Consider the following 121,896-nt stretch of genomic DNA (forward strand, 5'->3'; position numbering starts at 1 on the left):
GCACCCTCTCTATAGGGCCCAGATCTTCCTTACCAGGAAGGCCCAGAAGCGGGCTTGCCTTGGGCACGGTATCTACAGGTTTACCCTACACCGGACGGGAGCGGGTCTTGGAGTCTAAATTTAGTCTTCGTCACCCTTGGCCACCTTAATTTTCCTCTTACAAGATAAAAGTGTTTCATGTTCCCAGTGCCCCCAAGAACTCGTGAGCCCCGGCTCTTCCGTGCTTCCTCGCACTCCTTCCTGCTCTACTTCCCAGCAGCTCCAGTGTGGGGGGCCCCAGCCCTGCGCCCCAGCCCTGAGCCCCTCCTCGCCCTCCCACTCGCCCAGGTCTGTACGCTAGACTCCGGGCTTTGTTGCCCGGGCTTGTTTCTGAGTCCAGAGCGTTGTCGGCTCGGCGCCAGGTCACGTGCGTTGGTGACAACCTCTCGCAGGGCGGCCCCGGGGCTCCCGCGCCGCCGATTGGTGGGGCCGAGCCTGGCGCGGCCCCGGGGCGGGGCGGCCGGGCCCGACGGCGGGCGGAGCGGCCGATCAGCTGTTCCGAGGGCTGCACAACAACAAAAGGACCTGGACGGGCCGGCGGCGGCCAGGGCAGCAACGGGAGGGCTGGAGCCGGCCCCACGCCCGCCGTCCCGGACCCAAAAGAGGCGCAGCCCGGCTCCGCCGCAGCTACCTCAGCAGCCTCCGCCGCGCGCCCGCCCCGAGCTCGCGGTGCTTCGGTGCCGCGTCCCCGCTGCAGCTCCGGCCCACGTAAGTGCGGGCGGGGCCGGAGTCCCGGGCCGCGGCGTCGCCGGCGGGGTCCGGGGTCCGGAGCCCCGCGGGTCTGGCCGCGCGCCCTGCTCTCGGGGAGCGCCGGCTCCCGCTCCCCCGCTCGCCGCCGCCGCCCATTCCTGGCTGGCGCTCAGCGGCCCCCGCGGCCCGGCGTGCGGACACGGGCCGGACCGAGCTCCGGCGCTGGGCGGCGGTTGGGTGTTCGGTTTCTGCCTCCTCCCCCGAGTGTGGCCTGTTTTTCTGGCCGCGGCAGGACCTCCCCCTCTTTCCCTCCTCCTCACCCTCTTCCAGTGCTTTTCCTCCATCCCACTGCTGCCTTTGCCCTCCGGAGCTCCGCCGTTGGATGGAGTTGCCCGCTCGGGACTCGGGACTCGGGACTCTGCGTCGGGGCTCCAGAGGAGCGGCCGCTGCCCGGGACGCGTCGCTCCGACTTAGTGGCCCAGCGCTTCGCCGCCTCCCCGCCCTAGGCTCCTAGTCCCCTCTGCTTGCCCTCCCAGCAAAGGGTCGCGCACCGTAGCTCAGCACCGGGAAACTTGCTCCGTTACCCGGGACCGGCCCCCGCCTGAGTGTCCGCCTGTCGGTGGCTTCTTCCAGGACCCCACCTGATCTTACACTTCACGGTTTGAGGTTGCACCCGTGGAAGGAGGACTTGTCTTACCCGTCATTTAAATCCTAATCATTTTGATCACTGGTGCTTAGAATGTGCCATATACTAAGCCGAGGGCTTAAATACATTATCCCAGATGGTCTTCACAATAAGCCTATGTAGCAGGCCTGGCTTATTTATAGAAAGGAGACCCAAGGCACAGAGAAATTAAGTAATTTGAGGGCCAGGCAGCCCATTAAAAGAAAATGATATTTACTCTTTCAAAGTTGCAGATGAATTGACGTGGGCATTCTAGGTTTTGATTTGTATTTTCTGAGCACATCTGCTTAGTATGTTAATTCCAGTTTTCAGTAGATTAAGGAGGAGCCCCTTTCCATCTGTAGCTCCTAAGGACTTGGGCATCCCTAGCTAAAAGAGTCTTTTCTAAATGCAAAGTAGTTTTGAGAAAAAAAGGGGGGAGGGTGTGACCCTCGGGTCATTTAACAGAGGTCATAAAGACTGCCCCCAAGATCCTGAAATCACTTGCTTCGTAATTGAATTATGTTTTTCATTTGTAGGTGGAAAAAGTACTGGGAAGCTTTTGATTTTAGGTTGCAACCATTGTAATTCTGAACTGGCAGCATAATTTTCAAAGGCCCTTGCCTGAAATCAGGACATAATTTCTGTGACCAAGGTCTCTTTTGTTTTCTCAGGCTACCTTTTGTTCTTTTCTGTCCCTTTGTGTATTTCTTTTAGGCATGGCTCTGCTTTCAAAATTCAAGGTTAACAGGCTATGAATTACATCCCACTGATGCCTTTGCCCACTGCTCAGCTTTGAGGAAAGACAGCAGGATCCATGGGGAAATAGCCTCCAATGTAAACTGGGTGAACAGACTGAGTAGACTTGGAACAAGCAAAGGCCACTTTCTTGTTTTTTTTTTTTTTTTTTTGTTTGTTTGTTTGTTTTGTTATGTTTTTTTAGTTCAAGACTTTTTTTTTTTAATTGAATCAGCATCTTTATTTTTCGAAACTAGTGGTAGAATACTTTTGAGGCTGCTTTTCAATGAAGGTGTGTTTAGCCACCTGATATTTTGAAACTGTAAAGGAGCCACAGCTGCACTCATCAAAGTTATGGTTATTTTTTGTTTTGTTTTTTAAGTTTTAAAATGTTGCTTTTTTGGTGCCGCCTACTGGCAGCTAAAATCAACTGAAAAGTGCTCTTCTGTGAAATTCATAGAACAGAGTTGTGGTTAGGAGGAGACTGAGAGATCATTTGCAGAGAAAAAGAAAGGGGTTGAAATCAAAGGGATTTCTGCTGTAACGCTGGCTCCACCTGTGACTAGCTCTGTCGCTTCAGAGCAATTAATTTCTGAGCCTCAATTGCCTCATCAGTAAAATGGGACAAGTATCTCAAGTTCCTGTCACATATGATTAGTATTCTACAAATTGTAGCTCTAATTATTATATAGATACTTTACAGGTAAAGCAGACCCAGAGATGCTCACATGCTCACAGGTAGCTTGGAATGAACTTGTAGTTAATAGTTACAAATGCTTGTTATGTGCCAGGCACTATTCTAAGTGTTACACACCTAATCCTCACATTGGCACTAAGAAGTAGGTAATATAACTATCATTCTTATGTTAAGGATGAGAAAACTGGAGCACCAAGAGGTTACTAAATATCCTGAATTCACATGGGTTGCAGCACAGAGCCAAAATTTCAAAGGGAGCAGGCCACCTTTAGGTACCACGTGTTACCTCTTGTGTATTACCTATCCCAAAAATGAGAAGATAAACCAGGAGCAGTGGCACACCCCTATATATAGTCCCAGTAGCTCTGGAGGCTGAGGCATAAGGATTACAGGTTCCAAGCCAGCCTCAGCAAAAAGTGAGGCACTAAGCAACTCGGTGAGACCCTGTCTCTAAATAAAATATAAAATAGGGGTCTGGGGTTGTGGCTCAGCGGTAGAGCACTCGCCTAGTACATGTGAGGCCCTGGGTTTGATCCTCAGCACCACATATAAATTAATAAATAAAATAAAGGTATTGTGTCCAACTAAACTAAAAAATAAATATTTTTTAAAAATATATAAAATAGGGCTGGGGATGTGACTAGTACTGCTGAGTTCAATCCCCGGTACCCCTCCCCAAAAATGAGAAGATAAGTTATACTCACAAGACCTTCCAAACAAGCAACTGCATTCTAAGTTCTCAAATAGAATGCTCTTATCCATAAGTATTAAACTCAGCTACCCATAGAGCTTTCCTATTCATGTGATAATATGAAGAACATCGATGATAAAATGTTCAGTAACAAAGCAAGATACAAAATTGTGCATTCACTAGGCTACAACTATGATAAAAAGAAACCTTGTAGAAGAAAAAAATTAGAATATACCAACATGCTAACAATAATTGCAACAAGATAATGGAATAATAACTTATTTGCTTTCTCAGCTTTCTAATATGGCTTTGCTTATTTTATAATAAAAAATATGAGTTGTTTTTTAAAGGGAGGGGTGGAGGTATTTTGAGCCAGACAGGACCCTGACAGAGCAACCTTCGCCAAATGCTTGTGCCAGGATACTTTTTCTCCACTGAGGTCCTGCTGGGCTGAGGCTGCTTCTAGCTTAGAGGTTGCAGGTGTCTCAAAGAAAAGCAGTGTTGCCCCACCCAGCCTTCTCTACACCTACCTCTTTGGTAAATTCCAGAGTTGTAAATGTGTCTTCTAGGACTCATGGTATTCTGGAACTTTCATTTTAGTTTTATCATTATCCCAGAGTTGTAAATATCAAAGAGTCAGTGGCTGTATGGGGGTAGAGAAAAGTCTAAAGCCCTGCTTTGCTTTTTAGCTCCAAGTAGGACCAGCCGCCACTGAGAGTCTCCACCCCTGTGTGGGAGCCAAGGTCAAGAGGAGCAGGGACAGTCTCTGGGTCATCTGTGGGAGGAGAGTCCCTTAAGATTTTAAGGAGATTTTCCTGAAACAGCACTGTTAAACAGAAATTACAATGTGAGCCACGTGTGTTTTAAACTTTCTAGTAGCCATGTTGAAAGAGGCAAAAGAAATGAATTTTATCAATATTTAATCTAATGTGTCCAACATTTATTATTTTGACAGGTAATCAAGGTAAAAATCATCAAGGAGCTGTTTTACTTTATTTGGTTCTAAGTCTTTCAAATGCACTGCAATGTATACTTTATACACAACATATCAATTCAGACGCAAAATTCTCATAGGAAATACTTGGTCTGTATTAAGGTATCTGAAGATTACAGTTGAAAAAGCAGATTCACACACCCTAATTGTTCCAGACACACTTGAAAGTCTTCCAAAATTTGACTCCATTATCAAGTTTTTAATTTTAAGTGGATTTAAATGAAAAATTAAGCGCCTCAACTGCACTAGTCACATTTCACGTATTTGTTCACCTTCTGTGCCTGGTGGCTACTGCACTGGACAGTTTTAGTGTATGACGGTCTCTCCAGAAGCTCCTTGTCCCTTGTGACACCCACAGAAAGCAAGACTGAAGGAACTTTCCTTTGTATAGTTACACCAGTCTCACTTCTTCACTGAACCAGAAGTCTGTGGGGATCCCCTTTAGGCAATTTGGTGCTGACTGCCTATTTTTCCAACAGTGATGCTAAGCCTCAGGAGGGCTGAATTGTATAATTCCAGCTACCTGTGTTAGAGCCAGAGCTTCTGCTGGTACCCAGGCCAGTGCTCCTCCTCTTCCCCCAGGACTCCATTTTGTGTCCTTCCAAACACCCAGTAGTGACCCAGGGGAGATGAAGGATGAGCTCTTCCCTCCCTCACTTGACTAGGCTTCGGCACTCTGCCCACCTAAGGTTGGTTGTCCTTGAAGAGACGTGGGACACCTGGAGGCATTAAAAAAAAAAAAAAAAAAAAAAAAGCACTGACCTGTGCTGCTCCTCAGTTCTTTTGGCAGAGCCTTTCCTCTGGCAGAGCTGCACGTGTTCCAGGCACAAGCCAGTTTCCACTCCATGGGTTTGGAGGTGTAGCTAGAGGGACATTTTGTACTTAGGAATTCAGCAGCTGCCCCAGCAACGTTTTCCATTTTCTGCCCTGTAGTTGCCACTAGTCTGGCCTGGGCCCCAGTACCTTGCCTTCAGGAATCATCACAAGTGGGGGACAAGGCACTCATTCAGTTCTAGCAAGGGTCTCTGTGGGGTGCACTCCTCCTCACCCAGCAGCTCCAGCTACTTAGCTGATATGGACTCATAATCCAATACTATGCTCTCCAGAATTATTAGAAAACTTTTTTCCTCCTAGCTTACATGCTCAAAAATATTCATTTATATCAGAACTTGGAATGGTTCATCTTTGGGGACATAACTATCATACTGCAGTAGGTCATGCAAACTACACAGCCCATTTAAAAAGAATTTTTTTGTAGATGGATACAATACCTTTATTTTATTTTTATGTTGTGCTGAGGAGCAAACCCAGTGCCTCACATGTGCTAGGCAAGTGCTCTACCACTGAACTACAACCCCAGTCTGCTGAGCCCACTTTTAATGTCTTACATGGGCCATACAGCCAAATCTAAGTTCTCATGCTAGAGCTCCAGCTTTCATGATTTGGCCATGTTGCTTTCCAGAAGGTTTCAGGAAGACTGGTTATGCAAGTAATACTTCCTGTTTACCCACTTTTAATTAGTGGCTGAGGATGATGAATTGTGACCACAAAGTATCCTAATGTCATTTACTTGAAATGTTTTACCCTTGTGCCAAACAATTGGAACAGTCTTGTTTGTACACAACAAGTTAAACCCAGCAAAATTCTCATCAGCTACATCTCTCAACTACTTTCATAGCTGAAGATGATTATTCTGAATGTAAAAGGTCAAGAGTCTGAAGTTATCCAAAGCTGATTCTTGCCATAAGAACTGAGTAGTGAGGTTCTTTTCGCCATCCTTGGGTAATCTCATCCATTCTTATGGTTTCTTTCCCCTTTTGTGTTGAAAAGTCCCAGATCTGCTTCTCCACCTAACATCATACTCCTGAACTCCAATGTCTCATATTCAGCTGCCTACTAGACATCTCCAGATGCATTGTCATGCAGACTCCCCAAATACAGCATGTCCACAATGCCCAACCTGTTCTTTCTGCAATACTATTTCCCCTAAATTTGCCACCATCTCTTAATTGGCCAAGTCAGAAACCCAATCTAACTGTCTCCCCACTCCCCCCATACCTTCTGCCTTCCAAAGCCTTGCGGATTCTGGTTCCTGCTTAGCCTGCAGTCTGCTCTTATCACCTTCCATTTAGATCTTGAGCCACATTCTCACTCATCTACAGGCTTCCATAGAGTTCCTTATTGTTTTCCCCTCCCTGCCTAGTCTTGTCTACTCCTCAAGGTTAAAGCCATTTACTGCAGGGGTACACCCAGGAAGGTGGAGGACTGTCCAGTATTCTTCCTGCATGGCTTCATCCCACCAGGTTGTGTCACCTGCTGTGGGAGGGCCTTGTTCACTGCCATCTCCCCTGTGCTCAGTATATGCCTTATACCTAATAGGTGCCCAGTAAATATCTGTCAGAAGAATAGTTGACCTAGACAGAGAAGTTTGTGCCAAGTACATATGTGCTAAGCATATTGCCTGCATTAACCCAGTTAACAAAAGTAAGATCAGGGAGACTTTTTAGAAGATGGTTTTGGCAAAGTCCTGGGGAAGTTGTCTTCAACTAGGGTGAGAGTGATGAAAGACAGTAGGTAGATTTGAGCTACCTGTGCAGCCCAGAGTCCACAGAGCTTGCTGGTAGTTTGGATGAGAGCTGAGTGGGCAGGAGGCAGCAAAAGGAGTGAAGGAACTGTTTGGCTGTCTGCCTCAACGACTGCTGGGGCAACTGCTGCTTACTGAGAAGGTGACAAAGGGCAGTGTTGATGAATAAGTGTGTGTGGGGGAATTGAAATTCTTTTTGATATGTGAGCAGTTTGATATACTATCTAGTAACCAGGTAAAAATGGGTAAATAAATCTGCATCTCTGACAAGATCAAGCAAACTGGAATTCCTCCTTTAGAACTCCCTGAGGTAGGAACTCTTAACAACTGAAGTCACATAGCTTCTATATCTCATAGTGAGTAAGCAGAGAGCCAGGGTTTGAACCCCCTGCTGAGCTGCTCCTCGGGGAATGGTGTCTCCAGCTCCACTTGCTGCCCAGCTCAGTTTTCTCCAGTGTAGATCTCTCCATGCCAGATATAGGAATTGTCTTAGAGGCCAGTGTGCAGTGCTTGTAGATTTTAAATGTAGTCATAGACAAGAAGTACAGGATGGAAGGGAAACAGAGCCAGGGGAAGACGGCGCCAGGTATAATTGTGGTCACGTGGCACAGTTGCTATGTTCACTGGAAAACTTCTGGGCATTGGAGCCTTATATAACAAGACCCTTCATGTGTAGTTTTGCTTATACCAGAGAGGTACTACTGTTTGAGATAAAAGTGGTGTGTGTGTGTGTGTGTGTATATGTATGTGTGTGTGTTGGCAGTGCTGGTGATTTAGTCCAGGGCTTCATGCATGCTTGGCAAGAGCTCTACTACTGTGCTATACCCTAAGCCCTGTAGTTTGAAATGTATTTTTCAAATTCATCCCTTATAAAAGCACAGGTGTGACAAAAACAACTCCTTCCTTTTTATTTTGCATTTTAAGATAATGTGAAGGTTGCATTTGGATACTCGATTCATGATTTTTTATAAATAATGAATGTTGCGTGTCTCCGGTTTGGCTCCTGCAGGAAGAGAATAGCTGTAGAATGTAGGCTAAAGTGTGTGCTTTCTTCTGAGGGTATGTGTGCACTTTAAAATGTCCACATATAAATATATGCTGATTTGAAATAACCTCCTCCTTCTGTTTTGTTTTAGGGATGATGATTCTTATTGCTTCTCACCTAAGTTGAATAAGCACCCTGTGCACTTTAATCACCTGTCTGCGCTGTTGGGCTAACTGAAGATAGGATTTTGAAATCTCAGCTATAAAGACACCCAGCCAAAGTCTCAATCTTGCCTTAATAATGTTCCAGAGGCTGAATAAAATGTTTGTGGGTGAAGTTAATACTTCTTCTAACCATGAACCAGAATTTAGCGAGAAAGAAGATGATGAATGGATTCTTGTTGATTTCATTGGTAAGGTATACTCAAGGATAAATCTTCACAATAAAAGTAGAAACTCTCACATATCATTTTTTGCCTAAGTAAACCAGTAACTGATGATTTTTAAGCTTTAAAAGTAAGTAAACAGGGCTGGGGATATAGCTCAGTTGGTAGAGTGCTTGCCTCACATGCACAAGGCCCTGGGTTCAATTCCTAGCACCAAAAAAAAAAAAAAAAAAAAATGAGTAAACAAACATTGTCTAAAGAAACAAAATTTGGCAAACATTTTGGCCCAGATGATCAGTCAGTAAAATTGATTAATGTCACACTTTCCAGTTTTGTCACTTGTACAGCCTGATCCAATCAGAGGCCCTTTAATAGAAAAACCTCATATTAGACAAGCAGGAACCTTAATGGCTCATTATATGTTTATTTAGCAGAATAGAAACAGCCCTAAAACCATTCCTGCAAAGCCGATATAATATTCCCCCATTCCCCAACATATACACAGTACTGGAAAATTATTTTATAATAAGTATGAAAAAATATAAATGGTTTTGTTTCTGAACTAAATAAAGGGAGGAATGTGAGCATCAGCTAACAGTATTGTCTTTCCTTTTTCTGTGCTGTGAATTTGATGGGTGGCTCCACTGTGACTGATCAATGTGATAATCATCCTCCCGTGGATGTGAACTGCAATGTGGACTGCTATCTAGACACTTGCACTAGTTTCTCAGCAGAGGAAGAGGAAGAAGAAGACATCAGTGAAGAGTCACCTACAGAACACCCTTCAGTCTTTTCCTGTTTACCTGCATCTCTGGAGTGCTTGGCTGATACAACTGATTCCTGTTTCCTCCAGTTTGAGTCCTGTCCAATGGAGGAGAGCTGGTTTATCACCCCTCCCCCATGTTTTACTGCAGGTGGATTAACCACTATCAAGGTGGAAACGAGTCCTATGGAAAACCTTCTCATCGAACATCCCAGCATGTCTGTCTATGCTGTGCATAACTCCTGCCCTGGGCTCAGTGAGGCCAGCTGTGGGACTGATGAATTTCATAACCCAAGTAGTCCCAGGTATGTTGCAAATAATTTGTTCTTTGCAGATAGTCTGCTGAGCATGTGTTCTCTTTATTTCTGCTACAATTCAAAGATAAGTTTTTAGGAGATGCAAAAGTGATTCGTTTAGAGATTTAGGAAGGCATGTGCATATAGTGCACAGGTGGTCAGTGGTATAAAAATTTGTTCATTTAAGATTTTTTGAAAAGTAGTAGCATGGTTATATAATAGAGAGCTCTCATTTATAAAATTGTATGATAAAATTCTGCTATGAAGGAAAATAAAAGACTGGCATTTCTGCCAAGTATTTTAGAATATAATTCTGGCACATTATAGACTAGATCATCTAGAGTATCAAACTCAGCCAAACAGTCTGTATTAACACACTTAACAGTATAGTATGTCTTATGTCTTTTACTTTTTTCTACATATTCCTAGCTAGGCCACATTAAATGGTGCTTAACAATGAAAACCTAAGAAATCTTAAACATAAAGTACAAAAGCTGCTTTACCAAAATATTTGTTCAGAGAATTATCTTCTGCCTTACAGAGGAAAGATTTCATACCAAAATGATGTTTTGTTGTTTTCTGGGGGTCCAAGTGGCCTGAGTGTTCTGTCTGAATGGCAGATGGGGAGAGAGGGCCTGGTAAATTCTGGCAGATACCCAGTGAGTAAAGATTATGATGTTCCAAAACAGACTTCCAGATATTATGTGGCTTTTATCAGAGAACATATCCAAGGAATATGTTTGAGATTGCCCCCACCCACTAAATAAAGCCCCATTACCATGTTAATTAGCCCAGTCCAGCTAATCCATTATGCATTTCAATAAAATGTTCCCTGTGACTTTGAAGCATTTGGGGGATATTGGCACCAACTTATAAGTCAAAGGTCCAGGTGAATTTGGATACTTTAGAGCAATTCACTGTTATCTAAAGGGCCTCTTCTAGATTGTCCAGGTCCTGGCTCCACTAACAAGACCATTGTGTATATATTCTGTTTCCTGTTTGCCAAATATAAACAAGGCCCAGGAAGCTCTTTAACCGTACCAGAGTTTGCTGCCCTCTCAAGTCTCAATATTGTAATGATCTTTTTTGAGGTTAAACATATTTCATTTTGCTTATACCAAAATGAAAAACAATGTGCTTATATAGTTAAGTGATACAGGTTGTAGACTGGATAAGATCTTTGGTGGGAGATGTTTATCTAACTGGCACTTATTCAGCCCCATAATTTTATCAAGAGGTGCTTCAGGCATTCCAACAAAAATTTAAACTATAACTTTTTGGAGGTGATATTTGATTTAGTTGCTTTGTAGTTTTTTAAAATTTCTTCACTTCTTAAATATTCTTCCCTTTTGATTCTGGTCTCACCTCTGAGGAATTTCACTCAAGAATTTAGCATGATTAATAATTAACTTTAAACTTACTGGCATTTGTATATTTACTTTTCATTTTTAAAAGTACATGTATATGTCTGTAGTATGCAGCTTTGTAAAATAACTCAGTATTACAGAAGCCAAGGAAATGCAAGTATGCAAACATTTAAAAAATTGAAATGACATTCTCATGACCCAAAGGTATATAGATAGCCTAGGGCAGATTGTTTTTCCTGTGTGTACCCATACCTACATAACCACACAAATGCTTTTACCCCAAATGGACCATGCTGTATATACTATTTAAAACCTGTTTATTTAGACAGTGGTACCCATTTTGCTTCAACAAATTTTTATACTGCTAGCCAAATTATACTGACATTTTCTTATTTCAAGTTTGTCCAAAACCAGCATCTAATCCAGGACCATGTACTGCATTTGGTTGTTATGCATTTGTAGTTTTGATGCAGTGAGAATGTTGTTTTTCTATCTTGTTTGTTTTTGTATTCACATGTTATATAGAATAGTTAAATAGGTACTTTTCTATAAATTATCAAAAGAATGCACTAAACTTTATGTGAATTTTTTTGCACATAGGAAAATCCTGAAGATTATTATAGTTTAATGATAGCAGCTAATTTTTTTTAACATTCATATTTTTGGATTTGAAATTCTAAGGCCCATTATATCCAGATAGAACCAGGTGTTTGAAAAATTAGGAGGCTAGCTATGTAGTAAACATCAGTGTTTTCTAAGGACTGAAGATAGAACTCAGTGGTAGGGCATTTGCCTCCCATGCATGAAGCCCTGGGTTCTATCCTCAGCACCATAAAATAACAATAACGGCAACAACAAAATCTATGTTTTTTAAGAAGGCAATAAACCATATATCTTTCAAAAGTTAAATTGCTACCATGCTGCTGTCCTCAGGGATATTACCATAAAGCACATAAAAATAAGGTGCTTTATAATTATAATGAGCTTTGGCATGTGCATTTTAGCTTTTATGAATATTGTTTGTGAAAGTTTATGAGCTCTCATAATCTTAATATATGTGCCTTTAATGACCTATAGTAAATTAGTTTTAATAAAGAAAAGTTGACCACGTCCTAACAATAAAATTAAAATAGCATTTTAAATCTTACTAGTGATTTAATAGTTCACCATTTAACATTTGTAGGGCCAGGAAAAGCTGCTTATAAGACTCACGGGCACAGAGTAAGTATACTCAACTTTGAGACTGTGTGATCTCTGTTACCAGTTTGCATAGGGAGGCTAGATACCCAAATGCCCACCTTTTATGAACCACTTTCTTTATGTCAACTCCTATTAGTTCTGTTTTGTGAGTGGTGCTAGAGATGAATCCAGTGCCTTGGACAAGCTGGGCCAGTGTTCCACCACTGAGCTATACTCCCAACCCTCTATCAGTTTCTTAATGAAACCTGATTTAATTCAAATTTAAATACATGTGTTTGTGTGTTAAAAGTATTTTTCCTCAAGTGATTTTAGGCAAAACATTCAACTGCCCTTCCTGTGTAAAATAACCCTTAACAATTTTGAAACTTGGGCTAGATGTTTAACTCAGTGGAGGGCACTTGGGCAGCATGTGCAAGGCCATGGGTTTGATTCCCCAGTACTACAAAAAAATAGAAACTTAAACTCTTTATGATATATATTAATATAGTCTAGACCAATCCTACTTGGTTAACTTTTAATATAGAAGACACGATAACCGTAGTGGTGTGTGGCCATGTTTTAAGATGATGTGTTCCTCAAGGGTCTTGAAACCTCAACAGTAAATGCCATTCCAGAATATGCCTTATCATATATAAATAAAATTTGGAGTTGTCTTCTATAATAAGCAGTGGCTTCTGGCTAGAAAAATGTTGTCAGTAGAATTTCCTTATGCATATACTTCCATGAAATATGGGCTTAAAATATACTTCCTAGAACATTTTATTTGTAGGCAGAAAGTATCTGTGAATGTGCTCTTGGCATAGTTCATTCTGATAAGTAAAATTTGAGAATTAAAATATTTTCCTTCTAGGCATAGTGGCACACACCTATTTCCCAGCAACTCAGGAAGCTGAGGCAGGAGGATTACAGCCAGCCTCGGCAACGTAGTGAGACTCTGTCTCAAAATCAAAAATAAAAAGATTTGGGAGTGTAGCTCAGTGGTAAAGAGTCCCTGGGTTCAAATCCCAGTACCAAAAAAAAATCTTTTTTTCTTTTTAAGATAAAGTGACTGCCCTGCACAATAGCACACATCTGTAACTCTAGCTACTCAGGAGACTGAAGAAGGAGAATCACAAGTTCAAAGCCAGCATAGGCAACCAAAGTTTAAAAAAAAAATAAAAAGGACTGGGGATATTGCTCATGGCAGAGTACCCTTATGTAAATCCCCAGTACTGTGCAAAAAAGAAAAAGGAAAATAGATAATGGTAAGAACAAAAATAGATAATACTTCCCCCCAAAAAGATGGCAAATACAGAAATTCAATCAATGTTAGTTCCCTGACTAGAAAAACTTGCTTTAATTCTTTCAAAGTATAAAGCATATTTTTAGAGTACAGTCTGCTTCATCTGTGAACCAACTATTAAAAAGTTGGTTTCTGCCAGGCAGGGTAGTGCACGCCTATAATCCCAGTGGCTCCGGAGGCTGAGACAGGAGGATTGCAAGTTCAAAACCAGCCTCAGCAAAAGCAAGGTGCTCAGCAACTCAGTGAGACCTTGTTGCTAAATTAAAAGTACAAAATAGGGCTGAGGATGTGGTCAGTGGTCTAGTGTCCCTGAGTTCAATCCCTGGTAGCCCACCGCCAAAAAAAATTATTTTTTTGGCTTCTCCTTTCCACCACTATCAGTCAGTATGGTAACAAAATATAAACTCATCCAACCACAAATCAGTGTGTCCAACTGAATTGTGAAATGTCTTTTTGAGTTTCCTTAATCACATACTTTGCTCTTCAATGCATCCTACTTTTCTGTTTCAGAGTGGAAGCCCAAAATGAAGTGGGGCAACACATCCACTGCTATGTTGCAGCTCTTGCTGCTCATACAACTTTTCTGGAACAACCCAAGAGCTTTCGCCCTTCCCAGTGGATAAAAGAACATGGTGAAAGGCAGTCTCTGAACAGAAATAGTCTTCGTCGCCAAAATCTTACCAGGGATTGCCACTCCCGGCAAGTCAGGCACAGTGGCTGGGTGGTTCATCAGCCCTGCCCGCGTCAGTACAATTACTAAGAATTTCAAGTTTTGCTGGTTGGTTTCTCTTGGTTTGTGCACCTGTGTGGGATGTACGTATATGTACAATGAAAATGCTGTCTCTTTATAGCCAATTGATGACCAATCACATAGTTTATCAGTGTATTTAGACACTATCTTAAAAACCAGATTTCTATGCTGTGTTTCACATAATGCCTTGCTCCTAACATGTACTTTTTTGTAAAATTTTTCAGGATATTTTTGGAAACATATCAATACAATTACAGTGTTTGGTGTTTGGGGATGTCTTTAAATTTATTAAGGTGTACACAGGTTAGTCAGCAATTTAAAGACATTTCTTCCCCCAAGTACGAGAATAGGCATCTTACAATTTTCATTTTATTTTGTATTACTTAATCTTTTGAGTAAGCAAAAATTTATTCTCAGGGTCAGCCATACACTTTATTGACCAGTACTTGATAATCTTTTCTGTATAATATGAATACATTTTTACACACTAACATGAGCATTAACAGGTGATAGTTGCCATTGGATATAATGGAATTATGGCTGGACTTTCTTTTGAAAGAAAACTTGATATTTTCTGTATGTGATTATTTTTTTCCAGATTAGTCATGCAGTTCATTGTGGAATTCAGGTACATTAAGCTTTAGTGAACAGTCATTCAGCAATTCCGATGGGACTATGTGATGTGGTACAGATCAGGTATCATGGACAAAAGCACTTGTCTCATGTGCAGAGGGAAGAAATTAGACCTGTGAAATTATAGTTGAAAAAACCCATGTCTATAAGTAACCCATTAGTCCATATTTAAGTTGTTTGGATTCTTTCCTGCCACTCTGCCCACTCCTCCTCATAGCAGCTATAAATTCAGATGTACTTGTCCAGACACTTGAGTGACTTTTCATATTTCTATCTGCCCACAAGAAAAGCGATGGACTTCTTATTTCTAGACACAGTGAAAACCCTCTGACATGGAGCTTGTCCTGCCAAGGGGCAAGCAAGGGTGAAGAGGGACTTCTGGTGATGTCTTCATCGTGCCTGTGAGAAGAGTGACAGGTGGCTTCCTTGAGCTTTCATTTTTTGTTTTAACTTCAGGCAAAATCTTGAACCACTTTGGCCTCTGTTTCCTCCACAACAGGAGAGTAGTAACATTTACCTCCCTCACAGGGTCGTTGTGAGGATCGCATACTGATGGGAAATGGGGCTGTCCACAACTGAACCTCGTGTGAACTTCCAAGGGCCTTTCTACTGAATCTAGTGATGGCGGGCTGTCGCAGTTCTTCTGCCACCATTGTTCTTCACAGTGTTGGTGCTAATGAGGCCAGGGTGCAGGGTTCAACTCACACGAAGGCCAGTTAACTCGACACAGAAAAATCTATTTCCATACCTCTAGCCAGTTGCTTCATTTTTTCACTCTGGTGATGGCTTCTGCGGAACTGTCCACACCCTTGCTGGCTTCCTCTGAAATTAACTTAAATGCATTCACGGTTGAAAGCTCATGCTACCCACAGAACAGTAGCACTGCCTGCACATTCAGCCTATTTTTCCATCTCCTCTGCAACCCTAGTAGATGAGCACATGTCTATGAAATGTTTTCAAGGAAAAAGCAGCATAAAGTCCTGTGAAGTATTATATTTTCATTAACCCTGCAGCAGCTTGATGCAGGGAACCCTGGGAGACTTCCAGGGAAGAGCTGTGCTCTTTTCTGACACGACTGGGGCATTTGAGTTGGAAAAGGTCAAACATGCAGTTAGTTGGTGGTTTAGATTGTTCTTCCACTGGCTGTGATGAAGTGCCAGACGTCTCTTTAGAACAAGAGTCTAGAGCCCCCTTCTTTTTTTATTCCCCTTTTCTAAGGACTTCCCCTTTTATTTATTTATTTTCTAATTAGGGGCCAAGTCTGTAAAGTTTTGTCAAACTGAGAAGTTATTTGTTAATATTTGTGTTTACCATAGTTGGGAGAGTTTTCATGAAAGTGTGTGTGTTACACTGTGTCTGTTTTAGGGCCTCACACTGGTGACTCGAAAACAAACCAGAGAGGTGTCTTTTGGACCTAAACTTCTGCCTTCATGGGGCCACTTTCATACAGTGCATGAGAGTTGTTAGTACCCCACAAGCCACAGAAGTTCAGTCATGAGAATTTGTTAGGCGGCATGAACAGATTTGTATATAAAACTGCAATAATCTTTTTTTTAAACTACTTTTTATTTCAGACTTCTTGATACCTTAAATACATTTATGTCTCTAACAGTTATTGACTTTTTGTTTGCCTTACCTGGGCCTTGTTTTTTTATGCTTTGTACCTGGAAAACAAAAAAATTCAGTCACTGGGACTTTTTTTTTTTTTTTTTTCAGAATTAGGATTACCATACCACCTGTGATGGAAGACTGTGGTTTTGTGTCAGTATCTAAGATTTCTGTCTAAAATTGGTACATGTAAGAATTGAATAAAATGGTTATATAATTCAGCTGAAATTCTTGGTCATGAGATGTTTAAGAGGTATTGACCATGTGTAAGACATAAGGCCAACAAAAGAATGATGTTGACTTATTACATATTCTTTAAAACATGGCCAAAAAGCATTTTGTGAATTGATTGCTATTTTTGCTATTGTGATTATTAGTGGTTTACAATGCATATTTGTGCATATTACTTAAAAGTTCAGGCAGTGAGAAATAAGATTCCTCTGAATTTGGGAGCTCTGACTGTTTCTAAACTGATACCATAGAATGTTACTTGGAAAAAGTCTGGAATGTGTGGTGCACACAGGCAGTGCTTCATGAATAGATTTCTGACTTTTAATAATGCACCACATTCCTCAAAGTTTATGTTTTCATTAGTAAAATATTTTTTAATGTGTATCCTATGTTTATTTTTCTTCCTCAGCTAATCAAATTATGTTCTGCACTATAAGTTGAAGATTTGCTATCTGTTATTTATCTTCTGTAGCAATGCATTTATATGGCTGGGTGGGTGGGAAGTTTTTTGCAGAAAATGCAAAATGATTGGATTTTAGACTTCCTGTTGCAGGGAGATGTCACTCACACACACACACACACACACACACACACACACAAGCACAAACACATTAATTTCCTGTATATTTTTCCAGTTCCCATACAGACTGTTCCTGTTTACATACCTTCTCTGTTCTATCAGTTCTTTGATTCTAGCAAGAAGATAGTTTACTTAAAACTTGAGAGGGCCATTCAGCATTACCTGTTGTTTTTGCTTCTCAGATCTGTATAGTAGACTGGTTTTGTAATGCTAGTTTGTTGAAATTTGAATTACCTTGCTGTCTCTTCCTCCTTAAGGAAATATATCATCTTTTTTATATTCTTAAGAAAAAAGAGCAAGGACATCTTCATTATTCTTATTTTCTTTGAGTTGGAAGCAAAAAATGAAGGAACCCAACTAGAAGACAGATATCTGCATTTAAATAGATTAGTGAGAAAAGTTTCCAAGTATTTGTTTCTGTTTTCAAATCAGTTAAGAGACTGCTCCTTGTACTAGGAGATACTAGTATGTTTGTTATGTTACCTTGAAATTATCTTTTATTTTATAAGGCCCATAAATACTAGTTAGACTCTTTTAAAGATGGGTTCCTATCATGGATAGTTTCACAGCTATCAGCCGTGCTGATGTATTATTAATGACATCCCTATGTACTTATTTTAAAGCTTAAAATTTTATATAAAATGCTTTATTTAGAAAACTTACATAATAAAATGGTGTCAGTCTTGCCATGTAGCAATTTCACTTGAAATCTGACACCAATTAAAGAGGTTTAAGTGGAGGAAAGGGGTACCTACAAGGTACAGATCAGGAGAACTTTTCTTTGCAACAGTATCCTTTATGTGGAAAGAGAAGTTCCTGTTCAGAGGAAGGCAGCTTATGTGGATAATGTTTGTATATTGTTGAAAAATTTCCATATGACTTTTTTTTAAATGTATAATTGTTAAATGCCCAATTTTGCTCTGTATTTGCCTGAAGTTTTAGTTTTCTAGGTGGACTTGTGTAAAAAACCAAACCAGTACTTGGGGAGGTTGGTGTGTGTTCAGGCTTGGAGTGTGTGAGTGGTTTTGTTTGCCTTTTGATTGTTTCCTCCAGAGGTTTGAACTTTAATTAATAATTGTGTGTGTTATTTTTTTTAAAAGTAGATTTATGTTTTCCTCAAGTAAAATGGTGAACACATTTGCTTTTCAAGGGCAGGGCATAAGTTATGAAGACTGAAGAGTGTTGTAGATTGTACTATGTGCCTTCTTAATGTATTCCTGGACACCTTTTTTTTCATCAACTTGAAAACTCAAAAGGGACATTTGGTTAGGTTATATACTGTATATCAATCTATGCATAAATGGCAGCTTGTTTTCTTGAGCCACTGTCTAAATTTTTTTGTTTTTATGGAACTTTTTTATACGGATTGGTTCATAGAAGGTCAGTTTTATACAGAGTGAACAATACAGCACTTTGCCAAAAATAAGTGTAGCATTGCTTAAACATTGTGTATTAATACCAGTTCTTTGTAATTGGGTTCAGCAGTGCATTTTGCACTGTCTGGAGTTATGGTTTTTATTCTGTCAGTAAATAAAATGTCCTTTAATGTCACACTTGTCAGATTGTTTTATTTAATCTTTATGATCATTAGTCTTGAAAGTAGGTATAACTAATTTAAAATACTTGCTCTTTAATTTTAATTGTACAAAAGATCTATTTAACATGCACTTTAAATACTTCTTAAAAAGCTTGTGTAAAATTAGTATATGAATGAGTAATCATTTAAGTGAACAAGATTTGAGTGTGAATCCCCTAACCTCTATATTTCCATCCACCAACCTATATTTAAAAATAAAAATATATGAGGTTGAAGCTGTAATAAAAGCCTTCCAATAAAGAAAATCCCAGGGCCAAACAGATTCTCAGACATTTAAAGAAGAACTAAGGTCATTCCTTCTCAAATTATTTTATAAAATAGAAAGGAAGGGAATACTCCCAAATTCATTCTATGAAGCAAGTACCACCCCGATACCAAAACCAGATAAAGACACATCAAGTGAAATAAAACTACAGACCAATATCTCTGATGAACATAGGTGCAAAAATCCTTCATAAAACATTAGCAAACCACATTCAGAAACACAATGAAGAAGATTGTACACCATGATCAAGTTGGATTTATCCTGGGAGTACAAGGTTGGTTCAGCATACACAAATCAATAAATGTAATTTGTCACATAAATAGACTTAAGGGGAGAAATCACATAATCGTCTCAATAGATGCAAAGAAAAAAAAAAGCCTTCATCAAAATCTAGCACCCATTCATGTTAAAAACACTGAAAGAACTAGGGATAGAGGAGCTTACCTCAATATTGTAATAGCTATAGACAACAAACCCAAAGCCAATATCACACTGAATGGGGAAAAGGTATTTCCTCTAAAATCAGGAGCAAGGCAAGGATGTCCACTCTCACCACTTCTATTTAGTTGTAGTACTTGAAACTAGCAGAGCAAGTGGGCAAGAGAAGAAAATTAAAGAGATACAAATAGGAAAGGGGTAAGTCAACCTGTTTGCTGATGACACGATTCTGTACTTAGAAGATCCCAAAACGACAGAAGACTTCTAGAGCTGACAAATTCAGCAAAGTAGCAGGATATAAGATAAACACAAAAATCAATACCTTTCCTATACTCCAATAATGACTCTGTTGAGAAAGAAATCAAGAAAACAATTCCATTCCCAAACACATAAAAAATAATAATAAACCTGAAAATAAATTCTTCGGTGTTCAGTGATTTAAGAAAGATCTCCAAATCACTGAACACCGAAAAAAGCAACTGAAGACTTTAAAAAATGGAAAGAGCTTTCCATGTTCTTGGATAGGCAGAATTAGTATTGTTAAAATGGCCACATTACCAAAAGCAATGCACAGATTCAGTGCAATTTTCATCACAATACTGATGACATTCTTCACAGAACTAGAAAAAAAGTCCTAAAATTTATGTGAAAGAATAAAAGACCCAGGATAGCCAAAGCAATACTGAGCAATAAGAGTAATGCTGGAGGCATCACAATACCTGACCTTAATCTATACTACAGAGCTTTAATAACAAAAGTGATATGGTACTGGCATAAAACCAGACAAATCCAGATAGACACAGGTGTAAATCCTTTACAAAGATGCCTGTTTTAGTCAGCTTTTTTCACCACTGTGATCTAAAGACCTGACAAGAACAATTTTAGAGGAGAAAAAGTTGATTTGGGTCTCACAGTTTCAGAGGTCTCTCCACCGTCAGCTAGTTCTATTGCTCTGGGATGGAGGTGAGGCAGCATATCACGGTAGAAGACCCCAGTGGAGGAAAGCAGCTCAGGACAGAACAACCAGAAAGCAGAGGAGACTTCTCCTCTCAGCAAGGACAAAATATATACCCCAAGGAATGCCCCCAATGACGCACCTCCTCCAGCCGCATCCTACCTGTCTACAGTTACCACCAAGGTAATCCCCATCAGGGGATTAATGTGCTGATTAAGTTAAGACTGTCATAACCCAGTCATTTTACCTCTAACCTTCTTGCATCGTCTCACACGTGAGCTTTTGGGGGACACCTCATATCTAAACCGTAATAGTGCAACAAACATACATTGTAGAAAAGTTAACCTTTTTAACAAATGGTGCAGGGAAAACAACATCCATATGTAGAAGAATGAAATTAAGTCCCTATCTCCCACCCTGCACAAAAAATCAACTCAAAGTGGATCAAAGATACAGGAATTAGACCAGAAACACTGCAACTTCTAGCAGAAAACACACAGACAACATTCCAACATACTGGTGCAGGCACCAAGTTCCTTAACAAGATTAATCCTTAAAGTTCAAGAAATAAAACCAAGAATCAACAAATGGGATGGCTTCTTAGCAAGCTTCTTCACAGCAAAGGAAACAAGTGTGAAGACAGTCTTTGTAATGGGAGAAAATCTTTGCCAGCTCCTCTTCAAATATAGGATTAATATAGTTTCTCAAAAAGATTAATTTCTCAAAAGAAGAAATATAAATGGTCAACAAATACATGAAAATATGTTCAACATCCTTAGCCATCAGGGAAATGCAAATCAAAAGAAAACTGAGCTGGAGACAGTGGTGTGCACCTGTAATCCCAGTGTCTTGGGAGGCTGAGGCAGGAGGTTCACAAGTTCAAGGCCAGCCTCAGCAACTCAGTAAGGCCCTAAACAGCTTAGCAAAACCCTGTGTCAAAAATAAAAAGGGTTGGGGATATAGCCCGATGGTGCGGCAGCCTGGGTTCAGTCCTCAGTGTCAAAACAAATTGCACTGAGATTTTACCTTACTGCAAGTTAGAATGGCAATCATAAAAAATACAAATAACAATGTTGTCAAGGATGTGGAGGAAAAGGTACAGTTATACATTGTTGGTGCACTGCAAATTAGTACAATCACTTTGGAAAGAAGTATGGAGAGTTCTTAGGAATGGAACCACCATGTGACCCAGCTACCCAACTCCTTGGTATTTATCCAAAAGAACTAAAATCAGGGCTGGGGTTGTGGCTTAGAGGTAGAGCACTTGCCTAGCACGTGTGAGGCACTGGGTTTGATTCTTAGCACGACGTATCAATAAATGAATGAAATAAAGGTCCATCAATAACTACAAATTTAAAAAGAATGAAAAAAAAAGAACTTAAATCAGCATACTACAATGATACAGGCATGTGCCTATTTATAGCAGTGCAGTTCATAATAGTTGTGGAACTAGTCTAGGTGCCTGTCAACAGAGGAATAGATAAAGAAAATGTGGTCTATATACACAAATGGAGTTTTACTCTCAACTATACAGAAGAATGAAATTTGTAATTGGCTGATAAATGGATAGAACTGAAGAACATCATGCTAGATGAATGAAGCCAGACTCAGAAAGTCAAGGGTAGTATGCTTTCACTCACATGCAGGTGTGTGTGTGTGTGTGTGTGTGTGTGTGTGTGAGAGAGAGAGAGAGAGAGAGAGAGAGAGAGAGAGAGAAACTAAAAAGGGAGAAAGTGAAGGGAGGCACAGAATTTCATGAAAATAGAAGGGAGACCAATGGAGTAAGGAAGGGAATCAGAAAGGAGGAGGAGAGGGTATAGGGAAGTACTGGGGAATGAAATCTACCAAATTACATCCATGTACAAATACCACAATGGATCCTATACACACACACACACTGTAATGCACCAATTAAAATAACGATAACAACAGGGGATCAGTAGAACATGCAGATCAGGGAGAGGGAAAGGAAGATACTGGGGAATGAGACTGAGCAAATTATGTGCATGTACAAATATGGCACAATGAATCCCATCATTAGGTACAATTATAATGCACCAATAAAAATAAATGATAAATATACAATCAAATAAAAATATAGAATTCAAAACTATTTCTTAGCCTTGTTAAAATTAGCTTGGTGAATTCTTAATGTATTTTCTCCCAGCTAAACGGAGACATAATCTTGCAGAAACATTTAGGACAGTATGGGCCTTCCCTATGCAATTAATGCAGCCCGTTTGAATTGTCCAGTAAAATTCAGAATACTTGAACAGGAAACCTAAAAAGAAAAACTCCATGTGACTGAATCCATGGGGAAGATCCATACTCCACAGCTGTAGCCTATCACAAAACAGATCATTATCTCTGAAGCCCTCAGCTGAGCTGAAAAGATTGTGGGGAAAGGTAAGGAGGAGTCTTTCTGATCTGCCTGCTCTACGAACTTCCAACTTCCAGGCAATCTGAAGGCAGGATGCATTTCTCCTCTTGAACTGCCTCAGTGCTGCAAGAGGAAGATCAGACCTTTGTGGGAATGGGGGCCATGACACACTGAGGGTGCGCACACCCAGGAGGACACTGTTTGGCAGATTATTTGTGTGCAACTAGTCAACTGTATCTTATTCCCCTTTTCTGCTCTCTTCAACACTCCTAAACCCAGTATTTATCAAACATTAATATGCATACAGTCCATCTGAGGTATCTTATAAAAAATGCAGATTCATATAGAGCAGATCTGGGGTAAGGCCAGAGAGACTCTGCAATCCTAACAAGTTAGCTCCCAGGTGATGCTCATGCTGCTAGCTCACGGGCCACCCTTTAAACAGCAAAGCCCTCACCAATGGTTCTCAGACAGTGGGCATCACAGTAACCCAGAGGGCTTGGTCCACCTCAGAAGATTTTAGTTCAGTAAGTCTAGGATGGGGCCTGAGAATCTGTATTTCTAACAAATTCCCAGGTGATTCTGTTACAACTAATCCAGGGAACACATTTTGAAACCATCACCTTAATCCACACTAGCCTCCTCTCTACCTTGTTCCATGGAGGCAATTGAGGTTTATAGGTAGGAGGTCCTGTGTAGGCTCCTGTGGAACCTGCTTTTCCCTCATTTCAGGATTATCACACTGACAGATGTTATTAAATGAGTACAGCTGTGCTGGGTATGATGTCACATACCGGTAATCCCAGCAACATGGGAGACTGAGGCAGGAGGATCACAAGTTGGAGGCCAGCCTCAGCAACTTAGCCAGACCCTGTCTCAAAATAAAAAATACAAAGGGCTGGAGGAGCTGGTGTTGTGGCTCAGTGGTAGAGTGCTCCCCTAAAATGCATGAAGCACTGGGTTCAATCCTCAGCAACACATAAAAATAAAATAAAGATACTGTGTCCACCTAAAACTAAAAAAAATGATTTTTTTTAAATACAAAAGGCTGATAATGTGGTTCAGTGGTTAAGCATCCTTGGGTTCAACCCCCTGTACCAAAAAGAAAAAAAAAAGTACATGTGTAATGAACTAAAACATCAAGTGAAGCAAATATGTTTTGTGGACAATCCTCAACATTTCCCTTCTTCTGACAATAGCATCCTAATTTTCTTGTAGGGAAATTGCTCCCTCCACATTAATTTCACTTGGTAGTAACTATTCCCTGTTCTACTGTAGCATATGACTTGGGCCTGACCAGTCAGATTGGTTCCCCAGTCACAGGCTAGCTCAAGGATAGGGCTGTGCCCCAATCAAAGCTAATGAGATGCACTAAGGTTCTTTCTGGGACTCGGGGATAAAAACTGAGACTCATTTCTACTTGACATCAGTAAGGAACACCTGAACCAAATCTACAGTGACTTATCTTGCTCCACAGGATGGAGGTTGTCAGAGCCAAGTACCAAAGGTAAAGGAGGAAAAGATAAGACTTGACCTTGGTAACATCATTGAATACCTTGATCAAGCTCTACCCTAGGAGAATCATGAGCTAAATCTTCTTTTTGCCTAAGCTTGATTGGGTTGGGTTTTCCAACATTTGTGACTTAGGCTGTTCATATGTCCTCTTAGATTTCAGTAAAACAATTACTGAAAAAAAAAAAAAGAGCTTTTTCTCTAGCCTCACTGAAAAGGATTGAGTTGGGTGGCTGCTTCTTCCAGTTTTTAGTCCATGTGGAATCTCTGGGCTGATATGGGTGTACTTGGTTTCCAAGTGAGAGGGGGGCCCTCTTCTGGACACTTCTAGAAATCTGGTAAAGGGTTTTTCCTAGAGCCTGGAGCTGCTGGAATAGGCTCAGCTCACCTAGCTGATGGGAATCCCTCCCCTTAGTTATTTATTACAGGTGGGGGTCATCCAAGCAGGATCTCAAATGGGGAATACGTGTGCTTCCAGGTGTACAGACCCAGAGGAAAGCCACAGGGAGGAGATCTACCTATGAAATCCCTGTTTCCTGACATAGTTTAGCTAGAGTGGTCTTTGGGGTGCAGTTCATCTGTTCAACTTTCCCTGAACTCTGTGCAGCTTGATTGATTCCCAGTATTTGGGTGAGCTCTGGATGACTTCAGTGATGAAGGCAGATCCATTGTCCAACCTGATGGACAGAGGCAGACCATTCCTGGGGATGATTTCCTCTAACAGAGCTTTAGTCACTTCTTGGGTCTGTTCTGTCCAGAAGTCCATGTGGGTATGGCCTTGTTACGGTTTGAATGTGAGATGTCCCCCAAAAGTTCATTGTAAGAGACAATACAAGAAGGATCAGAGATGAAGGTTATGAAAGCCTTAACCCAATCAGTGAATTAATCCAAATGGGATTCACTGAAGGTGGCCAGGGTATGGCTGGAGGAGGTGGGTCATTGGGGGCATGCCTTTGGGGTATATGTTTTGTATCTCATGAGTGGAGTCTCTCTCTGCTTTCTTTTTTTTAAAAATTTCCTTTATTTATTTATTTATTTTTAGTTATTGATTGTCCTTTATTTATTTTACGTGGTGCTGAAAATCGAACCCAGTGCCTCATACATGCCAGGCAAATGCGCTACCGCTGAGCCCCAGCCCCAGCCCCCTCTCTGCTTTCTGATCACCATGTGAGTTGCTTCCCTCTGCCACTCTTCCACCATGATGTTCTGCCTCACCTCAAGCCCCAAGGAATAGAGCCTGCCTTATGTGGACTGAGACATATGAAACCATGAGCCCCTAAGTAAACTTTTCTTCCTCTACAATTGTTCTAATCAGGTCTTTTAATCACAGCAGAGAAAAAAGCTGATTACAAGAGGCTTCTCCCCATCCTGAGTGGGTGCACAGCATATCAACAGGTATTAGTGCCCTCTACTTGGTCTGACTTAGTGAAGTCAACCTCTATGTCTTCACAAGGTGAAGTCCCAATGACCTGGACCCCTGGAGGATGAGCTGGATGCTGGTTAGCATTATTTTTGGCACAAATCACATACCTCTGGCTGATTTGGTTGCTTAGAGTAAGAAGTTTGGCTATGTAGTAATACCTGATAGGCAAAGCATCCAATTTATTTTCCTAGGTGACCCATTTCCTGGTGTTGAAGAACCACCTGACCTCCCAGACTATGTGGGATGAAAACTCAGTGGCCTGGCAGTATCCACCATCCCTCAGAAGTTTTTGTCCTCCTTCTATGGTGACCTATTAATGTTCTTCATTAGCGTACTTTGGGTAGTCTGGGAAGCTTACACTAAGGCAGCCAGGACACCTTAGGGGTGATGTCCTGATGCCGAGTAGCTTCTTTGGCCACCTGATTGGCCATTCTGTTTCCTCTGTTCACCTGGTTGGCCCCTTTCTGGTGCTCAGGGAAGTGCAGCCACCTATGCTGGTTTCCAGACTGCCCCTAGGAGTCTGAGTATTCCTTCTTTATTTTTTATTTCTTTACCTCCTGCTGTCAGAGGTCCTCTTTCCTTATAGATGCCCCACGCACATGCAAAAGGGCAAAGGCATATTTAGTCAGTGTAAACGGTGACTTGCTGGTTAGCATCATACTCTAAAGCTCTGATCAGGGCCCATACCTCTGCCCATTGGCTGACCACCCCTGAGGCAGCACTCCTGCTTCCACCACACATCTCTCCGGGGTTACTGTGCTCTGGCCATCCTTTGTCCATCCTGCAGGAAACTACTCCCACCTGTGAACAGGGTGAGATCCAGATTCTGGAGGGGCTGGTCAGTCATTCAGGCCGGCTGGAGTAAACTCCAGCTATCGGGCCTTCACAGTGGTGAATGGGGGTCCCAGTGCCCAATTTACAACCTTCTCCAAAGCCACAAACCAGCTAGCAGGAAGGATGCAGGGTTTAGAGTGTGCACAGTTTCCAATTTTACGCAGGGGGTTCTCACATAACAGCCCTTGATGGTGGGCCATCTTGACACTGGTCAGCCATTGGTGTCCCTTGCGGTCCATCAGGGCAATTATAGCATGGGGAACTTTTACATGGATATTCTGCCCAAGCATTAGCTTGTTAGCTGCCTGAACTAAGATCACAGTGGTTGCCAGAGCTCTTAAGCATAGGAGCCATCTCACTGATACCAGGTCCAATGTTTTGATAAGTAAGCCACTGGCCACCACCAGGGGCCAAGTTCTTGGGTGAGGACCCCAAGGGCAGTCCTGTTTTACTCTGCCACAAAGAGGTTGAATGCCCTTGTTATGTTGGGTAGTCTAGTAGCTGGTGCCAAGGTTAACTGCATCTTAATCTCCTGGAAAGCATATTCCTGTTTGCCATTGTAGGGGGTCATTTTCCAACCCCTTGGTGACCTCATACAGTGGCTTAGCCAGCCCTGAATGCCCAGGGATCCAGATCTAACAAAAGCCAGCTGCTCCCAAGAACTCTGGTATTTCTCTCTTTCAGTTCAACAACTATCAGGGGTGAATTCTTGGCCAATCCCAGCAGGTTGTTTTCTACCCAGACCACAAGGAATCCTTGAAGTAGGAAGGAAGGATTTTTAGGATTTTTAGTGGTAGCCTGTTTTTAGCATAGAGCCTCCATTCATCTCAGCATAGTGTGACCTGGTTTCTTTTCCTAGGGCCAAGCAGGTGGGACCATCCGGAGTGAAGGTGATCTGGGCTCCCAGTTTTGAGAGATGATCCCTTCCAAAGATGGGAACCAGGCGGTCTGGCAAGTACCGGAACTTAAGCAACACCAAATATACCCTGAGTCTGCAGGTGCAGGATTTATAAAAAGGTCTAGTTGTCTGTGTGCCAGTTGCCCCAATTATGGTAATCTTTCGTCCAGGGAATGGGATGATGGGCTGGGTGACCACAGAATGTTCAGCACCCATGTCAACCATGAATGTCATTGGGTGGCTCCCACTGTCATTTTGACCATGGTCTCCCAGGGGCCAAGAATCAGAGAGGCCAGTCCTCCCTATTCAGAGTCCATCCTGGCCAGGACGATAAGACTGCTGGTGCCAGGTTCCCCTTGATATCAGCCTTCCGGATTTAGCAGTAGATTTTTCTGAAGGGATTTAGCCTTTTTACGGTTTAGGCATTCATTTTTCTAATGGTCTAGTTCCTTGCAGTAAATACATTGGTCCTTCTGCATTGAGGGGCAAGGGCGGGGGGTAACTTCCAGGCATCCCGTTCTTGCGAGGTGGTTCAGACCACCTGACTGGGTCCAGACATCCAAGTGCTATCTCCAGGAAGGGCAGTTTCTGTTTCACGCATCTGTCTGCCCCTCTCTGTGCATCTTGTTCCCAGTTGATGAAGAGCTTGTTAGCCACCTCAAGCAGCTGAGAAGTGTTCATAACTGCAAATCCATCTAACTTCTGGAGTTTCTTCCTGATATCTGGACTGGATTGGGCCACAAAGCCTGCATTGACCATGCGCTGATTCTCTGGGACTTCTGAATCAAGTTATGTAAAAATTTGAAAGGGCTTCAGAGCTTTTTGCAAAACTCCAAAGGCGGCTTTTCTGGCTTCTGGAACACTATGGCTATTTGAGACATGCTGACGGGCTTCTTTGCACCTGACTGGACCCCTCAAAGGAGGGCGGTTCAGTATTGTTCAAGCTAATTGCACCCCTCTTTGGAGTTGTGGTCCCAGGAAGGGTCCTCCTCTGGGGCTGCTGTTCATGCCCAGTTTTCATCATCTACTTCTTGTGCTGGGGCCTGTTCCCAGAGCCATTTTCCAGCTCCTCTCAAAACGTGTTTCCTCTCCTTGGTATTGAAGAGGGTGAGGAGGAGCTGATGGCAGTCTCCTCAAGTCAATGGGTTTGGAAGATTGACTCCAAGAGATCTATTAGTGCTTGGGGCTTTTCTGAGCAAGGAGGGGTATGGAGCTCCAGTTTGGGAGGTCAGTAATGCTAAAGGCTGATAGCAGAAAATGGAGCACTCCTCTTGAATGGTGCTGTCTGCACTGACCTGTAGGAGCCATGAGTCATACGCAAGGGCAGCTGTAGAGTTTGTGTCTACTGGATGGATCTGAGTCATCTCCTCACAGGTTCTAGACTAGGATCTTCTAGTCTAGGGTGGAGGTGGGGATGCAGCCAGCAAGGCACATGGTTGGGGGGGCGGGTATCAGGCAGCGAGGCTGGTTGACTGGGGGCCCATAGTAGAGCAGTGGGTATGTAGGATGGAGGGAGCAGTAGTTCCAATTTGGGGCTCCTTGATGAATGGGTTTGGCAGGCTTTGGAGTGGTTGTGTTTCTGGTCAACACTGGCCCTTGGAGTTAACACAGAATCACACCCACGGGGGCAGAATCTGGGCAATCTGGAGCCAGGAATATTTGTAAGGAAACTGATCCAGGTGGCTTGGGACTCCAGTGACAATGTGGTAGACTGCCTCGATGGTGGGGACTTCCTTCTGGAAGTCAATCAACACCAAAAGCAGGCCATATACAATCAGAGTGCAGAATTGGCCCTTTGTCAGCTTAATTCCATAATCCCCCAGCAGCCCCTTTTAAAATCCCCCTTCCCTTAGCAACTCAGGAAGCTAAGGCAGGAGGATCACAAGTTCAAAGTCAGCCTCAGCACCTTAGCAAGGGCCTAAGCAACTTAGCAAGATTGTGTCTCAAAATAAAAGATAAAAAAGGACTGGGGATGTAGCTCTGTGTTTAAGTGAACCTGGGTTCCATCCCTGATACCTCCCCACTCCAAAAAAGGCTTTTATTCAAATAATTACACTAATACATCTAGTAGGGTGACATTTTTCAGGTTAAGCTGGAAATAATACAAGTTTAAAAATAGTCCTAAAAGAGAGGAATTTGCTTTCTTTATAACATGAATAAAATTAGTTTTCAGTTCATTTGTTTGTTTGTTGTTTTGCTTTTTGCAGTTGAATTATCTGGCCAAAGAGAATGTGTCCCAAAATTGCTTCAATATTCCCTGGCCTAAAAATTTTAAATAAAATTTAACATTTAACTAAATTAAAATTAGTGCTATATCCAAAGGAGAAGACTAGGAAGGGAAATGAGACAAGGTGAAAAAATGTAATGGGGTACCCTGGATTGGACCCTAGAACAGAAAAAGGTTATTAGTGGGTGTTATGGTTTGGATCTGAGGTGTTCCCCAAAAGCTCATCTGTGAGACAATGCAAGAAGGTTTAGAGGGAAAATGATTGGGTCATGAGAACCTTAACCCAATCAGTGACTTGATCTCCTGACAGGATTAACTGATTGGTAGCTGAGGACAGGTAGGGTGTAGTTGAAGTTGGTTCCCTAGAGGCATGGCCTTTGATATATATTTTGTATCTGCAGAGTGGAGTCTCTCTCTGCCTTCTGATCCTCATGTGAACCACTTCCCTCCACCACACTCTTCCACCATGATGTTCTGTCTCACCTCAAGCCCTGAGGAATAGAGCCAGCTGTCCATGGATTGAGACCTCTGAAATTGTGAGCCCCCAAATAAACTTTTCCTCCTCTATAATTGTTCTTCTTGAGTCTTTTAGTCATAGCAGCAAAAAGTCTGATTAAAACAATGGGAAAACTGGTAAACTCTGCAAAGTATAGACTTTATTCAGTAGTGTTATATAATTGTCAATTTTTAGTTTTTAACAAACGTGTCATGGCTATTTAACATTAGTAGAAGACATGTATGGGGTATGTGGAAACTACTACCTTTGCAACTTTCCTGTAAAGCTAACTATTTCAAAACATGTTGACTGTGCTCCTGGTGAGTGTTCTCTTGGCCTGGGGCTAACGAAGGTGGATTAGTGTCTCCCCAGGGGAAAAATATCAGGAGATAGAATCCCTACTCCCCTCCCCAATACCTTTAGAGACAAAGTTAAGAATAGTGTACTATGGTACCTGACCCTTCGGAGGTTATTTACCTGGTACATCAGTTATCACTAACCCAGCTGAGAAGTTTAAAAAATGTGTGGCATGATCTGTCTTACACTGATGTTTGAAAGCAAATTTACAGACAAATACTTTGAAGGATTTCACATCACTAATGAGAAGACTACCTTATGCTGAAAGTTGATCAGCTAAGATATAAGTAAAACTGACATTAAAAAAAAAAATAAGAAAAAAAATGAAGTTTCCAGGCTAGGGTTGTAGCTCAGCTGTAGAGTACTTGCCTAGCACATGTGAGGCTCTGGGTTTGATCCTCAGCACCACATAAAAATAAGTAAAATAAAGGTATTATGTCCATCTACAACTAAAATAAGGTTCAAAAAGAAAAAAAAAAAGAAGTTTCCACATTGACAATAAGACTCCTATTATACACATGTCTGCAGTGGGGAGACTACATGATGGTTTTAAATGTAGTTAATCATGAGGATGATAGTGATGATTAGGGGAAATTGTAAACAGGTGGAAGGAACACACTAGATGATAGTGAAAATGTGTGGTCAGTGTGGCCTTCACTACGCACACTTCATCAGTGAACGTGAGGTTATGGCAGTTTCCATAATTAGAGACTGCTTAGACAGAAAGCCAAAAAATGATCCATATGGCCGAGGAAAAGTCCTTAAAGCCCTTAACCCTGTTCCTGCTGGCATGGGACATCTACCCTGGCTTCTGCTGAGGACAGGCAGATTCTCCTCTCCTCTAGGAGGCACAAGAATCACAGGTAATCCTGTTCTGAGATTTGTGTATGCTGAACTTAACCCTGAATACAATGAAAGGTTTACAGAATATTTTACAATCTGTACATATTCCACTACTTCATTGACTAGTTTATTATTTAAGTAGACTACACTATTTGTCCTAACTAGTGTTCCAGACATTTCGCTGTAGGAATATTCATGTTTGATTGTGATGTGTTGCTGTACCCTTGCCAGGGCTGTTATATAACAAACAGCATCTCCACGTGCATGCCACCTTTCAAAACATCTGAAAAGCGCTGAATTTCAAAACTCATCAGGCTCCAGAGACTTGGGACTATAGACTGTGAACCCTATTTTACTCAAAGAACAAACAATGCACTTGTGGGAAATCACTCCATTGTGATCCTTTCTCAGCAATTTCTAACGCCTGTCACAGTTGGTTATGCAGATTTCTAACTATATATTTTTCCCCTCATAGTATAAAAAGCACTATACTTTTTAATAAGCAAAACTGAAAGACTATCCTATCTGGGGGGGGGGTAATACTTTTAGATGGTGTCACTTTAAACAAGGGCCTTTACAAAAGCAGATGAAGAATCCATTAGTGTCTCCGCAATGAGTGGCATGGTCATGATGAACACAGCTATTCCCTGTGAACCACCCAGGCTCCTGAGTTTGTTTGAGTCTTCTGTGCAGCCCTGGGCTGAGCCAGGCTGTCACTTCTGGCTGCTCTCTGGGTGCCTATCCTCACATCCTCACCACTGTGCAGAGGCTGGAGAATGTTCTTTAGGTGGTCTAAAACGCCAGTAGATCATCGGGCAACAGCCCAAACTGCAGACAGCTGGGTCAGCTATTCAGAGCCCTCTTCCTTCCTTCCCACCTCTCAGCTGGCTTAGTAATAGGGGAGGTAGCAGGTAAACAACCCCTACAGGCCAAGGCACCACAGTAAATTATTCTTATTTTATCTCTAAAAGGATTTGGGGGTGGGGGAGGGATTACCTCCTGGTATTTTTTTTTCCCCAGAGAGACACTAATCCAGCTTTTTGGTAGGCCCAGGCCAAGATAAGAACATCAGGAGAACACTCACCAGTGGCACAGCCCTGTGCTTTTGTGTTAATATTCAACAGCAAATTACTTGGGTAGCAGAAAAAAGAAGCCAACATTTATAGAAGGATTACAATGGGCTTCATGTTTTCTATCCTTTAATCAGACACTGTGAGGGGGATATTCTACAGAAGAGGACTAAGGTGAAGCAATCTGCCAAACCTCTCACCAGTCTTAAGGGTCAGAAACTAGATTATAACCATCCATCTTAGTCAAAGCCATTCTCTCAAAAATTTTCACTTTGTTAAAAAAAATCATAATACAACTCATGCTTGTATAACAGTATAGATGTCTCAGTGCTTCTTCTCCAGCCCAACTCTAACCCCAAGCTAACAAATTTTAATAGCTGAGATGGTGTCCTGACATTTCTTTCTCCAGACTCAATCATGTAAAACACAGATTTTTTACTTCTTTTTCCCCTGAAGATCATTAATCCTCTGCAAAAAAAAAGAAACGATCACTCTGCACTTTATCAATTGTGACTATATCATAGATAAGCCTTCAAGCCCTCGAGGTAATCTTACTAATTTTTCCCAAGAAAATAACTGCATGATATATTCTAGATATTCATGATATCTACAGATGAATCATAATTTGTTTTACACATCCTAAAATAAAATACAAATTGCTATTACAAATAAACTCTCTTGAATACATATCTTCACAAATGGGCACCTTGATAAATGAACTGGGCTGGAGTTGTGGCTCAGTGGTAGAGTGCTCGCCTAGCACATGTGAGGCACTAGGTTCGATCCTTGCACCACATAAAAATAAAATAAAAGTTTATTGTGTCCACCTACAACTGAAACAAATATTTGTTTTTTTTTAAAAAAAACAACACTACTAAGTGTAATATCTGTATTTTTATTTCAATAGAGAGACAGCATTCACAATAGCAATGTATGAGTGAATGCTCATTTTCTTGCACAAAATACCTCTAATTTCTTTTGTCTATTTGGTGGTTCAAGAACAATGTTTTGCTAGGTGTGGTGACCCATTCCTATAATCCCAGCAACTCAGGTGGATGAGGCAGGAGGATCACTAGTTTGAGGGAAGCCTCAGCAAAATGGTGAGGCCCTAAGTAACTTAGTAAGACCCTGTCTCAAAATTTAAAAATGAGCCTGGCATTGTGGCACATGTCTGTAACCCCAGAGACTTGGGACACTGAGACAGAAGGATAGCAAGTTCAAGGCCAGCCTCAGCAACTTAGACCCTGTTTCAAAATAAAAGAAATAAAAAGGGCCAAGGATGTAGCTCAGTGGTTAAGCACCCCTGGGTTCAATCCCCAGGACCAAAAATATCAAACATGTTTCAACACATTTCTACAAGTTTAAGTTTGTCATCTTCCTGTCCGGTTTTGATTCAAAGAGTGATGTGCAGGGCCACACAATGGAATCACTCTTCCCTAGAGGCCTGGTAAAGTCATTCCTGCTGGACAGACTTCCTGTGGTTAGATTCTGTGCAGTGTGAACTCTGAGCCATGGCAGTGGAGGGAAGGTTCAGGGAAGGATGCCAGCGCCACTTGGACACTTACCTAGACTTGAAACAATCACTGTTGCCAAGGGAAGGGAATCATGATTTAAAAACGGGGCTCATGCACCTGGCCCCATGAGGGTGGTGGTGTTAGATTCTGATCCCAGAGAAGGGGAGGAAAGAAATGTGAGCTGGGTCACTAACACAAAAGCTGTCATAAAAAGGCCCCAAAGTGGGCCCTGCAGCACGGAAAGCAGCAGGAACACTGAGGAAGGAAAGTGCCAGATGAGCGCCTGGGATGGCTGGACAGTGGATGGAGCCAAGAGCACAGAGAAAAAACAAAGGGAGCACAGGGCAACATGAATGAAGGATCTGAGATGCCTACAAACTGCATCTCCAATGAACCAAGGAAGTGAGAAAGTTCACTTATTTCATACTGTATGCAGCATCATTCCCAGCAAGTAAACCAAAGGGACTACCACGAGCGGCATGGAAATCCAGGAGGTGGCAGTTCCCAGCATCCCAAGGGGGACAGGACTCGCCCTGGATGGGAACTGACTGCTGTGAGGAGGACCAAGAAGAAGTCAGATACCAGGAGAAGAAGCAAGCAATCAGGTGAGTGTCGGGAAGACTCACAGGGCAGCTGAGGGAAGTACCACTGCCAACTGGAGAGGAGCCCTTGTCACCTGTGGGAAGGGGCAGATGTCTCAGTATCCGCCCCAGGCCAGCTACAGGAGCCTATCAGTGTCAGGTTCCTGAAGTGAGAGGAGGCCTGGTTATACTGGGGTGCCACATAAAGGGAGTACACACCATTAGGACAATGGAGGAAGGAGCTGTTGGGCTGAGGATCCAGGAAGGCTACCTCTCCTTCCCCATCAGAAGACTCTCCTGCTAACTGTGGATTTAGAAAAATCCAACTCATCCAAAATCAAATGATAAAAGTTGTAACTCAACATCCAACCAAAGGCATCATAATAAAAATGTCCTTAAAAGGTACTGTGGGGGGCGGGGGGGGGGGGGGCAACTGAAAAGGAGTAGTGAAAATTCCCTGAAAAAAGAAAAAAAAAATCACCAGGAAAATGTTGTCACCAAGCACAAGACAATTTTAATCCAAAATTCTATTGTGAGTTTTTTTTTAAAAAAATGTAAGGAGGCAATGGCAACCATGCAGGAAACGACCAAGCAGAAACAACCTCAGGAAGGGAGGTCAAGGCCACACAAGGTGACAGACATGAAACTGGGAGTCTTAGAAAAGAAATGGGGAAATATACAAAAATGTTCAGAAATGAACATCACATCACAAGAAACCCAAGGGAGAAAGCATACCACTGTCAGGGCCACTGTGAAAGACATAAAGAACAGGAATAAGAAAAGTGAAGAAAATAATGGAGAAAAAAAAATTTTAAATGAGGGAGGAAGTGCTAGAGAAGATGGATAAATGACATCACACAAATGTAGAGTCCCTGAAGAAAAAAAGCAAAACAATGGAACAGAACAAATATTTTAAAATATGGTTCAGTTTCCGGTAAGGTTTGGAACTGGGACTGGAGGGAGTGCTTGGTCCACAAGACTCAGGAACTGAAAGGGAAGGAAGGCCAGGAGGTGGCCTCAAGGCTGCAGAACGGGAGCAGGTCAGAGGTGCTCTTTGTCCCAGGACACCCCCCCCACACACACTGAGCCTCCAAGGAGCTGTTCCCAGCAGGGGTGGCCATGACAGCTAGGAAGGAGGGAGAGACCACAATGAGATGCCCCACCTCCTGGCTCAGCCCAGCCTCAATTACCTTCAGCAGCAGAAGTGAATAGACAGTTCAGGAGGAGGGGAGGTCCCTAGGACCAGCAACCAGAAACAGAAAATGCAGAAGTCCACTTCCGTGATGAAACATGTATCATCTCTTAGCTTTATCAAATCTTAACATTTTACCATACCAGCTTTTGATGTTTTCTAAAAAATATAATTTGGGGGGATATAGTTGAAGCCTATTGCAAACCTCTCTGGAGATTCCACTACCCTAAATTAATGGCTACTTTTGCAAACATGCTCTTCTGTAATTACTTCATAAGCATGTATCCATGACTATTTGTAATATTTGTTTCCCATGCTTTCAAACTTTATAAAAATTGTATCATATAGAATGTTTTGATCCACAATTTGATTTTTTTTTTTTTGCCAAACATCGTTTTAGAAATTGATTGCTGTTGATACGTGTGGTTCTACTTCATTCTAATTATCACACTGTATCTCAAAATATGGCCATACCACAAAATTTTTACTTTCTTTCATTGCTGGACCTTAGAGAAAGGTCCAACAATTTTTTGTTTTGTTCTAAATAAAACAAAGACATATAACTACCCTATGAACCTGAAATTCTACTCTCAGGTATTAGAGAAATGAATATGTATGTCCGCAAAATGATTTCTTTTTAGACATACAAGAATGTTCACGGCGCCTTTAATCATAACTAAAAACTAAAAAAATAAACATAGCACATGTATACACTACACCACCCAGCAATGAAAAGGAACAAGGTATAAAAAACGAGCAACACATGAAACTCAAACACTGTGCCAAGTTTTGCATAAAGAAGTATATGTGTTCCGTATCTAGAAAGTTCAGTATAGGTTGCACCATCTATAGTAGAAAAAAATCAAACAGTGATTGCCTTTAGGGAGGTAAAAATGAAAAAGGAGACTTTCTGGGGGTGATGGTAATGTTCTATCATCAAGAGGAGTTTGGGTTACACAAGTCTATTAAGAGTATATCCAGTTGGGCGCGGTGACACATGCCTGTAAACCCAGCAGCTCAGGAGGCTGAGGCAGGAGGATCATGAGTTCAAAGCCAGCCTCAGCAAAAGCGAGGCACTAAGCAACTCAGTGAGACCCTGTCTCTAAATAAAATACAAAATAAGGCTAGGGATGTGGCTCAGTGGTCGAGTGCCCCTGAGTTCAATCCCTGTACAAAAAAAAAAAAAGAGTATATCCAGTGGGCACAGTCGCAGAGTTGCTGTAATACCAGCAGTTCAGGAGGCTGAGGCAGGAAGATTATAAGTTCCAGGCCAGCCTCAGTAATTTAACAAGACCCTGTCTCAAAATTAAAAATAAAAAGGGCTGGGGATGTGGCTTAGTGATTAAAAAAAAAAAAAACACCCTGGGTTCAATCCCTAATACACACACACACACACACACACAAAAGTATATACTACAGCTGTGTGAAGCGGCTCACACCTACTTGAAAGGCTGAGGCAGGAGGATTATGTGTTTGAGGCCCGCCTGGGCAACTTAGACCCTGTCTCAGAAAAAAGGCATATATACTATGATTTATACTTTTCAAGTTGGAGGATAAAGCTCAGTAATAGAATGCTTACCTAGATACTTGGAACAACCCATAGCACTTAAAAAAAAAAAGAGGATTATATTTTCACTGAAAATAAGTTTGGCCCCCCCCCAAAGAAAAACTACACAAATATTGAACTGTTAATAGTATGCATGCTAGAATATTTAGGGGGAAGTGTACTGATTTCTCCATTTTTTTAAGGGACCAAAAAATAAGATGAAACGATAGCTGGGGAGAGAAGAGATAAAGGAAGTATCTTTAGATAAATGGTGGAATTTAGGTGGTAGGTATGTGGGTGCTTATTACAAAATCCTTTCAATGTGGCTTAACATTTAAAATTTTTCATAATATAACAGAGGAAGAGTTTTAACATTTAACCTGCTCCAAACCTACTCTTGATTTCATCCTGCTCTATGGCTCCTCCTCCCTGTGACAGCCATTCATCCTGCTGCTGGCCCTTGACTGGCTCCTTTGTTGCCAGCATCTGTTCCATCAGCACCGTCTTCCTTTCACCTGTACCCCTGACCCATATCCAGAATGGCACTGTCCTCGCCCCCACTGCCGTCAGGTCTCCTGGCTCACCCCAGTTGGGCTCTTTCCACACTGCGGCTGGCTGGAACCTTGTGTAACATCCCCACCCCCTGCAGCTCTCCTCCCTCCGACATTCCCGCCTACAGACCTCCTGGTCACTAAACATGCCAGGGTGCCTGGGCTTGCCTAGCCCCTGCCTGCAGCATTCTTCCTTATCTGCATGGTGCATTCCCACTTCACAATTCTCTGCTCACACGTCACTCCAGAAGCCTTCCCTGAACATCCTGCTCCTCCCGTCACATCCCTCACCCTGCTGTTCTTTTCCTTCTTGGTTCTTATTACCATCTGCAGGGTCTGTCATTCTATGACCCTCCCCCACAACTGGAATGAAGCTCCAGGGGGTCAGATATTTTTGTTCACTTTACGACTGTGTCCCAACATTTGTTGAAGTAATGAATGTCACCCCGCTCTCCTCAACCATAGCACCTTATTTTGTCTTTTCTGTAGTGCTTAAGAATAAACTGTTGCACGTTTATTCTGTCCCCACCCTATGGGATGTAAACTGGATGGATAGCAGTGATTCCTTGCTAACTGCCCGTGTCCCCTATGGTAAATGGGAGGACTGCCCAGAGCACTCTCACCCTTCTGCCTGCATCAACTTCCACCCAGAGCTCCTGGATTTCTAATGCTGCCCTGGTTTCCTCTACTCCTCTTTACTATGGAAGGAGTTGGACCCGCCCTAAGGTGTGCTCTAGCTCCACCAGGCTTCCTTCTTTAGGGCCTTCCTTCTGGTGCGGTGGCCACAGGCAGCTCTGCAAAGCCAGACCATTTCCAGACACTATGCTTTTGGAGTCCCAAGAGGCCAAGAGCCTCTCTGCTCCTACAGAGAAAGACCTGATGAGCCCACTAAGGTGCTAGCCGGAATCTGGTTAGGACGGCCAACCCCAGTGGGCACACCTCTGCTGCCCCTCTCCTACCCCACAAGCGGGGTGGGGTCAGCTAGCCCCCAAGGCCTGCAATAAAAAAAGAGTCCCCCAGCAGCTTCTCACAACCAGGCCAGGGCAGTCCAGGAGGGAGGACTGTAAAGGATAAGTCCCCATTTTAGGGCAAGCTGCACAGCTTTCTAGAGGAGAGGGTATGTGTTTGGGTATAAATGGATAAATGGGGATTAGCTGAGGGAAGCAGTAGAGGTGGGAAGGATAAGGGGTGCGGTGCTGAAGTCCAAAGGTGAGAAAGGTAGAGGGTGTGGAGAACAGCATGTGGCTAGATTGCTTTCCCCAGTGCCAGAGGCCTTGTGTGCTGGAGGCTTTGGCCTTTAGCCAGAGGTGACCCACAGTTGGGTTTTAACCAGGGTGGCAGGATGGGCAGATCTGTGTTTGGAAAGCCGAATGGAAGGGGCAACACCTATCTGGAAAGCCAATGAGAAAGGCAGAGAAAGTAGAAGTTTAATCTGGAAATAACTTGGAAACAGAAAATGACTTGGTGACAACTGGAGAGGCACTAGAGTCAGACTCCGCTATGGATCCTGGACAAATTACCTCTGTGCCTTAGCTCCCTCATCCATAAAACAGGATGACAGTAACAGCTCCTGTCTCACAGCACTGGGGGAGGACCTAAAGAAGTTAATGCTCAGAGCTCAGTACAGCACATTGCCTTACTCAAGAAATGTTAACCGTGATTATGGAGCCCAGAAAATAGAATAAAGGAGTGACTGCATTGGTTCCTAAAATTCTGGTTTGAACAACTACATCTGCAGTTCTCATGTTCTATGAACTGCTGGGAAACCCAAAGATTCTTTCAGATGAACTGTAAAGTCAAACTGATCTTATAAAATTTATTTTCTTTAATAATTAAATTAACACATCTGCCTTTCTACTATGCTAACATTTATTGTGATGATGCAGAAACAATGGTGCCTTGGCAAAAGTTAAAGCAAACTTTCCCAGTAGTCATATTCTTCACGGCCATTCACTGTCAATTAAAAAACAAAACAAGCAGTTTCACTTAAGAATGAACTTGATGAGGCAATAAAAGGGACAGTTTAATTGGTACAGCTCCAAAGGCTGAGACAGGAAGATTCAGAGTTCAAAGCCAGCCTCAGCAATGGCAAGGCGCTAAGTAACTCAGTGAGACCCTATCTCTAAATTTTAAAAATAGGGCTGGGGATGTGGCCCAGTGACTGAGTGCCCCTGAGTTCAATCCTGGGTACCTCTCCCCCTCCAAAAAAACTGGTAATCCACTGCTAAAATCTGGATAGATTTTTATTTCATATATAAAATAAAGTGCCTTTATACATAAAATAAAATACATAGCCGAGTGTGGTGGCACATGCCTGTAATCTCAGTATCTGGGGAAGCTGAGGTAGAAGAATCGTGAGTTCAAAGCCAGTCTCAGCAACTTAGTGAGACCACCAAAAAAAAAAAAAAGAGGATACACACACACACACATATGTGTATATATATTTATATAAAAGGGCTGGGGATGTGCCTCAGTGGTTAAGAGCCCCTGAGTTCAATCCCCGGTATAAAAAAATAATAAAATATATATATATATACACACACACAATATGTATTTATATCATACTTATTCATTCATTTTTGGTACTGGGGATTGAGCCCCAGGGGTACTTTACCACTGAGCTACATCCCCAGCCCCCAGTCCTTTTTATTTTTTGAAACAGGATCTTGCTAAGTTGCTTAGGGCCTTACTAAGTTACTGAGGCTGGTCTCAAACTTGGGATCCTTCTGCCTCAGTCTCCTGAGCCATGGGATAGCAGACATACACTACCACAGCTGGCTAGATTTTTATCTCTTCAGATGTGTTTTGGATAAGCACAAGCGATAAACAAGTTTTATTAAATGGGAAAAAGTGTTTTATTCGTTTCTTATGTGAGAAACACTGATTCTCATCAGGCATGATTCATTTTTGCTTAGCCTCAAATCAGTTTCACAAGTAACTATTAAAAATCAAATATAAAAGATTAAAAATACCATGGCCAAAGCTTTGAAAAAATTGAACAAGAAGATAAATATTGAATTATAATTCAAAGTATAAGGTAAATATCCATCAGTGCATACTGATATAAATAAACATTGAACAAGTTAAACAGAAGAGATGAATCTCCAATGCAGAAGAAATTCAAATAATGCAGACACTTCACTTTGAGGGAGAAGCATTATCCCCCACTCCTTAAGTATGTACTTAGGCACTGTCTTCTTTCCAAAGAGCACAGTATAGAATGGGAGGAAAAGAGTAACTTTACAATGGCACAAGTGGACAAACACTACCTCAGCCAGGTAAGCAAGGTCAACAGCAACAGCGATAAATCATGATGAAGGTATGCATTACCTTAACTCAAGGTGATGCAAATAGTACTATAGCAGGACATAGTGGCACATGCCTACAGTCCACTGACTGGGGAGGCTGAGGCAGGAGGATTCACAAGTTTGACACCAGCCTTGGTAAGTTAGAGAGATCCTGTCTCAAAAAATAAATTGAAAAAAAAAATGGCTTGGAATGTAGCTCAGTGGTAAGGCACACTGGACTCAATACCCAATACTGTGGTGGTGGTGGGGCGGGGGTAGACAATGGTCCTTTACCTCTGATTTTCCTCCTCTAAACCCATAACCCCAGTCCAACATGAGAAAAATATCAAATTCCAAAAGAGGGGCAGCCTACAAATTGCTTTGGCAGCACTCCTCAAAACTTCCAAGGTCATCAAAAACAAGGAAAGTCTGAGAAACTGTCACAAAGAGGAACCTAAGGAGACATGACATCTGAATATAATGTATTCTGGATGACAACATGGAGCGACAAAAACATATTATGTAAAAACTAAAGAAACCTGAAGAAAGTATGGATTTTAGTTAGTAATAATGCATCAACACTGATTCATTAATAACAAATGTATCATAGAGTAATGAAAGGGCCATACAAGGTGTCAATAACAGGGGAAACTGTATGAAGCAAGGCAGCAAGAACATATGAAACTCTGTTCCATCTGCTCATCTTTCTGTAAAACTTTTCTAAAAAATAGTCTGTTAATAGAAAAAAAAAAAATCCTGATCTTTTCATTGGGACTAATTCCGTCATCTATCTATCATTTGTCCCTCTACTCTGGAGACAAAGTTCTACTATAGGGTAGCCCATGCATGATTCAAATCGGCATTTATCTATTCTGCAGGCCTCTGAACTGTGAGGTACTGGCTATAAAAAGATGACAAAAAGTCCAAGACCTAGCTGGAGTATTGTGAGAGGGGAAACACACAGCACAAAGACTACACACAGGAGGTATAGTAAAGGCACAGAAGCAAGAAATGGGTAGGCTGAGCCTGATTTTTTTTTTTTTGTCTTGTTTTGAGACAGGGTCTTGCTATGTTGTACAGGCTGGTTTCAAACCTCTTGGCTTTAGTGATCCTCCCACCCTGGCCTCACTAACAGCTGGGAAAGTTGCATACCACCATACCCAGCTTGATTTTTTTTTTTTAAAAAAATCTGTTCTTTCAAGAATATTTCTGGGCTGACTAAATCTCCATCATGTCAGTTAGGCCCCTACTTCCTTAATAAGACTCCTATAATGCAAAAATTAAAATAAAAAATCAGTAAATGGGATGGACTCAAACTAAAAAGTTTCTTCTCAGCAAAAGAAACAATCAGTGAGGTGAATAGAGAGCCTACATTTTGGGAGCAAATTTTTATCACTCCACACATCAGATAGAGCACTGATTTCTAGGGTATATAAAGAACTCAAAAACTAAGCACCAAAAAAATAGCCCAATCAATAAATGGGCCAAGGAACCGAACAGAGACTTCTCAGAAGAGGATATACAATCAATCAACAAACATATTAAAAAAGGTTCAACATCTGTAGCAATTAGAAAAATGCAAATCAAAACTACTCTTAAGATTTCATCTCACTCCAGTCAAAATGCATACAAACAACAATTAGTTGTTGGCAAGGATGTGGGGGGAAAAGGCACACTCATACACTGCTGGTAGGACTACAAATTAGTGCAGCCAATATGGAAAGCAGTATGGAGATTGGAAATCTGGGAATGGAACCACCATTTGACTCAGCTATCCCACTCCTCAGTCTATACCCAAAGGACTTAAAAACAGCATATGGCAAGGGACACAGCCACATCAATGTTTACAGCAGCACAATTCACAATAGCTAAACTGTGGAGCCAACCTAGATGCCCTTCAGTAGATGAATGGATAAAGAAAATGTGGTATATATATACACAATGGAATATTACTCAGCAATAAAAGAGAATAAAATCATGGCATTTGCAGGTAAATGGATGGATTTGGAGAATATAATGCTAAGTGAAGTTAGTCAATCCCAAAAACCAAAAGTTGAATGTTTTCTCTGATATAAAGAGGGTTTGGGAGGGGGAGTAGGGCAAAGGTGTGGGAGGGAAAGGAAGGGGACATGGGGGTAAAAAGAAATGGTGGAATGAGATGGACATCATTACCCTGAGAAAATGTATGAAGACACGAATGGTGTGACTACTTTGTATAAAACCAAAGATATTGAAAGGCGAGTGACTCACTCAAGACAGAGATTCAACCAAGAGATTTTATTGGGTGGCTGCTCAAAGGAGAAGTAGAGAGCAGAGAGAAGAGGAGGGGGGCAGAAAGAGAGAGAGGAACATGTGCTTACAAGCTTTGGCTAAAGAAGGGTTGCACAGGGCACATGGTGGGTGCTGATTGGTAGGGTGACTCAGCAAGCGGACATTGTGTCCTGCAGGGATTGGTGGAGGAAACCTTTGAATTTGGTGTTCTTGGCTTGGCGCCCTTTGGAGAGGTACGGGAGGAGTAAGGGATTCCAAGATGTTCTCCAGGAAGGGGGAGTCTCCCACACACCCAACAGATATGAAAAATTGTGCTCTATATATGTCATATGAATTGTAATGCATTCTGCTGTCATATATAACAAATTAGAATAATAAATAAATAAAAGAGAGAAGAAAAAGAATATTTCTGGGCCAGACAGAGTGGTACATGCCCATAATCCCAGCCATTCTTAGGCAGGGAATCACAAATTTCAGGCCAGCCGCAGCAACTTAGCAAGATCCTATCTCTAAACAAAAACTAGTAAAAAGGCTGAAGATGTAGCTCAGAGTTCCTGGGTTTGATCCCAGAACCAACACTATTACCACCCCCCCCCCCAAAAAAAAATCTTACCGTCACCCTCACAAAAATAAACAGGAATAAAAAGCATTGTGCAAATGAAGCACTACAGAGGTCAAGAGTTTATTTGCCATGGCATTTTAGGACATACACAACAGGGAAAATATACTTTAGAAAATGTCAAGACTTCTGGCTAGATAAAGGGGTACATTCCTATAATCTCAGCTACTTGGGAGGCTGAGGCAAGAGGATATCAAGTTTGAGGTCAACCTTGACAACTCAGTGAGACCCTGTCTCAAAATAAAAAGGGCTGGGAATGTAGGTTAGTGGTAGGTCACTTGCCTAGCGTGCACAAGGTGTTGGATTCAATCGCCAGTACAAGAAAGAAAAAGCCAAAATTTCTAAAATTATTAAAAAGTATAAAGGAATTTCATATGTTTCAAAGTAGGTGAATTTTAAAACTGGGATGACTGGAAAAAGAGGAAGTCAAAAAATGAGCACATAAAATTATAAAAAAGATGACATATTGAACGATGACCCTCCCAATAGGTGTCCAACAAAGGATAACTACATGAACAAAATTCTGGGAAACATAAATTTTATAACTCAGCTTTCTATTTTATTCAGAATGCTGAATTATAATTTCTACTGGTAAGGGGAGGTGAATAAGAGAAGTTAAGAGTAAGAAGAACTAGTACTTATTGAGCATCCATACCTTGTGACAGGTACACATAGGGAGGTCTCTATGTACATTATTAAATTTAATCATTAAAATAACCATTGAGGGCTGGGATGTAGCTCAGTGGCAAAGCATCTGCCTTGCATTTGCAAAAAGCTCTGGGTTCAACCCCTAGTTCCAAAAAAAAAAAAAAGCAACAAACAAATAAAATAACCTTTGAGATGAATGCCTACTTACAACTTTTCTAGAGAAAACCCATGTTAGAGGGATTGGTAACTTGCAGCAGCACAAGACTGGAATTTAGTTGGTCTGAAAGCCCATGGTTTTTACAGACCCATTTGTCCACTAACCAGGTATTTATAAAATGGTAGCATTCACCCCATTCCTTCATTTACAAAGCTGTTTGGGGACCACTCTAATTTCTTCCTTACTACAATTGCACTTGGTTCATATAATAGTCAAGGATAAGACCAAGTACATGTCTAATAACAATGCCTTGCTTACAATTAATTTAGTGTATGCCAATGCTGGGCACACAGTACTCAAAGATTAATCCCACAAATGTTAATGACATCCCTGGTTTTCAGCATATTTTAATGATCAACTTCACTCATACAGGTCACCAGTTTTGCTCATACTGGACTAAAACATACTTGTTGGAAGACACCCTCCCTTTCTGACATCATGAGTTAGACTGCTAAGCTTTACATAGGAAAGGGTTTGAGCGACCGCAAAAGGGAGCCATCATAAGCATTATGAATGATATAAAGTTTCTTGAAACAGACAAGGCATGGACTTCTTGTTTCTATGTCAAACTGGGCAGGGCTATTCCGTGTAAAATTGGAAGGGAAATCATTCTTTGGCTAGCATGAGACTGTCCTAAGAATCGAAAGGGAAACTGTGAGAAAGGATTTTGCCTGTCCCAAAAGCGCTGGTTTCTAAGATCTGGGGCCCTAACGAGCGGAGCAGCAAAAAAAGCCTGGACTGGGAGCCAGGGTCCCTCTGGCGGGCCGCCTCTGGGTCAGTCTCTGGAGAGGCCTTTGCGGGGATCGTGTGTGGGGTCTTCTCTCTGCTCTCTCCCACGACTCATCCAGGCCAGGACAGAAAAGCGCCCAGTTGACTTGCAACTTGAGCTGCCACGGTTCCAGGAAGCCTTCAAACGGCTCCTCTGACCCAGAGGTCTTTGTTCCGGGAACTGTCTCCCGCCGCAAAACTTGCGTGTCCGAATCGGAGAAGTGCAAGGGGGCGCAGGGATGGGAGCGCTAAGAGAAGTAGCCAGGAGACCCATAAACTTAAATATAGGAATAAAGGAAAGGAAAAGAGCGGGATTCGCCGCCTCCCATTAGCGCGCAGGGCGGCTCCCTCCCGCCTAGGCGGCTCGCGCGGGCTCCGCAGGGCGCGCTGGCAGCAGGGCGGGGCGGGACGCGGCGGGCGGGCCAGGGGCCTGCACGTGGTTTTAGCTGTTCACCCCCCGGCTGGGTTCTTGGAGGGCCACAACACTCGTGGGGATGAGGAAAGCTTCTTAATCTCTCCAGAGAGGGGTTCTGCCCTCGGTGCCCTGGAATTGAAGGCTAGGAAGAGAAAAGAAAGAATCAGCGTGGCGCCAGCGTTTCCCGCGCGGGGACTGCGGGATTCGAGCTGCAGGGTAGGAGCTGGGCGGCTGCTGGGAGAGAATCCCACCCTCGGAGAGGGTAACCGGGTCGGCGTAGCAGGAACCGGGAAGTTAGGGTTGATACGTACCTTAGCCGGGAGGGCAGCGCCAGCCAGGAGCTGCGGCGCGCTAGAGCGCACGTGGCCCGCAGCGCGGGGGCTGTGTTTACATTCTGCAGCCGCTCCACGTTGTGCAGTAGTTCTCGCCTCCCATTGGCCAGCTTGTCAGCCGAAGCTTTGCTCCTCCCGGAGGGGCGGGCCCTCCTGGTCCCCGCGTCTCCCACCAAAGACTTGGCTTTCTAAGGCCCTGCCGGGACAACCAGGGCGCAACAGAGGTTGGCCACCTCATGGCCATTCTGTGCTCACCCAAGGCACCTATCCCTGGGTGAACGCCGGGACTGAACCGCTCGAAGTCTCCAAGATTCGGGAGTTACAGTGGGAGGGGAAATAAGCAAACTGGCGGGAGATGCGGGAGCCAAGCGGTTAGAAGCCAACCTGGAGGAGGAGCCTCTGCGAGACTCCTTGCAGCTTTCCGGCCGCGCGGGCAGGTGAAGTGGAGCGCTGGGAACGTTGGACGCGGGCCTGAACGAGCAGACCCTGCAGTCACTCGCGGTGCGTCCGCGCGCACTGATGGCAGGGCGCGGTGCGCAGGCGGGAGGGGCGCGCGCGCGGACCGGGGAGGATAGCGCGCAGTCGGAGGTGTCAGTCTGAGGCGCATGCGTGCGGGGCGGGCCCGGCTCGGCCTATATATTGGGTTGGCGCCGGCGCCAGCTGAGCGGAGCGGTAGCGGGGCTGGCGGTGAGGAGTTGCTGGGTTTAGGGGGGATGCTGGAGGAAAGAAAGCCTGGGACACCCTACGGGCGGGAGCCTTGAGGGAAGGGAGGTGGGAAGGCAGAAAACGAGGTGAATGGGGAGAATGGGCCCCCGAGTTCCGATCTTGGCAGGACCCTTGGCAGGGGATGGGGAAGCGGTGGTGGAGTGGAGGGCAGCCCCTAACAGAGGCCACAGCAAAACCCCTCATTCCACGGGTTCCTCTATCCAGCCCCCATTTGGGGAGCTCTTCGTGGGAGAGAGGATGGGGATCTGGGTTCCCTTCACGGGGAGAAAGTTACTGACCTGCCCCATTTCCCGCTTTCTTTAAACTCCTTTTCCTTCCCTCCATCCACCAGCTAGAGCTAAAATCTTGGTGCCCCTCCAAGTGGCGGGCAGAGCCTGATGGGTTTGGGAAGGAGGGAAAGGAGACTGGAGGACGTGACACCAGTCTCAGTTCCCTCCGCCCCCTGCTTCCCCGCCACTGCCGCTCTCCAAATTGGCGCGGAACCGGCTTCTCCACTGCGTTTCGCCTCCACAACCCCCTCTCGGCGCAGTCCGTCCAGGACGGGAGGGGGATGTGGGAGCGCTGCCCCAGTTCCACTCTGGATATATGGAGAGAGGGTGGAGGACCCAGAAAAACTCGTTTGGGGGAGATCTGCCACCCTGTGCTTTTAGGGTGCTGGAGGTGCTTTGTAAATTTTTTGAAGACGTTCGCGTTCTGGCTGTACATTCAGTTCAGGAAATGTGTGCAAAATTAATTACTATGAGATAACTAATATAGTGCAGAAGACAGCATGGTAAAATGACCCAGGCTGCCTTCTGAAGGACTTAACTTTAACCTCTGCATCAGTTCTAATGGGCACTTGGAAAATATGGATGACTGTGTACTTAACTCTGGTTTTTCTACCCCCACTCCTTCAGGAGGTTTCATACACCTGAAAAAGAATGTCAAGACGCAGGTAATATTTGTATTAGAGACATGCTTCAAAATTAGCTGCTACTTTTGAAACACATGACTTACTAATTAAACTTCCTTTTTAAAAATTCACTACAGTAGCCGTTTACAAGCTAAGCAGCATGCTCAGCCCAGCCAGCCAGACTCTCCCCAAGAAATCCAGATAATCCAGGCCAAGAAGAGAAAAACAGCACAGGTGAGTTAAGAGGAAAGAAAGAGGGAGGGAGGAAATTCCTTGCTATGACCTTTGCTTACCAATCAATGGTCTTTTCTATTTTTCAGGATGTAAAAAAAAGAAGAGAGGAGGTCACCAAGAAACATCAATATGAGATTAGGGTAATGCAGAACTGGACTGGGTGGGTTTGGGAGAAACAAATGCAGGAGAGGACAAATGAGTAGAATGGTATTATTGCTTTGCAATAGAAAGACTCCTCTAATATTTTTACCTTTAATGCCCCCGGAGGCCAGCAAGGAAGGACATTTATATGTTCCCGAATTCAACCACAGCTGCACAGTAAATTTGCCTTAAAGCAGCTGGTTTCTTTTTGTAAATCCCTCCTCTTGGAGCTGACTGGTGCACCAGGGCCCGCCTAATCTGCCTGATATACTGTTCTTTGTTCCCTCTCATACTGTAGCAAAGGGTCCTAATAGCTGCTGCTTTGGCATAAATAGAATGTTAGATCACTGACAGCCTGGCACCCAGCCCTTTGCTACCTCTTCTTCCTATGTGTTATATGGACAGCCTTAGAGACAGTGATTCCCTTTGAAACCAGCATTATTGAAGAAAGGGTCCCCTAAGTGATCCATTTCACTCGGTTCCATTTTTAAGGTTTCTGCCTTTAAGTATTCTAAATTATGGGAAAGGCTTAACTTCAAAAGAGCTGTTTTGTTGTTTTAATTTAAAAAGGTATTCTTGCTTCTTACCTTCAAAGTGACTGGTGTCTTATATTACAGAAGCATTTTGTTATTACTCTTTCAATACCTTATGTCTTGTATTACCAGAACTATATTTTATCTAAAACTTTGTTATGTTATGAATATCAAAATGAGTTTTATAGCTTTTTATAAAATATGAATGTCAGATTAGCTAACTGTCAGCTATGTCAGCTGAAACTACAGATGGTTTAGAAATATTAACTTTCATTTATGAAAGATCCAGGACAAAAGCTAAGGTTTCCTGTTACACAAATAGATCTTTTTTTTCTTTTAATGACAGAATTGTTGGCCACCTGTATTATCCGGGGGAATCAGTCCTTGCATTATCATTGAAACACCCCACAAAGAAATAGAAACAAGTGACTTTTCCAGATTTACAAATTACAGATTTAAAAATCTTTTTATTAATCCTTCACCTTTGCCAGATTTAAGGTAAGAAAATTTATAGCAAAGATTAAACTGTACAGAATAGTGTCATATATTATCTTTTGTCTTTATTATAAAACAAACTTGTTCAAAAATTGCTTTCTTGATTAATAATTCACATATTTTAATCTGAGTACTGCTATTTGCAAATGACATGGGTATTTAAAACACTCATTCTATAAAACTATTTTCATTTGCTTCCTAAATACTATCAGACTTGGCAGAACTGAATTTTAATGGAACTTATCTAAATTAAGATGAAAGTATTTTAACATGGACAGCATTTTCAATTGATGTATGCTTACCAAGCTTAGTAAGGCCTATACTTAATTCTTTTTTCTAGTCCATGAGTATGACTAAGAGGTACAGCCTACATAAGACATATAGAGTAGTAACTTGTGTTTGACTTTGATAAGTAAATTCATGAAATCAGATATTTAAACACATCAATCCTCCTCCCCTAAACTCTGTCCTACCTTTCCCCAACTGTAGGTGACTCTACTGTTGATGATCTGTTTGCAGCTATTAAGACTTGCCTTCACTGTGTTCATATGCTGTCAATATTTAGCTTTTTAGAATTGCTCTTCAGAAAACATGGTTATCTGAAACAGTACCCTTTTATAAGTGGAATGAAGAAGCATTCTTTGAAAATTATCAACTTACATGATCATGATCTAAGTTCCTGATTATTTTAGGCTTTTATTTCTCATTCAAAAGAAATAGTTTCTAAAAATTAAGGTAGAAATCTTTTTCTAATTTAAGAGCTTCTTTCAGATTCTAACTGAAAGTTAGATTTATCTATGTAAACAGAGTTTATATATTGCTTAGATCACATAATTTAAATTCTGTTTTCCCCCTTCCCATAGCTGGGGATGTTCAAAGGAGGTCTGGCTAAACATGCTAAAAAAAGAGAGCAGATATGTTCATGACAAGCATTTTGAAGTTCTACATTCTGACTTGGAACCACAGATGAGGTCAATACTTCTAGACTGGCTTTTAGAGGTATGTTCCAGCAAAATAAATTGCTTTTATCTCTGTATAGTGGAAAAATGTTTAAAGGTAAATGTGCCCTCAGGATATATTATCCATTGCCAGTAAGCCATCTTTTGGGGGGTACTTCCTACAGTTGATAGTAACCAAAGTGAAATAAAACTACTTCCTATCAGTAAATTCAGGGACTGGGGGGTGTAGCTTCATGGTAGAATATGTACTTAGCAGGCTCAAGGCCCTGGGTTCAGTCCTCAGCACCAAAACAAAGGATAAAGTTGGAAGGACACAGCCACTACATACAACCCAAACCCAATTCAGAATTCCTGGTTTGGGTGTATATTGTTGTGTATTGGGCACTGTTCTAGGTGCTCAGGGCTTTTATTTTCAAGATGAATGGAATGCATAGATGACTAGGTTTTGGATACTGCTAAGCAATGAACCAAGACTAGGCTTCATGGCCCTGAGAAGTCCTTTTCTGCATTACCAAAAGCAAATTATGATTAGGAATATTGACTTCTATGCCCTAAACCATAATGAGTCTTTGGATACCCTGAAGCCTACGCACTCTGGTTTTGTGTAGCTCCCTTTTATAATGCGTTTGTATTCCTTCCAGAGATACATTGTATGAGCAATTTTTTTTCCTTTGGCAATACTGGGGATTGAACCCAGTGACACTCTACCACTGAGCTACATCCCCAGACAGTTTTTTTTTTTTTTTTTTGAGACAGGCTCTAAGTTGCCTAGGCTGACCTCAAACTTGTGTTCCTCAAGTTTCCTGAGTAACTAGGATTCTAGCACCACACCCAGTGTGTACCATCAATCTAAAGGAATATAGTAATCCTGAAATCCCTATAAATCTGTGACAACATTTTCTCTCTTGTTTAGGCCCAGTCCCTTTCTCTGGGTAATCTAAACTTATTATAAATGAGTACTTGTGTTCGTGACACTGATTTCCTCCAATCCTTAGATATTTGCCATGTAATCTTAGAAATGATGCATCTAAAGGAGAGAGACTAGGATGTTTGGAGTAGCACAAGGCAAAGTAGATTTGAGAAGCTATCAGCAAAGTTTTCGAACTACAAAATGTTCTTTTACGTCAGGTTATCTTCCTTATTCTGACTCAAGGAGAGATTGTATTTTAATAGTGTGAATATATATAAGGTAGTTTGGTGTTTTGTTTGTTTTTGAAAACTAAGGATTGAACACAGGGTGCTGTACCACTGAGCTATATCCCAGACCTTTTTGGGGGAGCGGGGGAGTAACCAGGGATTGAACCTAGGGGCCCTTAACCACTGAGCCACATCTCCAGCCTTTTGTATTTTATTTAGAGACAGGGTCTCACTGAGTTGCTTAGGGCCTCACTAAATTGCTGAAGCTGGCTTTAAACTCACAATCCTCCTGAGTCTCCCAAGCCACTGGGATTACAGGCCTACGCCACTGTGCCCGGCCCTTTTTATTTTTGAGACAGGGTCTCACTATGTTGCTGCTGAGGCTAGCCTCCAACTTGCCATTCTCCTGCCTCAGCCTCCTGAGTTGCTGAGATTATAGGTTTGCACCATCATGCCTAGCAAGGTAGTTAGGGTTTAATTTTTTTTCATTTTTGGTGCTAGACAATGAACACTTGGAGCATATGCTCTACCTGAGCTACACTCCCAGCCAGGGTTTGGCTTTTTTTGAGCATCTAGTTAATGTTTTTACTTTTTACCTTATACTGATTTTTATCAGTGGTGGACTGTTCTATCCAGTGTTTCCTATTTTTCCTTAAATACAATTACATATATACAAAACCCTACAAACATAAAACCAAATCCAACAGTGTTTAAAAATCTGTCTTAATAACATTCTTTCATTCTAGGAATGTAAAGATGATTAACATTTGAAAAAAAAAATCTATTAATTTGTTACCTTAATAAAAGCCTAAGATCTCAGATGCAAGAAATTTTTTTCAAAATTCAACATCCATTCCTGACTTTAAAATAGGTAGTGAGCAAGGGGTGCAGTGGTGTATGCCTTTAATCCTAGCAACTGGAGGCTGAGAAAGGAGAGGCTATCTGGGCAATTTAGTGAAAACCTGTCTTGAAAATAAAAGGTGCTAGGGAATGTAGCCCAGGATAGAGCACCCCTAGGCTCATTCCCCAGAAGGGGCAGGGGGGATGAAGTGAGCTAAGAATAAGAGATTTCCTTAATAGTCATTGTTTATTAGGAATTCATATTTCTGTTCATTTTCTCATCTCTAAAATGGAGATCACAACACCTACTTTATGGAGTTATTTCCCTTTAAGTATGGCAATGTTTCTAGTTGTTATTAGTAATAACAACAGTGAAACATTTGGCAATTTCCATTGAAGTCAGCAACAAAAGATTTTTGCTTAGCACCAGTGTTACTCAGTGTTCTAGACTCTTAGCCATTAGCCAGTGCAGTAAAATATGAAAAATAACTGAAGTAAAAATGTGAAGGAAAAAAAAAAGCTGGGTATGGTGGCACATGCTTGCAATCCCAGCAGTTCAGGAAGCTGAGGCAGGAGGATCCCAAGTTCAAAGACAGCTTCAGCAACTTAGCAAGACTCTGTCTCAAAAGTTAGAAAAATAAAAAAGGGTTGAGGATGTGGCTCAGTGGTGAAGGACCCCTGGGTTCAATCTATGGTACTAAAAATAAAAAATAAAAAACTATAAAAGTACTGAAGAGTAAACAAGAACCATAGTAGGCTTTTTTATCCTATTAGTACATGTTAAATTTTTTTCTCTCCTATCTTATCTTTGGTACTAAAAAGCAAAGTGTGGCTTAAAAACATTCTAGTCTAGTATGCTGAGATGACTTTCTAAATTGGAGAAAATATGAGAGTAACTGTGAAATGTTTGGACTCTTTCTTTCTCTAGGTATGTGAAGTATACACACTTCATAGGGAAACATTTTATCTTGCACAAGATTTTTTTGATAGATTTATGTTGACACAAAAGGATATAAACAAAAATATGCTTCAACTTATTGGAATTACCTCATTATTCATTGCTTCCAAACTTGAGGTGAGTTCTCAAAGTTCATCCACAATATATTGATCCCAAACTTGTTTTCCAGTTAACACATGAATCCCAGAGAATACATAATTTTTTATATTTACTCTTTAGAGTGAATGATTTTGTTCTTTAATACATTTTCTGAACATTATGATAGAATTGGAAAAAAAATATATCATAGTTCTTCTGTGGTGTCTGAGCCTATATAAGTCTCTCATTTAGACTCTTTGAGATTAGTATCTAGGTGAAATGTTCTGTGGTTTATTCTGCCAAATGAGATATAAATACTGTCTTTATACACATAATTATGGCATTTGGTTGCAATAGAATGGTCTTTGAAAACTAAAGAGCCAATCAAATGAAAGAAATGATCATATAATTTCCTGAACTATATTTTCCTTCTGTGTCTTTTGAGCATAAGGGCTATTCCAAAGTTCTGCCAAATTTGGCACATCGGTTTGTAGTCAACTCATCACTCAAATTATGTGAAATCACACTATTTGAGGTGTCTTTCTAGACTGAAACCCGATATTTAACCTGTCCTATATGGCAGACTTCAACTTTTTTTCAATACTATTGACCGAACCTAAGGAGTGCTCTCCCACCGAATTACATCTCCAGCCCATTTTCATTTTTTATTTTTGAGACATGGTTTCACTAAATTGCCAAGGCTGGCTTCAAACCTGCAAGTCTCAATAGATATCTCTTCTAATCCTTTGATCATTCTAGATCTTCTCTAAGACCTGTCAGCCAAACTTCAATTTTTTTTTTTTTTTTTTTTTTTTTTTTGTGGTGCTAGGGATTTAACCCAGGGCTTGGGCATGCTCTAACAAAGTCACAAGTGTGTGACAAGACCAACATACTAGGCAATCTTAAAACAAGTTTAGCTTTGTGTATGTGTGGTACTGGTGATTTAACCCAGGGGTACTCCACCACTGAGCTACATCCCAGGTCTTTTTGTTTTAAAACAGGATCTTACTTAAGTTGCTGAGGCTGGCCTCTAACTTGTCATCATCCTGCCTCAGCCTCCCAAGTAGCTCAGATTTCAGGCATACACCATTGTGTGCGGCAAGATTTTGTTTTTTAACTGAAACAACTGGTTAAGATACTCTAGTTGTTTATCAACTAAAATTCAAAGTCAATTCTAAGAAAATAAATCTTGATAACAGTTACCAATTTAGATATCTAGATATGAAAAATAACTAAGGTAGGTTGAGTTATAGAATAATTTTACTAAGATTTATAATCACTTTGTGAATTTCTTAAAACTGAAGCCTGTATGTGGTTTGTATAGAATTCTTTTAATGTCAATCTCAATTGGGCCTAATAAAAAATTCTAATTTAAAGGAAATCTATGCTCCAAAACTCCAAGAGTTTGCTTATGTCACTGATGGTGCTTGCAGTGAAGAGGATATCTTAAGGATGGAACTCGTTATATTAAAGGTAATAATAATTATGTCCTTATTTCTAGGTGTGACTTTGTAACTATTTCAGAATACTATAAGTAGTCAAAACTAAGGTTTTAGATGTATTATTAGATTAGAACAAGGCATCTTGTTCTAATACATCAAAACAAAACAGTTGTGGCTGGGAGGGAAATTTATTTAACCTCTGCATTCTATGTAATGTGGCATAGGTATATGTACATTCATTAATGGGCATTTTAAAATTTCATTAACAGGCTTTAAAATGGGAACTTTGTCCTGTAACAGTCATCTCCTGGTTAAATCTCTTTCTCCAAGTTGATGCTCTTAAGGATGCTCCTAAAGTACTTCTACCTCAGTATTCTCAGGAAACATTCATTCAAATAGCTCAGGTATTTACACTGTTATTGAATATATTTAATGTTACTTTTATTACAGGTTTAAAATATATATAGTCTTAAATAGACTACACAACAAAATACTGGCATATTGAAATACTCTTGACTACAAAATTTTGGACATGTAAAATTATGTCCCAATATTTGTTGTTTAATAATTCTGGACAACAAAGTTCTTAAACTTTCACAAGTACTTTCATTCTTTAGGAGTCCAAAATAGAGTTAAATATTTCTTTTTGATATCAAATGATGAAAAGCACTTTTCAGCTAGTTGTCATTAACTTTATAATATTTTGGATTTATTCTGTATGATTCTCTTGTTTGCTGTATACTTGAATGCACATGTTATCTATTTAAGTTACATTTCATCAGACTTATTCATAGGATCTAAAACTTGCATTCAAACTAAATTTTCCTAGGTCAGCATATAACAAATAGTCTAACAAAGGTACTAGAGGAGGAGTAGATTTAATTATCCACCTTTGGACCTCTAGCTCCCCCCTTTTTTGGATAAGAAATAAAGGAAAAGTACTTCCTATTTCTTTCCACCTTTGGTTTTCCAAACTACTTCAGTTCCAAGTCACATTGTTCTACCTCAAATCTTCCCAGCTATCCTCTTTAAGACAGTCATGTAAGGCATCAGAAGTCTTTACTACTTTTTCCAATCTGGATTAAATGCCCTTTCTCCCATCATACTGCAGCACAACAGTCCTTTCCTACTCTAGTAGTTACTCCCTGACCTACTACCCACAAACCTGACTTCCTTCAGGATGGTAACTTATTATTATTTTTTAATCCTTAAGCAATTTAACAATTCTTGGCATAGGGTCCAATATACCCTAAAAAATGTTAGCCGATTTTAGTAGTAACATGTAGTACTCATCCTTATCCTAAATTACTTATACTTTTTTCATTTGTTAGCTTTTAGATCTGTGTATTTTAGCCATTGACTCCTTAGAGTTCCAGTACAGAATACTGGCAGCTGCTGCCTTGTGCCATTTTACCTCCATTGAAGTGGTTAAGAAAGCCTCAGGTAAGACACAATTTTTTCTTCTTACCTGTTCACAACTTCTGCCAAAGTTAGCAGTTTAGTGATTATCTTTCTTTCTCTCTTAGAAATACTTTATAATACTGAGTCTTCACAACTCACAAAGGCCAAATAAAATTTAAGTCCATTTGAAATGAATCTACACAATTATAGTTTGGCTGTTCTTTGGAATTTAAGAGTTTCAGATTCAGGACTGGGGTTGTGGCTCAGTGGCAGAGCACTTGCCTCTCATATGTGAGGCACTGGGTTCAATCCTTAGCACCACATTAAAAAATATTTTTTAAAAATTTACAAATTCATATGTAGAAGACACTGATTAAAATTGATCTAAAGTCCCTTTAAGATTAGTTATATTATTAAAAAAATAGTCTGAGCATGATAATCTGTTTTGACCTACTGATTTTGTTTTAAAATGACTTTTTAAATAACTACTTTAGGTATATGTAAGAAATTTTGTGATGTACAGCCTTGAATTTTCCAACTTTTTCAATCTAGGTTTGGAATGGGACATCATCTCAGAATGTGTAGACTGGATGGTACCTTTTGTCAGTGTAGTAAAAAGTACTAGTCCAGTGAAGCTAAAGACTTTTAAGAAGATACCTATGGAAGACAGACATAATATCCAGACACATACAAATTATTTGGCTATGCTGGTATGTCTTGTGGGTTTTTTGTTTTGATTTTGCTATCTAGTAAGCCTTGAAACTGACAGCATACTATGGAATGCAACTTCAGCGGTTATAAAGAGAAAGTAATGGGCCCCATGTTTTCAGAGTGTAGAGAAGTTAATAAAATTATTTTAGCCAGGCACAGTGGTGCATGCCTGCAATCCCAGCAGCTCGGAAGCAGCAGCAGAAATTCAAGGCCAGCCTTAGCAACTTAGCATACCCTATCTCAAAATAAAAAATGAAAAAGGGCTTGGGATATACCTCAATGATAAACTGCCCCTAAGTTAAATCCCTAGTACCCAAGAACATTTTTTTTTAATCAAAAGAGTTTAAGATTCACATATACACATAGTACAGTTCAAACTATTGAACCTTCAGAATGAATTCACAGTTGCAAAGACATAAAAGGACGACTGCATTTGGTCAGAATAATCTCAAAAAGATACTAGAAATCTGGTTTGACTGTTTTACTGTATCAGTGCTTTATCTTAGCTGTTAATCACTATATAATTTCTTCACATGTATAGGATGAAGTAAATTATGTAAACACCTTTAGAAAAGGGGGACAGCTGTCACCAGTGTGCAATGGGGGCATTATGACACCACCGAAGAGCACTGAAAAACCACCAGGAAAACACTAAAGGAGTTACTTGACAAGCAAATTGAAACTGAGCAAGTATTGCTAGAATTTCATACAACTGAACTAAAGTTTTTACAGGAAAATAGTGCTGTGATTATCCTTGGCAATTCAGAAGTGACACTGCCATTCTTTGAAAAACCACTTGAAATTGGCACTAAAGAAGATATTCACTTCCTATATTAGCCATTAAAGAAGGCTGAACATGTTTACAAAGATGACTTCATTCACAAATCTACTGGAGAGAAGCCAGCCACAATTATTTTTGGATCCAGTGTTACTATGTTTATTTTGATAAACAAGGAATTTTATCATTGCAGTTTTGGACTAGATAAGTGCTACCTTAAAGGGTACATTGATATAATATTCTGAATCTAGCTTTAGATTCTCAAATTCCTATACTCTTAACTAGTGCAATTTGGTTCTTGAAAATAAAATTTAAACTTGTTTACCAAGACTTAGTTTTGTAATAAGGTGACTAATTTATCTAAACCTGTAGTAGCAAACTATTATAAAACTTGAATTTTTACAAATGGTAAGATTTAATGTATTTTTTTAACTTTCTTATTTGCCTTGCCATCATATTCTTTAACCAATAAGGCTTCAATGAACAGGATGTTTTAAACTGCTCTAAACAGTGGGAGTACCAAAGAAATTAAAAATAAAGATAAATGCTGTGGCTCCTACTTGGAGCTTTATTGATATATAGGTTGCTTTATAATGACCTTTCTGTATATCACAATTTGGGTGAAGTCTTAAGTACCTTTTCAAACTATTTATATGAGAAAGTCACTTTATTACTCTAAGATATCCCTAAGGCTTTTTTTTTTTTTTTTTTAATTTAGTGTGACTAAGGCTTTATTTATGTTTATAAAACTGTTAAGGTCCAATTTAAATTCCTACATTATGAGATAAGGACAGCGTCAAAATGATAAAGATTAACACTTATTTTATTAAGGCAGAAAAATATTAAATGTATACCACAAGTCTATTTATTAAAAAGACATAAGAACTTGCTGTATATAGACTAGCTACTACTTACCTTAAATTAGCTTTTGCCTCAAAAAGTCGATTTAATTACTAAAGCATTATCCTAATGTGAATCTCTTCTCCCTTTGAAGAAACTGTAAATTAAAGTTACTATTATAGTATGAAGTCTTTTGTATAGTTTTAAACTATTTGTTTCTGTATTGTCTGAAAAGAAAACACCACTAAATGTGTACATATGTATTATATAAACTTAATCTTTTAATACTGTTTATTTTAAGCCCATTGTTTAAAAAATAAAAGTTTAAAAAGCTTTGACTGCTTAAAAGTAAAGTTTTGCCATTGCTTGGAGAAACTTTTTCTTCCTTCTCTGTGCTGCCAGCTGTAACACTTCTTCTGGGTTGCTTGCATTCAATTCTGTCTGGCCAATAGCTTTGATCTTCTCAAAACAGAAAAATGGTATTATTAAAGGTCTGGTCAATATTAAGTCTTGCTAATATTTACATATTAGCTAATATATATATATAATTACTTAGATATAAACAATAATGAAATTAGCTTAATGATTAATTGAATCTCTAAATGAATCTTATTGTAAAACTCAGGAGCTGTGGGGAAAAGTTAACATGATTGTTTTGAGCCACTCTTTAAGAAAAAGATTGCCAGGTCCAGTGGTGATGCCTGCAATCCCAGCAGCTCAGGAGGCTGAGGCAGGAGGATTCTGAGTTCAAAGCCAGCCTCAGCAACTGCAAGACACTGAGCAACTCAACTCAGTGAGATCCTGTCTCTAAATAAAATACAAAAAAGGGTTGGGGATGTGACTCAGTGGTTGAATGCCCCTGAGTTCAATCCCTGGTACCAAAAAGAAAAATTTTGTTGCACCATAGTTTATAGAATTATCTTGAGTTGCATTTTATTACATTAAGTAAATCCAGGTTTGGTTATGGAAACTCTCTTCAATATTTTGATATCAGATTACCTTAATTTATAGTTAAGACTCCTAAAAAAGGTACACTTGTCCCATTGTTGGTGGGACTGCAGACTAATACAACTACTCTGGAAAGCAATATGGAGATTCCTCAAAAACCTAGAGAAGGAACTACCATATGACCCAGCTATCGCACTCCTTGGTATTTTCCCAAAAGATCTAAAATCGGCATTCTACAGCAACACAACCACATCAATGTTATTAGCAGCACAACAGCTAAACTATGAAATCAACCTAGATGCTGGTCAATAGATGAATGGATTAAGACATTGTGGTGTGTATATAGACAGTGGAGTTCTACTCATACATAAAGAATGAAATCGTGGCATTTTCTGGAAAATGGATGGAAATGAGGACTATCATGCTAAATGAAATAAGCAAAACTCAAAGGTAGAATGCTTTCCTCTCATACGGAAGCTAGAGTAAAATAAAGGAAAGGGGGAAGGAAGAATAAAATCACATAAAGAACCAAATACAAACTAGTAGACAAACATAAGGAAGTCTAACAGGAGAATGGGAGAGGGGATGGAAGACAGAAAAGCGGAGGATCATGGAACTGAAATCCATTTCCATGCATGTATGAGTTTGTCGGGATGAATCCAACTATTGTGTATAATTATAAAGCTCTAATAAAAATAAATACCTCAGAAAAAAGGGCTAAAAATAGTTGGGAAAATCACAAGTCATGTTTTAGGGCTTTACATTTTTAATATACAAAAATAGGAAGTTACTTAGCACTATAAAAGTCTACTGTGACTTAACTTTCCTGTTAAAAAGAACTATTTCAACCTATTAAATATCCATAGAGTGCTATGCTACTGCTATGGAGTATTTAGTGAGAACATTTTTGGACCTTAAAGCCTACCTTTTGGATTTTAAAATAACAAAACAAAAACTAATCGTAATAATTCTCATAGGTGGCTTGAAAGGAGCTATAAATACTTAGAAATGATCATCAGGTAGGTAAGAGAGGTTAGGGAATAGAAATTGCTGGATAAAGCTGGGTGCAGCTGGGTGGAATTACAGTGCCTGTAATTCCAACAGTCCAGGAGGCTGAGACTTGAGGATCCTGAGTTCAAAGCCAGCCTCAGCAATGGTGAGGCACTAAGCAACTCAGACCCTGTCTCTCTAAATAAGATACAAAATAAGGCTGGGGATATGGCTCGGTGGTTGAGTGCCCTTGTGTTCAATTCCCAGTAGCAAGAAAAAAAGAAGAAAGAAATTGCTGGATAATGTCACTTCAATATGAAAGAAGACGTGCTGCAAAAGCTGCTAGTGGACTGGGGAAAGTGATGATTGCTGGTAATCCCAGTAACTCAGAAGACTGAGGCAGAAGGATCACAAGTTCAAAGCCAGTCTCAGCAACTTAGCAAGACCCTGTCTGAAAATTTAAAAAGGCTGGGGACATGGTTAAGCCCCCAATGGGTTCAATCCCTGGTATCCCCCCCCCCAAAAAAAAAAAAAAAAAAAGGCACTGTAGTGGGATAAAACTAAAAAGTTATTTCAAATAAACAAGATATCCAAAAGATAATTGGTTATGAAGTCCAAAGTGTAAGAAGCTGAAATAGAAGTCTGATATCTGAGAGAAATAATACAATTCATGTGAGTGGTAGTCATACCATGAGTGGATAGGGTTAACTAGGAAGAACAAAGGATGATTAGAAAATAACCCAAAGACTAACATCTTGGGAAAACTAAGATTTACGAGTGGAGAGGAGATGTCCACAAGAAAGAAGAGGAAAAAGAACTGAATAAAAATGTTGTCAGAGATGCCAAAGGAATAAAGAATTTCAAGAAGGAAGAAAACAAACAGTAGGAAAGGGATTGGAAAGTATAGACTGGCATTTGCATTTGGTAACCCTTAAGAACACTTTTAAGAGTTGTGATGATGGCAAAAGTCAAATTGTACTGAGCTAAAGAGCATCAAAAAACTAGAGAAGGATGAGAAGTGGCTCCAGGTAGAGGCAGGGTCAAGAACGGTTTTTATTAAGGATGAAATAGTTTATAGACCATGGAAAAGGTTAACAATCCAGGAAAAAAAGATGATTAAAAGGGGACAGAATCAAAAGCATAAGTATTTGCCTTCAACAAAGAATAATATGGCCTCCTGCTAACTGAAGAGTGGACTTAAAGATGAGTGTAGAGTGTAGTTGTAGATTACTTTAAAGGTGAAGAAACTATAACCTCCATGAGAAGAAGTCTAGTTGGTCTTTTTTCCAGCCTATTCCCAAGCAAATAAGAGCCAAGGAAATTACTGAGCATGGAAATGTAGAGAGGATAGGGGCTTAATGGGAAAAGTCTAAAACAGTTCCTGAAAAGAATGTAAACTACTTTAAAGAGCTAAGGAGACCGTGCTGGAGACTATGGTTTGGTAGTGGCATGGTTGTAGGACTCAAACTTCCACCAAGATTCAGATCAGGACTTCTCCAAAAGAGGTACTAAAGCTACTAAAAACCATGATCAACTGGGTGTAGGTTGCATGCCTGTAATCCCAGCGGCTTGGGAGGCTAAGTTGGAGGATAGTGAGTTCAAAGCCAGCCTCAGCAATGGTGAGGTGCTTAGCAACTTAGTGAGACCCTGTCTCTAAATAAGATACAAAATAGGGGTGGGGAATGTGGTTCAGTGGTTGAGTTCCCCCAAGTTCAATCTCTGGTTTAAAAAAAAAAAAAATGATCAAAGAATAGTTCTGACTATCAATAATGGTTAGCTGGGTTCCCAAACCTGGTTTATCATCAGATTACCTGGAAACTTAAAATTATATTCCCGAGCCCCACCTCAAACTGCCTGCATCAGGATCTCCGAGAGAACACTGACTGGTATTTGCTGTATTGAGGATAAGTAGGGAAGGAAGGTAAGACAAAGAGCTAACAAAATGGAGGAAAAACTAGTCACACACCTGAATGTCTCAATGATGTTCAGGAAGGAGCAAAAGAGACATAAAGGCAGAGTGGATTTCAGTATAAAACCTCACATACAATAACTGTGGCTAACAGTAAGACAAGCTATGGGTGTGAGTGGCTGGCAAACAGTTAAGGTGATAATAAATATAACTGAGGCTGGCAAAAACCTGTAAACCTAGGGAGAGTTAAAAGGACTGGGGCTGTAGCTCAGTGGTAAAGCACTGCTGGGTTCAATCATCAGTACATAAAAAAAGTAGAAATGGCTTGGAAATAAGGGAGAGCTAAGGACATTTCAATATTGCCTTCTAGCCCCAGGTAAACCGGAAATGGCAGCATGAGTGGCCCCCAAACAAGGGGGCATTTTTAATGCTATTATCAGTTTATTTCTGCTAAATAAAAGGTATACAATTTGTCCAAGTACAAAGCTTTAAAAGACACTAATAGCATAGTTAGTTTTATTAATATGAGTCAGAGCAAAGAAAATTATCTGTGGTGATACTGATTCAGCAGTCAAGTTATAATATAAAGCATTAAATTTAAAATATTTTGGCACATAGCCAAATTTAAATAAATAATTCATCTAGTCAAAAACCACTGGATGCTGGGTATACTGTGTACCTCCATAGTCCCACTTATTCAGGAGGCAGGAAGAACCCAAGTTTGAGGCCAACCTTGGAAACTTAGTGGGACTCTGTCTCAAAATAAATAATAAATAAGAACTAAGGATACGTAGCTCAGTGGCTGAGTACCTCTTGATTCAATTCCTATCACAGACAAAAAAATCTAAACCAATCAACCACTGGGTAGCTACTGTGTGCCGTATCATTCTAGTTTTCTACTATGTGCAAACCAAGTCCTTATCCTCATGGGGAAAGAGACAATAATATATAGTATGTCGGTAAGTGTTACAGAGAAACACTTAAGGGGAATGAAAATAAAAGTAATTAGAGGGAAAAAGAGGGACATGGTATAAGATGATTAGTAAAGAATGACTACTAAGAAGGTGACAAATTAAGGATAGGCATAAGGGAAGTTAACAGTTCCTAGAAGAGAAAACTCCAAAGATCTTTAGGGAATCAGTGTTCAAAGAACAGTAGAGTTATCTGTGGCAGAAATTAGGAGCGGGGGAAGTCAGCTAGGTAAGCAGAAGGTCACGTTATATGTGGCCTTGTAGGCCATCTTAAGGACTTTGTGTGATAGGAGAAGCCATTTGAAGATTTCCAACAGAAATAATATGATCTAACATTTTAAAAGAAACAGGTCAGGTGCAGTGGCATACGCCTGTAAACCCAGTGGCTCAGGAGGCTGAGGCAGGAGGATCATGAGTTCAAAGCCAGCCTCAGCAAAAGTGAGACCCTAAGCAACTCAGTGACAGCCTGTCTCTAAATAAAGTACAAAATAAGGCTGGATACGTAACTCAAATGGTTGAGTGCCCCTGAGTTCAATCCTCCATACCACACTCCCCCAAATAAAAAAAAAAAAAAAAAGAAACTGAGATGGAATAGCTCAAAATATCAAAGACAGATCTTTTAAAAAGTAAACACTGATAACCAAATTCTGGCAGTGATTGGGCACACTAAAGTTTTTGTTGTTGGTGGTATAAATGTTAATTATTTAACATTCTGAAAATTAAGTACATCATTGAAGAAAAGCATAAGGTAACTTACCGCAATTTGTCTTTTATCTGTTTCTCCTCTCTTATGATGAAGATCTACGTGAATCAGTTAAGAATAATAAATCTGATAGTATAGTATTAAATATCATAGAATCTCATCTGGTTTTCAGTTTATTTAGAAAATACACAAAATGAAAATCCAATCCATAGAAGTTGGCTTCTAATATCAAATATGTAGAAGGAAGGATACAGGTCAAGTATTCCAAGATGGTAACGTCCCAAATATAGTCATAGTAGGAGTCCATAGCATCATGACTAAAAAATAGAATTCAGTTACTATTATTTTTTCCTTAAGCAGAAAAACTTCAACTTCTATTATTTAAAAAAATCATTCATACCTGTTTTGTTCCTGTAGTGACTTAAAGGCTGTCTTGTAGTCAATTTCTCTGAGGAACTGACATAAAATTGCTACCTACAAAGATTTGAAAATGGTTTCATTTAAAAATGACACTCCTGGATTTGGAGGATAACCTTTAATTATTTATGAAGAACATATTCTTTAAGAAGCCTTGCAGATCACACCAAATGGGTCAGTTCATATTTATTAATTCTATCTCATTTTAATTTCAAAAACCTTTACCCAAGTGTCTGTCTTATCAAACATTTTTTTCATCAGTGACCTAGCTCACAAAATTCTAATAAGTTGGCAAAAAGCCAGATCAGAAAACTAAACTGTATGGGAAAGAAAAATTCCAAGTCAAAGTATCATGACATTCAAGGACATGAAGAACATGAAATTAAGCCTTCACAGCTGGCAAGTATATACACTCACTCTGACAAGATATAGGCTGCCAGTCTGCTTAACATAAAAAACATCCATTTCAATCAGGTATATATGTCATAATGTTCATCTCAAAAAAAAAAAAAAAAAACAGAAATATTTTTTTCTGATGTCACTCACATATCACAAAAATAACCCTCTTAAAAGGACAATTCAATAGTTCTTAGTATATTTACAAAACTGTACAACCATTATCTATTTAATTCTAAAATATTTTCATTACCACCACCCCCCAAAAAAACTCCTCACCCATGAGCAGTAACTCCATTTCCTCATCCCTGAAGACTCTGATAATCTTTTATCTATGTTCTGTCTCTAAAGATCTTCCCATTCTGCCAGGTAAGGAGCATAAGAAGGATTGCCAAGTTTGAGGCCAGCCTGGGCAACTTAGCCAGACACTGTCTCAAAAATGAAAAATTAAAAGGGCTAAGGATGTAGCTTGGGTTCAATCTCTAGTACAAAAAAAAAAAAAAAAATTGACTGTTCTGGATATTTTATATGAATGCAATCATACACTTTGTGGCATTTTTTATCTTTCACTTAGCATAGTCTTTCAAGAATCCTCCATGTTGTAGGATGTAGCCATAACTAATTCCTTTTTATGGCTGAATAGTACTTCATTGTATGCCACATTTTATTAAACCATGCATTGTTTGATGGACACTGTGGGTTTTTTCTACTTTTTGGCTACTATAAATACTGCTATTATGAACATTCATATAAAAAACTTTTTCTGTGGATTTATGTTTTCAATTCTCTTAGATATTCACATAGAAATGCAAGTGTTAAAGTCATGTGATCATTTCTATGTCTTTTTTTTTTTTTTCGTACTGAAGGCTGAACACAGGGGTGGCTCTACCACCAAGCTACAGACACAGCCCCAGCCCTTTTTTCTTTTTGGAGACAGGTTTTTTTCCTCCACTTTTATTGGTGCAATATAGTTGTACATATAATGGGATTTGTTGTTACATATGTCTACATGCACACAATATAACAATTAAGCCAATGCCATTCCTAAGCAATTCTCCCCCTTGACCCCTTTCCTCTACTGATCTCCCTTTGATTTCCATGAGATCCAACCCCCCCCCCCCTTTTTCTTTTTCCTCTCTAGATTCCACATGAAAGAAAAACATAGTCCCTTGACGTTCTGAGTTTCACTTATTTTGTTTAATGTAATGTTCTCTAGTTCCACCCATTTTCCTGCAAATGACAATTTCATTTTTCTTTATGGATGAATAAAACTCCATTGTATATATATATATATATACCACATTTTCTTTATCCATTCGTCTGTTGATGGACACCTAGGCTGGTACCACAATTTGGCTATCATGAAGTGAGCTACTATAAACATGGGTATGCTAGTATCACTGTACTATGACAGCTTTAATTTAGGATAAATACCTAGTAGTAGTATAGCTTGGTTAAATGGTAGTGCCAGGCATAGTCTTTTGAGGAATCTCCATACTGATTTCCATAGTGGTTGTACTAATTTACAATCCCACCAACAGTGTAAAAGTGATCCTTTTTCTCCATATCCTCTCCAGTATTTATTATTATGTTCTTGATGACTGCCATTCTGACTGGTGTTGAGTATTAGTTTTGATTTGCATTTCCTTAATTGCTAATGATTTTGAACATTTATACACATTTGTTGGCCATTTGTATTTCTTCTTTTGAGAAGTGTGGGTTTAATTCATTTGCTCATTTATTAATTGGATTACTTGATTTTTTTTGGTGCAAAGTTTTTGAGTTCTTTACATATTCTCTTTTTTTTTTGGGGGGGGGGGGGGTTACCAGGAATTGAACCCCGGGGCACTTAACCACTGAGCCACATTCCCAGCCTGAGTTCTTTATATATTCTAATATTAATCCTCAAGACAGGTTCTTGCTGAGTTACTGAAGCTGGCTTTGAACTTACAATCTTCCTGGTTCACCCCCCCCCAAGTCACTGGGATTATAGACATACACCACCTCACCCAACTTCTATATTTAACATTCTGAGGAACTGCCAAACTCTTTTGCAGAGGCTGTGCCACTTTATATTTCTACCAGCATGAGGAATCTAATTTCTCTACAACCTTACCAACAGCTATTGTCAAATATCTTGATTACAGTCATCCTAGTGGGTGGGAAGTGGTATCTTATTATTGTGGTTTTAATTGCATTTCCCTAATGGCTAATGAATCTAATCTTAAATATAAGAATACATACTTGAGAATGCTCTTTCTATTCACAAGATTTCAAAGGTCAACGCTTTCTTATTTCATACTTTTAGTTAAAATTCTATAAACTAAAAAAATGTAATTATGCAAAACTTCTAACACCATAAAATTAAGTAACTCTGATATAATAAAAGCTGCTTCCCTAAAAAGAAATTTAAAAAAAAAGCTGCTTCCCAATACAATGCTTTATACTTATCATAAACACTAACATATATGAAAATAAGCCAATGCCATATTATAAACTAACCTGTGTGTGGCAATTCAGCAAAGAACAACACTTGATCATTCGTTTTATCACCTATAAAAATCAAAACTGATTACTTTAAGAAACTATTAATAACAGACTATAATAAATGCACCATGTTGGTATGAGGTCAACAGAGGACAAGTTGTACAAGTGGAGAAGACAGAAGGTATATTGGAACTCTACACTTTCTACTCAATTTTGCTGTTAATATAAAAAAACCCAAAAATTAATAAAAATGCTAAATCATTTCAAAAACTATATGAATACTGAAAAACACATTTGTCAAGTATACTAATGGCCAAATCAGAAAAAGCAGCAATACATATTAAAAGAAAAGGAACAAAATTTGATAACAGAATCAAGGAACAGAAAGAAATACAGAGAAATACGTCAAACAGCACAAATTTGCAATCTGAATAAGTCTAGAGATCTAATATTATGTATAAGGCATATAATAGCATTTGGTGGGGGAGGGACGTATTTCAGTGGTAGAGCACATACCTAGCTCATGCAAGCCTGGGTTTGCTCCCTAGCACCACACACAAAAATAATAATATATAGTTAAAAATCTGCTAATACAATAGATTTTAGATGCTCTTAGCACAAATAGGGAGGAATAACTATGGAAGATAATGGATTTGACTAATATATCTGTATTTCGTGTTGTATGACTTAAGCACACACAAGAGGGAAAGAATTGGGGATTTAGGGAAGAGAATCAATATGATTTGAAAGCTGAATAGATATTGGTGGCAAGATCAGTAAAAGGAAAGTAAGGAAAAAAGCCAAGTACAATGCTAAGGATTTGAGCTTAGTTGTCTCAAAAGTTTAAATAAAAGTATTTGGTATTCTGGAGAGTTTTTGTTTGTTTGTTTGAAGGAGGGGTGAATTTATTAGGAGAGGAGCCTGGTAAAGTAAGAAATGCAACCAAATTGTAGATAGATTTAAATTTGAGGTGTTTGGGGAAAATCAAAACACCAATAGGCACTGGAAATATGGGCACTGAAAACATGGACAGCAACAAAATTAAAAAAAAAAAAATAGCAATCTGGTCTAGACCCATCAATTTGGGAATTTACCATCATGTACATGGAAATGGCTAAATTTAGTCAAAAAGAGGCCAGGAAGAAAACTATGTAAAGGTAGGTAAGAAGAAAGGAAGCACACAAAATAACTTACCTGGTCTGTGTAAACATCTGGAGGCACAGCCTTATTAAAGAAATCAGAACACACAGCTCCTGCCTGAAGGTAATAATGAAGAGCTGCCGAATACTGATTTGTTGCTGAAGAAGTAAACAGAGATAAAGAATTACTTGTCATTAGATATAGGATTGGGGGGAAAAAAAAGGTCTCTTTTGTGAAGAGTTATTAGTTAACAAAAGCAGATTCAAATGATAGATCTGGGGATAAAATTTTGTACTTATTCAGGAAAATAACAAGAAAACCCTTTTTTTTAGCCACATTTAAAAAAAAATCAATTATATTAATAGCTGGGTGTGGTGATGCACACTCATAACCCCAGCAGTTTGGGAGGCTGAGGCAGGAGGATCGCAAATTTAAAGCCAGCCTTAGAAACTTAGCAAGACCCTAGGCACCTTAGACTCTGTCTCTAAATTTAAAAAAGGCTAGGAATGTGGCTGAATAGTTAAGCATCCTTGAATTCAATCCTTGGTACCCCCAAAAACACAGAGCTAAGGATGTAACTCAGTGGTAGAACACTTGTACAGCATGTGTGAGTACCTAGGTTCAATCTCTAGTATCATCACCACCCAAAACAAAAGTGATTCAGTAGATTCTCTGCCTCCTAAAACTGATAAACCAAAAATTTACTTAGAATTTCTCACCAAGTTTACTAGTACAGAATTCAGTATCTGGAGGTATTTATTTCCTAAATATTCAAACTAGAAACATATCCTAATTTTTTGAGGTAGTTCAGAATTATATATGTATATTTTAGCTCTAGGTGGACACAGTATCCTTATTTTATTTGTATGTGGTACGAAGGATCAAATCCAGTTTGCCTCATGCATGCTAGGCAAGCACTCTACCACTGAGCCATAACTGCAGACCCCAGAATCAATATATTTATTCTGCAAATAAACATTAAGGTCTTGGTGATTCAGAATCAATATATTTATTCTGTAAATATACATTAAGGTCTTGGTGATTAAACTCTTTGGGGGCTGGGGTGAAAATGAACATTAAAAATCAGCAATTAGGGCTGATGTTGTGGCTCAGTGGTAAAGCACCACTTGCCTTGAATGTGTGAGGCACTGGGTTTGACTAGGCACTGTATATAAATAAAAAAAACCAAGGTCCTTCAACAACTAAAAATAAATAATTTTTTTAAAGTTAGCAATTATTTACTTCAGAATAATTTGGAGAAGAGCGGAAAGATCTAGATAAGGGTACAGAAGAAACAGGACTGACCATGAGTAAATTATGAAAGCTGAAAGGTAAATAAACAGGAGTTCATTATACTATCCTTCCACCTTTAAATTTTGAATTTTCTCTTTTAAAAAATTGACTTCTAGAAAAAGATCCTGAAATGATACCAGTCTGAATTTTTATTCAATCTATACAGTGAAAAAAATACTAAAAACTTCATATCAACTTGGAAAATTTTAGCATATAATCAATAAAGGGGAGGGGAGTCTATCTCCAAGAATACAAATAATAGCAAGAGTACCTAGAGAGTTTAATAAATACTGTAATAAACTGTGTAATATATTTACATTTACTTCTAATAGTGTTACCAAAGCAAAATAGGCAACCAAAAGTTTTACTTACCAAAATAAATGTCTGCCTGAATAATTAACCAGGAATGGTTGTTTGGATTTATACTAAGTGTATATCGAACTAGTTCTTTCACTGTGATTGCTACAGCTTCAAAGTCCACAGACTGAAGGCTAAAGGAAAGATACTTAACATTAATCTTTATTTTAAAAGTCAACCTCAAAAACCATATCCTACTAAAAACAAAAAGACAAAGCCTAAACTTCTATGGCCATAAATGTGATAAATCCTTACCTTTACCTATCAGAGGATAATTTATAGTCAACAAAAGAGATAGGCTCATAAAATTTCCCCAAATACTTTTTAAGTTCTAGTTATCTAGAAGAAGCCACAAAAAACAAGGGCTTCTTCTAGAAGAAACAAACACTAATACTGCCATGTAACCTTAAATCTACCTATGGCTTCTTGCGAGAGAATAAATGATTCCTGGATTAGATGTTATACTGCTCCTAATGGGGTGAAAAGCTATTTTGTGATAAGTATAACACTTTGGTACTTTTGGTAGTAGCAAGAGTCAAGAAAAGGGTAGGAAATAGGGCCAGCCACTTTGAACCTGGGTAAGAGGGGAGATCTGGAAATACAGAACCAGAAGACAGAATAGTGAGGATAAAAGTCAGAAACATAGCTGAGGGCTCCTCCCTCCTAGAAGCAGTAAGGCTCAGTGGTAGAAAACAGGTTCTGATTCAGACACACAAAAGGTTCAAGTCATGGTTCTATCATATATAAGGTAAATTTGGACAAAGTACTTCTGTTGCCCACAGGCATTTGATTTTACCATAATACCACTGTCCAAAAGGGGGGGGAAATGTGGCATTAGCAGCAAATCCCTATTTACTTACAATAAGTTAAATTAGTTTATGATTATATTTTACAGATATCTACAAAATGTTAAGTCTAAGAATTTTATTTACACAGCAGTTAGTTTTAAAATAGTTAATACTTAATCCCATGCCATTCTCATTATTCTTGGAATGCTATTTTTGGAACCAATAGAGACTCTCAGCTGGGCATGGTGGCACATATATGTCATCCCAGGGATTCAGAAGCTGAGACAGAGGATCACAAGTTCAAGGTCAGTCTCAGCAATTTAGTGAGACCCAGTTTCAAAATAAAAAATAAAAAGGACCAGGGGTATAGCCCAGAGGTAAAATTCCCCTGGCTTCAATTCTCAGTACCATTAAAAAAAAAAAAAAAAAAGGCACAACTAAGGGCTGTTGTTCAGTGATAGAGTACTTGTCTAGTGTGTGTGAGGTCCTGGGGTTCAATCCCCAGTACCCCACCCCCATACCAAACAAAATTCTCTTTACCTGATTCTTGAACTGCTATCTAACACATTGAATCTTACACAAAAATTAGAAAGATACGATGATAGAATTTGCAGTAAGAATGCTACAGAGCATGCACATTTCCTTCATGAAGCATGGTATCCTTTGGGGGAAAAAGAACCCTTATTAAGTCAAGGGCAGGGACACTCACCCACTCTGACTCTCCAAATCCCTGTATGAGATTTAGAGCTGCTTCCAATCTCTAAGATTGAGATGAAAGCAAATTATTTATGTTCATTATACTGCCTGCTTACCTACATATTAAAATCTTTTTTTCTTCAAAGATGCCATTAAGAGCAATCAAATGAGGCTGGAGGGACCTACCCTTCAAGTACAAAGTAAGCCAACTGAGAGGGATGACAGGGAAGGAAAAAAAGTTTTGACAGGAAACAAATGAACTCTTCTGTATGAAAAGTTGCTACATATAGGAAGAAAAAAATGTAAAGCTTACTCTTTCAGAAAAATGAAAATTATTTTCTCTCCTAAAAAATCATCTCATAATTTTATTGAGATTCTCAGGTGATAAAAGTAAGAGAGATTTCATAAAGTAATTAAAGAAATTCCTATGGCAACTGAAGGGACTGGAAGCCTTTGATAATCACAGTATTAGAAGAGCTCTATAAGGAATTATGAAACAACACATGATTTTCAAATGGATAGATGACTTTCCAATTCTATTCACTGAAAATCAGAAATTCTTAGATGTTCTATCTAGGGCCTTCTACCTAATTTTTAGAAAGACAATTACTATAATAGAGAAACACAAAGTTGTATGTAGAATCCTAAGGATATCCATAAAATTATCTAAGGATATCCACAAAACTCAGGATGACTTCTAAACATATAACTAATTTAATGTACAATATATACACTAAATATACATAATATATATTATATGTATGATGTACAATATATACATTAAACATATAAGTAATTTAATTTAATCTATCATAAGCAGAATGATTACTTACTTGGGAATGGAGGACGGCCAAATAGAAATGTGTTCAGCTGTGATATCATTCACTATGTCTTCCTTTAAAAACAAAAAGGGTGATTTTTTTTTTTTTTTAGTTGTAGATGTACAATACCTTTGTTTTATTTTTATTTTTTTTCCTATAGTGCTGAAGATCAAACCCAGTGCTTTATGCAAAAGCACTCTACCACTGAACCACAATCCCAGTCCCCAAAAGTGTGATTTAAAAAGAAATGTCTTTCAAAAACTTTTAAACATGAAATTACAAAATACTAACCCTGGGGGACTGGCAATATAGCTCAGTTGGTAGAGTGCTTGCCAGGTATGCACAAGGCTTTGGAACAGCACCGCCAAAAATAAACATATAAATAAATAAATAATACTGACCCGAACATTGTGAAGTTTCACAAACAGTGATACGATTATAGTCAAAACCAATGGTTCCTAGAAGGGGGGAAAAAAAATCTTAAAATAATGTGCATATGTTCACACAACACACACACACATACCCACCCTATACACATAAATAAATCTTTTTAATATTTCTCGTATCAATCTCAGGGACACCAAGTATTTTTTTTTTTTTTTTTCAAAAGACCCTTGTCTTTTGGAATTTAGCATCTACTTTAGAGTATATTAAAGATCAACTTTTTTATATATATATTTATTTTTTAACTGTAGTCAAACAACTTATTTATTTTTATGTGGTGCTGAGGATTGAACCCAGGGCCTTGCACGTGCTAGGCAAGCACTCTGCTGCTGAGCCCCAGCCCAAGATCAACTTTATTTTTAAATCTCACCAAAAAAAAAAACAAAAAAAAAAAAACCAAGAGTGGTTGGCGATATAGCTCAGTTGATAGAGTGCTTGCCTCCCAAGCACAAGGCCCTGGGTTCAATCCCCAGCACCATCTCACACACACAAACAAAAAAAAAATCAGAACACAATTTACATGACAATTACCATATTTAGAGGTTTGGTTTATGGTGTTCTCTCTCCAGAAGCAAATCCTCACTTTTGGGTGGTACTAGGGATCAACCCCAGGGCCTCCAGCTTGCAGGGCAAGTGTTCCACCATTAAGCTATACCCTCATATGACTTTTGATCTCTTTCCAACTAGTACTTCCTACTACCTCAAAAAATTGACTTTTTATTCCTTACCTAACATTTAAAGGACAAATCTTAGGTCATGACCATTAGATAAATATGACACCTAATCCTTCAAGCAAAAGCCAGGCTTAACACATCTAGCCCTACTGTAGGACTGAACTCAGGGGCACTCGACCACTGAGCCACATCCCCAACCCTATTTTTTTTCTTTTAATTTTTTTACTTGTAGGTTGACACAATTACTTTATTTTTATTTATTTATTTTTATGTAGTGCTAAGGATCGAACCCAGTGCCTCACTCATGCTAGGCAAGCGCTCTACCACTAATCACAACCCTGGTCCCCCAACCCTATTTTGTACTTTATTTAGAGACAGGGTCTGAGTTGCTTAGCTCCTCACCTTTGCTGAGGCTGTCTCTGAACTCAAGATCCTCCTGCCTCAGCCTCCCAAGCTGCTGGGATTATAGGTGTGCGCCACTGCACCTGACTTGGAAAGTTCTTTACAATTTAAAAAACACCTGCTCTACTACTAAAACATGGTAAATTCAAAGTAAATTTCTTTATTCAGATTATCTCATCCCTAATAAGAATTGAAGTGCTGCAGATGAGCACATTAACAAGTAACTATTCAGCCATTTGAGGCACTCAATGTATTTTTAGCATTCTACAAAAATCAACAAAAGTAATTAGACTGATTTTAATAAAACTTACCCGTAATTTTTTGATAAAAGAAAGCAGTTCACTCCTACAAAAACAAATATTTTTTGTATACACAATTAATATCAGATTTTAAAACATAAACTCAAGTATGAAAATTATATGGGAAGGTTTATTCTTAACTGTTCAATTCTACATGTATGAAAAGGAATATACTATTGTCATAACCTAGTAAAAATTTCTTCCAGTTTTAATAGAGAAACAAAAAGTTATCTATATAATCCTCACAGATTTGTACCTAACATGCAAGAGAAGTGTTCCACCATTGACTTATACCTGCAGCTTCCCTCATGACTTCTGACCTCTTTCCAACTAGTACTTCCAATTACCTCAAAAACTGACTTTTTAATTTCTTACAATATTTAAAGAATGAAACCCAAGTTATGACCATTAAATAAATGACACTAATATTTTCAAGCAAAAATTAAAACCATGTTTCATAACCCAGTCATAGAATTCTTTAATACCATCCAACATCAGACATTTAGTACTATCCAACCTCAGATTTTGAGTTCTAGCTGATTATTCAGTTACTGATAGGCTGTCCTCCTAAACAGAAAATATTTTCAAAGGTGGCTATGCAAACAAGTCCATCAGAAATGAGAGCCATTGACTCCTTAAGATTATTCATCTTTATGATATACAGAATAAAAGAAGATGTTCAGATAGTATAAATTAAAGAGAATGCAAAAACTTGTAACTGATAGAAACATACCAACACATACCGATACATTATACCTAATGTAGATTCCCTCTGTTTTATTAAACTAACTCTGCCATCATTTCCTCGTTTGTGCTGATTGGACACACTGCAGATCTGAACAACAACTTCCCAAAGGTCTTTAGCAGTCCGTCTACTTTCTTTAGGGCCAGGAAGTTCTTTGCATGTAGCTGCTAAAAGCTGTCCAAGCTATAACATGAAAAACAAAAAGAAAACAAACAAAGATAATCCATTATATCATACTGTCACGACAGTCCTATTATTAGGTTATACTGAAGAAAGATGGTAACTGTCCAAACATACCAAGCAGTTATTTTATGCTATGCATTCAATAAAACTTCTGAGAAATTCAGGACTCACTGTCATTCCTCACTGAATTTGAGGAAGAGTATCCATTAGTTCTACCTTATAAACCTCATCATTTCTGAAGAATTATAATCTAAGAGAATAGAAACTAAGCTAATGAGAACAAAAAATGAGATAATGAATACAAAAAGGTAAGTGATTAAGTGTGGATAAAACTGCCCAATATACATAGTATGATGCATCTTTTAAAGAAAATTTATGAAGCTGGGAGTGGTAGCACACATTTGTAATCCCAGCTATTTGGGAGCCTGATGAGGCAGGAGGATCCCAAGTTTGAGGCCAACCTGGTTAACTTAATGAGACCCTGTCTCAAAAAAGGCTGGAGATGTAGCTCAGTGGCAGTGCTTACCTGGTATGCATGAAGCTCTGGGCTCAATCCCCAGCACAATTTAAAAAAAAAATAATAAAGTCTATAATGGAAAGCACACACCATGACCTTAACTGTGGTGAAAGTCCAAAGGTGACATTAAAATAACGCTTACACATATGCACAAACACATTTGTTACCCTTACTCATGAGGAAGGAAATTGAAGTTGGCAGAAAAAGGAATAAGCAACTTGTTCTTCTTTTCTTTTTGATGCTGGGAACTGAACCCAGAGCCTCTATCACAAAGCTATAACCCCAGCCCTTAGAGCAACTTTTCTCTAACAAAAATGGTTGCACTTGGGGATAGACCTACTGTTATTCTGAGCCAGAATTAAGAAAAGACAGATTACAGAAAGTGGTTGATCTCATTAACCTTAATGACCTAAGACAAAAGAAAAACTCCAAAATAGTGAAAGGGTTGAAAGCAACAGGCAGAGAAGAGAAAGGCCCAAAATACAGAGGAGAAAACCAGGTTTATATCAAATTAGCATTTTCTTTCCATAATTTCAAACAAAAGAGGGCCCTCTGTCCTTACTCATTAAATTTTATATATCACAGCTCTGTTTAGGGGGTTCAGTGACAAGAATAATTTCAAGTTCATCTGAAAACCCCAGTTCCCACCAAACTGTACCTAGAAAGTATTCTAATGAGGTCCCCACTGCTTAAGGTGGCTTCTCTTAGGAGGGGACAGATTACGAAAAAAAATAGTGCTTTAATTCAATAAATGATACACTGTGAAAACTATGCCAGTTAGCTTTTTATCTACATATACTGTTTTATTAAACTAGTAAGTTAGAGGTTATTACTTCAACCCTAATACATCAATATACATCTTCTAAAGACAAGGACATTGTCCTACATAACCACAACTCTGATTACACTGAAGAAAATTAACAAGAATACTGGTGCTGGGGTTGTACCTCAGTGGTAGAGCACTTGCCTAGCATATGTGAGACACTAGGTTCAATTCTCAGCACCGCATATAAACAAAGATCCATCAACAACTAAAAAAAAAAGAATACTGGTGCTTTCTAAATCTAGTGAAAATGATGTACAAACACTACTTGAACCATGTGATAGATATTAGGCACACACAGGACAGTTCATCCTGCATGCCCACTGCACAGATTCTTCTCCAATTACTGGAATCACAATACATGCAGCTATTTATGCAATACCATGCCAGGGTTACTATAGTTCCTTATCTCAAATTCATTATCTATTGTCAGGGATTATATGCTTACCTGAAGATCACTAAATTTACTAAGTATATAAATTCAAAATGAAAGTAAGAACTTTCAGATCATTTTCAGTTCACAAGTGTGATGATAGGGTGTTCATGCTGTTGTGTGAGACGGCCTCCATCTAAACCTTGTTACAACGTCTATAGCTCTGATGGGGATCAGGGGTTCAGAGGATTTAAGTCCCCCAAATCAACTAAATTCTACAAACCTCCTCGAGCACTAGTATTTTTTTTTTTTTTTTTTGAGTACTAGTATTTTTGGGCACCATGTAGGGCATGGAAATATAAAAATTACTGCCCATGAAACTCACTATCTTATAGGAAAAAACAGGTGAACAAATAATTTTTTATATACTATGAAAACAAAAGAAGGGGCTAGGGCTGCAGCTCAGTGGTAAAGTGCCTGCCTTACATGTGTGAGGGACCAGGTTTGATTCTCTGCACCACATAAAAATAAAGATATTGTGTCCATCTACAACTAAAACAAAAACAAAAACAAAGAAAGCATGAAAACACAAGAAATATGTCAACAATAATAAGAGCAGGACTAGTACAACTCACACTAGTATAAAGAGGAGAAAGTGATTGTTGAGAGCCACAGCCGAAGGGGCCCCAGCAAACTTCCAGCTGCCAGCAAACTTCCAGCTGCCGGCTGATGATTGGCTCACAGCGGCCTCAGCAACATCTAGCTGATTGGCTCCTCTGCGGTGATGCTCATTGGGCTGTTTCCCTGCCCTTTCAGACCACGGAGCTGCTCATTGGGGAACTTTTTTGGCTCCGCCCACGTGACCCAGCCAATCGGCCTCAAGAGCAGGAGGATTGTGGGAGGTGGAGAGAGAGGCTTGGGTTGGAGAGAGAGGCTTGTGGAAAGCCGGTGGTGGCAGTTGGGGCTCTGAGGGTTTTTCCTGAGAGGCTGTTTTGTTTGGCGTGTGTGGTTCTAAAGATAAAGTTAGTTTCTTTTGACAAGTGGCTCCTGATTGTGCCCAGCCAGACTGCGGCATTTGGTGGCTCGCACGGGGAGCGACTGAGGGTAAGTGATAAGGTAAACTGCTCGCCCCTGAGGGCAGGGCGAGAGGATCGGTAGCCATTTTAAGATTCTTCTTTTGTTTGGGTTCACTTTTGTTTTAAGTTGCCTGTCCCTGGAGATGAGTGAGACGGAAGAAAAACCGCTCACATCTGAGGAAAAACTATTTGCATCTGAGGAACAGATAGGGAGAAAGGTTATAATGATTTTTTGTTGTTCCATTTTTATTTCATTCTATCTCGGTTTTGTTTGGTGTTATCTTGTTGGGTTGTATTATAGTAGAAATATGGGATCAGAAATTAGTAAAAAACAAACCGAAAGAGTGTTAAGTAAATTGTTAGAGGAAGGAGGCATCCCAGTAAAATCAAGAGCAGTCAGGGCATACGTTGATACAATACAAAAATGTAGCCCATGGCTTTTTAAGGAGGAGTTGTTAAATACATCACAATGGAACCATCATGGTGAAGATTTAAAAAGAATAGAAAAGAAAAGCCCAGGGACTCTGCCAGTTGGCACATTGCCATTGTGGACGTTCATATCTTGTTTGCTTAGTTCAAAGCCTTCAGTTCAGACAATGGTAGAGGAAGGAGAAGACATACTGATTCAAGTAAAAGAGAAGGTCTCTCAAGTTAATCAGACAGAGGAAAAGATTCAAGTAAAAGAGAAGGTCTCTCGAGCTAGTCAGACAGAGGAAAAAATTCAAGTAAAAGAGAAGGTCTCTCAAACTAGTCAGACAGAGGAAAAAATTCAAGTAAAAGAGAAGGCCTCTCAAGCTAGTCAGACAGAGAAAGAAAGTGTAAAACAGAAAAAGCCATCAGGGGGAAAGTTACAACAGGAGACTGCTACTAACACCTTTCTATCACCAGAGGGTGTAAGTGTCCAACCAACAGCACCACCTCTACAGGAGACTGCTACTAACACCTTTCTATCACCAGAGGACGTAAGTGTCCAACTAACAAGGCCTCCTCCATATGCTGGGAGGTCCCCAACCCACGCAGTTGATAGTTGGGATCCTGAGACAAGATCTCAAATATTAACATGCCCTGTATTTGAGGCAGGAGGGCAGCGAGTTTACCATGTTTTAAATTTCAAAACAGTGAAGCAGCTAAAAGAGGCTGTAACAACCTATGGTCCTCAAGCACCCTTCACTGTAAGCATGGTCGAATCCATTAACAACTTGAACATGACGCCAGCAGATTGGGCTAATATGTGTAAAGCTGTGCTAAATGGAGGACAATACCTGTTATGGAAGGTTGCCAATGAGGAATTTTGCAAGGAGACGGCTAGGCGAAATGCAACAGCTGGTTATCCTCAGAGAAATCTAGATATGTTGTTAGGAAAGGGACCTTATGAGGATCAGCAGCAACAAATTGCATATGATCCTGGTGTACATGCACAAATTGCTGTAGATGCAATTAAGGCATGGAAGACTTTACAAGGACATGGAGGTTTACAAGGTCAATTATCTAAGGTAATACAAGGAGCTAATGAACCTTATGCTGAATTTGTAGATAGGCTTATTCAAACAGCTAGCAGAGTTTTTGGGAATACAGAACAAGCAATGCCATTACTAAAACAACTGGCTTATGAGCAAGCGAATCGTTGGTGCAGAGATATCATTAGACCATGGAAACATGAAGATTTAAACACATATATTAAATTATGTAGAGATATTAATGAACAAGAGCAAGTCGTGGCAGCTGCAGTAAAACAGGCTTTAGATTCCAGAGACATTAATGAACAAGGGCAAATTGTGGCAGCTGCAGTAAAACAGGCTTTAGATGCCAGGCCAAGAACATGCTACAATTGTGAACAAACAGGACATTTTAAAAGGAATTGCCCCATAGGAGGAGGGTTTAACAAAACTAGGTATCAAAGGAGTAGAATACCAGGTATTTGCCCACGATGCCGTAGAGGGAGACATTGGGCTAATGAATGCCGTTCTCAAACCACCATAGAGGGTACTCCATTATCAAAAAACGAACAAGGACCAGGTGTTTATCCACGATATCGTGGAGAAAGGCATCAGGCTCCGTTGCCAAAAAATGGACAGGGGGGACCAATACCACAAATATACGGAGCACTGGAGGAACCCAGCAACACCATCAGGGTAGTTCCCAGGACACATTGTCCATCAGATCCCTCATCAGACAAACCAGAGGGAGCACAGGGTTGGACATCTGCGCCTCCGCCAGAGCAGTACTAACTCCAGAGATGGGAGTTCAAATCATTCCCACAGGGGTGAAAGGACCTCTTCCCAAAGGAACAGTAGGCTTATTATTAGGACGCAGCTCTTCTACTCTAAAAGGACTTATGATAAGTCCTGGGGTAATTGATCCCGATTATGAAGGTGAAATAAAAATTATAGCCAGTTCTCCAAAGGGTATATCAGTAATTTCACCAGGAGATAGAATAGCACAGTTACTAATAATACCCAGCCTACATGATAAATTTTCCAGTCGTGCTGTAGAAAGAGGTTCCAAGGGATTAGGCTCCACAGGTGTAGATTGGGCTATGCTTTCTTTAAATTTAGATTCTCGCCCCATGCCAAAACTAAATATTCAAGGACATGAATTTAATGGGCTACTGGATACAGGCGCAGACCTTAGCATCATCTCTCGTCAAGAGTGGCCAAAACATTGGCCATTACAACAAGCCACTCAAACGCTTCGAGGCCTAGGAGTGGCGACTAATCCCCATAGAAGTGCAATGGTATTAGATTGGAAGGATCCTGAAGGATGTGAAGGAACTATACAGCCATATGTATTGGATCATTTTCCCGTAAATTTATGGGGACGAGATGTCCTAGATCAATTAGGTTTGACATTAACAAATAACATCAATCAAAATGCACCCACTATTATGGCTAGACAAGATTTTAGGAAAGGAAAAAGATTAGAAAAACAAGAACAAGGTATAGCAGCACCAATACAAATAGATCAAGGAACAGACAGACATGGGTTGGATTTTCAGAAAGGGCCACTGAGACAATAAAAATTACTTGGAAATCAGAAAGACCAGTATGGGTTCCTCAGTGGCCCCTGACTAAAGAAAAGATACAAGCAGCCCATGACCTGGTCAAACAACAATTAGCGGAAGGACATATACAACCTTCTGTAGCTCCCCATAATACTCCCATTTTTGTCATCAAAAAGAAATCTGGTAAATGGAGATTATTGCAAGATTTAAGAGCCATTAATAATGAGATGGTTATTATGGGACCTGCTCAATCAGGGATTCCTCAATTGTCTGCTTTGCCAAAAACCTGGTATGTTTTAGTTAAAGATATTAAAGATTGTTTTTTTTCAATTCCAATTCATCCTGAGGATAGTCCACGTTTTGCATTTACTATCCCTGCACTGAATCATGAAGGTCCTGATCAGAGATATGAATGGAAAGTACTCCCTCAAGGGATGGCTAACAGCCCAACTATGTGTCAAATTTATGTTAACAAAGTAATCCAGCCACTTAGAAATCAAAATCCTGAACTACAAATATTTCACTATATGGATGATGTATTATTAGCACACAAAGATAAAAACACATTGCTAGAATGTTATGCCACACTTACAAGCTTATTAAAAAATTATAATCTAGAGATAGCAATAGATAAAGTACAATTAAATTTTCCAATTAATTATTTAGGAGTTCTATTATCCTCAACCATGGTCCGTCCACCAAAAATTCAAATACGAGTAGATCAACTCAAATCACTTAATGACTTTCAAAAGTTATTAGGAGACATAAATTGGATAAGGCCTTATTTAGGTATACCAACAGGAGAGTTGGGACCTTTATTTGATATCCTAAAAGGTCCATCAGATCCAAATTCACCCCGAATGTTAACGCCTGAAGCAAGAAAGGCATTAAAAATCATTGAAACATATATGGAAAATATGCATTTGGATAGAATTGATATGTTTGCCTTTATTATTTATTGTACTACCAACAAAAAATATTCCTACAGGAGTATTTTGGCAAGAAGGTCCACTATTATGGATACATTTATCTTATTCTCCTAACACTATTCTTACTAGGTATCCTGAGGCTGTAGGACAATTAATACTCAAAGGAATAAAAGCAGCAAAGGGAGTGTTTGGAATTTCTCCCAATAAAATTATTACTCCATATACTATGAATCAAATTGATGAGTTAGCTAATGAGTTAAATACTTGGGCAATAATCATGTGCAAATCTAATGTTTCATTTGATAACCACTTACCATCTAATCCTTTATTGTCCTTTTGGTCATCGCATCCTGTAATTTTTCCAAAAATGACAAGAAAAACACCTATCATGAATGCTCCAAATATATTCACTGATGGGTCAAATAATGGTACAGCAGCAATAGTTACACCTGATCAAACTTTTACATTTTTAGTACCCAAACAATCAGCTCAAAAGGTAGAGCTTAATGCAGTATTACAAGCTTTTGTGATGTTTAAAGATTCTGTATTTAATTTATTTTCCGATAGTCAGTATATAGTTAACGCTATAGTATCCCTTGAAGATGCTGGTAGGATTTCCCCTTCCTCTACTGTTTTCTATTTGCTTTCCACTATACAAAGTCTAATCTGGGACAGAAAAGATCCATTCTTTATAGGACATATCAGGGCACATACAGGATTGCCTGGAGCCCTTAGTTTGGGCAATGATTTAGCAGATAAAACTACACATGACATACATATTTTCTCTACACTAGAAGCAGCTATAAATTTTCATAAAAGGTTCCATGTCAATGCTAATACTTTACAAAAGTGTTTTAAAATAACTAAGGAACAAGCTAGACAAATAATAAAACAATGTCAAAATTGTGTGACCTTTTTACCACAAGTTAATCTTGGAGTCAATCCTAGAGGATTGATACCTAACCATATTTGGCAGATGGACGTCACACACTTGCCAGAATTTGGAAAATTAAAATATTTGCATGTTACAGTTGATACTTCCTCTGGATTTTTGATGGGCTCCCTTCATGCCGGAGAAAAAACTAAAGATGTTATAGCTCATTGCTTACAAAATTTTGCCACTGTGGGTGTTCCAAAACAGTTAAAAACAGATAATGCCCCTGGTTATACTTCTACCTCTTTTAAACAATTTTGCTCAACATTTGGCATTACTCATATAACAGGAATCCCATACAATCCACAGGGACAAGGCATAGTTGAAAGAGCTCATCAAACTATTAAAATGCACTTATTAAAGGAAAAAGAAGGAATTGGGAAGGGGTATATATTCCCCAAAGATAAACTTAAAATAACCCTTTTTACTCTAAACTTTTTAAATTTGGATTCATCAGGACTTAGTGCTGCGGAAAGGCATATGTGTCCAAAAAATGTGCATAAGCCCAAGGTACTTTGGAAGGATATTCTAACAGGACAATGGAAAGGTCCTGACCCAGTAATTGTCTGGAGTCGGGGGTCTGTTTGTGTGTTTCCACAGGGAGAACAGCAGCCGATTTGGATTCCAGAGAGATTAACTAAAGCGATTTCTACAGACCAAAAAGATGATGATTTGACTCAAGTCCATAACAGCTGATATCCAGAACTCCAGTTTGGCTATCCTTACATCTGCGATAGAACCAGGATGCTTTTTTCAATATCAATTTTATTATTGCCCTTTCCCACATTCTATTTCGTTTTTTGAGCTCATACAGACCTAGGTTAATATTTTGCTGATCAGTTCTATTTTTTGACTATAGAGTTTTTAAACATTGCAATGGAGATTTCACCTGTAAAAAGTTATAAGGCCTTTACTATTATGTTATGTGTTGTATGTATTATATATGTGCACACTTGTGTTTTGTGTTATATGTCTGAATGTACGTATGTCCATATATCATATATGATGAGCGCTCATGAAAAATGGATCTAAATATATATATTTTTTTTATTCACGTGATTTAAATGGTTTAATTTAAATTGGGTAAACAACTGTTGAGGATTGTTTTAATATGTAAAAAAAAAAGGAGGTTAACAGATCTGTTTGTTTACTTTCACCTTTCCTTTTCATTATATTTAATAATTCTCTTAAAGACAATGTAAATTGTTAAGAAAATTGTTTTCTTTTAGTGCCTTCTGGAATGTTACATAATTTTTTCTTTAGCCATTATTGCCAGAATTCCTATCTTCATCCCAGTGCTGGTGAAGTCAAAGATAAAACCAATCTACAGCTTCTGCAATAGCCATCACTGAACTGCTTGCAGAACTTGCCTGGACACATTGTGAACTCACCTGTATGCATTGTGAACTATTTGTTGGTGCAGCAACTTGTGGTAGTGTTGGGGTATTTTTGCTGATGATATCATCGGTGGTACAATTTTTCCAAAAGGAGCCATCAATTGGCTTGGTGTATCTTCCTCCCTTCTGCTTGTCATGATTGTCCAGCTAAAATTTGGGGGCCAACAGAGGTGAGGCAAAGAACCTCACCCCCCGCTGGTACAAAGACCTCTCCACAGGTGTGGCTGTATACTGGACCGGTAGTCAGTGACGGGTAAGATCCAATTGCAACCTAACGGGTAAGGACCATATGTACTATTGGACAACCTAAGGCAGGCACGGTCCCTAAGCCACATGCTTTTTGTTTAAACAGAGAGGGGGAGATGTTGAGAGCCACAGCCGAAGGGGCCCCAGCAAACTTCCAGCTGCCGGCTGATGATTGGCTCACAGCGGCCCCAGCAACATCTAGCTGATTGGCTCCTCTGCGGTGATGCTCATTGGGCTGTTTCCCTGCCCTTTCAGACCACGGAGCTGCTCATTGGGGGACTTTTTTGGCTCCGCCCATGTGACCCAGCCAACGGGCCTCAAGAGCAGGAGGATTGTGGGAGGTGGAGAGAGAGGCTTGGGTTGGAGAGAGAGGCTTGTGGAAAGCCGGTGGTGGCAGTTGGGGCTCTGAGGGTTTTTCCTGAGAGGCTGTTTTGTTTGGCGTGTGTGGTTCTAAAAATTAAGGTTGTTTCTTTTGACAAGTGGCTCCTGATTGTGCCCAGCCAGACTGCAGCAAGTGATTTACTTATTTAGGGAGAAAGGAAAGCTTATGAGAAACTACATAAACAGGCAAAAATGGGAAGGACAGCCCAGCAGAGAACACACACGCAAAGTACAAAAGCATTAGAAAACATCACGCAAGGACACTGGAGCAGGCATAGCAAGGTGCAGGGAGACACACCTACAGGAGAAGCACTCATACCTTAAAAGGTCTTGTAGGTCATATTAAAAACCTGGACTTTTATCCCACACTATATCTACTATTACCACCAGCCACACTGCCTCCCATTCTGATCCACGGGGCAGACTAGACAGTTCTGCATTATTGCAAAAGGGTATTATTTAGTCACATGCTTACAATTTTTCCTTTCTTTTCTGTGATTACATAATAATATATATTAAATAAATAAGAAAACATGTAAAGCAGAAAATAAAATTGGTTAAAATTACCCTATATTCCAATATCAAGAAAATATGTTATTTTGCCAGGCTTTCCCAAAATATAGTACTTATTAACTTCTCCTATTACTTTTAAAGAACAAACCCTTCTTACTCTGAACTTCAGAGTCCTCTGGCCTTAACATTATCCAGAGAGGCAGGAGCCAACTATGGAAGGAGGTATACAAAACCCAATCATCAGATGACTTGATGAGATGCATCTGTAACTACTTTTGGCAAGGTCACCACACATTCTTTTGGGCCACACCAGAGAACTGCAGGAAGCAGCAAGATAACCTAGCCTACAACACAATTTCCTGTATTCTTATACATCACAGGCCTTCAAATATTCATTACATAAACATTTGCCCGTCTATTCTAGTATACAACTCCACAGAGTTCTCAGTGCCTTAACACTGTGCAGCAAACTACAAGTGGAAATGATAATAAGCCTGGAACAACTCTCATTTGAGAGTTTATTAAAGATTAAGCATAGACTGTTAGGCATAGTCACATCAGTACCCTAAATATCAGGGACTCATTCATACCCCAGAAAGTTCACTCAACAGAGAGATATGATCCAACGGCCGAAATTCCTAAGAAAAGGATAAAGTATAACAATGTTTTTGTTTTGTTTTAGTACTAGGGAGTGAACACAGAGTATTTTACCACTGAGCTACAACCCTAGTGCCTTTAATTTTTAATTTTGATACAGGGTTTCACTAAGTTACCAAGGCTCTCATTAAGTTGCAGAGTCTGGCCTCAAACTTTTTTAGGGCGGAAGGGAGGCAGGCGGGCAGGGAGACCACGGGGGATGACCAGGGATTTAAGCAAGAGGTACTTAACCACTGAGCCACATGCCCAATCCTTTTCATTTTTTGAGACAGGACCTTGCCAAGTTACTTAGGGCCTCACTAAATTGCTGAGGCTGGCCTTGAACTTGCCATCCTCCTGTCTCAGTCTTCCCAAGCTGCTGGAATTAGAGGTATTTGCCACCATGACTAGATGAGTAAATTCTTTCATACTGGTATATACAAAACATGTTATTAATTAACAAAGATGATATAGATTCAGGAATATCAAACTTAGAACAGTAAACTGATTCAAAAAAAAGGTAAGATGTTCAAATAGAAAATGTACAGAAGCATCACTGGTTCTATATTTTAATCATAGAACTTAAAGCAAAACTTAACTAACCTCGCACTACACTATGATTATACCAAAATGTTGTCTGTTAACATCATTATTTGCATTTGTATCTTCAAGAGTTATAAGGCATTAGAAATAGTCAAAAGGGCAAAGTCAAGTGTATGTATTGTCAAATACTATGATTTTAACTACAAGCATTTGTCCCATCTTACACTGTATCACAGAAATTTGGCAAATTCCCAAAGTAGTATAAAAAAACAGGTACAACAACATTCTAATAATCACTTTGTTGAGATTAAAAACCTTAATTACCTTTACATATGGATTACTCTGAAGTAGAAATGCAGGAACTTGCAGTGTAAGATATTCATTTTCTCTCCAGTTTAACATAAAAGCAACACATTCCTCAGCTACTACCTGACGAAGAGGAATATCTAAAAAAAACCAAACGGTTGGAATAACCATCATAATATCTGCTCAGATTTCAAATGATTAATAAAAAAAGCTACAGAACAAAAATAAAGTAATGCTAATATTTTATACTTTTCTCTATAAAGCTTAACATCTCCCAACAATACATGTCCATGGTCTCCATTATTATTAATCAGGCAAATTATCCCTTAGAGCCCAAAAATCCACTGTGAAAGTCTAAAAGTTGATACCTGTCCTATAGAAACTTATAATTCAAGTGAGCAGAAAATAATTATACAAGTAAAACAAGTACAAAATGGTACAATATAAATTTTTAGCATGTTTACAGAAAATAGATAAACTATATAAAATAGCAATAAATCTGTTAATCTATTTATCATTTTAAATTTTTTGATTCAAATGTAATACTCATAAAAGTCATTTACTCATTCAAAAAACATTTACTGTTCTACAAAAAAATTTCAAGTAAAAAAGTAGCAAGAAAAATCAGTCATTTTCAACATTTCCTTTGAAATAATTAAATATACCCTAATACGTTGCAAAAGTTTGTAGCTTAAAGTACATAATTTCAAATTTTAAGATACTTTAGGAAAAAGAAACCAAATTAAATCCCAACTAACAATGTTAATACAACATGGGAAAAATGAGCTCCCCTTTTCTAGATAACTGTATTCCTCAGTCTTTTTATATTTCTTGGACATTGTCTATGGCTATTTTTATCACATTTTATTCCAAAAAAGGATGTGAGATGATGAAAAATATGCAAAACACAGCAAAATAAAATATTAATACATTATATGCATCATCTTCTAAAGATAGAATGATGAAAAAAGTGAAATCAGTTCCCCAAATACATGCCTATTACTGCTCTATGCATTTTGCTGAAGGGAGGACTTGGCTCCAAGGCTTCCTTTATTCAGACCTCTTCATCAGTAATACTGGCTTGCCAGAGGAATGATGCTTAAACCTAGGGAGCTGGATTCTGATTCAGCTTGAGAGTCAGTGATTTAGAGATTAAATTTCCCCTAAAGTACTGGCAATAGAATTATTCATTAAAAGTGCAAAGTCAAGTGCTTTGTCATAAGCTCTTAACAGCCAGAGTTGCCCTAACATTCAATTTAGCTGCAGCTGACAAACAAAAAGGAATAGAAATCTAACCTACTTGGCTACAGAAAAGTAGGGCTCTCTCCCAAAAGACATTAGTAGTATTAGAAAAATTAATATCTTCCTATTATTTCTACTATAATTGAAAGGCTGGATCTCTTGTCAGTTAAGATCACTTCCTGTTCCTTAAAATAAAAGCAGGTCAACCCATGTAAAAGAGTGCTTCTCTGTGTTCTATAGAAGGTATGCATCTACTTTGTGCAAAACTGGCCTCTTTTCCTTTAAAAAGGAGTGAAGAGAAGGTGGCAGATGACAACTTTCTCCTCTCCCTCTCTTGACCTCTGGAGGAAGCATGCCTATCAACATCAACTCTTACACTGGCATTGAGGTACAGAGATAGAACAGCAGAGGCAGGAGTCTATGCTCAACTCAGGTAACTAGCACAAGAATAGGACAAGCTGAACATTGAGCAAATTAAGAAATTACATAAACTATATGCAGAGTGATAAGCCTCTTATGAAACAAAATGGAAAAAAGTGATATGACTGCCAAACTGTTAAATCAAAAATGTCATACAGGGGGCTGTGGCTGTAGCTCAGTGGCAGAGTGCTTGCCTTGGACGTGGGAGGCACTGGGTTTGATCCTCAGCACCACATAAAAAAATACACAAATAAAATAAAGGCATGCTGTCCATCTACAACTACCAAAAAAAAAAAGTCATACAGAAGAAACCAGTTGCAGTGGCTCACACCCGTAATCCCAGTGGCTTGGGAGGCTGATGCTGGAGGATCAGGAGTTCAAAAGAGAGCCTCAGCAACTTAGTGAGGCCCTAAGCAACTTAATGAGATCCTGTCTCAAAGTAAAAAAATAAAAAGGGCTGGGCCTATGTTTCAGTGGTTAAGCACTCCTGGGTTTAATCCCTGATTACCCCCACTCCCCCAAAAAAGTCATAAAGGAAATGGGGGGGTGGCTCAATGGCAGAGCGTTAGCCTAGCATGTGGGAGGTCCAGGATTCAATCACCAGCCAGCCCCCGACAAAAAAGCGTTGTGCAATAGACTACTAATTAAAGTCACTTCCACCCATTTCAAAAAGTAAGAGCACAGACTTAGAAACTGGACTCAGGGGTTAATAAAATCACACCCAGTTCACTCTCTTACTGTGTGATTTGGGGCAATGCTTTAAACTCTCTGCACCTCAATTACTTTATTTACACAATGGGGATAATGCACAGTAGCTTCTTCACAAAGCTGCCATGAGGACTAAATGAGTTATGCAACTAAAGTTCTTAGAGCAATGTCTTGACATGTAGCTAACACTAAAAAATATTAAGGTTTTAAACTTTTCATTAAGAAAAATCATGTATGAAAACCAATTATCTTTAAAAAGCAAGCATGTACATAACAAGCATGTGTCCATCAAGATTTAATGCCAGCATAATACTAGATCAATTCTTATAAAAACATGGTATTGCTGGGCATGTGACAAATGCCTACAATCCCAGCAATTCCAGAGGCTGAGGCAGGAGGATCACAAATTCAAAGTCAGCCTCAGCAACTTAGCAAGGCCCTAAGGAACTTAGTGAGACCTGTTTCAAAATAAAAAGGGCTGGGGATGTGGCTCAGTGGTAAAGCCCCTCTGGGTTCAATCCTCAATACAAAAAAAAAAAAAAAAACACCATATGATATCAAAGAGGACTGATACATTAAATGTCTCAAAGGTATCATACCTATGCCTGCGTGGTGGCACATACCTCTAATCCCAGCAGCTCAGGAGGCTGAGGTAGGAGGATTACAAGTTCAAAACCAGTCTCAGCAACTTAGTGAAGCCCTAAACAACTTAGCGAGACTGTGTGTCTAAATAAAAATATAAAAATGGGCTGGGATTTGTCTCAGTGGTTAAGCACCTCTGGGGTTCAATCCCTGGCACCAAAAACAAACAAACAAAAAAAGGTATTCTACCTACAATGCTAAAAAAAAAAAAAAAAAAAAAATTGTGATTCATAACTACATGGCCCCTGTGGGAAATTAAAATGTAATTAACTCATAAGACCTCTAGTTGGCCAACAGTTGTTACTGTATGGGTACGTTTCTTTACAACTCAATTTTTATTAGTTATAGTATTAAATGAGTAGATTATGACTTAATTCCTTTAAATAAATTTAAAACCTATAAAATTAAAAATCAGGGAGAGGTGAAGAGAAACTAAATCCAGGTCTTATGCATGCTAGGCAACCATGCTATACCTGAGGTACACCTGAGCTATACATCACCCCTTTTTGAGACAGGGTCTCACTAAGTTGCCCAGGCTGGCCTCAACACTTGTGATATTCCTGCTTCTGCCTCCCAAGTGTGTACCACCACATCTGGCCTAATATGCCCATTTTCACTAAAAGATATTTATCAATGAAATTGAGTGCTCAAGCTGTGTTCTAAAGTGGCCACAAGTGAACTCCTGACCCACTGGCAATCAATTTAAGGACATTTTAGGGCAGTGATGAGGAAACAAACCTTCAACCTGTATTCGTAAGGACATTATGATTCTTTACCAGACTATCTTGAAACTACAGTAGAAGCTGGGTTTGGTAATACATACCAGCAGTCCTATCTACTCATGAAGCCAAGGCAGGAAAATCACTTGAACCCAGGAGTTCCAGAGCAACCTGGGCAAAATGGCAAGACCCTTCTTCAAAAACAAAACAAAATGACAACAAAAACCCTGCAATGTAGCTTTTATAGCACATTAAATAGTGCCACAAAAATTCATGGCCACCTGGAACTTCAGAATGTGACCTTATTTGGAAACAAGGCCTCTGCAGATATAACTAATTGAGATAAGGCCATGTTGGTTTAAGGCAGGCCCCAAATCCAATGACTGGTATCCTTGTAAGAAGAGAAGAAATAAACAACGACAAGAGAGGATGCTATGTAAAGACAAAGGCAGAGACTGGATGCAGCTACAAACCAAGGAAGATCAAAGATTGCTGGGAGCCTCGAGAAATTAGGAAAAGGTAAGAGTGCCTTTAGAAGAACGGCCTGATACACCTTGATTTCAGACATCTAGCTTCTAACAGTAAATTTTTGTTGTAAAATCACCCAGTTTGTGGTACTGTGTTACAGAAATCCTAGGAAATATTTCCTCCATTTTCCCCAATGTTCTCAAGTGAATGCCAAATCCAAATCCTGTTAGAAAAATAATTTTTATAGACAGTTAAAAAGTCAATTTTTTTTTTTTTTTAGTGTTTTTCCCACACTTAAGTACTGAATTTCTGAATTTGACTTTGTGAACCAGTCTTACCAGGAAGCCTCATTTCCAGATATCCTCGCACCCGACTGATAAGGTCAGAGGGAGGTCTCTCCCCTGACTGCCCTGTTCCAGCTTCATGTGTATGAATATCCAAAAGTAACATCTCATTCAGCATGACCTGACGAAGTTTTGGTGAGAACTCTGTTACCAACTCCAAACAAGCAGCAAATAGCTGTTTAGCATGGGAAAAGTCCTATAAAAGAAATGACAGAATACCCTGAGTCATCTTTTCTTAGAGTTAAAAAAAAAAAAAAAAATGTATCTTCAGTACAAAGAATTAATTTAAATGATTAGCAAGGCTTATCTCAGAGAGTGAGAACAGATTATCTTTTTCTCTATCATTTATTTATCCCAAATTTCCTAAAGACTAATCTTCAAGCATTATTTTTCTTCAAGTGTCTTATTTGTTTTAACAATCTGGCTGTACTCCCATCACTACAAAGAAATAACTTTGACAAGCCAAAGATTTTCTAATCAATTAAACATTTTTCAGTTACCTTCCAGGGCTGTGCACTACGTTTTTAAAAAAACATTCTTTTTTCCCTTTCCATATCTGGTCCCTATAACTATTACACCATTCGTTTTTGGACCCAATGTTGCATTCCCTTGAGCTCCAGACTCTGTGAATTCCTGGGTTATCTTCCAGAATCCCACAATGGTATCTCTAGTTCAGACCATTCCCCAGGCTCCAGGATTATGTTTCCAATTGCAGCCTCAAATTATACCTTAAAAAAATAAACTCATAAGGGATGGTGATGGGGGCGGGGGCGAGGCTGGGTGTGGCTCAATGGTTAAGTGCCCCTAGATTCAAGCCCTAATACCATACAAAAAAAAAAAGATTGATTATTTTCACTCACTTCCTACTATTGTAAAATAGTATTTATTTACTATATGAATGTGAACTTTAAACATAAGTTTAAGGAAATGCAAAGGGTTTATTTCTGGTGTAGTGAAAATACTGGCTTTTGAATAATTAATTATACTTTATATATTTTAAAAAAACTTTTTTTTTAGTTATTGATAAACCTTAATTTATTTATATGTGGTGCTGAGAATCAAACCCAGTGCCTCACACATGCCAGGCAAGTGCACTACCACTGAGCCCCAGCCCCAGCCCCTATACTTTTTATTTTTTAAAACATACATTTAGGGAGCCGGGTGTGATGGCACACACGTGTAATCCCAGTGGCTCAGGAGGCTGAGGCTGGAGGAGTGCAAATTCAAAGCTAGCCTCAGCAACATAGTGAGGCCCTAAGCAACTTTGCAAGGACCTGTCTCTAAATAAAAATTTAAAAAAAAACAAAAAACATACATTTAGGGATAAATCCAACGTGCAAGATTTGTACAATGAAAATTACAAACTGATGAGTATAAAGACATAAATAAAAGAAGTATGCTATGTACACGAACAGAATCAATATTAAAATAGCCATTTTCTCCAAATTTACTTATAATTATTACAATCTGAATCAAAATTACAGAAAACTCTATTTAGCCACTAAAAAGCTGATTCTAAAATTTACATGAAAAAGCAAGCTACCTATAATAGTTAATATAACTTTCAAATACAACAAAATCAGAGGACTTAAACCACTTGGTTTCAAAACTTGTATATTATGCTGCTCTCCCACCCAATTTAGTTTACTAAACAGGAAAAGGACACCTGTGAAAACAGAGGTGGAAATGGAGAACTGACATTACATGTGGACTATACGTGTATGTGTCTTCAGGCCAATTTTAGGAAGGAGTATCAAGTTGAGAAACTAGGAACTGCTTCTTAAACTACAATGTCTATATCTTAGACTAATTCTAGCTGTATGATTCAGGTAGGAATGCTGGCCCAGAAATGCCTTATTGCCCGTCTCACCTAACAATGCTATAATCAAAGGGAACTGTTTCCAATCCCCTCATATACCGTCCTTTCTTGTCTTCCAACTTTTACTCATGGTATCATCCTCTTGCCTTCAATATCTTTCACTTTCTTTAAACAGCTACCTGATTTAAACCTCAGTTTTAGCTTAGGAGTTCTGCCTTCCAAATGCTATCTTTAAGCTTCCTATAGAACAGAAAAACTTTTAGTTTCAAAATTATACTTTTATATGATTTATGCTTATGCCTTAACTTCCCAGACTGCAAATTCCTTATATAAAATATACTACATGGGCTGGGGATGTGGCTCAAGCGGTAGCGCGCTCGCCTGGCATGCGTGCGCCCCGGGTTCGATCCTCAGCACCACATACAAAGAAAGATGTTGTGTCTGCCAAAAACTAAAAAATAAATATTAAAACTCTCTCAATCTCTCTTTAAAAAAATAAAATATACTACAAAAGTAATTTTAACATTTTTTTAATTTTTTAATCCTTTTATACAATCTTTATTAACCAAATCCTAAAGAATACAAATGATAACTTTTCATGCTCTCTAAATTCATTCATTCAAGAGATGGGGTCTCACTATGTTGTCCAGGCTAACCCTGAGCTCCTAGACTCAAGTGACCCTCCTGCTTCAGCCTCCTAAGTAGCTGGACTAGGCACACACCACCATGCCAGATTTCTAGACTTTTAAAAAAGGTATAGAATGATATCCATATGTCAGAGACCATTGCGATGTAATTATAAAGGCAAAAGAAAAAGAACTGACTAAAATGCCTTTTCAAATGACTTTTTAGGCCAATCTTTTTAGGCCTATACTTTGATTTTAAGACAAGGAAAAGATAACAGGTTTTAATTCCTGACACTTGCTAAAATTATTAAAGTATATTCATAACAAGCACTGATGTACACTTTTACTCACCTTAACAGTACTGCAGTGTAAGCCTTTGGCCATGAGAATATACACTAAATCTCTTGTTAAACTGTCCTTAATTCCCAGGATTACACTACTATACACAGAAGGTATTTCCCACTAGAAGAAATAAAAATATGTTACACACAGAGAAAGCCAAATGTAGATGAGACTCTTTCAATAACATTCAAACACATTTTTTAAAAAATCATTAATAAACCAGGCACACACCTGTAATCAGCAACTCAAGTGGTTTCCAAGTTCGAGGCCAGCCTCAGCAACTTGGTGAGACACTTGTAATTTAGCAAGACCCTATCTCAAAATAAAATTAAAAGGGTTGGGGATATACCTCAGTGGTAGAGCACCCTTAGGTTCAAGACCCAGTACAGGAAGGGAAAAAAATCATTTACAGATCCTTTTCAAAGAAAAAAATTTTTCATTTCACTGTAATTAAGTATGCTTAATTCCTATAAAATATAAATGAATTTCTGGCTGCTTTTCCACTACTTCTTCAGCAGGAGGGGCACTATGCAGTTAATTAAAAGCACTGCCACATACTTCTCCTATATCTATGGTTTATTTCCTTTTATCTCTAATCATTTTTCACTGAAATGATGTTTTTTCATTTTATTGGTACCGGGGATTGAATCCAGGAGCACTTAACCACTCGCCACATCCCCAGACCCTTTATATATTTTAGACAGGGTCTCACTGAATTCGTCAGGGCCTCCCTAAGTTGCTGAGGCTAGATTTGAAATCACAATCCTCCTGCCTCAGCTTCCCAAACTGCTGGGATTACAGGTGTGTGACACCTGAAATGGGACTTTAAAAGCTATCTTCACTTACACTTTCCATGGAAGAAATATAAATAGATAACCTCAGAAATAGGTAAATACATTAGGTGGGACCTTAAAAGAACACTGAAAGCAAAAAAATGTTCTATGAAGAACTTTTAAGGGCTGGGCTGTAGCTCAGTGACAGAACTCTTGCCTAGTATGTGTGAGACACTGAGTTCGATCCTCAGCACCACATACAAATAAAATAAAGGTATGCTGTCCATACTCAACTACAAAAAATTAAAAAAAAAAAAAGAACTTTTAATACACTTGAGATTCCATGGTGTAGGCTTTAGATTTGAAGACAGTATTAAGAAGCAAACCAAGCTGGACAAGGTGGTGAATGCCTGTAATTTCAGTTACTCGTGATCATAAGATAGAGGGCTGGAGCTATAGCTCAGAGGTAGAGAACTCCTAGGTTTGATGCCCAATATACAAATCACACACAATAAAGTAAAAATAAGGGACTGGGGTTGTAGTTCAGTGGTAGAGCTCTTGCCTAGCTCATGTGAGGTACTGGGTTCAATCCTCAATATAGCATAAAAATAGATAAATAAAGGGCTGGGATTATGGCTCAGAGGTAGAGCGCTCACCTAGCATGCATGAGGCAGTAGGATCCTCAGCCCCACATAAAATAAAGATATTGTGTCCACCTATAACTAAAAAATAAATATTAAAAAATAAATCTACATCTACAACTAAAAAAATTATTTAAAAATAAATAAACAAAGTAAAAACAAAGACCCGAGGTACAATTCAGTGATAGAGTGCTTTTCTAGCAAGAGCAAATCCCTGGGTTTGATAACCAGACTAGTCAGAGAGAAAGGGACCCTGAACAGTAATATTAATAGGTAGTATACATTACACATATATTTACAGCTATATTTAAAATGCATGTAGACACTTCAGTAACAAACAATATAACATTTTTAGATGTTACTGATTTAATAGTTTTTTTTTTTCCCCATTTTCAATTTTTTCTGACAATGTACAATAAAAGTACAATTATGGTCGGGTGACGACTATAAGTAAAATGGATCCTTTTTCTCAAAAAGACCAGGGAACAGCCCTTCTAATAAATTAGATTAGAAAATTAAAATTAATTGACACCTGTTCTTGAGAGAGTTTCTTACCTTATTAGATACTGTCCAAAACTGTCTCTCTGAAGTCATACCATGTAATTCAATTAAAATCTGTCGAATCCTCCAGGGATCCACTGACAATATAAGTTGATGTTCCAACTGACCAATGTTGACACTTGCTGAGGCTAAAAAAAGATAAGAGTTCCATTTTAATAATGATTTAACTCAAAGATATATGTAAACGTTCGAGAATGACAACTGAAACATATTTGTAAGTATTCGAAGTTGAAAGCAGCTATCATTTTGAGAACTGACTCACTCAACGTAATGTAAGTTATTTATTAACTTTATCTTCACACAAAACCTACCACAATTTGAAATACATCTGAATTTAGTAAGTGAATCCATTTGAAAAACAGTGAAGATATAAACAAAGTTAAAGTCAATAACTGGTTCATGGAAAGAATATTCAGGATATATGGAAAGAATTAATTCATATAGAGATTCCTATTTTTGAACATAATGTGTTAATGAAAGCACTTATAAAATTTAATAATAAACATAAAGACATGTTTTTTTGCTTTGAGGGGAAAGGAAGAGAGGGAAGAGAGCCAAAAATGATCATTAAAATCCCAAATTATAGCTCAGCTATCAGACAGTTTTCAATAATGTATTTCTAGCATTTCATGCATATTAATCTTAGTATTTTTTCCTTTATGACTGGTTAGCCAACTAGTTTACATCTAGTGAGGGTCAAAGTAGCTAAAACTTTGCTTATGTTAAACCAACTGAATTCTTTTGTCTCATCTGTACTAAATTTTGAAGCTTATGTTTCTTATTAATAAAGAGCACTGTATTTTCCACTTTTTATGAATAAGGGCAAAAATTGGAGAATTCATTAAATAAATAAACAAAAATGAAAATGTTGCCAAAGCTGAATGTTTAGTCAACACATAGCAGCACAATGATAAAGGCTAAAATCAAAATTTTCATCTTTTTGGGTCCACTATCCCTATTTCCCTTTCCTTTTTTTTTTTTTAATATTTGCTTATTTTTTAGTTGTAGTTGGGCACAATACCTTTATTCCACTCATTTACTTTTATGTGGTGCCAGGGCCCCGCACATTCTAGGCAAGCGTTCTACCACTGAGCTACAATCCCAGCCCCATCCCTTCTTGTTTTTACCTCCAACAACTTATTAGCAGTAGGGTTGTCTTGTTCTATTTCCCCATCTAAAATATTCTATATACTTATCCAAAATCTTGGCCTAATAAAAGATTGTTTATTTACCATATACTCAACAGAGTCCTAGCACTTAACGACTCATACAGAAATCTAACTAGAGCACACACATAAATATCTATAAAGTATAAACAAAAACAAGTAAAAGGGAATCCTTAAATATATTTCAATGTTAATTTGAATAGAGGGGCAAAATGTGCCAACAGTCTAGCTGGCAGACTGGAGAGCTAACCTGGGATATCATAAAATGAAGTTACAGGTTTAATGCACAGATTTACTCTAGGGGATCTCTTCCTCATCTGATCAACAAGAAGCTTTCGTTCTTCATCTTTCAACAATGTAATGAAAAGCTCATGTGAAGAAATCATGAAAACATACTGCAGATCTTCCAACCCCAGACACACATTCCTAGATCAGTAAGAAATATTATAAAACAAAAAAGCGTATAATTTAGTTTGAGGAAAAAATCATATGAATCAATTTATATTAATAAACCATTTAAAAAGCTAATCATTTCATAAATTATATTACAATATCTTTAAATATTAAAATTTGCCTTTGATTGTTATTTAAAATTTTAATACCAGTGCTACAATATACTAGAAAAGTAACTACATAATCCAAAAGTTTCAGTTGGCTACACAAATTTGAACTTAACTGGTTTTTCCAATATGTTATTGCCTGATTATAAGATATGGAGGACATATACAAAAAGGTAATAAAAGATACTCTTCTCATGGGACTAAGTTCAAAGGTTAAAAAAAGAAAAATGTACTTACTTTAGAAAAGCAGCCATATTTCCTTTCAGACAATCTGAAGCTTTTTCTAAATTTATTGATCTTGAACATACCTAGGAATTTGAGTAATTTTCAATTGAATATAAGTGCTTTTAAAAAGGTAGATCAGGTTGAAAAGTGTTGATTTAAAACAATCGAATTTCCCTGTTTCAACATTATAGTACTGACAGGTCTGATTAAGACAAGAGCTAAGAATTCACTAGAGAAAGGTAATGGAATGTGACTGTTCTAATAACTGCGGGTACATACAGGTAGTAAAGAATAATTTACTACAAATAATTTAACATGTTATTCTCTCAGAATTTTTAAGGTGTATGACCAGATTACATGAAGTGATAAAGCTTTAGGAATCAACAGTTCCTGTCAGAAAAGAGAGTTGAAAACAATGATCAGTAACAGCTAATGAATATAGAAACATAGAACCAACAGTTAAGAAAATAACCACAGCTGAAAATATAAACAATGAAAATAATAATAGAAACTAAGTGGATATTACTTATGTACACACAATATTTTCATGTTATTCTAGATTTATTTCATAGTTTACGATTTCTCCTGAAATAGTACTTACAAGAAGTCAAAATAAAATATAACTAATATAAAAGCTCCTATCCTCAATGTGTCAAATATTTTTAAACTGAAATAAATAAATAACCAAACAACCTGAAGTCTTGCAAATGGATAAATGAACAAAAATGGAATATTATTTAATTAAAAAAGGAATGTGATAAAGGCTGCAACATGGACCATGAGAATGTTAAACTAAGTGAAAGAAGCCAATTAAAAAAGACCAATTATTATATAAATAAATTTATATGACAAGTCCAACAAGGACAAATCTATAAAGTAAATAGATTCTGACAGTCATACACAGTGGACCATACCTGTAATGCCAGCAACTTAGGAGACTAAGGCAGGAGGATAGCAAGCTCAAAGCCAGCCTTGGACACTTCGTGAGAACCTATCTCAAAAAGGGGAGGGTGGGGGGTGCAGGGAGGCTAGGGTTGTGGCTTGGTGGTAAAGCACTTGCCTAGCACATGTGAGGCACTGGGTTCGATTCTCAGCACCACGTAAATAAATAAATAAAAGTATTGTGTCCATATACAACTAAAAATATTTTTAAAAGAAAAAGGTCTGGGATGTACTGGTTAAAAAAAAAAGTGGGGGGGGACGACTGGTGATATAGCTCAGTTGGTACAGTGCTTGCTTCTCACGCATAAGGCCCTACGTTCAATCCCCAGCACCACAAAAAAAAAAAAAAGGGTAGGAGGAGTAGATTCTAAGGTTGAGGAGTGAATGGTAAGAGGTTTGGTGGAGGTAAAGAAAAGAGGTGATGTCACACAATCCTAAAAATATACTAAAACTACTGAATTGTACACTTTAGGTGGACTGCATGGTATGTGAATTATATCTCGATGAAACTATTATTAAAATAACAGAAGCCAAGCATGGTAGTATTTGCCTGTAGTGCCAACTATATGCAGAGGATTGCCTGAGTCAAGAAATACAAGGCCATGCTGGGCACAGCATTGCATGCCTGTAATCCCAATAAGGCAGGAGTATCGAAAGTTCAAAGCAAGCCTCAGTAACTTAGCAAGACCCTAAACAATTTAGCAACACCATGTTTCAAAGTAAAAAATAAAAAGGGGCTGGGGGCACTGGTGCACACCTGTAATCCCAAGGCTCAGGAGGCTGAAGCAGGAGGATCTGGAGTTCAAAGCCAGCCTAAGTAAAAGTGAGGCACCAAGCAACTCAGTGAAACCCTGTCTCTAAATAAAATACAAAAAAACACTGGGGATGTGGCTCAGTGGTCAAGTGCCTCTGAGTTCTATCCCTGGTGCCCAAATAAATAAATAAATAAATAAGGGCTGGGGATGTAGCTCAGTGATTAAGTGCCCTTGGGTTTAATCCCTGATATCAAAAAAAAAGAGAGAGAGAGAAAGAAATACAAGGCCAGCCTGAGCAACATCCTGAGGACTTGTCTCAAAAACAAAAACAAAAAAACCGCAATTGGGCTCACTAGAACATGCCTGTAATCCCAGTGGCTTGGGAGGCTGAGGTAGGACGACTATGAATTCAAAAGCCAGCCTCAGCAACTTAGTAGGCCCTAAGCAAGTTAGCGAAATCCTGTCTCAAAAAATAAAAAGAGTTGGGGATGAAGCTCAGGGGTTGAACACCTCTGTGTTTAATCCCTGGTATCAATAAAACAAAAAAACAGTACTTAATAAGTACTATGCTCAATACCATTTTTTTGGTTAAATTATCAGTATAAATCATTTTTGAGCATCTTGGAATATTATATACAATGGACTTAGACTAATAATTTTGCTCCATTGTATATATGAACTTCTATTGTTTGCAGCCATCTGTAAGATATCTTCTGATGGAAAATAACACTTGAATTTTCTTTAATAATTGGTCCCATTCAGAGATGTACTGTACAGGTATCATGGAACAACACAGGACATATTTAATGCATGATAAATAAGTATATATTATGATAATTTCACCTTAATTTTTTAAAGGTACCAGGGATTGAACTCAGGGACACTCAACCACTGAGTCACATCCCCAACTCTATTTTGTTGAGAGACAGGGTCTCACTGAGTTGCTTAGTACCTCAATTTTGCTGAAGTTGGCTTTGAAATCACAATCCTCCTGCCTCAGCCTCCTGAGCTTCTGAGATTACAGGTGTGTGCCACCCAGCAGAATTTCACCTTAATTTTTAAAAGTTATTTAAGAACATGAATTAGTGGACATCTATAAATGCTATAAAACAATAAAAATGTTAATAAGATTAAAATTTAGATGAAATGAACAAATTCTTAGAAAATAACTTCCTAAAACTAACCCAAGAAAAAAGAGAAAAACAATAGCTCTACAATCACTGATGAAATTGAATCAATGTCAAAAATATCACAAAAAGTCCTTAGCCCAGGCTTTACTGGTAAATTCTATCCAATACTGAAGAAAAAAATACAGTAAAATAACCAGCGACTTCATTTTTATACACTCCATTTAAAAAAATTTAAAAAAAGATACATGCCCTGATTTATATTATTTAACACTAAATCAAACAGGAAAATAAAAATATATGTATCAATCTCACACGTGAATGTTTAAAAAATTTTACAAATATATATATATAAAAACATGAACAGATGAACTAATCTATATAACACATGTAAATTAATTAATAAACTATAAACTAGAAAACTTTGTGATCATCTCAATATACATAGGAAAAGTATTTAATAAATCTAAAATCATTCACAATTTTAAAAAATCCTTAGTGAATTAAGGATACAAAGGAACTTTCATAATCAGATAAGGAATAATTATAAGAAAAACTAACAATAAATATTAACTAGTAAATCAGTCAGGCTGAGGTATAGCTTAATGGCAGAGCACTTACCTAGCACATACAAAGTCCTGAGTTATATCCCCAGCAGGGAAAAAAAAAAAAAAAAGTGAGAGCTCAATGACAAACCCACACTTGGTACAGAACAGAAGTGGCCCTAAAACTAGTTAAAAATAATAATAATAATAATAATAAAGAGAATAATAATAAATTGTGATGGAACAAATGGGTAGTCATATAAAAAAGAAAAGAATGACATCTGACCTCTGACTTCACATGATACAGAAAAACCAAAGATTTTTGGATTAAAAACACCTAAATGTGAAAGGAAAGCTATAACAAGTTTTTAGAAGACAAAAATACAAGACTGAGGGGCTGGGGCTAGGACTCAGTGGTAGAGTGCTTGCCTTGCACTCGTGAGGCACTGGTTTGATCCCCAGCACCACATAAAAATAAATTTTAAAAAATAAAGGTATTGTGTCCATCTACAACTAAAAAATATGTATGTTAAAAAAAAAAAAAAAACAGAAGACTATCTTCACACCCAAGGATAGGAAAAACTATCGTTTTTAAAAATGTTTTGGAACTTTATTTTCCTGAGGACTTAACTCAGGGCCTCACATGTGCTAGGTAAGCACCCTACCACTGAGCTACAACTTCAACACCATTTTTTTTTCCAAGTTGTAGATGAACATAATACCTTTATTTTATTTATTTTTATGTGGTGCTGAGAATCAAACCCAGTGTCTCGTGCGTGCTAGGCAAGCATTCTACCACTGAGCCACAGCCCCAGTCCCAGAAAAGCTTTCTTGAACACACAGACATCACTACCAAAAAGGAAAAGATTGGTAAGACTAACTATATTAAAATTTTGAAACATTGTTAAGACTGAAAGAAATCAAACTCAGAGAAGATACCTGCAACACTGAAAACTGGTCAAAGAAAATAAAGAATTCCTACAAAGAAAAAAAAAAAAAAACACAAGAAACAAAACCTCCTTCCAAAAAGACAACCTAATAGAAAAATGAGGAACAACATTTGGAACAGCTATCTCAAAAGACAAAATTTATATAAACAAAAATAAGGACAGGAGATACACCTCTGGTAGAATGCTTGCCCATCATGCAAGAGGCCTGGGGTTCAGTCAATAGAACCATGGAAATAAATTAATGAAAAGTTGTCCAATCTCAGCAATATTGAAATAGAAATTAAAATCTCAATGAGATACCATTAAACAACCATCCGATAGGCAAATCACACACTATAAAGGGCTGGCAAAGATATTGACCAATGAGAATAATTATAAATGCTGATGATACATATCACTTTGATATTATAATGTTGCAGACATACTTTCCCTCAATGTGTAACAAACTGGTATAAGTGTGCACCTGCGTATATGTGCAGTATATTTCAAACAACACAAATGTCCATCATCGTTTGATAAATAAATTATGGCATGGTCCATATAAAGTTTTAACACCTTCCAAGAATGAGAAAGAGAATTTTAAAAAAAAAAAAAACTACAAACACAAAACTGTATCTAAACACAACTTGAATAAATCCCACAAATTTAATGTTCAGTAAAAAAGATGAAAAATACATATTGTATGATTTCATTTACATGAAGTTCAAAGTAGACAAACAATATGCTTTCAAGTATTTTGAAAGATCAGCAAGAAAGTGATTATCACAAAAAAGGCTAATGGTTACCTCAAGATGAAGCTGAGGGTTTGGTAAAGCGCATAAGAAGGGCTTCTAGAATGTTGGCAATGCTCTGTTTTTGATTAAGTGGTATTATTTTTCACAGAGTTCTCTCAGTTCCTATTATATCAAAATCATTAAGAGGTAAAGAAATTCAGCCAGGCATGGTACTGTACACCTGCAATCCCAGCAATTTCAGAGGCTGAACCAGGAGAATCTCAAGTTTGAGGCCAGCCTCATCAACTTAGTGAGACCCTGTCTCAAAATAAAAAATAAAAAGGTAGGCCAGGTATGGTGGTGAACACACTTATAATCCCAGTGTCTCGGGAAGCTGAGATAGGAGGATTCAAGTTCAAAGTTGGCCTCAGCAATTTAGCAATATTCTAAGCAACTTAGTGAGACCCTGTCTCAAGATAAAAAATAAAAAGGGCTGGGGGTATGGCAAAGTGGTTAAGCGCCCCTGGGTTCAATATTCTGGTAACAAAAAATTAAAAATAAAAAAGGGCCTGGCATGTAGCTCAGTGTTTAATGTCCCCAGGTTCAATCCCCGATACCAAAAAAAAAGAAGAGGTAGAGAAATCCAGCAAAAACATATGGATTCTGCAGCTCACATGATACATTAGAGGCATGATTTGAGAGTTTCTAGTGCACAATGACAACAGGTGACTGAAGCTCTGTATGAGAATAAAATATGGCTTGAGAAGATAAATGAGCCAAGGATGAAAGCTGTATAAACAAACCACTAAAGAGGCCAAAAGTCAATGCAGGAACAAAGAAAATCCAATAAAAACTATAGAAGAAATATGGAGAAGGGGTACTCAAAGAGCTACGATGAAGATGAAGTTAAAGGGTACTGTTTGTCAAGAGCATCAACCATCCATCACAAAAAAGGAAGTTACATAAAGGCAGTAAAGAGGCAACTGTTAACTTAAAAGCAAAATTATCAATTATGGCTGGATATGGTGGTACACACCTTTAATCCTAGCAACTTGGGAGGCTGAGGCAGGAGGATCACAAGTTCAAGGCCAGCCTCAGCAATTAAGCAAGGCTCAAACAACATAGCATGACCCTGACTAAAAATAAAAAGGGGTGGGTATATGGATCAGTGGTAAAGTGCTTCTGGATTCAATTCCCTGTACCAAATTGATTAATTAACTAATTGATTATGAATCAAAAGGGGAACAATATCTTACCTCAAGAAGAAAGTCTATTTTTTCTCTGTTAGGTCTAAGAAACAGCTGGTTAAATTGAACACTAATTGTTCTGCCTTCCAATATATCACGGACTGTGTTGCAGGCACAGACTTTAAAACAGATTTCATCTAGAGCTTCATTTCTGTAAAAAAGTAGATCCACTGTTATTTTTATAATTTTTTAAAAGGCGTATATTACAACAATAAATTTACAAGAATGAGACATTTATTCCTTTTTTCATTTTTATCTTTCCCTTTCCAGCCCTGGGAATCTAATTCAGTGTCTTACACATGATAAGCAAGTAGTCTTCTGCCACTGAGCTACACCCCCAGTCCAGGCAATCTTACTTGAAAAGATTTTAGGATATTCAAACACACTAGTAAATATCATATACCAAGTCAGGAGCGGGGAAGGGAACAGGTTTTGAATTTATCAAGGGATAATTTAGTTACAGATTAGGCAACAGAATGAATTCTGCTTTGTGTAACTTTCTCCTTGAAATCACTTTTAAAATAAACCAGAAAAAACAACTTCATAATGTATCCTTTGATTATGTTAGTTTCCCTTATATTAACAAAAGTGAAAGTAATGTCAAAGATTTGTAGGTAAGTTGGAGATGAACCAGAAAGGACCCGCACTTTTGTTCAAAACCTGAAAGTAATTTTTCAATTTACTTACCCTTGTTGAGCTTTCTGAAAGAGTTCTCTTAGCACTGATTGGCGGAACTGGACAGGTAAACTGAAGGTTAAGTTATCTTCAATGAATATCTGTATTACCTCCTAGAACATATATATAAAATTATATTCATTTCAAAAATCATGGCAATTTTTTTTTTTACTTTAAAAAAGTCTTTCTATATTTGGAAAATACAAATTGAAGAAAATCATAAAAATACCTTACTGGGAAAACATTCTCTTTCTAAAATTCTAAAATTAGATTAAGAATAAAAATCATCTGCCACTGAAACTCCCCATCATGTACAACCACAAGAAGGGAATCCTAATTAGACTAAATTATACTACATATATGTATGTCAAAATGCACTGTACTGTCATGTATATCTAAAAAGATCAAATAAAAAATTGTATCCAAAAAAAAATCATCCTCCTTTTAAAACTGAAAATAATGAATAAAAAAATAAAAGCTGGGGGAAAAAAATCAGTAAGAAGCAATGCAACCTCTTTAAAAAAAAATGTTTTTTAAACAAACTTTTAAGTTTCCTTCATAAAACAAATTTCAAAAAAATAATAAATATTTTTAAATAAATCAGCTAGAAAAAAAATACTAAGAAACAACTATAGTAAATTTGGTTTAAAATGTGTTACTTAAGTGAATTACAAAAACATCCACATTATTACTTACAGATTTTTTTTTTTTCTCAGTCTTGTCAAGCAATGGAAAACAAGAAAAGAAAGAATGGGTGACGGGGGTGGGAAGATGGGAAGAGGATTTCTGAAAACAAAGGTAATCAGCCACTACCACAAAAGTGCTGATGAAAGTGGTTTCAAAACTGTAGAACCACTGGGCATGGTGGCACATGCTTATAATCCCAGCACTCACCTATAGTTCTAACACTGGCAAGGCTGAGAAAGGAGGAGAGCAAATTTGAGGTCAGCCTGGGCAACTCAGCAAGAGCCCTTCTAAAAATAAAATAAAGGCTAGGAATGTAGCTTATTGGTAGAACATTTGCTTATCATGCTATAGGCCCTGGATTTAATCTCCTGTACCAACAAAAATAAACTACACAGCCAACTACTGTTTTCCTCTACAGCAAAATATGAACAATGTCCTAAGGCTCCTCAAGATCAAGTCTACCACTTTCCAAGTGTGAGAAGACAGTTACAGCTGTTTAAGGCTTCACCAGCACAAAACAAAATGAAACAGTTCATATAAAGGGAATCTATTCAAATAAAGGCTAAACATGATTTCTTTCTTTTTTTTCCCTTTGTGGTATGAAGCCCGGACACTCTACAACTGAGCTATATCCCAGCTCTTCCTTTTATTTTTTGAGACAGGGTCTTGCTAACTTGCTCAGGCTGGCCTCAAATTTGCTATCCTCCTGAGCAGCTGGGACTACAGACAGGTACCACCATACGTGGTTTCCAGAAGCTTCTTAAGCATCTATATGTGCCAAAAACAGCAATACACACCTAAAATTCCAGTTACATAAGAGACTGAGGCAGGAGGATCACAGGTTCAAAACCAGCCTAAACAACTAAGACTTGTCTCCATAAACAAAACAAAACAAAAAAGACTTGTGGGGTGGGGAAGGCTGGGGTTGTAGTTCAGTGGTACATCGCTTGCCTACCATGTGTGAGGCCCTGGGTTCAATGATCCCCAGAGGAAAAAAAAAATTCTATGTATTACCTTATGGACCCTCACCTATAAGCCTGTTTTAGGGAGTGGTTAACTGAAAGATCTCTAGACTTAAGTAAATTCTCCCATATCTATAATTCATGTTCAGGAAAATTTAATTTTCTGCCAGACACAGTGGCACAGATCTATAATCCCTCAGGTTCAGGAGACTGAAGTAAGAGGATGGAGAATTCAAAGCCAGTCTCAGCAACTTAATGAGGCCCTAAGCAATTCACCAAGACCCAGTCTCAAAATAAAAAATAAAAAGGGCTGGGGAGGTGGCACAGTAGTTAATCATCCCTGAGTTCAATTCCAGCACCAAAAACAAAAAATAAAAATTTAATTTTCTAACATAAGGGAAAGCAATATTAGAAAAATAATCAGGGACAAGGGAAGAAAGCATCGTCTCCTCCCTCATCTATGGAAACACAAAACTGAAAGTAAATTACACCTTTGTTGTTTTATGATTTCAGTTGTGAGTTAAATAACATGAAGGCACTGTGTACTCTCAAGAATCGAAGTTTTCCAATAAATACTTAAAAGTACACACTCTAATTACCAGTGATTTCATTACAAAGCTAAAGACAAGCACTGAGGTGCAAGACATCTCAACATCCTGAGATGATAACCAAGCTCAGTAGCAAAGAGGGTTTTGCAAATGAGCACCACAACCTAACAAAACCACTTAGTTCACATTCTCCTCCTGCTGTAATATTTACAAAGATGAACAAAGCCATGATACAAGAATATACTTTCAAAATGAATTAAAAACTTCAGGATCCATAAAACTAAAAGCTATCTACCTATAACTTAAAGTTATGTTCATAGAGTTTCTTACACAATCAATTTATGATGGGCAAATTCTACTGGGTCAAAAAAGGATAGTATCAATAATAAAGAATATCTGTGTAGTTAACACTTCTCACTTGATTCTTACAATTCTTGAAATGTGACAACCATTACCACTACTTTTTTAGGCCAGTTGGTGAGTTTAAGTCATATGCCCAAATCATACAACTGGTAAATGGCAGAACCAGGACTAGAACTCAGTGTTGTCTGGCTTCCAAAACTTTTCAGTTACACCAGTGCATTCCCATCATATATCTTACCTGATAGTTGCCAGATCTCAAACAAATGTGGACTTGACTATATGGAGTCAACTGTTGAGAGGTACTATCAGAAGAAGGTACAAGAACATCACATGCTTGACAATAACCAGCTAACCGCTTCTCATCTATGGTACAATGAAGAGATAATGAACCTATCTGTAAAGTAAGAGTTATATATCATTATCCATTAATGTAATATAAACAATAATCTAGTACCCCATAATGTATTTAACAGTACAAGAAAATGATAACAGAAAATTCAAATCTGGAGGAATCATTAAAAAATGAAAAGGTTTGGGGCTGGAGATACAGCTCAGTTGGTAGAGTGCTTGCCTCGCATGCACAAGGACCTGGGTTCAATCCCCAGCACCACATTAAATGAAAAGGTTATATATTTAAAGAAAGGGTCAGCAAACTATTGTTTATAGGACAAATACAGCCTATTATCTATTGTTTCAAAAACAATTTTTAAAACTGTAAATTATAACAAAAAGAATATCAGAAAAAAATGAATATTGGGGGCTGGGGTGGTGGCTCAGATGTAGAGTGCTTGCCTAGCATGTGTGAGGCACTAGGTTTGATTCCCAACACAATAACATATAAATAAATAAAAATAAAGTTCTATCAGCAACTAAAAAAATAAAATTAAAAAAAAACCTGAATATGGAACACAAAGTCTAATGTATTTACTACCTGGCCCTTTACCTCCCGACAAAAAAAATATTTTTGCCAATCCCTGGTTTAAAGTTTTTGGGTCAAATTACAAAAGATAAACATTATTATCTATCTCTCTATCCAGATACGACAAGTAAGACATTAATAAAGAGTGAACAATGTTAAAAAAAAAAAAACTTAAACATTTTGAAATACATATATCAGTCAGAAATTTAAAGGAGATAATATAGAAAACTCTTCAATTAGGAAGAACAAAAATGCTCTTACCAAAAAGATTTTTTTAAAACGACACAATTGAGAAAGAGTTTTACTTTATTATACTAAAAAACACAATGAAATCAGAAATCTGAAGAGTTCCTTGGGCAAGGTTAAATTGGAATTTGTAATAGATCTAGTCTGAGAGCATTAACCTAGCAGGCATGAGGCCCTGAGTTCAATTTCCAGTAGCACACACACAAAAAGAAAAAAAGAATAAACTAAATTCAATTTCTAAGTCACTTAATTTCTTTAAGGAAAGAAGAAATTGAAGCAGGGATGTTTCCAGCATATGGCAATCAAAAACCTAGGTATAAACCTTAAAATGTAGACACCTGAATCAATACTGCAAAATGCCTCATACATGCTAGGCAAGAGCTCTACTACTGAGGATTGAACGCTAAGCTATATCCTATTCCTTTTGATTTTGAGTCTCCTTGAGGTGCTGAGAACCTTGCTAACATGCAAAGTCTGGTCCTGAATTTTTGATCTTCCTGCCCCAGCCTCCCAGTCTCTAGGACTACATGCATATGTCACCACGCCCAGCAAGAATCAGAATTTTTAAAAATTTGTCCTTAGTAGGAATTAAGGTAAATTTTTTAAAGATACTGAATTTCACCCATCATATTAACAAAATAAAAAAAATATTTTTTTAAATACTACTGATTAAATATACCAGTTCAAGTAAATACAGAGTAAAACACTACTGATCAGAAAAATAAAGCTAGAAAGCAATTTGGTTTTATAAATTTATTGCCTTTAAAAAGTAATAACTGTGCTGGGGTTGTGGCCTCATATATGTGAGGTACTAGGTTCAATTCTCAGCACCACATATAAATAAATGAATAAAATAAAGGTCCATCAACAACTAAAAAAATTAAATAATAATAAATGACATGAGTCTATAGTAGTTAAAAGGTTCTAAAGTCTGAACAGAAGTTCATTCTTAAGACATAAATATAGCTTTACAATAAAGCTATATATAAAATATAATAAATAAAGAGTAAATAACCTAGTAATATAGTATAATAAAGAGTAGTATAATAATACTACTAGTATAATAAAGAGTAAATAACCTAGCCAGGTATGGTGGTGCACACCTATAATCCCAGCAATTTGAGAGGCTGAGTCAGGAGGATCATAAGTTCAAGACTAGCCTGGCCAACTTAGTAAAACCCTGTCTCAAAAACAAACAACAAACAAACAAAAATTTAAAAAGGGCTGGGGATATAGCTCAGTAGTAGAGCACTGCTGGGTTTAACCCCAAATATCAAAAAAAAAAAAAAAATAGAGATTAAATAACCTAAGTGCCCAAATATAAAGGAAATAGTCAATCAAAGAGTATCCACAAAACTGGGTAAGGTGGCACACACCTATAATCCCAGTGGCCAGCCTCAGCAACTGCAATTCAGTGAGACCCTATCTAAATAAAATACAAAAAAAAGCTGAGGATGTGGCTCAGTGGTTAAGTGCCCCAGAGTTCAATCCCTTGTACCAAAAGAAAAAAAAAAAAGGATACCCACATAATAGAATGATAAATTTAAATGCCTACTCAAAGACTCAAGCAAGATACAAAATAGTATGTATGAGCTGAACTGTTTAAGAATATACAGAAAGAAAATATGATCAAAAGATAAAAGAAGTTAATTCCAAGTAGTAGTAATACAGATTTTTTAAATTTTTTTTATACTTTTTAGTAGTAGTTGGACACAGTACTTTTATTTTATTTATATATTTTATGTGGTGCTTTGGATCGAACCCAGTGCCTCACGTGCGAGGCTCCACCACTGAGACACCACCCTAACTCCACCAATATAGATTTTTTTAAAAACCAGTTTTTAGTACTTTTTGAACTCTCCAAATCTAGTGCAATGAACACATTTGTGTTTTTTGTTAGTGGTATTGCTGGGGGCTGAACCCAGGGACCTTCCCCATACTACGTATGCCTTATACCACTGAGCTACAATCCCTTTCCCCAAAAATACAGTGTTTTTTTAATCTTCAGAAAAATTAAAGCCAAAAAAACTGTATAGATTATGATTGTATTTACCTCTGCAATTAGTTCTTTGGTTCTAAAAAATTTTTCTCTGGCATTTTCGTAAACTGCTGAATTTGTGGAGCCTTGCTGGAAGTATGCTGCCCCCAAATCATAACATACCTAAAATGGAATGAATACCAAAGTTGTTTAATAATTTTCCATGGACTTTAGAGTTGATAGAATTCAAAATGATCTTTATGTCAGGAAAACAGAGGGAAAAAATGAGGTTAAAAAAAATTTTTGATGAACAATAAAATAGAAACCAACTCCAACTCACTTAAGCAGAAAACCATTTAATGATAAGATTTCAGATAGCCTGTAAAACTATTGTGAAGGCCAAAGAATCAGATGAGGAAAACAAAAGAGGCAAGGAAGGCAGGTAGTAAGGACAAGATCCAAAACTGGTGCAGGTACCACTGTAGCCCATCTCAACACTAGATACCACAACTTATGTCACCTGCAGCCACCAGTACTTAACACCAAAGCAACAGCTGCATTCCCCAAATACTGCCCCTGGAAACTAAATTTAATTGTTGATGTTGCTACTAACCACCACCATAACAGATTCTCTATCAGTCCCACTTTGACCTATAGGATGCTAATTCAGTTTAAATACCTGTATTCACCTGTGATATGTCTACCCTCAAGCTGGAAGAGGCTTAACACAGCCACTATTTAGTTTTGAGTTTCTACTCTAAGAGAAGGGTGTGCTTTCCACCAAGTCCCAAAGGTAAGGAATTCTTCTAACATAGAAGAGGAGAACAGATGTTGGGGATCCCCCCCAAATGGGGAGGAAAGCAAAAATCTATCATAATAGACTAAATAAACTGAGGAATTTGAATTGATGGCCAAAAATGACACTACTTTTTCAACTGTCTTTTTCTAAAGGCAGAATTTCTACATTTTTCCAAGAACTTTTTTTAGATTGATGCCCAGATTCACTGAATACACAAATCAAAAGACAACTCAGATTTACTCAGGTTGGCCATTTAAAGAATACTACTAAGGTCCTGGGCTGGGGTTGTGGCTCAGTGTAGAGTGCTTGCCTCGCACGCATGAGGCCCTGGGTTCGATCCTCAGCACCACATAAAAACAAATAAATAAAAAAGAAAGATACTGTGTCCATCTACAATTAAAAAAATTTTTTTTTAAATATAGGAAAAAAAAAAAAAAGAAAGTATACTAAGATCCTGCCAGGAGCAGTGGCACCCAACTGTAATCCTAGTGAGTCTGGAGCTGAAGCAGGAGGATTACAAATTTTAAAGCCAGCAACTTGGCAAGATGTTTTCTCAAAATAAAAAATAAAAAGGGCCAGGATGTAGCACAGTGACAAAGGGCCCTGGATTCAAATTCCAATACCAAAACAAGAATACTAGGTTCCAGAAAGTGACATGAAAAACACAGAACCAAACACTGGCAGAGCCAGGCTTAAACTCAGATCTAGGAAGAAGACTCCTATGCAGCACGTTTATTCTACACATGGCTAAGAAAGCAGTTGTTTTGGTGCTAGAGAATGAAGCCAGTGCTTTGCATGTACTCTACCACTGAGCTTACCCATTCCCAAATAAGTCTACTTGAGCCGACTTAAAAATTCATCAATTAGGGCTGGGGATGTGGCTCAAGCGTTAGCGCGCTCGCCTGGCATGTGTGCGGCCCGGGTTCGATCCTCAGCACCACATACAAACAAAGATGTTGTGTCCTCCAAATACTAAAAAATAAATATTAAAATTCTCTCTCTCCCCCCCTCTCTCTCACTCTTTCTTTAAAAAAAAAAAAAAAATTCATCAATTAGGGACTGGGGTTGTGGCTCAGTCGTAACGCGCTTGCCTAGCATGCGTGAGGCACTGGGTTCAATTCTCAGCAACACATACAAATAAATAAAGGTCCATCAACAACTAAAAAATATCTTTTAAAAAAAATTCATCAATTATTCTCTCCAAATAGGAAAAAGTACAATCTCACTGATCCAATCTTTAAGAATTCCATCTATCTTAATTTTTCTCTCAAAGTGTCTTTACTTTTCCTCTAATCACACCAGTCTTCTCAATTTCCCATTCACATGGTATCCTAGAAATGAGTGAACTTCATTCTACACACTTTATTTCCATTTACACCAAACCAAACTTAGCCAACAGATGCTTATTCCTCTTTCAAATACCTAAGCTATAATAGTATCTGGTACTCATTATTGAACCTCACTTCATTGTTATGTTTTATATAGTTTATCCTGTTCAGTGAATCAAGATTGATTCTCATCAGCCTCTGCTTTGCACTATTTAGCCCACACTAAATTTCTGGCTGATTTTCATTATAGAGAGAGCTCATTACATCTGGAGTGAAGGATACTAAAGGAACGATTAAAAAACATACACACACACACGTATATATTATAGTTATATGTAATTCTCCTTCCCAGGCAAATACAAAAAATGTAGGGTTTTTTTCAAGTTTTATTACAGTAACTGACAAGCCATTAAAATGAGTTAACATCCTACAGTTAAAAGGTGGTCAATGGACTGAAAAACAAAACAAAAATGAGATAATGAAACCAACTTTTTGCATTGGACAGTAACACATTCCCCCCACACACACACCCCAGTAATACTGGGGATTAAACTCAGGACCTCATACATATTAAAGTCGAAGCTGCTTGTTGCTGGCCTCAAACTTGCGATCCTGCTTAAGCCCCCTGAGTAGCTAGGATTACAGATGTGCACCACTAAGTTCAGCAACACTTGGTTTTATGGTAAATGATGTAAATACTTTTGAGTTTTAGGTGAATTTTAGTAATGTAAATGTAATTTAATAATGATGTACTTTAAACATTGCCATGTCCCAAAATAAGTATTACCACTAATTTGCCAAACCAAACTTAGCCAACAGATTCCTCAGAAAACAGGAATTATAACTCAGCTATGTATAAAAGAATATCTGATAAAGCTAACTTAGCACATCTAAGTGTTTTATAGTCTTGTTTTTCAGGTTATGTCAACCACCATGTTATGAAGATTAGATCAGAAGTGCTGTCAACAGCTTTGTGTTTTTGTTTTGTTTTGTTTTTGTTTTTTTATGGGATTGAATCCAGAGGCACTTATACCATTGGGCTACATACCTGGCCTTTTTTACTTTTTATTTTGAGACAGGGTCTCACTAAATTGCTTAGGTTGCTGAGGCTGGCTTTGAACCTTCGATCTTCCAACCTCAGCTTCCTGAGTCGCTGGGATCATAAGCGTGAGCCACCACACCAGCAACAGCTTTTTAAAAAGACTCTGAAATACTATGAGATACATAGCACTAGAAATACTCTCACATGCAAGTTTCATCAATGATTTTAAAAGGTTACCAAGTATCAATACCTTACTATTGCAATTTTTTTTCCCCCTATGAACTCTTTATCTCACCAGGTTTTGAAAAACTTATTACCTTCAACTGTGGAGTCAGCAAATCTGAAAAACCCCTTTCAAACACTATGTTAACTATTTCTGCCCTTTTCCAGAATTAGTGATGAAAAAAGTCATCCAATTTACACAAAGAATATAGGTTAAATGTACTAATCTAATGGACCTCTTTAGGTAATACTCAATGAACACTTTAAAATTTCTACTGTACTCAAGGTTCTGTGTTAGTAAAATGCAGAAGCCAGGCAAGGTAGTAAACGCTGTAATCCAAGTGACTCAAGAGGCTAAGGCAGGAGTATCACAAGTTCAAGGACAGCCTCAACAATTTAGCAAAACTCTGTCTTAAAATTTAAAAAAAAATAAAATAAAAAGGACTGGGGATGTAGTTCTGTGGTAAAGCACCTCTAGGTTCAATCCCTAGTACCAAAAACAATTTTTTAAAAAATAAAAAGGGCTTGGGATATAGCTCAGAGGTAGAGCACCCCTGTATTCCATCAACAACAAAAAGTAGATATTTTCTTTAGGAGTCTAGTTTTCAGTATAGCACAATAGTAGTTGAGGGTTTTGTTTGGTTTTGATCCAATTAAGACTTCTAATGACATGAATAAACCGCAAATCAATTGTATACTCATTGCATTCTCTATATTTAAACTGTCTTCTAAATTCAACTGGAAAACTATTTCAGATACAATAGATCACATGATATTTTCCTTTTTAGAAAAATCTCAAGTGAAGTCTTATAAAATTTGCAAAATACAAATGCAAACTTAATAACATCTTAACTCAAAACCAAAGAGAAAAGGCAGAAATAAATTCAATTAAAAGTATCAGAATGATCTCTATGAAACAAAACATTTTGCCATGCAGTAATAAATACAGAAATAAATACCTGGCATTGCATTTCCTCAGTTTTGATTTTCAATCCCGCAGTAGAACTCTCAGTCTCTCCATTTACCATGCCTGGTTCCACAGCCAATAAATCTAGAGTTCTCATTGTATGGACATAAAGATCCTTGTTTAATTTTAGGGCTGCCTCTAGTACTAAAATAGAATCAGCAGCTTGTTCTTTTAGCTACAAAAATACAATAAATTAATTAAAATGCAAAAATAGCTATTAACCAAAAAATATTTACATAATACTTAGTAGCTTAGTGTATTGAACTAGTTACAAAAATAAAAAACTTCCTACACAGCAAGAGTACAATTAAATTTGTTGAAATGAAGTTATCTTAAAGGAAAAAAGAATTTAAAATCCACCAAGAAAAAACTTAAGTTCCTACTTCAAAATCAGAAACATTGATTTTTTTTCATAAAAAGTTAATAAAAATTATTTTAAAATTTGCACTGCCGAGTATGGTGGTATATGTCTATAACCCCAGAGACTCAGAGGAGGCTGAGGCAGGATTCCAAGTTTGAGGTCAGCCTCAGCAATTTAGAGAGGCTCTAAGCAACTTAGTAAGACCCTGTCTCAAAACTTTAAAAAATAATAATTTTTAATGGCTGGGAATGTAGGTCAGTAGTAAAGCACCCCAGGTTCAATCCACAATACAAAGAAATAAAATATAAAAATTTGCAGCCAGTGCAGTGGAGCATGCCTATAATCCCAGAGAGCTCAAGAGGCTGAGGCAAAATTCAAAGCCAGACTCAGCAACTCAGTGAAACCCAAAACAACTCAGCAAGACCCTGTCTCTAAATAAAATATAAAAAATGGTTGGGAATGTGGCTAAGTGGGAAAGCACCCCTGGGTTCAATCCCTAGTACCAAAAATAAAAAAATAAATACAAATTTGAATTGCTTCACTTTGATTTATTCAAGAAATATCCGTATGCCTCTATGTGCCAGTCACTTTACTAGACACTGGATAACAATAAAATGACTCAGGGTTTTTGTTTCCAATATTCAAAATACTACAGCACATTTCTTTTATATAGATACAGATTATTTAATGTCCCTCTCCCCACCATCCCCTGTACCTTACATGACATTTCTGGGATATTGTAGGTATTAAAAAGTAGAGATAATATTTAAATTACAGGAAATCCTCCTGTAGGTCATCTTAAACATAAATAGTCTGAACTGGGGGTATATAGCTCAGTGGTAAAGTGCCTGCCTACCATGAGTGAAGCCCTGGGTTCAATTCTCAGCATCTCAAAAAAAAATAATAATAAAAATAATTGTTTTCTGATTATTGAATAATTTTAAAATACAAGTTATATATATTTCTTGTGGAATTTTTAGAAAACACAATATAAATACATCACCTAAAACACTGATTTCTAGTATCATGAAATATTCAACAATAGAACTGGTGATAAAAGTACTCTACCACTAGAGTTGAAAACTTGTTTAATTTACAGTGCAATATTACCTATATTCTGGCAGTAAAAATTTCTGTCAATGCACCTAGACCTTGACAACTCTCACATACCTTAGAAGATGCATCTATACATGCTAAAAATGTGTTCCACGACTGTTACAATGTAACTAATGCCAATACTTACCACTTTCAAAATGTTTTCTGTTAACTCTTTCTCCTGTTGCATCTGATTCATACTAAAAGAGAAATGATTGAAAATCATTCAAATGTTATTCTCAAGACTAAAAAATTCTGAATTGAAAAGCATCATTCTTTAAGGTGAGCTTAAGTATTTTAATGCTACTACTTTTCATGCTTAAAAAAACACACACAAAAAAAATACTTTCTCTTATGGAAGCTCATTAATTTACCAGTATTTTCTCATTTGTCTTGAATAATAAAACTTTCAAGGGGCTGGGGTCGTGGTTCAGCAGTAGAGCGCTCACCTAGCACGTGCCAGGCCCTGGTTTCGATCCTCAGCATCACATAAAAATAAATAAATAAAATAAAAGTAATGTGTCAACTACAACTAAAAAATATTTATTTAAAACAACAGGGCTGGGGTTATGGCTCAGCGACAGAGCACTCACTTCATAGGTGCAAGGCCCTGGGTTCGATCCTCAGCACCACATAAAAAATAAATAAATAAATAAAAAGACATTAAAAAAAAATTTTTTTTTAAACTTTCAAGACAAAACTTACTAACAAAAGTTCATTTCTATAAAGTTAGAAACTGTGCTTTAGATCAGTAAATGAGGATAAACTGCTACCTGAAACTTAAGAATTAAAACTTCATGTTCAAATTTTTGTAATAAGCTTTGAATTTGACAAAAAAATAAACACTACTTTCTGATGAATGGCGCAATTCTTAAAATGCTCTTCAGAGCTCTCTATCCTAGATTTCTAGAGCACTATTTGATTCTCCAACCTTCTAACTCCTCCAAATAAACCTTTATGCAGGCCCTCTGCTCTGCTTCCTCTATAACACAGGTTATTTAAAACTTGCTAAATTTTTTAAAATTCTGATTTAAAAAATGTCAAACAAAGGTCATATACGCCAACTTACACACTTAACTGAGGGGGTCCAGGTTTTGCTTGTTTGACAGGAAAACTACTTTGAACAATTGTCCTAATTGCCCTGAAGACAAGAAAAAATAAAATTTAATATACCAATAAATGTCACTTCAATTATTGTTTCAAATACTACTTAGAAGATTTGTAGCATAAATTCTCTGAAGCTTTGACATGTTATTTATGTATACACACACACATACACACACACACATTTTAAGCAGCATGCTTTTAATATACACATTCACAAATTTGCTCTATACTCATAGCTCGAAAGATCCTCTGAGAATCCCCTAGGGCAGGAGAACCTTAAAAAGACACGCCTGAAAGCCAGAGTGCAATTAAACAGAGGTTTCCCAGCACATTTTGGGTTTATGAAATAATTTACCATCTATTGTAGAGAAGTATAGCCATGGCAGTGGTTGGGGGTAACGTGGCCAGATCCATGTCTATATGCTTTGTCCCAGGAGGAACTTTACTGATGCAGAGCAGTTCATTTAGTAACATATTCAATACTGGAACAGACAAACTTAAAAGAAGCAAAAGATACATGTTTGCATGTTAGTGCTTAAGAAGCAACAAATACACAATTCTAAATCATCACTAAAAATAATTACATTGTTCCAAAAGGTCAAATCTTCAGGTCTGCCTATCACATTTCAAAAGAACTTTTTAAACTTTAAATTATTAGAAAAAAAAAAAAAAGAAAAGAAAAGAAACATATACATAAAGTAGAATAAAATGAATCCGCATCATCCACTTTCAACAATTATCAACTAAAGACCATCATGTTTCATTTCTACTCTAATTTCCACTTCCCAAATATTTTAGACTATATCTCAGAAAAATGAACTTTTAACAAAATCACAGTACAAATTCCACATCTAAATATTTTAAATTTGCTTATTATCATCAACAATCCAACTATCTTGTCTGGAGGGCTGGGGTTGTATGCAGTGATAGAATACTTGCCTAGCACAAGAGAGGCCTTAGGTTTGATCCTGGGCGGGGGGGGGGGGGGGGGGGGGGTGGCGGGCTATATCACATGATCAAGCAATTTAAAATCCTAAAAAATAACTCAAAATACAGATAAAGTTTGTGGGCAAAGATATTTAAGGGCTTGGGATTTATATTAGTGAAAAACTAGAAACAAACAAAATGACTGTCAATGAAGAAACAGTTAATGATATGTTAAGTGAAGAAAAAAGACAGTATACAAGATATAATCACAAAAACGAAAATGGGAGCTGAGCGCAGTGGTGCATTCCTGTAATCCCAAAGACTGGGAAACTGAGGCAGGAGGATCATAAATTCAAAGTCAGCCTCAGCAACAGAGGCCCTAAGCAACTTAGTCAGACCCTGTCTCAAAATAAAAAAGAGTTGAGGATGTACCTCAGTGGTAAAGTGTCTCTGGGTATCCTCAGTACCAAAAAGAGAAAAATATAAAGGGCTGGGGCGTGGTGTAGTTTAGACCACTTGCCTAACATGCTTGGGGTTCAATTTCCAGCACTGATAAAACAAAAACATAGAAAGAACAAGAAAAATGTTAAAAAGTACTTCTCTCTAGAATTCTTTCTTTTCTGAACTTTTCCCTATTTCCTATAAAGTATTTCTTTTTAAACTGAGAAGAAGGGGATGAAAGAAAATAATTTTGTTTTTTTCTGGTCCTCCCACCTTAGCCTCCAAATGCTGGGATTCAAGGCACACCCTGCTTTAAATATTTTTTGTACTTTCTGAAAAATACCTGCATATTTTACCAAGAAAATACAGGAAGAAAATTTTCATTTTAAAAGCCAATATCCTAAACACATACACAGAAATAAACAAAAGTATCAAAATAGTACTCCAAATGAAATTTCATGTAAATCTTTATACCTTTTCTCTAATATGTCTAAGTCCCACTTCAAATGTGCAGCAACTTTAAGAGCAAGAAGTTTTAAAATACGATTTCTCTTGTTATCAGGTGGAGGTTGAACCTGGTTTTGTTCATTAACTGAAGGTTTGGAAGCCTGTTCCAAAAACTGAACTATAAGTTGAACTGGTGCAGGATCTAGGATTTAAAAGAAAATAAATTTCTAAATTTAAGTTTTAATTATGGATACACAAAAAGAATTCACTGTACTGTTTTGTTATGCCATAAAAGGAATCCAAACAACTCTGCAGCTATAAAGACTAAGGAATACAATATATAAGAAATACATCCGAGGGCTAAAGGAAATGATCTAGAAGAATGGGTAAGGAAGAAGGGATAAAACATTAGTACAGAAGAAACACTTCACAGGGAAGAACCTAGTAGTTATTCCCAGTTCAGCAAATGACCAATGCCAATTAGAGGAAAGAGGTGCAGGCTGTAAACTAATGAGTTGACAATTAGAGGAATCTCCATCAAGTTACCTCTCAGCACCTGCTCCCTCCAATGCAAAAAAAAAAGAATAATACCACCTACCTGGCAGGATTATTCTGAAGACTGAATTAACCCAGATAACACATATAAAGAATTAAGCACGGTGCCTGGCTTCTGGGAAGCAATTTTTGTCAAATGGAATGAACTAAAAAAGACATAGCACAGGTAATAAAACTGCCTATTTAAAGTACACTAACTTCTCAGACTAGTCTCTGAAGACGACCTTTATTTAGTTAAGGACTGCCTGTTAGATTCAATCTATATTTGGATTTGAACTAAGGGAAGAAACTTAGGTTTTCATACCAATACCTCTTTCCAGAAATGCCTGAAATTTTCCTCCTTCTCCCATAAAGCCCATTTAAGTGGGATATTAAGTATTATCATCACTATGTAATAACCACCTTGCAACTATGTAGCAGTACCTGCTTTCAAAGATTTTAACACGTAGCCAGTTTTGGAATATAAAATTCTCTCACTGAAGAACAAGAGTTAAACAAGAACCCAAGAAAATAACTAGCGTCAGGTTCAGCATCAGAACGGATTCCTCCCCACCTCCCTGAATTTATACCGCCCCAGGTTTCGTAAAGAGGGTTCGGGTTCCTGATGCAGTGGCGCACCCCGTAATCCCAGTTTCTCGGGGAGCTGAGGCAAGAGGATCAGAAGTTCAGTTCGAGGCCGGTCTGGGAAACTTAGTGACAACCTATCCCAAAACAGGGCTGGGGACGTAGCTCAGTGAGTTGAGCGCCCCTAGGTTCAACCTCCAGCACCGCGGGTGGGGAGTTCCGGCCAGCATCCCCGACCCAAAGCACCGCCAGACCCGTACTAAAACCCCAAACAGTAAAAAAGGACCTACAGAGGGCGAAAGGGCCTCTGCAGCGCCCCATGGCGGCACCCCGGCACAGGGATATTTAATATAAGGGGGTTCGCTAGGGGCCCTGACAAGCTTCGGGGGCCCAGAAAACCTGAGTTGAGGGAGGCCGGGGCGTGTCCCGCCCCCAGGGATGCAGGTGCCACGCTTACCCGGGCAGGGCTTGCGCAGATGCTTCTCCAACAACGACTCCTCCAGCAGGAACTCGAACCAGCAGGTCTGCGGCGGGGTGCAGGGCCGACTGGAGGTGGCCGCTTCCCGGTCCGCCGCCTCCGCGCTCATCCTGCCCCCGCCGCCGCTACCACTAGGGGCGTTTCCCGGCTCCAACCTGACACTCGAACGCGGGCCCGGAGCCTGTGGTCTGCAGAACCAACCCAGAGAGAGGACACAATCAGAACGTCCAAAAAGCTCACACAAGCCAAAATGGCGGCGCGAGCCGGAACTGAGCTCCTAGATCCGCCTCCCTGAGGCGCCACCCACCTCCGGACCAATCGTCGTCTAAGTTGGTGATAAGGGGGCGGGACTAATCCTCAGGCCACGCCTTTTTTGGGTTGCCCAGAGAGAAGGCTCAGTTTGACGCTAGGTAGCGGAGGCGCTTTCCCAGTTCTATGGAAATTCCTCAGTTAGTAACCTAGTCTGGGGGTGCAGTGGGCCTCAATGTTTTCGTAAACACAAAGAGGACAGTTTCTAGTTGTGACTCAGGAAAGTTACGTTTGGTGCTTTCCATTTCTCAGATTTCCTCCCATCTACCTCTGCTCTGCAATTGTCCCCTACTACCTTAGGCACCGCTCCCCTTACCACCCCACCCCACCCCATCCCACCCCACGTCCAGCCCGCAACATCTTCCAGGAGGGATGACGGTATACAGTGAGATCAAAATTTTCTACTACTTCTCATGACTAGCTT

General features: G+C 38.7%; 3 protein-coding genes, 2 long non-coding RNA genes and 1 pseudogene across 10 annotated transcripts in view; 3 read left to right on the top strand and 3 right to left on the bottom strand.

Annotated features, from left to right (window-relative positions):
- LOC139702086 (uncharacterized) overlaps nucleotides 1-1,128 on the bottom strand; it is a 4,130-nt gene extending 3,002 nt beyond the window's left edge. The window contains exon 1 of the long non-coding RNA XR_011704680.1: nucleotides 1,050-1,128. This is a non-coding gene — a long non-coding RNA (uncharacterized lncRNA). The remainder of the gene's footprint in view (nucleotides 1-1,049) is intronic.
- Nucleotides 550-18,729, top strand: Tp53inp1 (tumor protein p53 inducible nuclear protein 1). 2 transcript variants are annotated; one of them, XM_027948117.2, is made up of 5 exons: nucleotides 550-747; nucleotides 8,234-8,494; nucleotides 9,178-9,535; nucleotides 12,077-12,114; nucleotides 13,886-13,976. In XM_027948117.2, the coding sequence occupies exons 2-4, from the start codon at nucleotides 8,383-8,385 to the stop codon at nucleotides 12,096-12,098; spliced, it is 492 nt and encodes a 163-aa protein (XP_027803918.1). In that variant the 5' UTR covers nucleotides 550-747; nucleotides 8,234-8,382; the 3' UTR covers nucleotides 12,099-12,114; nucleotides 13,886-13,976. The 2 variants fall into 2 exon arrangements, with proteins under 2 accessions (XP_027803918.1, XP_027803909.1); XM_027948108.2 differs by lacking the exon at nucleotides 12,077-12,114 and having other exon boundaries at nucleotides 13,886-18,729.
- Nucleotides 18,730-43,402: 24,673 nt separating this feature from the next.
- LOC139702087 (uncharacterized) lies at nucleotides 43,403-47,118 on the bottom strand. The gene is made up of 2 exons (XR_011704681.1): nucleotides 46,394-47,118; nucleotides 43,403-46,224 (listed from the first exon to the last, which is right to left on the bottom strand). It is a non-coding gene; the product is annotated as an uncharacterized lncRNA (long non-coding RNA).
- Ccne2 (cyclin E2) lies at nucleotides 47,048-58,752 on the top strand. 4 transcript variants are annotated; one of them, XM_027948101.2, is made up of 12 exons: nucleotides 47,048-47,101; nucleotides 48,037-48,074; nucleotides 48,170-48,266; nucleotides 48,353-48,406; nucleotides 49,287-49,438; nucleotides 50,299-50,434; nucleotides 53,300-53,446; nucleotides 54,785-54,880; nucleotides 55,119-55,253; nucleotides 56,181-56,292; nucleotides 56,803-56,960; nucleotides 57,503-58,752. In XM_027948101.2, the coding sequence occupies exons 2-12, from the start codon at nucleotides 48,061-48,063 to the stop codon at nucleotides 57,614-57,616; spliced, it is 1,215 nt and encodes a 404-aa protein (XP_027803902.1). In that variant the 5' UTR covers nucleotides 47,048-47,101; nucleotides 48,037-48,060; the 3' UTR covers nucleotides 57,617-58,752. The 4 variants fall into 4 exon arrangements, with proteins under 4 accessions (XP_027803902.1, XP_071458334.1, XP_071458333.1 ...); XM_071602233.1 differs by having other exon boundaries at nucleotides 47,082-47,101; nucleotides 48,173-48,266; XM_071602232.1 differs by lacking the exon at nucleotides 47,048-47,101 and adding an exon at nucleotides 47,648-47,800.
- Nucleotides 58,753-58,840: 88 nt separating this feature from the next.
- Ints8 (integrator complex subunit 8) lies at nucleotides 58,841-121,410 on the bottom strand. Of its 2 annotated transcripts, XM_027948091.3 has the most exons (27): nucleotides 121,143-121,410; nucleotides 119,594-119,768; nucleotides 118,107-118,247; nucleotides 117,714-117,785; nucleotides 116,793-116,844; nucleotides 115,181-115,363; nucleotides 110,906-111,013; nucleotides 107,926-108,081; nucleotides 105,140-105,240; nucleotides 104,462-104,603; nucleotides 98,186-98,256; nucleotides 97,639-97,814; nucleotides 96,217-96,350; nucleotides 94,257-94,367; nucleotides 91,455-91,656; nucleotides 86,936-87,057; nucleotides 75,058-75,242; nucleotides 74,327-74,360; nucleotides 72,897-72,953; nucleotides 72,508-72,569; nucleotides 70,206-70,324; nucleotides 68,595-68,698; nucleotides 67,416-67,466; nucleotides 64,501-64,574; nucleotides 64,353-64,417; nucleotides 64,155-64,198; nucleotides 58,841-59,038 (listed from the first exon to the last, which is right to left on the bottom strand). In XM_027948091.3, exons 1-27 carry the CDS (start codon nucleotides 121,270-121,272, stop codon nucleotides 58,922-58,924), a joined length of 2,988 nt encoding a protein of 995 aa, XP_027803892.1. In that variant the 5' UTR covers nucleotides 121,273-121,410; the 3' UTR covers nucleotides 58,841-58,921. The 2 variants fall into 2 exon arrangements, with proteins under 2 accessions (XP_027803892.1, XP_071458331.1); XM_071602230.1 differs by lacking the exon at nucleotides 110,906-111,013.
- LOC114106595 (small nucleolar RNA U13) lies at nucleotides 77,089-77,184 on the top strand (annotated as a pseudogene).
- Nucleotides 121,411-121,896: the final 486 nt, after the last annotated feature.

The sequence above is a fragment of the Marmota flaviventris genome, chromosome 15 (assembly GCF_047511675.1).
Source record: "Marmota flaviventris isolate mMarFla1 chromosome 15, mMarFla1.hap1, whole genome shotgun sequence".
Taxonomy (NCBI): Eukaryota; Metazoa; Chordata; class Mammalia; order Rodentia; family Sciuridae; genus Marmota; species Marmota flaviventris.

Coding starts and splice junctions, on each gene's coding strand:
- Ccne2 (XM_027948101.2), top strand. Junction 49,439..50,298: donor TCACCTTTGCCAGATTTAAG/GTAAGAAAATTT, acceptor CCCTTCCCATAG/CTGGGGATGTTCAAAGGAGG. Junction 54,881..55,118: donor TGGAACTCGTTATATTAAAG/GTAATAATAATT, acceptor TTTCATTAACAG/GCTTTAAAATGGGAACTTTG.
- Ints8 (XM_027948091.3), bottom strand. CDS start 121,272: ATGAGCGCGGAGGCGGCGGACCGGGAAGCGGCCACCTCCAGTCGGCCC. Junction 91,657..94,256: donor TACACTGCAGTACTGTTAAG/GTGAGTAAAAGT, acceptor TTTCTTTTATAG/GACTTTTCCCATGCTAAACA. Junction 74,361..75,057: donor ACATTAGGTATAATGTATCG/GTATGTGTTGGT, acceptor TTGTTTTTGTAG/GAGTGAACTGCTTTCTTTTA.
- Tp53inp1 (XM_027948108.2), top strand. CDS start 8,383: ATGTTCCAGAGGCTGAATAAAATGTTTGTGGGTGAAGTTAATACTTCT. Junction 8,495..9,177: donor GATTCTTGTTGATTTCATTG/GTAAGGTATACT, acceptor ACTGCTATCTAG/ACACTTGCACTAGTTTCTCA. Junction 9,536..13,885: donor CATAACCCAAGTAGTCCCAG/GTATGTTGCAAA, acceptor TTTCTGTTTCAG/AGTGGAAGCCCAAAATGAAG.